A 105,776-nucleotide genomic window follows, 5' to 3' on the forward strand; every position below is an offset into this window, starting at 1 on the left:
CTCAGAGATTTAAAGTAATGGGAAGAGAAAAGACATTACACTGCTATACCTTTCTGTGACTGGAAGCGTCCAGTAACCAGTCTTGTGTTTATCTCGTCCCTGATCTTGGCCACTGCCCGCCTTCGATTGAGGAGAACCCCAGCAGGGTGTATTTATTTTCAAGATTGGGTTGCAGAGAAAACAAATTTCCTGTGGTAGAGATGAAGATTTGGAAGATCTCCGATCTTGTTCCCAAACCTAGCATTTGGAAAACATCAAGCAGAGACTCATAAGGGATCTCAGGGGAATCCAAGTCCAGGAATTCTCATAAAGAAGGAGGAAAAAATAGCCCTAGGGAGTTAGAGGAAGATAACGAAGTGATATTTGCTGAACACGCATGCTAGGAAGTACCGACATACATATGCTGCTGGGGAAGAGCCTGTGACCTTCCTTGAGTCAGTGAACAAGATGGAGGTGAAAGACCCAGGGTGCTTATGTTCATGTTCCCTCATGGAGGGGGAAAGAGAGCTCCTTCTTGGGGTGGCACAACCTTGGAACCAGCTGTGACGGGTTGGGCCTTCTGTCCAACAGGGCTGCACAGGTCAGTGTGCTCAAGTAAAGGGATTGACTCTAAGACTGCAGCAGTCATGGGGCAGCTTTCAGGAATAAGCTAATCTTTCATCCTTTCCTGAGACCATCTGTCTTTCTCTTTCTGCATTTTCCTCTCTTAATAACAGTTTTTTTAATGCTTACTTGGAGCCTCTGTTTCCTGTAATTTCAGGCTCGCACTTCACCTTGGCATGTTGTAGCCTTCTCATTCCGAACTCTACCTCAGGGCATCTCTTGATGCATACTTCCTCCTTCATGTCCCTCTCCGTCTTCTCTCAGTTTCCTAATTTCACCTCTCCTGGAGGATTGACCCAGAGTCTCTCTCTGTACCTTCTCCAGGCCAGAGTCAGAATTTTCTGTCACTCAGCCAAGCTGTGGGTTGGACTGTCTTGGATCAGTGGCTTTACCTGTGTGGCAGGGGAAACAGGATCAGGTGATAAAAAACCTGGCCACGCCCCAAGGCAGCTGGGCTTAAGCCTGTGCTCTGATGCCACCATGGAGAATGCTTCCTTCCTGAGAATAACAGTGGGCAAAATAAAGCATGTCCTTTGAAAGGCACAGAACCCCTGCAGACGTTTCCCATGTAGGCGATCTAAAGCTGTTGTTCTCTGTGTATGTTTTAGTGGCATAGTGCTTTGGCTTGTTTTGGTTATTTATTTTTTTTTTTGTAATAGTGATAGACTTAAACAGAAACACACTGCCCCATCTATTCCCACATGATGATAGCCATTAATTTTTGAGAAGATAGGTTAGCGGGATGCTGTTCTGAGTGTTGGGGTATTTTTGTTTGGTGCAGTCAAAAGCTCCGTTGAAACAAAAGGTTTTGTGCTCTTAACACAGGTGGTTGCAACAAAGAAAACCCTCATACATGGTTATGAATAACACTTGTGACTGCATTTCGTGAGCTGCAGAGCACTGTGTACACTGCCGTTAACATGTGGAGCTGACAGTGAGTTGGGGGTTCTGCTCAAGTGTGTCCTAGTAGTTGCATCTTAGGCAGGAGAACAGTAATAAAAGTCTCTACAACTTCTTTGTGGCTTGTTTGTAGGCTCGATGGATGCATGGGATAAGGCACATGGTCATCTGAGGCCTGCTTCTGGTAAAACAGTGAACAAAGCAATTTTTAACCTTTGACAGTTCATTCAAGACAGAGATCTTCAAACTGAGGAACATGGGCTGTTTGGAGACACAAAGATTCTCAAGACATATATAAGCAACTTGGAAAATTAATTAAAGGAATCAATTTCCAGGTTCTCTGCTGCCATGTATATTCTTTTACAGAATTGCTCCAACTGAACATGGGTCTTTGGTGAAGGTTCTCACCTCCTCTTTCACAGTTGTCCTTCTCCTACTTTTCAAAAGAAAGGCATTCTCCCCATTCCTGTCCACCCTACCTATTACCACCCTGTTTTGTCCCAGAGTGTGAGAATTGTCTGGGGGGCCAGACAGAGGCGGTGCAAATGCTGGCATCAAGACCAGGAAGTGCTCTAGCTACCAGCTTCACATCCCCTAGCTCAGGGAGTTTTCAACTTTCTGCTTTTATCACAATTGAAGGAAGACTTATCAGCTGTTAGATCGTTCAAAATAATTCTTGATGATAAATGACTATGTTGCTCTTAATGTATGCCTTAATTCATTTGGGCTGCTGTAACAAAATACCTTAGACTAGCTGATTTATGAACAACACAAATGTATCGATCATGGTTCTGGAGGACAGAAAGTACAAGATCAAAGCACCAGCAGATTTGGTGTCTGGTGAGGGTTCACTCTCTGCTTCGTAGATGGTGCCTTTTTGCTGTGTCATCATATGGTAGAAGGAAAGACAAATAAGCTCCCACAGGCCGTTTCTGTAAGGACGCTAAACCTATTCCTGAGGGCTCAATCCTCATGACCTAGTCACCTCCCAGATGCTGTACCTCGCATACCAATACATTGGAGGTTAGGTTTCAACATATGAATTTTGGGGGAACACAAACATTCAGACCACAGTAGTATACGACTCAAGAGAAGTTGGAAAGAATTAAGTAACATTTGTATAACAATTTTTTTCCATTTACAACTTCTTATTTATGTTGAATAAGTTTTATTAGAACCTATAGCTTTGGAAATAAAACTGGAAATAGAACTGTTGCTGAACGTATCTCATTTCAGTAGGAAGGATTATTGATCTTGGGCTAAATAAACGTATTCAGAAATTCATTCACCTACAACTACATTTCCAATAAAATTTTATTTTTAATGTTTAATAATTATTTATCAAGATTTGATTTGATTTGTTTTTTGATGAATTATATACTTCTAATAATTATCATGAAAGCTGATCCAGGAGAAAAAAATTTAAGCCTTAGAGACTTATGATCATAGGAAGTAAAAAATAATTAATTTACATATATGTTTTTGTTTCAGACAAGTATAATGGAATGATCAATATATGATTTTCAAGTACAAAAATATATTGCATTAGGATGTATATGGAAGAATGGAATGAAAATATGAACTCACAAAGAAAAATAAGCAATATAAATTCCTGCTAAAGAGCTTATGTGCATATATTATAAGCTGATTATGGTGAAAATTAGATTGCTGTGGCATTATGATCTATTGAATACATCTAAAATAATGCTGTAGCAGTTTTGTTTTTATACTCTTCACAACTATTTAAAGAAAAGAGGAAATTTTTAGATATTAATGTAAAAATAAAAGAGAGGGGAGGTGCATAGTTTCGAAATTCTTATAAGAGTATAAGAGCAGAGAAGTCTGCAGGCTGCCAAGCTGGAGTGTCACTGGGGAGAAGGAACACATACCAAAACCAACAAACCGTAGTTCTGCCACTCTTTAGCTCTATGACTTTGCACAAATTACTTAAACTGATCCACTTTGATTTCCCTGAGCAATGAAAGTAATACTTTACTTACTAAATCATGGTGAGAATTAAGTGCCTTGATGTGGGCCCACTCTTAGCAGAGGGTCCTATATGTAATGCGTAAGTGTCAGTTTCTCTCCTCTTCCCCCAAGGCCATTGTGATTCCCCTCTCCATCTCTCTCATTCTCCCTTCCTCCACTCCTTCATGTATATTCAAATGTATCCTATCTACATCTCTTGTTAAATATGCTTGATTTATATTCAGAAGGTCCCAAAGTATCTTCTATAAGTCCACTCACCCAACAAATAGATATTGAGCACTTATATTCCAGGTACTATGATGATACTGGGAATATATCCACCATAAAAGAAGATAAAATTCCTTTTGTCACAGAGTTTATATTGTAACCAAGTGTGTGGTCATGAGAATGCACTGGCTGCTCTCAGGATTGCAGTGTCCTTCACTATCTTCGGCTAATGGGAGACCAGTTGGGTTTCTGCAGATTGGTCCAGCCATCCACCTGTCTGTCCATCCATCCATCCATTCATCCATCCAATTAAAATGCATTGAGAAACTCCCAGATGTTAGGACCATAACCAAGCATTCTCCATCTGGAAAGTGACCACAGCAACATTCTATTTGAATAAAATCCTCCTCTGTGCAACCTTTATTACAATATGTGTGGTGATCAATTTTATCATGTATCTATTTTGGGATTAAAATGCAAGTATCTCTGATTTTCTTTCATTTTTGACTGTGTTTCCTATTTGTTTACAATATCAAATACAATTTGAATGTTTCAAGCCAATTTGTGTTTTCCTTCCAAAGCAATAATTTGTTTTATTGAGACTTGCTTCGAGAATGTAACTAAAAAATATATAAAATTAAGGATTTAGGGATAGGAATAAAGATCTGGATATTCAAAGTGATTCTGTTTCTGCTTGATTTTGACACTGTGTCATGGAATGTTGTTCTACCACTTAACTTGGAAAACTAGTCTCCCATAAATATAGCATTGAATTAATTTACCCAGATTTAATCCAGAAACATAAAAATAGTGTATAGTATCCAACACTCATGGTTTCCTTGTCTCTAGGGGGACAGATCTTTAAAAGAAGCCAGAGTTTTTTAAATGATTCATTTCAATTCTTTGAGCCAAAGATATCTTTGATCATGGTAAAGAGTTCTTTGTGTCAGGTTTAAAAATATTTTTTTCTTTTTTTATTAAGATAAAATTCACATAAAATTCATGATTTTTGCTCTTTTAAAGTTTACATTTCAGTGGCTTTTAGTATGTTTATAATGTTGTGCAACCATAACCACTATCTAATTCTAGAACATTTCCGTCATCCCCAAAAGAAACTCCCAATTCTTTCCTCTCTCAATCCCTGACATCTATATTCTGTCTCTATGAATTTGCCTACTCTGGACATTTCATATACATTGGAATCATAAAACAGATGGCTGTTTTCACTTGGCATCATGTTTTCAAGATTTATCCATGTTATAGCAATATGAGCACTTTGTTCCTTTTTACGGCTGAATAATATTCCATTGTATGGATATACAACATTGTGCTTATCTATTATGGACATTTGGGTTGTTTCCACTTTTTGGCTATTATGAGTAATGCTTCCATGAATATTCAAGTATAAATTTATGTGTGAACATGTGTTTTCAGTACTTTTGGGCACATACCTAGGAGTGGAATTGTTGGATCATACACTAACTCTATGTTCACTTTTTGAGGAACTGCCAAAATATTTCCATAGCAGTGGTACCATTTTACATAAAAATATTTTTATATGTATCTGCTGTATGTGTGAAAAATGTGTATTTTATACTAAAAGTTTCCTTTCTTAGATTCATATAGTAAAGAATAAAAGCACTTGAGGGAGGGATTTAACATGGATGTTCAAGGGAAAAAAGTAACTAATTAAATAGAAGAAAATTTCACTTAGTAAAATGAAGCAATTATTTTATACAAGTTATATATATTATAGCTTATATGTATATAAAATCTTTTCATTTCTCAAAAATATATTCATGATATATAAAGGATGGAGGATTTTTTATTTCTAAGGATAAAAATTGATATGTATTCAGTTTAACCATCACTAAAGAAAGATGATGTCCAAAAACCATTGAAGTTCTCCTTTAGAAAATATTTCCATTACTATGAATAATGAAAGTAATGATTTCAACATTATAATGCATATTGTGTTTTAAGAGATATATTTATGTGTGACATGAACAGACTTTGACCCAGGACACAGAACCTCACTTGTCAACAAGAATCTTCTGGAAGAGAAAAGAAGACTGGCAGAATTTTTTTTTAAGTTCCAAGACTTGCCTGTGAAGTCATCTGTGCACATGGTATTGATGAGGTGCTCTTTCATATGGACCCAGCCCTTGGCCACAGATCTCTGGTGAGTATCCTCAGCGTGATCACCTGCTTTTATTTGATAATTGTCTCCTCCATGTTGGTTCTATAGGTATAAATTATCTGAATGTTTCATATGTCAAAAGGCAATCATTCCAGAAAGTATGCCTGCCATTTTGTGATCCATTTGTGTTGTTAAACACCAGCCCTCACTACTCTCCCTGAAATGCACCCACATAATCACCAAATGGGAAACTGCACAACTAAAGGCCCCAGATTCTTTTTCTCTTGCTCACTCAGTTTGAATAGCAAAAGCCTTATGTGGCCAGAGCTTCAGGGTCCCTATAACTAGTAGAATTAGGACAAGGCACTTCATGAGTGCAGGTTAACAGCCCCCGAAGATGTCCGTGTCTTAATCTCTGGAGCCTGTGAATATATTTTGTTACATGGCAAGGGGGAATTAAAGTTACAAATGGAATTGGGATTACTAGTCAGTGGACCTTGGATGACCCTGGATTATCTGCGGGTGCCCAGTATAATCACAAGTGTCCTTAGAGGTGAAAGAGGGAGGCAAGAGATCAGAGTCAGAGGAGATGTAGAGGCCAGAGGGATGCAGCAAGAGAGATGCACCTGGCCATTGCTGGCTTTGAGGCTGGCAGGGGTCCAGGAGCCAAGGCATGTGGGCAGGCTCTAGAGTCTGGAGAAGACAAGGGATCAGGTTCTCCCCGGGACCTCCAGAAGGAACACAGCCCTGCTAACACCTTGATGCTCACTGGCGAGACCCATGTCAGACTTCTGACCTCTGGAACTGTACAGTCATAAATATGTGTTGTTATTTAATCCACCAAGTTTGTGGTAATGTATTCCAGCAGCAATAGGAAACCAATATGAGATTGCCAAATGAGACTAAAAAAGATGTTGGGAGTTAAGACAGGGAAATGTTAAATATTGAAAAATATGAAAAGTTTTGAAGATGATGAAGGTGTCTTTATGGGCAGTGAAGGAAGAGAGGGTGGTAGGAAGGAGAGAGTTTGTCTCAGAAATACAATCCAGGCTTACTTATTTAGAGTGGACATAAAGGAAACTGCAAAAGAATCTTAATTGCAGATGATTTTTTAGAGGAAAAAAAGGGAATGATCTTACTTTTTAATATCTACAGCAGGAAGACTAACCTAGTGCAGGGTGGAGAGATGGTGACAGGGATTCAGACCCGACTTGAGCTGGTCCCCTTGGGGCCACTCTGCCTGCACCCTTTGGAGCGTGTTATCCAACATTCTGAGTCACTTTGCTCTTCTGCAAAAGGTGGAAAAAACGTGCTGTGCCCCCAGTTTTAATGAGGTTCTATATATGGAGGCCACCGCTGCTATAAGATGCAACATATCCTATTTACAAATGTCCAAAGTGTTGAGAACCCATTTAACAAGCAGTAGTTGTAAATACAAGTTCAACTTGATTTAAAACAGTTTATTCCCAGTGTTTAACACCTCCTTCATATTTTTCTCATAATTTACCTAGTTACTACACTGAAATGCCAGTGTACTGGCTGGTCCTGGGATTATGAAAATGGCTGGGAGAAGGGACTTCAGTGTGGGAGCCAGTAGCATGGGCTAGACTCACCCCCCATTCCCTCGTTCCTAGTCAGGAATGAGGTACGGAGCTCTGTAAATTTCTATAGTGTTTATCAGCCTCTCAGCACAAGAGGAAGGACTGGAGGGTGGAGAATAAAGGCTTGGTTAGGATGTGAGGTTTCAAAGAGGAAAAGGCTCTATGCATAACAAGGGACAAGGACAGCAGAGAAATCACAGCCCAGGACTGAGCCCCAGTTCTCCTGCAGTCCTTGGGGATGATGTAACCTGAAGCTCCAACCATAACGAGATGATGAATTTGGGCGAGCTTTGACAAATATGAACCCTAGAAAACGTGAGCAAATGTTTAGTGGTCTTTTTTTGATGGCATCTCTCCTCTGTTAATATATATTTGTAATAATGAAGTTACTGCAGTCAGATTTCTGCCTCACTTATAAGGCCCTGGACTACCTGACTTTAACTATTCCATGTTATTTCCCTTCCCCTCCAAGCTATCCTTCTAGTCCAGTTAGGTTTCCTTCCATCCTCCCTGCTTCTAGTTGGTTCCACTGAAAGGCATCTGGGATGCACTGGGCTCAGCAGTGTCCCTGAGCAAAGCTATCTCCTTCCCTGTCCCCTTTAGTTTTCATTCCAAGATTGATCTCCCTTCACTTGTACATCCATCCACGTCTCCCCTTCAAAGTGTCTCCATGGTTTCTAGCACAGTGAGGACCACACTAAAGGGGTTCAGTACCTATTTCTTGGCTAATTAAAAAGAGGAAAGATAATGATGAAGAGAGAGGAAAACATTTATCTTGTCACCGATGACAAATAGCCTGATAACAGCAGCCTGTTAGAAATAGAAGCTTTCTGCTCTTTTTCTTTTTAATTGGTTTCACATGAAAAGGAACAGTTCCAATTAATCCGCATTTTTGTTTTCCTGTAGGTCACTTATACTTATTCTTTTTTCTGTACAACATGTTTATGGGGTAAGTACATTGATTAGCTCTGATTACATGTTGAAAATTTGCTTTATTGAATGCATGGTTATAATTTCAAACAAGTCCCTCTCTGGGACTCAGTTCTCTCATCTATAGAATGGAGGGTTGGACTAAAGAAACTCTGAGGTTTCTTTTATATTTTATAGTCAAGACTGCTTACTGAATTGCCTAGGTATTGGAGATTTCCTTATTTTATGACTAACATAACCCCTTCTTAAAGATGTTTTTGGAGACAGGCAGGAGACAGCTGGGTTATTTCAAGATGAAATCAAGGGGTGTAAGATTAAATGTGAACATTCTAGTGCTGAAGAAAGATGAGCCTAGAACATTCTGTAATAAGCTGTCTTCCTTCTGCTTCCTTGAAAGAATCGAAGTTATTAAATCCAACCTCAGGTTCTGGGAAATCCCATTATGGGCTGCCTGCAACTCAGATTACTCTTGAGACAATTGAACTAGTTTAAATCATTCTAGTGAACACATCTCTATCTGTCAGAACCCTCCAGCTTGGATTCCCCCAATCCAATTTCAGTAATTCAAGTTATCACAGGGCTTTTCTAAGCAAATCAAAATAGGAAGTTACCTTCTTTTTTTTTTTTAACCAGTTGGGAGCAGAAATACCTAAATCAAGGAATGAGGAGCCCTTGGTTCTTGGTTCTGCTGATGATTCAGCCCTTAACCTATCCAAGATTCAGTTATCTCCTCTGTTAAGTGGGGGTAAGACTTGCCCAACTTAGTTCACATGCATTTGAGACCCTCACCTAAAATAATGAGTGGAAACACACTGTGATGTATACATGTGTGTATTTTTTCTACTTCTCCTACCTGATTTTTCTAAGTTTATTTTTGCATCATTCTTTTTTTCTATTATAAAAGTCTGCAGAGTCTTAAATTTTACTTCTTTTGTTTCTTATGTTCCATATGAGTAAATGTCATTTCTGAACCAAAGGTTGTTCTATCCTGGACCCTCCTACCAGATTGTGCAGTGATTCTAGAGATTTCACAGAGAGTGGCTATAGTTGGGTTTTAAAGGTAGCAGTACAAATTGGTGTAATATATACTTATTGACACAGGAATGTATCTTTTTGAAATTTATCTTACATATTTATTTTGACTTATGCACAAAGATAAATATGCACAAGAATACTAGTTGCAGGGTAGCATTCAGTAGCAAAAGAAGGGAGCCACCTACATCACTTTCAGTAGGGACTGGCTAAACAGATTATGGTTCTTGGTGTGAGGAGTTGCCACCTGCATGACTTCAGAAGGATTTTGAAGACTTAAAAGTATGTGAAACAGCTAAGTACAGAGCAATAAGCCATTTGGGTAAAACCAAAACAAGTTCAAAATCACCAAAATTGTGTGTGTGTGATCATTGTGTGAATTACGCTTATTAATAACCAAATACAAAGTTGAAAAAAAGGCCCTATATGGGAGGGAACTTGGGGCCAGGATTGGCAGAGAAAATTTCTTCTATTATACTCTTTTGCACTATTTGAAATTTTAAAAAATCATGTGTCTATATTATTTGTTTTTCAAAAAAGAAAATAGAGGCACAAATGTAGGACAGATTGTTGATCTTCTCGAAATTAAGGACCTCTTCTCTTGAACTTTCTATGTGACAAATAGTGGTTTAAAAATATTTGAGGTAAGCAGGTAGTGACTTTTCCTTTCTTCTCTTTGAAGAAGAGTAACATGAGTTTTTGAGAGTGTAAGTGCATGCCAGTGAATGTGGTTCATACTTTGAGTGTGTAGTCATCTGAGATATCGTCTTTATCTTTTTTTATACGATCTATCTTTGAGGTGCAGACTCTTCCTCTATAAATTCACCTTCCCCTTTTAAATGTTTATTGGGGAATGCTAATGTGGAAGAACTTTTTAGAGGCTAAAATCACCTCTTGCTTTTTTCTTTTACTAGCCTAACTCAAAGCTTTATATGTGACTATTCCTGTTTCTTTACTAGAATCTGCTAATCTGTTTTAAACGGATTCTTCCCTGAAATGTAATTTTGCTACAAACATCTCAGTGATGCTTGGCAAAAATAAGTATACACACACACAAACCCCAAACAAACAAAGAAGAAAACTCAACTTGCCCTTGTTATCAAGCCATCTAATCAGCTGACCTGCTTTTTTTCTCTGGTTGCTTTGATATTTCAGTGAACACATAGTAATGAAGCCCAACCCTAAATGAACCCAAGTATTCAGGTTAGTTACTTCAAGTGCTTTCATGCTGTCCTGACCTGGCCCCATGTATTTAATTTTTTTAACCTTATCAGGGTTTTGAACTTAATATTTCTGCATTTGTAGATAACAATGTTACTCAAAACTCAAGAGGAATATATTTCTGAAACTCCAAATACATTTTTTTATCTTAAATTATCTAATTGCTTGGCTCTTGTCAAGCTTCAAATTCTTATATACTTTCAATGACTCATGAGAATTTTGTTTATAAAGATGTCTTTTTTAAATTAATGCTTAAAGACAGTTTCTTTTGGATTGTGTCTGAGCATATTTTTCTTCAAAAAAGAAGTATAAATTGTGTGATTCAAAAGAAAAAATATATGCTGGATAGACTCCTTACCATATTTATGTATACCTATCTGTATATTCATATATTCACATTCATTCACATGTACCTATGCCCATAGGTACATATGTATATATGTATGTGTATGTATGTCTTGTATATATGAGAACTATAAAGTTCTATAAACTATAAAGTTTCAGTTGTTTTATGTTTTTCCATTATACATTGGACTAAAGGCTTAAGTTTACAGACTTAAGTTGGAAAATGTCTATTACTTATAAAAATGTGTGATTAATATATAAATGGTGCAGTGAGGGCTGGACTAGGCAAGACCATGAACCAGGCAAGGTTTATTTCTGATGCCTTCTTGATCTTCCTACCCATGTTCTCAGGGCGTAGCACCAAGATCTGCTTTTACCACCACGTGGTGGCCTCAACTACCCCTCCTTCCCAGCCCGCAGCCCCACCTGTGAATGAACGCTCAGTGCTGACCACATTGCACGGATGCAGGTGCCTCATGGGCTCTGTGTGTCGTTGAGGGATCCACTTACGGACATACTGACTCTGGGACTGTACTTTTACGTTGAAGTGGCTGATGACTCTGGCTATAGATGATACGGATTCATGAGGACCAAGTGCCGATTATTGCCTAAGGGCACTTGTGTGTGTGTGTGTGTGTGTGTGTGTGTGTGTGTGTCGGGGTGGCGGTGACTCTTCAAAGAGAGTGTTGAAGAAAAGTTAGCTAAAAGTGTGGAAAGGGCCCAAATGATGCAAGTTCAGGAGCTTTCTGGTTGAGAAACACATTAGAGAAACCATCTTGGAATCTCAGCAAGTCGTAGAAAGACCAATTTACATCTGAGGTCCAAGGGTGTAAGTGGAGAATTTTCCTAGGAAGAACAATTTGATGAGGGAGACAAGCCCTTGCTGATCTTGGAGGGAAAGCAAAGGGGTCCTGAAAAAAAAGCCAAGCTTTCCATTGAAAGTAGACTCCACTGTGTACTCACGGCTTGCCTAACTACTGTGAGATTGTTCACAGCTTAGTAAATTAAGTCTTACCAGGAGAGAGAAATTGCAGAAGATTCTTAAAGCAGAATGACTTTAGAAGGAGGCTTTTTTTCCCCTCCAGTGTGCTCAGTTTTGGAAGCTTCTTGCTCATATAATCAACTCTCCTTTTTATTAAGACACAGTGTCAATTTCTCACCTTTTTACATATTAATATTAGTCTGTTCTTCTCATGGATTCAAAGGTAAACGTATACTGGGAATTCTCATCAGTTAGATAGACCAAGAGTGCTTGTCATAATGTATGTATTATGTACCCAAATGAGCAATGTGACTGATGTACTAAATAAGATGTTTCACCTTCCAGAGTGGAAAGAAATACATTGGTCCTTGTGGAGGAAGAGAGTGCTCTGTCTGCCAGTGCTTTCCTCCAAAGGGGTCTCGGGTAAGTGATGTAAACACCAATGTGGGCAGCACACCTCAATTTTGAGCCATTGTGAATATTTGGCATTAAGCAGTCCCAGACCTTTAGCATGTTTTGGCCATCGGTAATGTTTATATTTATTTACAATCAAAGTTTTACATTCTTGTAAGCATTCACAATTATAGTTGACAGTGTGTTAGGCTTAGAAGACAGTCTAGGAAGCAGTGATTCACCCAATGTTTTATACATGACACTAGTCTTATAAATTGCCCTGTGAAGAAAGGGTCCTGGTGTCAAATGGTGCATACTGGGTCACCATCTTGACATATCGGCATCTTAACAGCTCTGAGAAGTACTGCAGTAAGTGGAGGAAAAAAAAAAGCTATTTAACTTTGTTTAGTCTTTCCAGACATTTGACCACAGGACTTTTTTTTTGGATGGTACCTATTGAAACATGTGGAATAATGTTATAATTGAAGAAATAGCTACATTTATTGCATGCTTATTATGTGCCAGGCACTGTTCTATGCACTCCAAATGCTTTAGCTCATTGACTTCTCACAACAATCATCTTATCATACCACCCTTTTTTTTTTTTTTTTACCGCAGGAGACCAAAGCAGAGAGCAGGTCAGTGTCTTGCTCAAGTCCGCCCAGAACAGAGCTCTTGAGAACTATGCTAGATTCTCTGTTCTGCAAAGCACAAGAACTCTCTTGGTTACTGTCTGTCAGGTCTCTTGAACATTTATTAACATCTCCCTTATGTTCTGACAGCAGCAGTTGACAGTCTGTTAATTCATTTGTGATGAAGTATTAGATCAAACAACTCTTTAATTAAAATGACTCCCACAATTTCATAAAAAAAGAGTGTGCTTTAGAAGGTTTGGCCAATTTTTGAGTCAGATCAATGATTCTTTTGAAATGTCTCTTAATGCATTCAGGCTGCTATAACACAATACCATAGACTGAGTGGCTTAAACAACAGAAATTTATTTCTCACACACTTCTGGAGGCTGGGAAGTCCATGTTCAAGGTGCCAGCAGATTTAGTGTCTGATGAAGACCCTTTTCCTGGCTGGCAGGTGGCTGTATCCTCATTATATTCTCGCATGGTAGAGAGAAAGAGCTCTCTGGGGTCCCATTTTTAGGGGCACTGACCTCATTCCTGAGAGCTCCACTCTGATGACATAATTACCTACCAAAGACTCCAGTTCCTAATACTATTACACTGGAGGTTAGGATTTTAACATATCAGTTTTGGGAGGAACACAAATGTTCAATCCATAACAGTGTCCAAATCAATCCTACAGGGTTGTGCATGACATTCAAAAAGCACAATATACTAAAGAGCAGTCTAGGAGGATGCAAAACATTACCTTCCTGAAAGAAGGGACCATGTATTTTCCCCACTGCATTGATTTATTCGCACACAGTGGGTGTGCGATATGTGTGGGGTTCCTTTGTTGAGCTGTTTTACTGTAAGAAGGTACCTTATTGAGTGTAGGTTATGGCAAATCCCTTGGTGCTTAAACTGCTTTGTTTCTTCTTCAGTACGTCAAAAATTTTGGTCATCGGAATTTATCTTGATCTTTTTGCATCCACTTTCACAGTATAATTTAAAAAGTGAAGCTGCAAGGAAACAAAGTTAGGACAGTAAAACCTAGCAATCTAAGAAGTGCTTTAGTATTTCCATGTAAACGTACAAATTATTTAGAAAAAAATCCTGGCCTTTTTGTGAGGTTATTAATATAAACATAACAGGACTGTACAAATGCAAAAAGAAAAAAAAAAAAAGAAAACCTCAGTGTATCTAAACTTTAAGACCTTTGAGCTTGAGGCCCAAGAGAAACAGATTTGATCAGCTCTGTGGCAGGAAGAGAATGGGGAGACCACAAAACTAAGAGGACCAGTTGCTTTGATAAGGCCAGCTTGGTTGGTCTTCCAATTTGAATGAGGCTGAGAGTTGTTTAACAGCAGGGCCTTTACAAACCTCAGTCCCTCTAAGTCAGTGGTTTTCAGTTGGGGGTAATTTTGCCTCTTCCCTGGGGAACACTTGGCAATGTGTTCAGAGATATTCTTGGTTTTCAAAACTGGGTTCAGAGGGTGCTACTGGTTTCTAGTGGGTAGAGGCTAAGGGTGCTGTTTACATCTTACAATGCACAGGACAGCCTGCACACCAAAGAATTATCCATCCCCAAATGCCAACTGTGCCAAGGCCAAGAAACCCTGTTCTAATCCCACAACAGCTCTGCCAGGCAGGTATTATTATTATTTCCATTCGCCAGTACAGCAACCCTGAATTCCCAAGAGTTCTAAACATCTTGCTAGGATGTAGAAGAGCCAGGAACCACACCCCAATGTCTGGCTTCAGTAGCCTCATTTGCTCCACGATCATGGAAAGAAGATTACACTAAGGTTCCAACAGCTGGGTTTTAGCATCACTTTGGGAACTCAGGTGGGCACTTCAATGTGACCAAGTCTCAGTTTCCTCATATTTACCCCATTGGCCCTTCTCTTCTATTTCTTTGGGCTGTTAAACAGGCACAGGCCATTGCATGTTAAAGCAGTCTCTGCACGATGAAGGCTCCGGGACTGAGCTGTACTCTGCTACGTGTGTGTCCCTGTTTCTGGGTGGTCAGGGAGAGCTGTGTGTGCCACACCCGGGAACCTCTGCCCTCCCCGAGATGGATGGCTTCCCCATGGGGAGGCTGCGAGACCGAACACATTTTCCAGCTGAGAATTTGGGAGCATGGCCCGTGCATAGTTGCGAGGTGGTTTGAGAGGACGGCACTCTCAAGCCCTCAGCAGCCAGCCAACCTTCTACGTTGCAGTGGCAGCTCCAAGTGGACTACAAACATAAGAACATCAAATTCCAGAGGCTTGAGGAAGCTCCCTGAGGCTGTGCAGCCCATTCATGGCATAGCTAGGCATTCCTAAGAAGGAAATTATTTCTTTCTTGTGGGTTAATCCCCAAGTGGGTGGTTTGATCAAGCCCCACACCAAAACTGCTGTGTCTAAAGCAATTGTGGACAGGCAAGGCTGGCCCTGTGCCATGGAGAATAAAGTCCAGCCTCATCAATGTACCGTTTGGAGGCCCACAGGTCTAGTCTCTACTTGTGTTTTCATCTGTTATCCTGTTGCTGTCCCCTTGACCTCTCCTGCTATGGCAGGTGGGCTGCTTCCTCCCTCCGGAAGACAGTCTGAGTATCCCACTCCTCCACCCTGCTCTGAATGCCGTCCCACTTCCCCTCCGCCTGTCTCTCCTGCCCTTCCCAAAGGAGCTCAGCAGAGACACACCCGCAGGCCTTCCTGCTCTCCCAGCCCGTGCCAGGTTTCCCTCGTGGGACCCCTTGCAGGCTGTCACCTGGCTGTCTTCCTTTGCACTCTCCTGCCCTGTCCTGTAGCTCTGGTCGGGCATGAGTGTGGATGCACCCGACCCTCTGGATTAGATTGCAAGCGCACGCTCCTCAAAGGGTGTCTGAGAACACGAGTAAGAAGTTAATCCTAACACCTGACCCACAGTGGACACTCTAGAAATGTAATTTGCCTACCTTTGTTTCTCCCCTCTGGGAACTAGGGCATCATTTTTTTTTTTTTTTTTTTTACTTCTTTGAGATTATCACAGTAAATAGCACATAATAGGCAGTTAGTACATATAAATCAATAAATTAAAATTCAAGCTCCAGCCTGGACAGAATTTGGGAGCCTGAGCTGGTGGCCAGGCCAGCATGCAGGGGACCCGTGGGGTGCCTGCCGTACCCAAAAGAAGGTCTTTCTCCCCCCACACTAGCATTTAAGCCTGTTATGAAATGAGTAATCTCACATAGTTTAAATTCCCTTGTGAATTTCAGGTAGGGTCAGAAACAAGCACTTTGAGCAGCAGCAACAAATAAGACTGTTGCTACGCTCAGATGTCTTAAAGGCACAATGGCGACCTGGAAAGAGCTCTGGTGAGGGTAGGAGACAGGAACTTACCCCTTTGACCTTTTCTGGGTTCAGGGCCCTCACCTGGGAAATAAGGGTTTGTGCTAGGGGGCTGGTCTGTCCCTCTCAGCTCTAGTATCCTGTGGTTCTCTGAAACGGGATGTTCACATATGACAGCTATTCAATTGGTTTCCAAAATGACTTGTGGATAGGCCCTAACATTTCCCTGAACCTCTTAGTCCCTCTGTAGGGGTGCAAATGAGGCAGCATTGGGCAGGATTCTATATTATTCTTTGTCAGTTTCAGGGGAGGAAGCTCTTATATATTTAATGGTTGTCTCCTTGAAGGGAAAATGACATGTCCTTATAAACTAGGATGAGGGCCTTTTATAAGTTTTACTTTAGTAACTAGGATAATAAAAAAGACACCTTCTATAGTTTTTTCCCCAGAATAAAATAGATCCATATTGTTTTTCATTCAAGGGAGTTCGGCAATGGTGAAATCAACAAAACCTTGTGATGTGGTGATTTTACAAACAAGGAGGTCAAATGGCTTACAATTCAAGAACTGTCTTACAGTTTTTGGTTTGAAAACCAAAGTCAAACATTAGGGGGTCACTCTTCCTTTTGGGAATTTCAAATCACTAAAAAAATGTGAAGTATTTTTCCTGCAATCTCCTTCATTCGTCCCTGCATTCAATGATAAAAATGGAATTTACTTAGGAAATTTTAATTATTGTTAATGTTTTTCATTTCATTAAATTATTTACACTCAGAGTTCTAGAACTCAACCTCTTTATCACTCACACAGCTGTGTTTTAGGATACTTTCTAACTGTAGCTGGATAATGGTTCAGAGCAATAATTTGTATGTCCCAAAGTTCACGTAAGTTAATTATGTTCTATTTTGATGTAAACAAGGTCCAGTGACAACTGACAGTTGGTAAAGTTGGTCTGTCCCTAACCCCTGAGCTTTTGGTTTCAGCCTTTTTGTTTTTCTTGCCACATCTTTCTTCTCCAAGAGCTCTCTGGCTGCTTGTGTGGCTGGTGGAGAATTCCCTGATGAATGAAGTCCCTGTCTGAGGGGCAGATCAGAGGGCTTTAGGAGACAGCAGGGTAACCTGAATTTGGGGGCTCAGGGATAGGCCATCACACTGGGGGCTGTGGGGAGCTGGACAAGGTATTTGTCCTGTAAAGGCATCGGAATTCATACTTTTCGTAAAATGTAAATCCAAAAATTCTTAGTGCCTAACAGTTAAACCAATTTCCTTGTGGAATTCAGCCACCAGCTTCCAGTTTACAACTCTGGCTCAGCTTGTTAAAGTGTCCCCCCTCGTCAAGAATAGTAACCTTGACTTTTGAAGAATGGAAAACTTCCAAAAGTTAAAGGATGAATCTTCAGCTGCAGGATATCCTACGTAAGTGCTTGAGGAAGTATTTCCAAAAAGGGTTCAGAAGGCCTGGGCAGGTAGAGGAGGGATCCCTGCCTATCATTTTATATTATTTAGCCTATTAGTAATCATAATGGGAGAAGCAGCAGCAGTAGCTGATACCTACATAGGAGAGTAACTCCAACTAACCTTGCTTTCAGTATGCTGACAAACCTCTCTCTTTAAATCCAGCATTTATGTGTGAGAAAGGAGACAGAGCAAGCTTATATTTGCCTACTACACCGTATTATTTATTTTCCAAACAGGCCAAGTGTAGATATAGAGCTAATACAACAGAACTTTCTCTTGGAATCCTAGTTGCTGTTTCGGCCTGAAGGCAGGTTTTAGAGTATCTGCCCTGGTCAGTCACCTCATTGAATTGTCAGTGATTTGCAGCAGAGTCTTTGGTCTCCTCCGTGGAGTTCAGTTCCATAGCAACAACTGCCGAGCTCTGCGACCCAGCGTGAACCCGGGCCAGACCGGCCCGGTGCAGAGCTCAGCAAATGTGGGGCCACGCTGAACTCGAGAGGAGCGGGGTCACTGCCGATGCCGAGGCAGCCTTGTTATTGGCAAGAAATAAGGGCTAGCAATGCAGGTGCACCCAAGGGCAGGGCACATTTTTTTCTGGAAATATTTCTATAAAGCAACATGGAGAGCAGCGAATATAAGAATACCTCTCTAGCACAAGGGTAACCTCTGACTGAGTTAGCTAAGGTGTGGAATTATAAAGGTTTTAGGAAAGAAAGCAAATTTCTCCTTTCAAACATCATTTTAAATAATTTGCCAAGAAATCCACATGGAAACAACCATGTCTCCAAGATGCTTGTTTTTTCACTTCTCTGTCGTACAATCTTAACTGAGATGAATAATGATACCTTTCTATTCGTACAGCAAATAACCACTGAGTACTTGCCACGTGCTGGGGCATGAGGCCTCAGTGGTAAAGAATAAAGTCCCCCAAAGCCTGGAGCTCAGGGCCCAGCAAGACAGACAAACAAGAGCCCCTCCAGCTATTACTTCTCACTGCCCAGTGAGGGCCAGGCTCTCTCGTAGGTGCTTGGTACACATCAGAGCAAAGACAAGACAAGACAAGACCCTTGCACCCTCCCTGTGTGGATAATTTGGTGCCCTAACTTGGTTTTGCAGGAGCATATAATTTCATATGGGGGCTGCAGGGGGTCAGGGAGCTGTGGGTTCTCACTTGAGCTTGGACTCAGTGGAAGCAGAGGTCACCAGCCTACAGCCTGTAGGAAGAGCATTGTATTAGTTCCTGTGGCTGCCGGCACAAATTTTATATACTTGGTGGCTTAATGCAATAGAAATTTATTCTCTTACAAGTTCTAGAAGCCTGAAGTCCAAAAAGCGAGGCGTTGGCACTGCAAGGCTCCCTCCGTGGGCTCTGGGGAGACTCTGTCCCCTCCTCTAGCCTCTGGTGGCTCTCGGCGCTGTGTGGCTTCCTTGGCTCCTGGCTGCTGACTCCAGTCTTTGCCCCATTCACGTCGCCATCCTCTCCTGTGTCTGTGACAGATCTCCCTCTGCGTGCTCCTTATAGGCACACGTGTAATGGTGTTTAGGGGCCACCTGGGTACCCCAGGATAAACGCCTCCACTCAAGGTCCCGAACTTTATCACATCTTTTGCCATCTAAGGTAATAGCCACAGATTCCAAGGAGTTTGCCCAAGAGAAAGTGAGAAGAGGCCCAGAGAGCTCTGAGAGGGTCCAGGGGGGTCTCCAACCAGGAGGAAGAGGAGGCCAGGGAAGGCCGAGGGGCAGGGAGGCCAAGAGAACACAGCAGGAAGAAGGATGGAGAGTCAGCTGCTTTGGAGCTCACCAGGGAGCTCAGCTGGAGCCCTCAGCACTGCCTTACTCGGTTCTCACAGCAGCCCCTGTTTTAAAGTAGGAAAACCTTTCTTCAATGACCTGGTCCAAGGGTGACCTTGTTCACCCGCAAAGCCATGTGTTCTGGTTCTCAGTGCAGCTTCTTTCCCCTGCACGGTGCGGCCCCCAACACAGCTAAAATACTCCCTGCTAAATTGATCAGTTCATCCCTATCTCATCATTAACAGGGATAAGAAAATACTCTTTCACTGGACTCTGCAGTCCAGTCTCCTTGGACTGTCTACTATTTGAGTAACACCTTTTCATTATGTATTTTTAAAATTCTTCCTGGTACTCAGCAGACCTTTTCCTGTGATGGGAGAAGCCTGGAGGGATTGTCAAAAGAACTAGTGCTGCATGTGAAGCCCTGTTTTGGGGTTTAAGTGATGTTGTACTGACACCTGGTGTCTTTCTGGTTGAATTACAATTGAGCATTAAAAAGGAGGGAAGAATTAAAAAATAATAAGAGATGATAATAACAATGGAATAAGAATACCCAGGGAAACAGATAAAGGATGGATGCATTTAAAAATGCTCCTTTGTTAACTACAGAAGTTTTAATCTATTAAGCAATCCGTGGGTATATGTTTAGAATTTATATGTGTAAGACAGTGGCCGAGGTGCTGGGGCAGAAATAAAAGTGTGCATGGATCCCTGGCCTCAGCAGCTTACCCAAAGACATCACCCCAAGCAGATATTAATTAAAGAAGCATGTACATGACAATAAGAAGAAATAGGCGGCGAGACTCTTCAGGTGTTAATTATATTAGGGTACACATGAGAGGCTGGAGGAGCGTAAGATTGGGGTAAAAAGGGGAAGCAGCAATTTGAAGTCAGAGCCACACTCTGAGCCTCAGCTTCCTCTTTCAGGGATGAGTAAGTAGATTCAGGGATGACTTTCTGCTTTACAGGGTAGTCGGCATTGCGTAAGAAGAATGTACAGAAATGTCATGTCGTGCCTAGAACAGAGTAAGTGCCTAGGGCCTGGTAGCAGTTATTGTTACTGTAATTATTATCCTATTTTGAAGGGAGGACAGTAGCATTTGAGCTACAGGTGAAGAAAGGCTATTCTCACCTCAGGGAAATGTGTGATTGGAGCAGAGGTTGTGGGTGTGGAAACTGCAGGGGTAAGGTTGGCTGGGGCCGTGGAAGGCAGATTGTACCCACTGGAGGTTTTAATGAACGCAAGGATGCAAGGACAGGGAGACTGAAGACAATTAGTAGACAGTGGTGTGGGGGAGGGAGAAGATCGGGGTTAGGGAAGCAAGGGAGGCTGGTGCTTGGATAACCCACGCAAGAGATGGCGAGACCAGGACCCAGGCGTCCGGCAGAGGGATGACAGTAAGACAGGCACGTGAGCTTTGGTTCATGGCAAGATGTGACAGACTTGGTCATGGGAAGGGCTTGGAAAATGAGGGAAAGTCGGTGAGCGGAAGCCGACAGCTGGGTGGTGAGCCTCATTAATGGAAAGAACAGAGTCACCATCCGCAGAGATAGGAAAGGAGGAGGTGGGAGGGATGAGCTCAGCTTTGACTGATGCGTGTGAATGAACAGGGGAAGAAGATCCAAGAAAGTTTCTAGAAAACAGCTGGAGATATAGGATGGGACTAGAAAATTAGACTTGAGAACCACAAAAATAGAGGTCTTTGATTAATTTAACAATTGTATTTTCTAAAGAAACTTCATAAAAGAATATAGCGTACATGCAGATACATTTTTTTAAAGCATAAAAATAAGATGAAGCTTGAAGAAATTGAGATGTCACTGCAGAAGCAGCATGACTGTGGTTTAGTGCAAGGACTCTCCATCGTGCCAGGCTGGGGTGGGAAGAGGAGAGGTTTTGGAGAGAGACTGACTGGTCTGGGTATGAATTCCAGCTTACTAGGTGTGTGAGATTGAATAAGTTATACCTCCTGAGTAAACTTTCTCTGTCTATATGGGGATAGTGGTCCACATTTCCCAGTGCTTCTGTTTGCATTAAGTGCAAGGTCTGGAGCATGGCAGGAACCTCCCCAAGCTTAACACATTAAATTCTTTCCCCTTCCTGGGACAATTTTGATGGCTAGTGTCATGGTCTTAGAGTGCAAGGGTGATTTGGAAAATGCTTTATCATTAGTGTAACAAAAGCATCTTTCTTGTTCATTTAGTCATTATTTATTCATTTGTTTACACATCTTTTACACTGATTCAGCTTCTAGCTGGGAAAGAGAATGAAGTAGTTGCATAAAAAGTGTGGTTGTACATGTATTTGTAGTTGTCTGTAGTTATTTCTCCCAATCTTCATACTGCTAAAATGATGAAGGATTTCTTAGATTTTTGTCATTCCCCACAGGGTTTGGTCTCCAGGTGCAAGCAGACCAGTCGTAGCCAAAAAGGCTGATTTGAATATTTTGGTTTTAAAATCTTCCATACATATCTTCTTATGTTCTGGTCCCTTCTACTAAGTTGTTGTGAAATAAAAGTAATTTGGTCTTAGCCCTGCTCAAGAGATGCTCCTGACTTAGACAATCAACAAGGGATAAAATCCTAAAGGAATGCCCTGGCCTCAGAGGGTAGGGAGGCGTGCAATTCTGTGTCCACTCTGATCTCCTTCATCCTTTATTTGTACAGCTGGCCTGGGAGCCCGCTGCTGCATTACGGAGGCACAAATAACAGGTCTGATGACACGTGTCAATTTGGCCTTTGAGTAGAAAGAAAGAGATGATCTAGTGGCTTCACATGGCGTGCCAGAGTGTCCTCAGCTGTCAAGCTGATTGTCATTTCTGGATTCAGTGGATCTGTTTTTTGACTTCACTGTCTCAAACTGAAAGTCATAAGCCACAGAGGCAATCCTGTGCACACAGTAGCCAAAAAAAAAAAAAAAAAAAAAAGAACCTCAGGGATACTGCATCTGAAAATGAGTCATTTCATTGAGCAGTTTTTCTTTGTGCTAAACTGAATCTGCCATATTTTATACTATGTTATTGTTCATGGGTAGAAAGCACAGGCTTAGGAGTAGATGAACTATTTCTTTAAAGATTTTTTTAAATGATGTAAAATTCCCGTGATTAATAATTATCTAGTTATAAAAATGTCTTTTATGGGGCTGCTGTTTATGTCTGTTCATCCCAAAGTTAATTCTATTGTAGCCCTATAAAAAAGTAAGCCTAAATATTTACTTGTAAGCTCTATTCTTGTGATACCTCACTTTGAAGGATGGGCTCAAGCTCTATCCAGGATAATATAAGAGCTGCTAGTTCACCGTTGTTTTTTGTAGTTGAGTAGTATTCCATGATATACATATACCACATTTTATTAATCTGCTCATGTATTAATGGCCACTTGGCTTGTTTCCACATCTTTGCAATTGTGAATTGTGCTATTGTAAACATTCAAGTGCAGATATCTTTATTATAGAATGTCTTTTTTTCCTTTGAGTAGATGCCTAGTAGTGGGATTGCTTGATCAAATGGTATTTATATTTTTAGCTCTTTGGGATATCTCCAAATTACGTTCTACAGGGGTTGTACTAATTTGCAGTCCCACCAGCAGTGTAAGAGTGTTCCAATCTCTCCACATCCATGCCAGCATTTGTTGTTTGGGGACTTTTTGCTAAAAGCCATTCTCACTTGAGTTAGGTGATATCTCATTGTGGTTTTGATTTGCATTTCCCTAATGATTAGAAATGTTGAGCACTTTTTTATATGTTTGCTGGCCATTATTCTGTCTTCTTTTGAAAAGTTTCTGTTCAAGTCCTTTGCCCATTTAATGATGGGGTTGTTTGATTTTTTCTTGTTAATTTTCTTAAGTTCTAGATAGATTCTTATTATCAGCCCTTTAACGGATGTGAAGAATGCAAATATTTTCTCCCATTCTGTAGGTTGTCTATTTGCTCTAATGATAGTTTCCTTGGCTGTGCACAAGTTTTTTAATTTGATCAGGTCCCATTTATGTATTTTTGTTGCTGCTGTGATTGTTTTGGGGGTCTTCGTCATAAATTCTTTGACTAGGCCAATGTCTGTAAGAGTTTTCCCAATATTTTCTTCCAGAATTCTTAAGGTTTCACACCTTAGGTTTAAGTCTGTTATCCATCATGAGTTGATTTTTGTGAGAGGTGAGAGGTGGGGATCCAGTTTCAATCTTCTGCATGTGGTTATCCAGTTTCCTCAGCACTATTTATTGAATAGAGATTCTTTTCCCCAATGTATATTTTTGTCTGCTTTGTCAAAGATTAGATGACAATATGAGGATGGTTTTATATCTGGGTTCTCAGTCCTGTGCAAAAGGTCTATATCTCTGTTCTTGTGCCAGTACCATGCTGTTTTTGTTACTATAGCCTTGTAGTAAAGCTTGAAGTCTGGTAGACTGATGTCTCCCAATTTGTTCTTTTTGCTTAAGATTACTTTGACTATATGAAGTCTTTTCTGGCGCCATACAAAGCATACAATTATTTTTTCTAGATCTGTAAAGAATGATGATGGTATTTTGATAGGGATTGCATTAATTCTGTAGATCACTTTAGGTAGTATGGACATTTTAGCAATATTGACTCTGCCAATCCATGAGCATGGTAGGGTTTTCCATCTGTTTACATTTTCTACGATTTATTTTCTCAGTGTTTCATAGTTCTCCCTATATATGTCTCTCACCTCCTTCATTAAATGTATTCCTAAATATTTAATTTTCTTTGATGCTTATTGTGAAAGGTGTTGCGTCTTTGACTTGATTTTGGCTTGACTGTTATTGGCATATATGAATGCCACTGATCTGTGTGCATTAATTTTGTATACTGAGACTTACTCAATTCATTTATCAATTTCAGGCGTCTCTTGGTTGGATTTTCTAGATATAATATCATATCGTCAGCAAAAAGTGAGAGTTTGACCTCTTCTGCTCTCATTCAGACACCTCTCTTGTCTGATTGCTTTGGTAAGGACTTCCAGCACTATGTTGAATAGAAGTGGAGATAGTAGGCAACCTTGTCTGATTCCAGTTCTAAGCAGGAATATTTTCAATTTTTCCCCATTCAGTATGATATTGGCTATGGGTTTATCGTATATGGCTTTAATAATTTTAAGTTATGTCCCATCTATGCCTATTTTGTTAAGAGTTTTTATTATAGAAGTGTGCTGGATTCTGTCAAATGCTTTTTCTGTGTCTATTGAGAGAATCAGATAGTCTTTGTTCTTGGTTTTATTTATGTGGTGAATTGCATGTATATATTTGCATATGTTGAACCAAACTTGAATCTCTGGGATAAAGCTCACCTGCTCATGATGAATTATTTTTTGATGTGCTGTTTGATTCAGTTTACTAAGATTTTGTTGAGGATTTTTGCATCTATATTTATGAGGGATACTGGTCTGTAGTTTTCTTTTTTGTTGTGTCCTTTCCTGGCTTTGATATCAAGGTGATATTGGTTTCATTGAATGAGTTGGGGAGGATACCATCCTTCTCAATGTTGTGGAATAATTTCTGCAGTATGAGTATGAGTTCTTCTTTGTAAGTTTGGTAAAATTCAGGTGTGAACCCATCTGTCCAGGACCTTTTAGATTTTTAATTGCTGCTTCAATTTCTGTGCTTGATATTGGTCTGTTCAGGAATTCTATTTCTTCCTGATTGAGCCTAGGAAGATTGTGTGGTTCTAAGTATTTGTTTATTTCTTCCATGTTTTGTAGTTTTGTGACATATAGATTTTTATAGTATTCAAAGATAATGTTTTATATTTCTGTGATCTCTGTAGTGACCTCTCCTTTTTCCTTTCTAATTGAGTTTATTAGAGTCCTTTCCTTTCTAGTTCTTGTCAATCTAGCAAGAGGGATGTCAATTTGGTTTATCTTTTCAAAAAACCAACTTTTGGTTTTATTAATCTTCTGTATAGTTCTTTTTTTTCTCAATTTCATTTAGCTTTGCTCTGATCTTAGTTATTTCTTTTCTTTTCTTTTCTTTTTTTTTTTTTTTTTTTTGAGACAGAGTCTCACTCTGTTGCCCAGACTAGAGTGAGTGCCGTGGCGTCAGCCTAGCTCACAGCAACCTCAAACTCCTTGGGCTTAAGCAATCCTACTGCCTCAGCCTCCCGAGTAGCTGGGACTACAGGCATGTGCCACCATGCCCGGCTAATTTTTTCTATATATATTTTTAGCTGTCTATATAATTTCTTTCTATTTTTAGTAGAGATGGGGTCTCGCTCTTGCTCAGGCTGGTCTCGAACTCCTGAGCTCAAACGATCCGCCCACCTCGGCCTCCCAGAGTGCTAGGATTACAGGCGTGAGCCACCACGCCCGGCCAGTTATTTCTTTTCTTCTGCTAGGTTTAGAATTAATTTGCTCTTCCTTTTCTAGTTCATTGAGATGGTTTACTAGTTTGTTGATTTGTTAGCTTTCTGTCTTTTGGATGTGAGCATTTAATGCTATTAGTTTTCCTCTCAGGAATGCTTTTCTTGTCCCCGTTATCATTTAGTTCAAAGAATTTTTTGATTTCTGTCTGTATCTACTCCTTGATCCAATAGTTACTCAGCAATCAATTGTTTAATTTCCATGACTTTGTGAAGTGGTGAGTGTTTCTGTTGGAATTGATCTCCGATTTACACTGTGGTCTGAGAAGAGACATGGTATAATTTCTACTTTTTTAACTTTGTTGAGATCTGATTTGTGGCCTAGGATGGGATCAATTTTAGAGGAAGTTCCATGAGCTGATGAGAAGAATGTATATTTGTCTTTCTTTGGGTGGAATGTTCTGTAGATGTCTGTTAGACCCATTTGTTCTAGAGCTCTGTTTAAGTCCATTTTTTCTTTGCTTATTTTCTGCTTGGAGGATCTGTCCAGCTCAGTCAGTGGGGTGTTGATACACACATCACACTTGTGTGTATGACTCCACTGCCCTTTAGTAGCTTGCAATGGAGGGCATTGTGTGAAGCTATCGGGTTACCCTCTCTGTCATTGATTGTAGTTTGTGTGGAGGAGCCAGTTATCAAGGTAATCTGATGTCTCTGTTTTATGCTCTGGTCCCCTGGATGGCATATACAAATGCCCTGATTTTGGGGAAGGGTCTTGCTGCTACCGAGGTTTACTTGTACCCTGTTCCCCTTTAAGGTGGGGGTAAGGGTAAGATAGATTGCAGCTGGTTGGTGCCTGCAAGCCTGGGAGTGTGGGCTTCTATGGTTTCTTGATCTGCCACTAGGGGGAGCTCCTAATATGTTATTCAGGGCTCTTTCACCACACTTGGAAGGCTGCTCCTGATGGGAGGGGGTCAATTGGTGCAATTGCTGAGGTCTGTGGCCAGGTTTTTCCTTCCCTGTCCACAAACCCCCATGCTGGCAGCTACCTGGATGTGGAGAGCAAGCCCTAGAATTATGATCTTATTAGATGACCTAAGCTGGTCCAGCAGGCTGAATCAACAGGCCATCAACTATTGTTAAGCACTGAAGCCCTGCAGATTCACGCCAGTCACACAGAGAAAGCGGATTTTCTTGCTTCTCCCCATCTCCAAGGGCAGAGCCTGCTGCGTCCAGCATGAGAGTCCCCGGGGCTGGGGGAGGGGTGCTGCCCGAAACCACAGTGCACTGCAGCATCTCTGGGCTGTGGACCCCCAAAATGGCAGCTGCCCACCCCTGGAGAGCTAATGATGGGGTGACCATTCAGGAGTTGACAAATGCCGGTTTTAAGGGCTGAATCAGCAGGCTGCCAGATGTCCCCTCTGCATCACAGTCCTGCAATCTCACCTCTGCCTAGCAGAGGGTCCTGCTCTTTCTGTCCCACCCTGAGCCAGCTGAATCATCAGTGGTTTCCAGGGGCAGAGCCCCCTTTTCAGCGTTCACCTCCTTTGTTCTGGGCCTGCTGACCACCAGAGGCGAGGTGCCTGTCTCCAAACTCCCTCACACGGTTGCGGGAAGTAACCATTCAGCCCAGTCCCTCCCCTGCCCAGTGCGGTTCCAGTGCAGAGCACCGGAGAGTTCAAAATGTTTCCTGCTATTGTCTCCTCTCCACAGAGTCCCGTGCCATGACTTTGCACCCACTTCAGGAGAGTCCCTGCCTGAGTGGGTGGGGAGGTCAGTGGAGGAGCTGGGCATCCTCCTGTGGGTCAGGTCACACCACGCTGGCTGGGCGGGGGGTGCAGCTGTCCCACCTTCTATTCCCTATTACATATCTCACATTCTGCAGTCTTTGCAATCATATCTCCCGTTTGTTTCCCTTGCGTTCCATGTCCCACACTGTTTCGCTGCAGATTCACAACCCTGTCCTTGGGGGATAGTGATCCACTCGTGTGTAGCTGTCCGAGTTCCTCACCTTCTTCTCTGGGAGCAGAGAGCCAGGAGGTCACTGCGAATCTGCCATTTCCCCCCCAATCTGACCCTTTCTTTTACATGAAACAATTTAATGAAAATAGAAATATTCTCTACATTGCTGTGGATAAATTATTTACTCAAATTGGGTAAATTAACAAATGACTATTTCAAAAATCAGTGTTTGGGAAATTCTCAGCTTTTTGACAGGTTTTGTAGTGTTATCCAAGGTTTAATGTATTTCCGTTAAAAATTTATCATATAACAAAATACCCATTAATATAAAAAACAGCATTAAATATAAAATCACAAAGCCTTTATGGCTATGAAAAAGGAGACATTTAGTGTTTTATGTTAGCTTTTCCACTTGCTGTTTAAAATGGTTAAAATAAAGGCATAATGACACCTATGTTATATCTCAACAGCAAAAAGACACCACCATCGCTGCATTCAGGGTCGTTGTTCACAGTGTGGAGTTGTGCTCTGCAGGCTTTAGTGTGGAATCATTGCCGTTCTGCATAACTACTGTAAACCGGTGTTCTGGGGATGGCTGTTCAGAGACGTAAGAAAGCATTTGTACTAGTCCCTCGGTATCCATGGGGGATTGGTTCCAGGACACCCGCGAATATGAAAATCTGTGGATATAAGATAGGGTAGTAGTTGCATATAACCTATGCACATCCTCCTGAATACTTTAAATCATCTCTAGGGTATTTACGATACACAATGCAATGTAAATGCTATGTACATAGTTGTTATACTGTATTTTTATTGGTATTTTTTTTCATTGTTGTTTTTATTCTTTATTCATTTTTTAATGTTTTCAATCTGGGTTGGTTGAATCCTCAGGGACATGAAGGGCCATCTGTCTCCCCTTGGGGCAGGGGCAGGGCTGACGTTATTATTTTATTAAGCATTTGTTGTTCTCTGCCTTTCTCTACCATCACGACCTTGGGCAGCTGGACTGTGCTCTCCAGGAGCTCATGGTCTGGTGGGTATGGGGTTGGGGGGCACACACAGATAAAGAAAGGATCCTGGTAACAGGTAAGAGGTGTGATTCTAGAGCCATCCTGTAGAGGCATCTCATTCTCCAGGGCTGGGGCAGGGGACCAGGGGGTCTCTCCATAGGAGCACTGAGAGAGGAGTCAGCCACGGGCAGAGAGGGGTGCACTTCTGGGACAGGACAGCATGTGAAAAAGCTGGGAAAGAACAGAGCTTGTTCAGAAATCTGTGCAAGGAAGTCGGTGTGGCTGGCGGGGTGGCGCAGGGGTGGGGTGGGGGAGGGAGGAGGGGGACAAAGCAGAGGGATCAGCATTCTTCAATAATGCACATAACCATTCTCTGCTTTACTTTTTGGGGGAAGTGTTTTATATGGCACTTTCTCAAATCAGGACACATTTCTATACTAAATGGAATTTTATTATTCTTACCATTGTGTTAAACATTTCCACTCCCTTTTTTCCTCCGCAAACTTCCATTAGCTCACTGGCTTCGGTATTGCATGTCTAAGATGAAATACATTGAAGAGATTTATAGCCAATTAATTGGTTGTGTCTTTCTCAGTTACCCTTTTATAGTCAAGTGTACATTTTGTTATGTATCTAAATAATACGTTGTTATAAAGTACTGGATTCACAAAAGATAATTTGAGGAGTTTGTGTATAAATTACATGCAAAATGAAAAGATAATTTCTAAACTTAATGAAGAAGAACTTATTTCCTGAACCTTGTATTTAGAAAAAAAATGGGAGCTATTAAACTTATGTTAATTAATCTTACTTAGAAATATGATTAATTAACATTGTTTTTTGTTAAAGGTTATCTGAAGTCATTATTTAGTTTTACTTTTAGGTTGTAGTTTAGAATTCATGCAATATATATCGTTAAGTTTTATGCCCTCGCAATGCCCCCAAATGGTTTGTGCATATAATTATACTTTATATTTTATTGTTGTCTTTTCTGTATTTGTTTCTTTTAAAAATCTAAGCTTTTAGTATTTTTATGGATACTCAATAAATAGTCACTATTTGGTGATGATGATAAAACACAAAGAAAGTGGAAAATGTATGTAAATTACAGTTTCGATTTGTGAAATTTAGGCAGATATTAAAGGCTGTCGGTGATGTTTGTGGAGTCAATGACCTAATGGTGAAAAAGAAATGGTAATTAATCTTTATTATAAAGGTCACATCTGTTGATGGTAAGACATACACAAAATAGAACGTGAACTGCACTGGCTTGCATTTTTACTTCTGAGACATGCCGTTTCCTGTATATTCTTCTAGAAATGTTTGTTTATAAACATATATTTAGGGAAAATGCCTTTTTGTTTCCCTACAGGTGGGATCATATGACATACTATTCTGTGGCTTATTTTTCTCATTCAACAATTATCCATTTATGATAGTAACACATAATAGCAATAGTTAGCATTTATTGTACCAGGCACTGTGATAACCCCCTTTACATACATTACTCTTGTTATGCCTATAAGCCATTGAAAGATGAAGATGCTGAGTAACAGAGAGGTTAAGAAACATGCCCAAGGTCACACAGCTAGTCAGTACGGGGTTGACTGTAGAGCCTGCGCACTCAGTCACTCCGTTTCTTCCTCACAAGCATCACGGGGGTGTTCCATCAGCCCAGGCAGATGCACTTTGCTGTCTCCAGTGGCTGCTTGCAGGTGCTGTTAGTGCCCTACACGATCCCCTCAGACCTGTAGCTTCAGTGCTTATACTCTGGGGACCTCGGCTGCCAGTATCTGCATCTCTTTGTCTGAGGCCTTTTCTCAAAGCCCAGAAGCACACCTGGCAGCAGGCAGGCCCTGCCCAGCACGCGTCCGCAGCCCAGGAGGGGGCTGAGATGGGTGTTCCCCACCGCTTCTCAGGTCCCCCCAGGTGAAGCTCCAGCTGCCTGTGGGGGTAACTGACTCTCCGTGTCACATGGAGAGTGTGTCATACTCTCCGTCCCTTACCTGTTCCTCCTTCGCTTCTCAAATGAGCTCTTTGCATTGACCCTTGTCTGATGTGTTGCTTCTGGGGCACCCAGACCCAGGCGGGCGGTGTGGTGTTTCACTGGATGGAGGAGCCATAATTCACTCACTCAGTCTCAGGTCGGTGGATTTTCACAGGATTTCCAGTTTTTCCTGCTATTACAAATAATACTGTGGTGAACATTCTTGCGTTATTGTTATGGGGCTCCTGTCCCAGCCATCATGGCTCAGGGCCGCCCCTTGTCTCCCCTCTTGGTGTCTGGGCCTGGCCAAGGCCAGTGGCACCCCGGGTGTGGACCAGGACCAGGTGAGTCTCAGGTACTGCTTCTTCCCATCAGGGAGCTCTCTGCCCCTCCACCCTGTGTGGGCTTGGCCACGTGAGGAGCTCTGGCTTTGTACTTATGGGCTGGTCTGGGCCCCCAGGGCTGTGCCCTGGGTTCAGGAGGGTGGCTGCTTGGGAGAACACTCCCGCCTGCCAGCACAGTAATTCCTTCATGGGATTGCACAGGATTGGGTCTCCAGAATGGAGCTGGTGTGCTAATTTCAGGTAACTCAAATTTTTATATAGACAAGACTGCATAAGAAATATTTTGCCCAGGGCCCTGCACTCTTGAGGAGTAGCCCTATATTTGTCCTGGAGGTTTAAGACATCTGATCTGAGCAAATATCTCCTGAAATTCATCAAGCTTTTCTGTCCACATGTCAACACTTACTTGCTCATCCAATACAGTCATCCATGTTGTTTTGTGGGGTAAGAAGACATAAAATAATTTTTCTTAAATCTTTGGAAAATCTTTAAGAGGCACAAAAAATTGCTGGTGAACATCCTGGCTTCAAATGAATACCAAAAGTGTTTTCAAGCTCTATGAAATAGAACATGCCCTCTGAAGTGTGTTGGACACAACTAGTCTCATTAGAGACCAGAGTGCATGGTGTTGTGCAGCCAAATCACCTTGCATTGGTGCAAGTCTTGTTATAAACTTCTCATTATAAAGTTTCCCTTTATCTAATGTAAGGGTATTATTTTAAGATTGCAAAGCAAGCCATTTTAAAAAATTGTATGAATCAAAGGTACTCTCTACCCACATCAAATTATAGACATATATTAAATGTTGGGGCTAGCAGTATAACTTAGAAACCCAGATTCTAGATTTTTTAGTTCATTCAAATAGGCTCATTGTTCCTATACGTTGATTATTTTATGATAAGTAAATTTGAATGTATAAAATAAATCTAGATAAATCATGACGATTACATTGGATAGAATTACTTTTTTCCAAGTTCAAAAATCACTTTCCTGACCCTGCAGGGCCCAGGTAGAAGGTGTCCAAGGTGAGTGGAAGGTCAGGCAGGACGGCCAGGCCTGTGGGCAGAGCCATTGCCAGTGCATCTATGCCTTATGCCTTCAAAACAATTTCCTCCACCAAAGGCTATGGAAGTTGATAGAATTAACTGGTGAGCAAATATCCCCGCCCTCGTGGTGCTTATGTCTAACTGGAGAGGCAGACAATACCCTGATGAACAAAGACATAATTTAAAGACATGACGTGCTAAGATGCTAAGAAGGAAACAGACAGGATGCCATGATGGAGACTACGGGTGGATCAGAGAGCCTATTTCACTGGGGGCAGGCTGTCAAGGACGGCCTCTGGGGAGGGGGCACCTGAGCTGAGATCCAAGTCGCCTGCGGTTGAGGGGGAGCGCAGCCCGGAGGGAAAGTGCTGGCTACAGTCTGAGATGGGAGAAGCCACGTGGCTGGCGAGTGGTGACCGTGAGCAGGTGGCTGCAAGGGGATCTGGGGCCTGGAAAGGAGTGTCATGTGGTTTACTGTGAACTCAGTAGGAAGACAAGGAAGGGTTTCAGAAAGCAGGACAATGCTCTGATCTAATTTGTTTTAATGTCACTCTGGTTGTTCTGTGGAGAGAGCTGGGACGGTAACAGGAAGCTGGGAGGCCCTTTAGGAAGCTGGGCCTATAGTCCCATCATGCTCGCCTGAGCCAGGATGGTGACAGGGAGACAGGGAGGTGGGCGAGTGTTAGATCGACTTCAGAAGCAGAAATAATAAGAGTTGATCATGGATTAAATTTAAATATGACAGAAAGAAGAATATCTAGGATGATTCCCGGGATTCATGCTTGATGAACTGGGTGGGTGGGGAAGGTCAGTGGAGCATCAGATTTGGGGGGAAAATCAAGTTCATTTTGGATTTGTCTTCTTCTTCTCTTTCTTTTCTTCTTCTTTCTTATTCTTCAAGCTGGAAGTACCGTTGAATCCAAGATGTCCAGGAGGCAGCTGGATGTGATCTGGAAGTTAGAGAAGTCTGAGCTGAGACAGATATGTGGAGGTGTTAGAAGCCACGGCATTTGAAATGCCAGTCCTGGAGGGAATCGTGCATGTAGGGGATATGAGGGGAGGAGGGAGAGAGACAGAGAGAGAGAGAGAGGAGGGAGCCTGGGACAGAGAAGAGAGCACTGGTGGGGGAGCCCAGGTGGGGCAGCTCCCTCACTTCAGAACAGAAGGAGCTGTGAGATTCGCAGCTGCTGGTACCAGGAAACAGCTGAACGTTAATTCAGTAGTTCAGTTCGTCCAGATGCGATGGAGAGACGGCAAGACGGGGAGCAGAGAGCTCCCCCCAAAATGTTCCACTTTGGGTTCGGGGGGAGAATTGAGCTCAGGAAGCTTCTTCACCAAAGCAAGAGGTGGCTTTTTCATTCGTGGGAAGTTGGACTCCATAAATAGGTGACATGGGGAGCCTGATGCCAAATCATGACCAAGGAATTTGATAAAAGCAGCCCAAAAGGAAATGCTTCCCCCTAACAGATCATTAGCTGTTTGAAGTAAATAAAAGATCTGGCAGTTTCCCTCACTCTTAACTTGTGTCACTAACATAATGGTAATAAAACTTTGATTTTTTTAGTTCCCTGCTTCACTAAACAGCCCAAGATCTACAAATGTTACTGACAGAATGCAAAATAGTAAGATAACTATAATGTAATCAGTTTACATATGTGTTTGTGTGTACATACACACATTACATGCATACTACATATTTATATGCACATGCAGTAATTAAAATTTATCACATGGCTTGAATTCAGATTGAAAAGGGCAGTGTCACTGTTTCTTATTTTTGTATTAAATCATCATTTGTGTTTCTATTATTAGAGTTTGCTCAAATCCAATTTTCCAGTCTTCTGGAGGCCCAAGTGACTATATATTTGTGTTAAAGATACTGGTTAAGAATTACTCTGCTTCTTTTTAATGTTCCTTCTCAGGGTCAGCCCGGACTCCCAGGGCCACAGGGTCCAATTGGGCCCCTGGGACCCCCAGGACACATTGGGATTCCAGGAGAGAAGGGAATCAGAGGGGACAGTGGCCCTCCTGGAGCAGCAGGGGACAAAGGAGATAAAGTAAGTGGGGATTCACATTAACCACTCACCAGCACTGTTGTGCTGGGGTTTTATAATCGCAAGAAGGACATACTTGTACCTTATAATAAATTAAGTCTGAACTCCTCTGCGATAATCCATGCTCATTCCCAGCCCCTTTCCAGAGAAGCAAGACCTTTCAGACCTTTCCTGTGCACTGAAGTATTAATACATGTGTGTATCCAGTGAGGAATCATATTGTTATGTGGCTTTTAAAAAAAACCTATATGATATATTATATGTATCATGATGAATCTATTTTTCACTCAACATTATGTCTTAGAATCCATTCCTTATCAGTTTATATAGATTGAACTTATTCCTTTTAAAATATTATATATCCATACTATGCCATAGTATGGATAAAAGTATAGTTTATTCCCTGTTGATAAAAATTTGAGATTCTACCCCAACTTTATGTAGTGCAGGTGTGCAAAAAAAATACTATAAATTGCCTGTGTTCACATTTAAGAGTTTGTTACTCTAGGGTAGATTCTGAAAAGTTGAATTTCTGGCTTACAGCATGTTGTATATTTTATTTAAATCAGTACTGCCAAATGACCTTCCTAAATACAAAAAAAAGGTACAAAAAGTTGATTGTTCACTGTTGACTTTTAAACTCATCAATGTAAAAAATAGGTGACAATGACTGCTAAGAGTGTTTAAATATGAGTCATTAATTACTAATGCTTTCAAGTAAATCAGCTTGTTGAGCAAATAATTTAGAAATTTGTATGTGTTTGTTTTATTTTCTGGGATTTTAGGGTCCAACTGGTGTTCCTGGATTTCCAGGTTTGGATGGAATACCTGTAAGTATCCCTAAATTTTCTCCATTTTTTTAAAGAAGGGAGAAGGGCTCATCAAAACCCTTAAAACCACATGCTTTATATATATAGTATGTATGTCTATTATATATAGGTTTATATATAGTATATATAGTGACCACAGTGCTACATATATATTTATGGTAAACTCTTTTTTTGTTTTCTCATTTTAGTGAACAGAAGGGTGCTTATATTTCAATTTTGTACAATAACTCTTAGACGAAAACACTTTACTTGAAGGGCAAGGTTTTCAAACAGGTTTGAGAAAAAATTCCAAAATATGAGCTAAATATACTGGTTATATGAAGTATAATATTCTGGAAATACATGATTACTCATAGGAAAGTTTTTATTTGCCAGTGAGTCCTAACATGGGAAGTGAGCTTAATATTCTCATTTCTAATACGAAAATTGAATGGAAGAAGGAAGAGGTAATTTGGGGACTTTACAATACATTAGAGTCTTTCTAAGGATTTCAAGAAAGGTTTCCTCCCAAATCTCCCAGAATATTACAAACTAAATTAATTTAAATTTGGATATATTAAAAAAAATTTTATTTTTACTATAGTATATAGCACTTTTGGGTGGAGAAGAGAGTTTCACAAAATTAAACAATTTAGTTTGTGAGTTATAATTGCCATAATTTGAGTTGAGTATTCGTATTACATAATCTTCATGTTATGATATTTTTGCAAAAATGCTTCACTTACAATTTTGTTTTCTGCAGGGGCACCCAGGGCCTCCTGGACCCAGAGGCAAGCCTGGCGTGGATGGCTACAATGGCTCAAGAGGTGACCCAGGGTTTCCGGGAGGAAGAGGAGCTCCAGGCCCAGGAGGCCTGCCAGTAAGACACCCACAGCTCACCCTAACAGGAATCTTAAGAGAAAAGGCCCTACGGTGGGAACAGGCTGGGTGTGTTCAAGAAACAGATTTAGTACAAGTGTACCTGGAGCATTGTGAACAAATAGGGGTAACTGGGGGGTGAGAACAGAGAGGTGGGCAGGACCTAGAACACGTGGGACCTTGTAGACTATGGAAAGAGACTAGATATTCTCTTCCATGTTATGTGAAGACACTGGATGGTTTTAAGGAAAGAGGCAATATGATCTATTGATGTTTCATTAAGGTGTCTCTGGCTGCTGTGCAGAGAATGGATACTAGGGAAAAGGGACTAGAAAGACCAGTTAGCAGAACTTATGTTGTTTATCATTCAAGGTTCACTACAGAAACATAAACCCTTCTAGGTATTTCAAACAGCAAGGAATTTGATATAGGGAGTTTGGCACTTATCATAACGGTTGGAGGAGTGGAACTTAGGGACCACCACGGGACTACTGATTTCAAGGGCTCACTCTTAGTTGAGCTGCAGAGTCAGGAAGCTGTTCTTGCACTGTAACCACTGCCTCTCACCCCTATGGCTAGACAATAGCAAACAAACACTGAAGTTTCTTCTTTCCTGCTTGGCAGCAACAGACCAGGAAGAGAATCTCTTCCTCACTTCTTCCTTCCACATTGTAGGCAGAACCTAATTCAAACCCAGCTACAAAGGAGGCTGGGTAATGTAGTTTTTATTTTTCTAGCCCCTGTAATGCAAGAAGATAAATTAGAAAAGATTTGGAATTGATGTCCAGAAACAGGTGAAAATATCCAGCACTTGAGGAAAACATTATTGCTCTTGACTTTTTTTTTTCCTTCAGAACTTTGGACTTTTATTTAAACACAACTTAAGCAAGAGCTACCCACCTTCTATTCCTTTCCTCTTTTTTTCTTTTTTCTTTTCTCACTTAAATAAAGATCAGAGATAATTTGGCTTTTCAAAATTGTTTTTCTGTGACTGTTCTCCAGTCTTTCCCCTTCCCTATTGACTATCACTTCTCAAGTTTCCTTCTAAAAGCCTTTCTTAGCATCACGACCATAGTCACCCCACTGTCTCTTATGAGTCTTCCTTTTGCTCCAGGTCCTAAAGGAACTGATCTGAATACAGAACTCAAAAAGAATTTCCATACTCACATCTTTCTTGTGTACCAAGTAAGAACAACCACCATCTTTCATTGTTAAGTTTCTCAACCACCATTTGCTCTTCAACTCAGCCATTTGAAGACTCAAGTGCAGCCTGGTGAATGTACATTTTCTAAGCTCTTCAAATTGGATCAAATCTCATTCTGCTGATTCATGGACATTCAAGAGAGCAAGCGTTCTTAATTTTAGTTTTAACACAGCATGTCATACTGACAGACCACAATCCTGAAGCTTGTCATAACAGTCTTTTTGCAAAGCAACTTACTTCCCCTTGACTCATTTGATACATAGGCAGTCCTCATTTTGTGCAGTAATGTAAGGATGTAAGAATGACCACATAAGCTAAAACCACACAAAGCAAACTTATTAACCGATGAGAAAAATTACTATTGTTTTGTGACCTTTAAAATGTTTTGTTCAAACATTAAACACTTCCTTACTATCAGTTATAAACATATAGGGTAATGAAAATAAACTATTTATTTAGTACACTGAAATTTGACATATTGAGAACTCAAGTGTATTTCTTTGTAAAAACTTATCAAGAGTAGTTTCAATAGTGTTTCCCTTCTCATTGTATAACTTATGATACTAAGTGAACATGTTTTCTATGCCTTGGTGAAGTGTCATGCTCCTTTCTAAGCTTGGATCCATTTCTAGTGTTCTGAAATATCTCTAAGGGTTCCTTTAATGTGAAGTTTTGTTCCTGTGTCACTTCCTCCAGGACATGGTCATCCTTTTCATCACAGCTGCTTTCCTGTTTTATGTTGCTGTGTTCATCTTTACTAATTTCCTCTGGCTGCATATTTAGAGTCTTTCAAATGCCAGCAGTGTCAATATTCCCATGGTCAGCTGTTTCTTCTGTAACTCCATTTACGTTCTATTTGAATTTCACTTCCAGTGTTACCATTTTTTTCATTTCTTTGCTTCATTTTTGTTTTTGTTGGCCAATTTCCTCTTTCAATATTTCATTTTTGTAAGATGGCATTTGGGTTTATCACTGAGAAATAAGGAAATAACACGACCACAAGCTTTGCTGTGCGTGTGTGCAAGTGTGCGTGTGCTCTGAATAATAAATGTGCAGGGACCAATGACAGACTGGCTTTTACAGAAGAGATGTGATCAGTCAGTGATCACGATTCACATCTGTTATTTATGTAGTGATTTGTGGACTGAAGAGCTAGCAGTGGACCTTGTACATTATGCAGTTACGCAGTTAATATACAATGGTAACTGAAATTTGAGCCCTGCTGTTGGAGGACTGGTGTTATTTAACTCAACTGTGGAACTGACATTCATGCATATTGAATCTGTACAAAGCCAGGACTGCCTGCATAGGCAAATCTGACTTCTCAAGTAAATTGTTGATGTAACTTACCATAAAATCATTAAGCATGTTCCATTGGAAGCAAAGTCAGGCACTCCGCTAAGAGGGATTAACTTTGAAATTTGCATATTTGATATATGAAGATGGTAGAATTTTTTATGTGGTGACCAAGTTAAGATACATTAAGATATTAAGTAGGATATTAAGATGTTAAGTAGGAAAACAGGGGCAGGGGAGAATATATTGAAGTATTTCATTCACTTTTTAAAAATACCCTAAGCCAACTAGCAGCTATATACAATAACTTTCCAAAAGGAAGATGTTATATCTTTTAAAAGTTAGTCTTGTTACAAAGGATACATAGGCTCTATTTTGAATACAAGTATTGAAATGGACAAAAGTTATTTTTTTTTACTATTTCTAGGGCATAAATTAATAATTAAAAAATTGATTATTTGTAAGAACAATGCATGTGCTTTATATGATGGGGGAAAATGCAAGTTTGCTGCTGAATAATCAGTAAATAACTATATATTAGTAGATACTCTGTCTAGGAGATTCCTTACCAGACTGAATATTGAGTAAATATATATAAGAACCTTAGGAGGATAATAATAATGGAGAAGATAAAGAAACCTCTGCTAGTTAGACATGACTATAATGGTAATTTTACTGGTGAGTAATATTGCACATAGAACAGTACTTACTGAAATGGTTATATGTTATTTTCCTCTGAAGTACATATTTTATTTTCAGGGCCTTCCTGGGGAAAAAGGAGAAAAAGGAAATTCCGTGTTCATTTTAGGTGCCATTAAAGGTATTCAGGTAAGCAGTACGATCATGGTAGGTTTAAAAAATTCTTTTTTTTTTCAAATAGGTAAACCCATACAGGAAACACACAGAGGCAGGTGTGAGAGAATTCCCACCTGAAGTCCCTTTTTGTCCACTCTAAGGTTGTCAAAAGAGGCTAAGTGTTTGCAAAGCAAGGCAAGGTGTGGCAGCTAGACCAGAGATAGGTAAACTGAGGAATTGGGACCACTGGATTGAGAATTTCGAGCAATTTAAACTGAAAGATAAAATCTCACCTTGATTCTGTGTTGTCATGACCCCAGCAATCTTTCTATGTTGAGTGAAAGGAGATTTCAGAGCATGAGAATGGAGAAAGAAAATCACCTCCATACACCCCTTCTTCAAGTGTCTTCTCGACCCCCCAAATGGAACAAACTGCATAGTTAGACAAGTCCAAATAATTTCTGTGTGTATTTTTATTTTTACATGATCTGTGTTTTAGGAACATTGTTCTTACAGAGCAACACATCTTGTTTATTGCAGGGAGACAGAGGGGACCCAGGACCGCCTGGCTTACCAGTAAGTCTCCTGAGCAGGTTGTGAGCTTCTGTTTCCTCCTCAAATAGGCTACTGGCCACAGCAGATTTTAGTCCCAGCAAGACCAGCTACATAATTTGTGGGGCTCACCCAGTGCAAATGACTGCATGCTTCTCATTCAAAAATTATTAAGAATTTCAAGATGATTTCCGCTTGTGCCCAGGAAGCTGTCCCTGAAGCTCAGCATGCTTCCTCTGACCTTCCTCTTAAATCTTCTAATGATCTTTCGGCATTGCTCAGGTGTATGCAGCCACTTAATATTTAGGAAAGTAAGTTTGCTTAGCAGCTGCATACGTAGTATATGCCAAGTGGAATGATTTTGCATTGCTCTCTGCCTGCCGAATCAGTACTTGTGTGTTATAGTTATGTTTTGCTTCTTTTCATCTTTATTTCCCTAAAATTTGTAAATCAATGATTATATTAGTATTTCCTATTTATCAATGTTTACAAGATTAAAACTGAAAGCAATTTTGCCTCCTAATGGCTAACCTATAATTTTGCTTTGTCACTTTTGGCTAGCGACAGAATTATTTTCCTGGGTTGGTTTCCTTACTATTACTGAAGCTCAGTTCCGTGTAAAAAACCGTGATACCTCGATGTCGCTGTTAAAATAAATATCAGTTCATCCTCCTAAAGAGAGCGATTTCATTACGCATTCGCATATCATTTGACGTGGGCAGAGTCAGGGGGAGCTCAGAGGCCTCTCTGCACTTCCAGGATTGCCTGGCTGCAAGCTTTTCTCGCCGATTTGTGTGAGTTTGCCACAACTAACGTGTTGCAGAAAATTTTTGTGGCTGACTCATCTTGATCCCCAAGTGAGGACAACATTTCTATTCACATTGATATTGTAGACCACCTTTCAAAAACATATTAAAAAGCATAAATACATGAATAATTTAATGTTAATTAATATTAATATTTTTAAAGCATCCTAATGTATATCAAAATTATAACATACATGAAATTTAGGAGTAGCTAGGAATGAATTTTCTTTATTCTTTACTTTTGCTGTCATAAGATTTATTTGTAAACAGGCAGATTGATTTCTGGGAGTTTGTCTCACCTCCCAGAGTGCTGCTGCCTCTAGCTCTGTGTCATTTTAAGGGCTGCATCAGAGCTGCTGTCAAAGATGCTCCAACAGGGCAGATGTGTCCGGGACTATGATGTCTTTTATCCATCTGGGATCACATGCAACTGTTCCTGTAAAAGATGATTATGATTTTGGGTAATAAATGCACTGATTTTTTTTTTCATGTTTAGGGACCTTGGGGTACAAGAGGACCAGCGGGCCCCATGGGATGTCCTGGAGAGCCAGGGATAGCAGTAAGTACAGCACTGTTGATGTAGTTCCTTTAAAAACCCAGAGTTGATGTGAAAATAAAGTAAAAAAGCGAAGTAGCCACCTTGAGTCAGACACAGGTGGGCTCTTTGAGAGATTGTAATCTGATAAACCAGCAACCCCTGCCCCTCACCATTATCGGGGGGACTCCATGAAGCACAGGTCCCTGGAGATAAGCCATTGGCACCATATTCATGCATGACAACATCTGTGATAGAAAGTCCATCATGCACATTTTAAAATTAAGGGTTTCCTAAATAGGATTTTGGGGCTAGCAAAGAAGGAACATTCTGATTTCTGAGACCGATGATTGATTTGTATTTTTTCTTGGCATTGATTTAGGGACCTCCGGGCCATCCTGGGAGTCCAGGTTTGAAGGTAGGTAGCTACGAGTAAGATACATAAATAGTGCCCTGCACAGTGACGTCACTGACCACTGACATTTGTTGGTATTATGTGTTTCTTCTTCTCAGACTTCCCAAAGTATTAGGTAAACTTCGATCAATTTCATAGTCAGAAGTCTTATTGCTTTTATTTATTTATTTTTTTTAAATTCAAAAGCAATTAGATTCCTTTTCTTTTCTTTCTCAGGGTAATCCTGGTGTGGGAGTAAAAGGGCAAATGGGCGACCCGGTAAGAATCCCCTCTTGCGTGGAGAAGCCGTTGGTAAAGTGTGTGCCGCCCGGTGGTGGAGGCTGTTCTGCTGGCTATTGAACTTGGGTTCATTACCTATTAATAGTCACTGTCCGATTTTATGGCTAGAACTTTTCTTTGCTGAATTATTATGGCACCATTACCCTTGACTATAAAGTGACAGTTCTGACAAAATTCAAGACTAAACCCAAGTTAATTGTTGTAACATATTTCATTCCAGCAGATAGAGATTGAACATTTTTGACAATATATTACATTCAGAGTAACAGTTTTGTTAAATTACTGATTTGTTTGGCTTCATTTCACAAATTTCACCAGAATCCTAAACTCCACCCATAAATATGAATACAAATGCAAATACAGATAAGAGGAACCAATAGCATTTAGCAACACACGATCTCCCATCCCCCACAAACACCCATGAGTCGTCTCTGCTAAAGCATTACACTTAGGGAGGATAAGCTTTAGAAAAGTGATTTAAGGTAGCAGCTCACATGGAAACAATCTGAACGTCCAACAGTAGGCGAGTGGCTCTTTCAAAAACTGTGAACAAACAGATATTGAACGTCTATCTACTCAGTAACTTGGAAGTATCTGGCTATGAGGTAGCCATTCAAATGATCTGAAATGTGTTTATATTAATTCTTTTAGATTGTCTGGTGACTTAAAACATAGTTTTGAAATTTTGATGCAGAACTGTTAAATGTTCCAGAATTGGCTGCCTACCCCATTTAAGAAACATTGTCCCAAATGGTTATAACTAATCATTCCTAAGTGATATGATTATATGATTATATGATATATGATTATATGATATATGATTATATGATATGACCTTTTACATTTAATTCTTCACAGTTTTCCTTCTTTGGACTTTTGACTATACTGAATATCTTTTATAATATTTAAAAATAGTAATATGACCAATATTTTGAAGAAGGTTCCTGCTTGTCATCCTTTATGGGTTTTGTTCAGGTTTATCTCAACTGCAAGAATAAGGGTGGTTATCTTTAACAATACATGTTATGCATTTACTCATGTGTTGTTTATGGGCTTGTTCAATAGTTTATTCATGCAACAGATATCTTTAGAACAGCTGCTACACCAACACTGTGTTAAGTACTGGGATACATCAAGAAAAAAAACCATACAATGTTCCTAACCTGCTGGCTCTTCTGCAGTTTCCCAGGTCTAGGTAGAAATTGAATTCTTGATTTTATTTTTTCATTTAAACTTGAAATAGCATTATTTTTCCAAAAATCCCACCGACTGAAAACATTAGTGGTTTTAATACTTACATATTTGAGAATTTACTTTGTTCTGCTCAATGTAGGAAGCATTTTATGTGCATCATCTATTCAATAAAATTAATACTTTGAGCTGGGCAATATTATCCCCTTTTCACAAAGAAGAAAAGTGAAGTTTAGAAGAGTTAAAGAAACTAAGACTGAGAGAAATTTTAAGGAACTTGCCCAAAGTGACAGAGCCAATGAGGGCCTGGTTTGCAAATACAAGCGGCCTGCCCTGCAGCCTGTTCTTAACTATGACAAAGAGGAAAGATCATTTTAAGTGTAGATTAATAGTAATATTCAGAAAAGTATAAAAGATTATCTTCTAATTAAGGGTGAGAATTTATGGTTAGATTGTGGCAAAATTCATTCAAGGAACATTCTTTTCTCCAGGAGAATAACATCTATAATGACATAAATAAAAACTTTTGGGTAATTATTTTATACAGGGAGTTTTAAAATACTTTAAAAAATAAATTAGAAATAACACAAATCTTTTTTGACAGTAAATAGAAATAATCCAAATCTAACCAGAGTGGAATAAATCATAGCACATTCTTATGATAGATTATTATACCAGCATTAAAAATCAACATTTTAAAGCATTTTTATTAATAGTATAATAGGAAGATATAAAATATTGTTAAAAATATAAAGTTATTTTGAAATTTAAAATTTTAATAAAATGTGCTATGTATTTTAAATTATGTTTATACATTTATTATGTAGTATTATCATTATAGTATATTTTCAAATACATTTAACAAATATTCACATATATGCACACATACATACATGTACACATATGCACACACATACCACAAAGAACTATACCAAAGTTTTAATACAGATTATCTCTGGATGGTAGGATTCAGGATCATTTTTATTCTTTAAATTTATTTTCAACTCTAAGTATCTGGGAGGCCGAGGTGGGCGGATCGTTTGAGCTCAGGAGTTCGAGACCAGCCTGAGCAAGAGCGAGACCCCATCTCTACTAAAAATAGAAAGAAATTATATGGACAGCTAAAAATATATATAGAAAAAATTAGCCGGGCATGGTGGCACATGCCTGTAGTCCCAGCTACTCGGGAGGCTGAGACAGGAGGATCGCTTGAGCTCAGGAGTTTGAGGTTGCTGTGAGCTAGGCTAACGCCACGGCACTCACTCTAGCCTGGGCAACAGAGTGAGACTCTGTCTCAAAAAAAAAAAAAAAACTCTAAGTATGTATTACATTTTAATAAGAAAAACAATAAATATCATTTTAAATTACATGATGTACTTGCTGTGACTTGTATTTTAAATCTATGATACACAGGACTGGAAGCATTATACCACAATATGTGGGTAAAAATCTTCCAAACATAAATCAATATGAAATTCCTTTTACCTTGCTTTTTTTAAAAGGGTGAAACTGGCCAGCAAGGTTCTCCTGGACCCACTCTGTTGATACAGCCACCTGATTTTTCTCTCTATAAAGGAGAAAAGGTAATTCCCAAATCCATATGTTATCTTGGTAAGTTAGCAAGAGAAAACATTTTCTGAACACCTATGGCAGCAAAGTGCTGAGGCCTTTATATGCATCTCTGCACTAGTCTGAAAGCTACTTTAACAGGTTGGTGCTGTGATTAGCCCCATTGTACAGAGTTGAAAATGAGGCTTGGAAAGCTGCCAGTGTTCTCAAGTTTACCCAGCTGCTGAGAGGCAGGCCGAGCTTGGGCTACTAAATTGTGACATGTCCTCCTTAATATAGTGCCCTGTTAAGGTTTTGCTATGTGGACTGAAAAGTCCACTGGAAGCTTGGTTGTTCTTTAGATGTTATAGATGAGTTTGATGTTTTGATCACTGAAAAGCTAACAAATGCATTGAGCTGGGCACTTAATAGACTCTTGGCAAATATTAATTCCTCTGTCAGCCTCCAGTGCTATTACTGATGTCACATGAAGACTCTGCTGTCACTTTTTAATTACCAGGTTAAATTTCTCTACCTTGCTCAAAAATGAGCCACTTGTTTCGATGGCTGCATTCCCAATGTGCACCTGCTGCCCTGGTTCCGTGGTGGGGCACGCCTGTGCCCATGCACCTCTCGCGCAGAGAACTGGCCAGAATAGTGTCAGGTTTATATGTGTGCTTAGCCCTTAGTTGCTAATTAGGACAGTCAAAGAGTAATCCTTCATTTAAAAATGAGTAAACAGGTTATCAAAATAGATGATTTTTGAAAGAGACAGAATCCAATATGTTAAATAATAAGAATAAACCAGATTATATTCATTGTGATTTTTAGGGTACAAAAGGAAGTCCTGGACTGATTGGACTGCCAGGACCACCAGGATCCAAGGTAGTTTATTTAATTACCTCTTTTTTCTTGATTTGTGTGATGTGCTACCTGATTTTAAAATGTTATTTGACACGACCTTTATCATTGCTTTAAATTCTGCTATATATTACCATAATTTTTCACTATTTTGTCATAATCCGATGGGGCCGCTATTCTAAAGTAGTTGCTTTCTTTAAGCTGCTGGCAAAATTCTTTCTTTCTCATTTTGCTTTTGCTTTACCTATTGCTGAAATATTGTTGCTTGAACACCTGTAAATGTTGTCATCTCTCAAAGGGAGAACCTGGTATTGGAGCAAAAGGAGAGAAAGGTGTTCCTGGATTCCCAGGGCCTCAGGTAAGGATCCTTTGTCATTAAATTCCCTGAATTTGGAGGCATTTCTCTTTCACATTTTTATAAGACTAGATCAGTATTCTTGTGAGCTCAGAAGTGGAGAATATCTTACTTTTAAGATTAATATATTTTGGACAAGAACCGTGTAATGGCTGGATGTCCCAGAGCATCCCTTCTGTTGACATCGTTTAGATAAAACAGGCAAGCGGAAGATAGAAGAATTGGGAAGAAGAAACAGGACTGTGGCATCTCCTTGTCTGGCTCAATGTCAGTATGACAGTGGCTTGGAATAGTTAATTTAAGCCTATTTGATAAAATAATATGCTGATCTAGGGACAGTAACTAGGAAAAAAGCACAATGTTAAGTGCAAACATCACCACACAGGTCACTAATGGGCTGCCCATTTATAGAGTCACCATGGAGGCCAGACCCCAGCTGGCATAAGCATTGAGCTTATTTGGCTCTAGATTTAGTTCATTGGAGCAATGTTGGCTTCCATGGTCATTTTCATTGCCGTTGATGCACAGAACAGCTATTAATTTCCAGAAAAATTATATTGTCTTGATTTCAAAGATATTTGGCCCAGTAAAAGCATTAAGTTAAGTAAATTAAAATTGGAAGAGCAATGACAACAAAAATACGTTCTTAATTAAAACACTGGCAATGACATGAATTTTTTGAATAAGACTAAAGATCACTTCAAGTAGCAAATGTTGTAAAGAAATGGAATCTATTTTATATTTATTTCCACTTATTCAGCCACCTTTGCAAACAAAACTAAATATCCATGGAACAATCTGATAAGGTGAAAAATGATATGTTGAGCTGGTTTATGCATTTTGATTTAATTCTGCTTGTGCTGATTTTTGTGAATTTATTAGGGTGACCCCGGTTCCTATGGATCTCCAGGTTTTCCAGGATTAAAGGTAAATGTACACCATTGTAGAGATAATAAATACATTTTCACTCGTAAAAGCAATATTTGTATCATTCAGAAGTACTATTGCGTGCAGACACAATAATTGGAAAGGCAGACACATCCATTTTGTGGATTGCAGGGTTTAGTAGCGATTGCAAAACTTGAAGCACAAAACTGTCTGATGCAACCCAACAACACTGTTAGGACTTTGCACAGAGTCTCAGTGAACATGTGTTGTTCAAACTAGATGAGAATGAGGTAATTTGTCACCCAATCACATTTTTTTTTTTTAAAGGCATGTTTGTGCTTGTTTGTAGGGAGAACCAGGACTGGTTGGGGATCCTGGGCCATTTGGATTTCTCGGGTCAAAGGTAAGAATAATGAACCTATTTGAGTATATCCTAATAAAGTTTTATATACCTGAAGTTATTTAATTTACTTTTTAAAGTATTTCAAACAGTCATTGAAGAAGTAATTTTTCAAAAGAGACAGAGTCAACTTTGTATACAGTCATCCCTCAGTGTCCACAGATTGGTTTCAGAACCCCCAGCGTACTGAAATCTGCAGATGCTCACGTCTCTTACATAAAACGAAGTAGTTTTTGCATATAAGCTACATACATCCTACTTTACACTTTAAATCAGCTCTATGTACTTATAAGATCTAATACAATGTAAAATGCTATGTAAATAGTTGTCACACTGTATCATTTTTAAATTTGTATTATTTTTATTGTTGTATTGTTATTTTTTATTTTTTAAAAATATTTTATATCTGCAGTTTGTTGAATCCACAGATGTGGAACCCTCGGAGGGCTGACTGTATATTATTTTAATGCATGTTGTGATTATTATGCATGATTATATTATCATCTCAGTATCCTATTAAGCATGATTATGTTTTACATTTGAGAAACAATACTTTTGAAGGTGAATAATAATAATGAAAGTTTCAAAAATTCCCTGGGCTCACATAGTATTGAGAACAGAGGGGGTCTTGAAGAGCTGTCTACTTTCAACACCACTGCATGTTTTTTCTTTCCTTTATAACCTCTGTAACCTCACACCTGGCACTTGCTCAGGACAAGCCATGGTAGCATTAAGGGGACACAACTAAAGGGGACAAATATTGCTGCTAAAATAAAATGTAAATTCAGACCTTGCTAGGTGAACAAGCTCTTTGTCGTAGAGTGCCAAGTTAGACATTAGTGCTTGTAGTATATCTAAGAAACTTGATGACTTCAGAGATATCTAACTTACGCACATTGGATAATTTTGTTGGAGTTGGCTGTTCCCTTCTGCTACTTGTGGGTGGGAGAGTGGATGCATCTTCATTCCGCCTAGAATTCCATGAACCATTCTTGTCTGCAGTCGGCCTATAATCTTGCTTCTTATATAAATGTGAACATGGTCCTTCTAATACTTGTTTAATGTCAGAAAACATGGATAAAATATTAATATTTCTTCAAAAAGTGAATGTGAATGCTGATTTCAGGGAGACCCTGGAGACCGCGGGCGCCCAGGACTACCCGGAGTTTTGGTAACTCCTCCTCTTCCACGCAGAGGTTTGTGTTCCCTTCCGTTCCTCCATAAATTATGTGGAAATGGGATTTGAGTGGCCCAGACAGAAGAGTGTGGCTCGCACACCAGGCAGGCTAAATTCACGAACTTTAGTGTGAGTGTACAATTAGGCACATGCAGGTGGAGACGTGCATCTTAGTTCGTCACTATCAACACACCAAATTTTCTTTCAGTGCGTCAACTGTATGCTGGGCTTTTTCTGTCCGTTTCCAGAAAGTAGTTTTTTTTAATTGTTGTAAAATATATAAAACTACTTGACTAACACCTACCAAGATGCTGCCACCAAGAAAAGAGTGGCCTGAGTCAATGACAAAGAGCTCCACTCAAAGTTCACGTGTCTGCAGAGGAGAGGCAGCCAAAGAGGTTCAAATCTAAGAAACTCCATTTTAGAGAGAAACCGCCAAAGAGTCTCCTGATTGTACTTTACCAAGCCTCACAAAAAGTAATTGTGTCTGAATTTAAAAAGTGTGTATACATTTGTTTATTCACGTGTGTCATTATCTTTGGCAGGCCCCCCAGGGGACCCAGGGTTCCCTGGCCCCTATGGAGAAACGGGGGCTGTTGGACCACCTGGCCCCCCGGGTCCCTCGGGCAGACCAGGGGAAGCCTGTGCAGGTAGGGATGCGACAGCTTTTACGTGCTGGATTTCCTACATCCTCATCCAGCGATTCTCAACTGTAGCTGATACCGAAATCACCTTAGGAGTGTTTTAAAAAAATACTCATGCCTGTGCTCACCCCAGACCAAGAATGCTGGACTCTCTGGCCGATGGGCCCAGGCATCTGCTGTTGTAAAAGTGCTCATGTATTTCTTTTTTTCTTTTCCTTCTTTTCTTCCTTCCCCTCCCCTCCCCTCCCCTCCTTTCCCCTCCTCTCCCCTTCCCTTTCCTAACTACAACATGGTACTGTATTTCTAATGTATAGCCAGGGTTACGAACCACTGAACTCAAACCAATCGATCGCTTATTTGGAAGGTATGCAGGTTTCTCAGCTGCACCTCAGACATAATCAATATTGCAGGGCTGTTGTTAGGAATATGTATGTATAACAGGCCTCCTACGAAATTATTACATGCAGATAAGACTTGGAAACTGCCGCTGGGATTCGAGTGTTTCCCCATGTTTTTCCACCCTCCCGGAGGGCTCTTCCTGTTGATAATCTACTTGTAAAATTTATTTCATCTCCCTCATCCTCTCATCATTAGGCTTGAACTTAAATCTCCTACATGAAGTGTGGAAATAAAAATTACGATTTAAAAAAATAAAACTTTGATACAGCCTTACTTACAAAAAAAAAAAAAAATTCCTCCCCTCCCCACAAAATAAAAACAAAAACAGGAAAACTATAGGTCATAGTGAGAGTTGATAAAAAGACTGGGGGAAAGAGTCCTCTTGGCATAAGGACTTTGCATTCCTTCAAGTGCTGTGCTGGGTAATATTCCTAGTGAGATTAGGAATCTTAGGAAATTTAGAGGATATTTGCCATTGGTGAACCCAGGAGAACTGATTAAAACTGTGAGGAGAAATGTCTTGAATAAATGGAATTTTATCCAGCCTGTGTCTCTTGTCATAGTTATTGAGAAGGAGTGAGAAGTTTCCTGAGATATTCAACCGTTACCTACAAAATTCTTGTGTAATCTTCCGAGAATCTAGTTTCCACTTTAGAATCTGATGACCACAAAGGTGGTAAAGCTTTGTCTAATTAATTTAATCTTGAGATAGTATAACCTTGGCTTAACTGATCGAGTATTATTTAAATCATATGGAGTATTCTGTTGGTCAGAAAGCACTGGATTCTGGTCTTCGATGTTTCCCTTTGGGTTTATTTATGATAAAAGAGTATCTCCAGCGGATTAAAATCAAAACTGAGTGAAAGTAAGTAACAAGTTTCTCTAATAGATTCAAACCCAGGAAGCCTCTTAGTTCCACAAGCTTTCTTTTTTTTTACTTTTTTAGTTCCACAAGCTTTTTTTTTTTTTTTTTTTTCATCTTATTATGGGGGATACAGAATTTCAGGTTACATACGTTGCCCATGTACCGCCCGTCCCCCCAAGTCAAAGCTCCAGGCGTGTCCATTCCCCAGACAGTGCGCATTGCACTCATCATGTAGGTAAAAGTGAATTAACCCAATGGCTTTTAAATCTTGACAATGACCTATAGTGAGAAAGGCATTTTATTTTGTATTACATTTATATTATATCATACAAACATATATATGCATCCACGTATATAGATGACTGAGATACAAATTCCACAAAATAATACTTTTTTGGTACATGATGCACTTATTTTCTATTCCATTCATTTCTTTTGGAATTAAAAAAATGTAAATGCTGGCCACAACTTACTCTCTTGATTTCCTGCTGTACTACTGGGTGGTCAGTGCTGCAATGTGTCATCCATCGTAGCGCATTCTCCTTGTTGGAAGATGCTGAAACATTCTCCCCGGCAGTGGGATAAGGCAGCACGCGAGTCCAGCCAACGACAGATTGTAGAAAATCCAAGTCAGGTCTTAGGAGTGGCATGAAGACAAGATGACAGCCAAATCCACGGGCACACATTTTCATTTTGTTCTAAGTATACTAGTGTATATCATCCTTATTCTACATATTTTATTTGGTAATTATCTATACTGTTTACCATGGAATAAGCAGGGTTTCATAGTCAGACTCAAGGTAATTGAATCTTACCTTGTCACTTAGTGGAGGCCACATAGTATAGTGTAGGATAGTGAAATACTTAGGAGTTTACACTATGAACCAGAAACATTCCAGTTTCCACTGCTTGCAAGCTGTGTGATTTTGGGCATTTATTAAACCTCTCTGTGCCTCATTTTTCTCATTGATAAAATGAAGTCTTGTTAGGGTTGAAAAAAGTTGTATGTGTACAGTCCTTAGACTATAGCCTGCATATAATAAAAGCTCAATATGTTAGCTATTATCATTTTTATTACCGGTATTTGGCCTAAACGTTCTGTGCCTTATCTATAAGGTATAAACTTTGCAGGGTTGAGGAGTAAAGATAATGTTTGTAAATATATGTGAAGCCCCAGCACATGTGGACACAATAATGACAGCCATTAATTTAATGAGGATGATACATTACTGATTACTAATAGGCTCTCAGTTATCTCTTGCCAACAAATTTCCTAAAACCTAGTGGTTTGAAACAACAGCAATCAGTATGCTGCCCCTCAGTTTTTCTGCAGTTCGAGAGTTCAGGAGGGGCTAGGCTGAGCAGCTGTGGTGCAGGGATTTTATGAGAGTTGTGGTCACACAGGGGCTGGAACTGGAAGAGGAGGCGTGGCTGGGCATCTCCAAGAGTTATCGTACAGTCTGAGAGCCTCCCTGCGAGGACTCTGTGCTTAATTCAGGCTTCCCTACAGCACGGTGGCTTCAGAGTCGTGAGATTGCTCATATGGTAGGTGAGGACTCCAGTCTCAAGTGTCTCATTTCTAACGGCCACATTCAAAGGGAGGGAACAGATCACTTCCTGATAGGGAAATGTCAAGGTTCTAGCAGAGCGTTAGCTACCGTGGCAGCCATCTTTGAAAAAATACAATCTTCCACAGAGAGGGTCTGGACCCAGGCACGCTTAGGAGAAGCAGCTTTGAGAAGTGGTCACTCTCATAGGAGGGCTTCCAGCTGTCTTCAAGCCAAAGACACCAGCAAGGGAAGTAGGATGTCAGGGGAAGCAGGATTTACCAGCTGTTGCAAAATGTTACTCATTTTGACCTCACCTGAACACACTGAATATCTGAGCATTCATTGAGCATGTGCTGTTGCTGGTTATTACACTAAGCTCCTTACTTGGATTATTTTCTCTAATTCTCATAGTAGGCCTCTGAGGCATATGCAGAGAATTCAGTAAGTTAAATAACCTACTTAAGGTCCCCTGGCTATGGAGGGAGAGGCCGGTTTCAAATCTGGCACCTACCTCTATCCTTTCCCGCTAACCTGGGTTGCTACGAAATCATCTTATGTACTGTATAGATGACTTATATGAGTCTGTATTTTTATCCATTAAATGTGCTAATATGTTTATTCAGTTTATTTTTTACCAAGTTATCAAAGTGAAGGTGGAAAGATTAAAAAAATAATAATTTTAATTAAATGAAAACAAATTTCTTTCCCAATAACCCTAAAGAATGGGGAAAAGGTAAGAAAACCTGATTCCCCAAACCTGTTTGTTTCCACGTGTGTGCTGGTTGCAAAAGAGGTGAGGTATTTTAATGGCTGGAATATTTGGTTATTTTTGAGCTACAGTTTTTCTTTTAATGCAGTTTATTCAGATTATTATAATATAACTTCTACTTTCTAGCTAGTAATATGCTCTGTGGAAAAGAAAGCCTTTCATACTTCTTCTGAGCACTATCATCTAGAGCAGAGTTTTTTTAAAAGGTAATTTTATTAAGGTATCATTGACATATTAAAATTGCATATTTTTAGGGCATATAATTTGATGTCCTGATATAAGTTACATTGTGAAATGATCACCATACTCCAGCTAATTAACATATCTATCATCTACATTATTATTTGCATGTGTATGTAGATGTGTGGTAAGAAGGTTTAATTTTAGATCTATCCTCTTGACAAGTTTCAAATATACAATACAGTACTGTTAACTATCGTCCTTATGCTGTACATCAGATCTCTGGAACCTGTTCATCTTGCATAACTGAGACTTTGTACCCTTTGACCAACATCATCCCATTGCCTCGTCCTCCAGCCCCGACAACCACAATTCTACCCTCTGCTTCTATGAGTTTGACTGTTTTGGATTCCACATATAAGTGAGATCATGCAGTATTTCTCTTTCTGTGTCTGGCTTATTTCACTTAGCATAACATACTCCAGCGCCATCCATTTTTCCTTTAAAAAAATTCCATGACCCGAAGGAAGAATGTACTGATTTTGACTTTTTCTATAGAAACGTTTATTTTCACAGTACATATGGTTTTTATTCCTGATTTCTCTTGCAGGCATGATAGGACCCCCTGGGCCACAAGGGATTCCTGGTCATCCAGGGTTTCCAGGGGCAGCCGGGATTCCAGGGAGACCTGATTCTGCTCCAGGAAAACCGGGGGAGCCAGGACCACCCGGCCCCCCAGGGGCACCAGGGCTACAGGGACTCCCAGGATCAGATGGTAAAGAGCTGCTCATTTGCATTCGCAAGCATGCATGCTGCGTTTGATATTTGTAGTGTCGTTCAGAAGCATAACTTCCTAAATATTTAAAAAGTTGTGTAGTATTTCATGAGCTGAGTCAATCATATTAAAACTCTTACAAATAAATAAATAGAGGTTGGACTATCACATTAATGAAAGTATGTGCGATTATTTGGTTGGGAGTTTAAGTGTAAATGACAGAATTTTGTAAATTACTGTAATTTTTAATTTTTTAAATGTGGGTTTAATTTTTATCAGAGTTATATATGGACCCAGTTTACAAGTCAAACTGTTATGAAGAACTGAAATCCCAGGCAAACCCTTCTCCTAATCTTCCTTTCCAGGGGCAACTATTTTGACTCGTTTTGTTGGCTCTTTTGTTGTTTGCCTCCATACTGCCATTCGATGTACTTGCATTGTTGTTTCTTATCTTTCAGTTTGAGCACTGTCTTCTCACTTCCCATCACAGAAGATGAGTTGAGCTCACCACCACCCTACCACACACGTGCATATTTTCCACTCCCACAACCTACAACACAATTATTGCCATAATGTTGTTTACATAAACTATTCAGTGTTTACACTGAACTTACATAACCAGCAGTTATGTGAGTGCAAGAAATGCCCATTCTATAGAAGACAGTCACAAAAATGACGTGATTCTGTCCTCTCTGCCTGTCCCCACTGTACAGTGATATACTGTAGCGCTGGGCAACCTGGACCACAGGGAATGAAAGGCAAGATGGGTCCTCCAGGAAGAAGAGGCTCCAAAGGAGAAAAAGGCAAGTACGCGTCCAAGATGGAATTTCCAGAAGTAAACGGCATCGGGAGGGTTGGGGGGCATTTCTGAGATGTACAATGTGGCATTTCATTCAGATTTCTTACTCACCTTAGTCACCCCCCTATCAGTATTCCATTTCATTATGTGTTACGATGTGATTAAAGTCACCGAAAAGTCAAATCCTTGTGTCTTAGACTATAAGGAGACACTTAGCTGCCATGAAATTTGCCTCAAAGTGGTGACTTTGCTCACAAGGGCCTCTTGATTCCATGAGCATGTCAGAGCTAGGACAGGATTGATATTTTATTTCAGTTTCTCTCGGTGGGGCCCATATTTCCCAGACTTATCAAATGCCCATCCCTCTGCTTCTCCCCTCTACATTGTTTGAAGCTTTTCTGCACAACTGAGTCGGGGTGGGTATGAGAGTGTCCACGAAGATGAGGAGTCTGACTCCTTTTTACAACTACAAGCCCTGACGATTAGAAAATGTGTTCTGGTGAATTATCAGCTGTAATATGCAATGCGATCAACAGTCCTTCTTCACGTATTATGTTGTTTCCTTAACTGTTCCAGGTGTATGCTCCAACCAATTAGTTTTTTTAGTTTCCATAGTAAGAACCAAACAAGAGACATTTAAACTTTTCTTATTTGTAAAGTTCCTTCAGTAGGACTGGATATCAGCTTTCCCCCTAGAATTTGTCAGGATGAGTTCATTAGGGAACAAAACCGTCCATGTGTTTAGAAATGACACACCCTCCCCATGTGGCCCCTGCCTGCGGTGTCCCGGGCAGCATTCCGGGCCCCACATCACATGTCAGCCTTCGTCTGCTCAAGGATTGTCCGCATCAGACTCCTTTTGCTCTTTATTTGTGCTATTGGTTTTGTATAATAAAGACCTTATTGGGAATTTTATCTGGCGAATATGACAAATCTGCCTTTTATCCTCTGTCTAGGAAATGAAGGACCCTGTGCCTGCGAGCCTGGTCCCATGGGCCACCCTGGCCCTCCAGGACTTCCCGGGAGGCCAGGGAGTAAAGGGGACTTGGGGCTCCCTGGCAGGCTTGGAGAAAAAGGTGACCCAGGCCCTCCTGGTGCTGAAGGCTCTCCAGGGCTATCAGTGAGTAACTCTTAAGAGTCATAGTTTTCCGAGTTAAAAGACACACATTCAGTAAAAATCAATGTGTTTCTAATTTATAGTGTGCTCAGTGGTTTATGTTTTGAGCCCATAAACATATTAATGGCTAAAAACTGTCTATATTTATTCTCTACTATTTATTTATAAAGGTCACAAACTGTCATCGGCTATATCTGACCCGCTGGAGTATTTGTCGTGTCCTCATGGTGTTCTTGTATTATTAAGATGAACTCTATGGCTTCCTTTGAGAAACTGGAAGTTCACGAACACAAGGTTGTTGTATTCCCACTGCTGCCATGGCTGTGCCTGTCAGGGGAGGCCGGGGGGTCCAGCCCCCACCGTGCCCACCCACCGGCTTCCCTTGGTCAGGACAGGCACGGCTCCTGTGGGCATCTGTGGTTGAAGACCCTGTGCTAGACCATGTAAAAGACAACTGGGATATTCCTGGAAGAGAGGAATTGCTGCTGGGCTTTTGTGGTTATATCAACACAAGTGTTTGTTGATCTCAGGTTTTAGGATTGTGAAAAGTAGCTCTCAATCCCAAAGCTGCTGAGATCTTCTGCCCCAGGAATCTCTTAGGTTACACATTTATTTCACCAGAGCCTAAGTGCCGCGAAGGCAAGACAGTCTTGTGAACCGCTGTGTCCTTGGTACTTAGAGTCATGCCAAGTATGGTGCAGTTTCCAAAAACAGTTCAGTAATATTTTCAGTAAATGCTTCTCTAATGAAACCCAATAATAGCACTGGTAATTTTTTTTTCATACCAGGCTCAAATAAGCCTGTGATCTTATTCTAGCACTTTAAATTCCACATCTACAGAGCACTGGAGCAATTCATAGTACATTCCAAGTCTGCAGTGTGCTGCGTAAGAGACTGCTCCGATTCCCAGGGTGGGTTCATTCTTCCAGGGTACCAAGGTCTGGTTTATTAAGCACACGACTTCATTCTCCTTCTGGAGAGAAATTGGTTCAAATGCTGTGTAGGCAGTTTCTGTCCTGATAGTTAACCCATCAAAAGGACATTTTCTTCATCCATCTCTTAGACGGGACACTGTGTGCCATGCTCTTTGGCCGGGTCCCATTGTCACTTATGACTTAGCATATACAGCAAAGATGAGAGTTAAAACAGCACTCAACCTGTATAAGCACTTTATAATCTCCAAAGTTCTTCTGTCTAATTTATTGATTTCTACTAAGAAATTTGTTCCACCCACCTTCTTGATGTCTCGCATTGTCACAAACAGTGCTGTGCTAGAGCGATGTGTTCGGGGGTGTTGAACTGCGTGTGGACCCATATTTTATTTACACTAAACGGCTCCCAACCCTTTTGAGCATTTGAGTTTTTATGCCTATTGTGTACATTTTTGGCTTCGCTGTTCCTGCCCGACCCTGCCGTTGAGCTTATCCCTACTGGTCCTCTCCTCCCCTTCAGAGCTCATGGCTTGTCAGTTAGAGACCAGTGACAAGGATAGTTCAGCTTGTTTGGACCCGTTGTTAGGTTGTAGGAAAGTGAGACAAGAAGCAGCATCTGTGTGAGCAAAGCAAATGGCCTGCTCAGTCATTTTTACCTCCTTCCAGTTTCTTGTCCGTGTCTTTGATTATTGATGCCACCAGGTAAGTAACCTCAGAGTGTGCCCGGTGTTTCCGTCATGGTATTTGATGTGATGCTTGGCCACCCTGATGTCCTGACAGATTTTTATATTTTTGACTTTGTTTGATATTCCATAATATGTAACACTTAGAGAGCATGAATCACATAGTCCAGTCTCAGAGGAGGGTTGAGGTCAAAAGATGCTAAGCCTGTTGGCCAAAATTTGTTGTTCACTTGCTATACAAAGGAAATACATTGACGACCGCAAAGGCCCTTATGTCCTGTTCTCTTGCTCATCAACTTTCCTTAACATCACATTATTTCCATGCTTTTCTATTTTATTTTTATTATTGTTATTTTTTTGAGACAGGATTTCACTCTCTCATCCAGGCTGCAGTACAGTGACACCATCACAGCTCACTGCAACCTCAAACTGCAGGGCTCAAGCCATCCTCCTGCCTCAGCTCCCCAAGTAGCTGGGACTACAGATGTGCACCACCCTTCCCAGCTAATTATTATTATTTTTTTGGTAGGGATGAGGTCTTGCTATGTCGCCCAGGTTGGGCGTAAACTCCTGGACTCAAGCGATCCTCCCATCTTGGCCTCCTAAAGTGCTGGGATTACAAACGTGAGCCACTGCACCCAGCCCTCCATGCTGGTTTTTTTTTTTTTTTTTTTTTTTTTTTTATCACAAACAGCCCTAAACCTCTATCTTCAGCTCTAGTAGCTGTTCTTGTGGTTAACCCACCCTCCTCTTTCTTCTCATTTCTACATTACAAAGCCCAAGATAAAAGAAAAAAAAATTTAATTACAAATATTTATTTGAGATAGTCGAAGACTCACAAGAGGTTTCACAATAATTCAGAGCTCCCTTCTACCCACCCAGCTTGCAACAGTGAAAACTTACACGACCGTGGGACATTGTCCAAACCAGGAGACTGACATTGGTACATTTCTACTAACGCAGGCACAGACCTTATTCTGATTTCACCAGCTTTAACATGATTTCGTAAGGTAGGACCACCTTGAAAGGCAGGGAAGGGGAAAGGACCAAGAATGCTAAGCCAGAATCTTTAGTAAGAGATTTAGGAGGAAGAAGAGAGAGATTAGATATGCACAAGTGTGAATAACTTTTGATCCCTCACAATTAATCTAATTTTTTGCTCTTATTTTTCAACAAGGGAAAACCTGGTGCCTCAGGATCACCTGGCAACAAAGGAGCAAAGGGTGACACAGTTGTACCAAGAGTTAAAGGTCAGCGTAACCAGTGCCTTAGCCCCCTGCAGTTTATGAGTGATACATGGACCGTCCTCCTGCACTAATTTCCCCTGTGGCCACAGATCAATTCTTTATAATTTAGGATTGTTCAGATTGCTTAAAAAATACTTTCTGCCCTACATAGAGTCATATGACTGTTGAGGCAAATCCCTTGTTTCTCCCTGGAAATATTCCTTTAGTCACATATTTAAATCTTCATTAAAGTGAACTTGGACTTGAAGCGAGACTCCCTTTGGCTTGCCTGGTGTTTATTCACTGCATTACAGTATCTGGTATTAGTCAAGAATATTTTAGTTGTAAGCCATAAAAACCCAGCTTGAAGTAGGTTTTTTCTAAAAACAAACAAAAAAAAAATAATTTATTGACTTACCTAAAAAAAATGTGAAAGGTTGGAGGTAGGATTTGCGTTGAGACCACAGGTCCAGGCCTCCAGTGGCGCTGGGAGGCTCTTCCTGCATCTTTCATCTTCCACTGCACCACTTGCCTCTTCTCCCGTCAGTCTGGCTTTCTCTGGGCCATGGGGTACCTGTCCCCAGGTGGCTCCAAGTTCTTACAGCCAGAGATGAAGAGAGCTCTATTTTGTCAGCTCTAGTTAGAAAACCAATTTCAGAAAGGATTGATGAGTTTAGGGTATTTCCCAACCACCGACCATTCTGCCATTGACTATGGTCAGGTGTTAGAGGACCGTGTTTGGCATCACACTGGCAAAGGAAGAGTCTGTGATTGGCGCCTCCACACACTACTTCCCTGTTGGAATGGGTGAAGGAGCATTTCCCAAATAAAGAGGCTCAATGGGTTTGGCAATTGTCATTCTCCCCTCTGGCTTTGGCATGATTTGTGTGACTTTGGGCAACTGAGACACTCAGAGGAAACTCTACCAACCCAGAGTCAAGCCCATTGTCTTTGCCTTTTGTCCTCTGTATCCTTCTACTTCACCTGCTGTTGATAATAGCTTGAATATCTTTTGGTCTCTATTCCCAGGGCACAAAGGAGAAAGAGGTCCTGATGGGCCCCCAGGATTTCCAGGGCAGTCGGGACGACATGGTCGGGATGGACATGCTGGAGAAAAGGGGGACCCAGGGCCCCCGGTATGTACAATTCTTCTGCTGCAATAGAATTTCACTTTCTTATATGATCACACAAGCATCTCTTTTTGCCTTCTTCATTTACCAAACGGCAACTCAGTAAATGCCAACATGCTGTAAATTAGAATCACCTTTGGCCCCCTGCCACCAGAAGGTAATTGTTGGAAAAGGTGTGTGGCATAATTAGGTGCTCTAACATTCTCAATGGCAGCTGAGTCACAGCAAGACTTTCTGTCCTCAGCCTTTGCATTACTCTCCGGTGTTTATTTTCTCCTAGGACCCTTGTATCTTACAAAGCTCCCACTGATTTTAGGTCTGTTTGGTTGACTCTGTAGGGTAAGGATGGATAATTAGCTCCTGATTAGGTCCTGATAATTAGTTTCAGTTCTATTTCCTGGTGCACATGAGGGGAAGTAGCAAGAAAGGATGAACTAGTGCAAATCCACCAAATCGGCATATTAGCTGATGGAAAATCCTACCAATAAATGATATTTCTGCATATTTCAAACATGTTTTGGGTGGACACCATAGTGTAGGAAATGAAGGTCATAAGAAAAGAGATGACATGACTCAATGCTTAGGAACTTAAAATATCTTGGGCTTTTGAGGTATTTTTGAATGCTTACAAGGTCACAGAAACTGGGCTAGATGTTTTTTTTTTTTTACTCATAACAGTAGTCATCTTATCTTTCCAATTTTACAGTATGGAAATGAAGGTTTAGGGTATGTTATTCAAGATTACCCGTCTATCAAGAAGGCCAAATGGGAATCTGTCGTATTCCAAAGTGCATGCTGTTTCCACCCCCCTGTGCTGCCTGCCACAAGCAACGGGGAACCATTGAGAGTGTTGTGATAGGAAAGGACTATGTCCTGATTTTATATGAACCCCTTTAGACAGAATACAAGTGAATAAAGAGAGAGGTTTGGATATTGGGTTAGATGGTGTTTACAGCTTTCTGTTATTTCTGCTGGTGTTAAGTATGAGAATGGTCTCTGCTTTAGGCATGGTAATCTTTGCTTAATTATTTCACTATTTAGAAACCAGTGTCACTGAGTGACAATTATCCTAATGTACTCATCTAATTGTGAAAAACCAAAGTGTGCTATAGATCAAATTGGGGAATTTCTACAGCACCCACCGGGGGTCTTCCTAGATTCACTGAAACAGTCCAAATCTGTAAGACTGTCATAGACCACATTTGGGACCAGGCCACTCGGAAGGACAGCAGACGGGACCCTCCACTTGCCAGCAGGGCAGTATCAGATGTTCCTCACATGCACGAGTCCTTGCAGCTGCTCATTCAGTTGGGGTCCAAGAAGATTAGACCCACAGATAGCAGATGGGGGACCAGCCCTGACTTGAAAGCCTCATTCCCCACAGGAACTGTTATCTCCACAGCACAGCCTTTGGGGACCCCCCAAGGGACTTACCAGTTACAGGAGCCACCACTCAGGGGAGCTCCCACGAGGGCTTCCCACAGGTCTCCACAGTCCTTCCGCACCAAATGCAAGTTTTGCAACCAAGGATCAATTTTACCATAAGCAATGTTGCCTAGCAATGTGGTTGATGATCTAATTTTTTTCAGGTTTCCAGAGGAACAGAGCTAGACAGTTAAGGTCAAATTCTCATGCAGGAGGGGAAAGGATTTGTTAGCCCTTTACCCGCAGATGTGGAGGCTGACAGGAGTCTATCCCTGTACCTTCTCATAAGAATGCAGGAAAACAATTCCAAAAACATAAGAACTTACTCAATTTGTAAGCCCACCACCTCCCTAGATTTACTTATTTCTATATTTTATTATATTTGATACTAGAGAGTAGTTCTATGTAAAATTTCTTATTCTGTATTTAAGGCATAACACACACATCACCTTCTGGATTTGAGGCCTAACACATATACCCATATCATATATATGTTTATAAAGATGTAAAATATGTATTTAAAACATTAAGAGACATCCATGTTAATTATTTTAAATTACTTTTGCTAATGAGTAACTGTGTCCTGGAATTATGGACTTTTTGCATATTTCTGTAACCTACAATGACTGTTCTGAATTCGTGGACTTTCAAAGATTGATAATTGACTCATGACATAAACATTCCCAGGGGGATCGTGAAGATGCTGCTCCAGGCAGTAAAGGACCTCCCGGACCACCAGGCCCCCCGGGCAGAGCAGGACGTGTGGGGCCCCCAGGACTGGGATTTCCTGGGCCACCAGGAGAAAGAGGTCAACCAGGAGCTCCAGGCCGCCCAGGTGTGAGGGGCCCTGATGGCTTGAAGGGTCAGAAAGGTAATTTTCAATGTTTTTGTAGCAGAATGTCAAGTGAAATCATGGAAGCTAAAGTGAGTCTCTTCTAGGCAGAGTTGTTAAAGGTATGGTACAGCAGCTAAATAAAATTGCACCTAGGTGCTGTTCAAACCTCCCAGCTTATAAAACAAAAGCATTACAGCACAATCAATATTTTTAAACAATCCTTAAAATGCTAAGATATCTTTGTTGCTTTATTTGTTTGGCATATCAAAATTGCATCTCATTCATTTCTCAGCATGAACTTATACAATCTTACTGTATTAAAATTAAATATCTGTATACATAATATATATGTATTCAAAGCACATGTTGATTTTTTTTTAATCTTTGGAGATAATGAAGTGTATTTTAATTAAAAAAACCCCTGGTATTCCATTTAAAATGTCATTGTCCATAAAAAACCATTTGTAACCATTCTAGGGAGAAAACAAAGAAGGTATTTTAAATATATTTGACAGATATGAATTTCAAACAATAAATGACTTTTAGGATTATAGCTGAAAACTTTTAAGAAGGTGGCAAAAAAGGTTTGAGTTTTTTCTTTTATGATATGATGATATGTACACATACCTTGGGCTACATTATTAATTGTAAAGTTTTAGAATAAAATAATATCTTTGATTCTTGTTTTGACAACACAGAAAAGCAAATACCTTGGTATTTGATAAAGTATAAGTTCATGGTTTAGAACCTAGCAAAATATGATATCAATTTTTATTCATCTGATATGTCTTTGATTTGAGAGCATATAAGGTTATATACATTTGCGATATTATTTCTATTCAGAAAAGAGGAACATTAAATTTTAAAAAAGGATGGGAACTCAGAGGCACAAACTTTGGAGTCTTATTTTCCTCATCTGTTAAAATGGGGGGTGACAATAAATTCATTACTGAGTCATTAGAACAATAAGAGACAGTAGCTTTGAAGCACCTGACCCAGGGCAGGCCCTCAAGAAATGGTAGCTGCTATTAATATCTGGCCCAGTCTCTTTATTTGCACAATTTCCCCATGTCCAAACTACGAGCCAAATCTTCTGAATTCAGCATTGGACACTTGTGGCTATTTTATGATTTATCAAAGCTTCTGATTCTGTTTTGTTGGCTATGCATGTAATAGATCTCTATGGGCCTAGAGATACATTATTTTTTTCTAGGTTATTGAAACGGATAATTTTTGGAATCAATATTTTTCTTCATTATGTTTATGACTCCTCTGACAGTTGAAATTAAGATTTCAGGACAAATCTAGAAATTCAGTGTAAAAGCAGTTTAAATGATCTAATGATACTTGGGAATCTTCTTTTCATTTCAATTCTGTATATACCATATGGAAAAATATCTTGAGCAAGTTGTTATTGAGACTCACATTGCACTGGGCTATCAGTTATGTGAATGCCACTTTTTTCCCCCATTGCAGGTGACATAATTTCCTGTAATGTAACCTATCCCGGAAGGGCAGGCCCACCAGGTTTTGATGGACCTCCAGGTATTATCAATGAAAAGTTACTGTCTTCTCTACCTCCCAGGGTAAAACAACTGGCAGGACAGACAAACCAATAGCAAATCCTCAGAAAACTACTAATAGTTAGGGTATTTTCAAAGTTATTACAAGGTTTTGAGGGACTACGGGATTAGGGGAAAACAGACCTTGTAGCAATTCACACTTGGGCCTCTAGTCTACTGGTTTGAGTACACTCCAGATAGGCTTTTACAATCTTTGTGTAACAAAATTTACCTTGACTTGATCACGTATCAATTAAAGTGTTTGCTCCTAGAAAGTTTTGTTTTGTTTTGTTTGAGACAGAGTCTTGCTCTGTCACCCCGGCTAGAGAGCAGTGGCATTATCCTAGCTCACTACAACCTCATACTCCAGGGCTCGAGCGATCCTCCTTCCTCAGCTGCCGAGTAGCTGGGACTACAGGCGTGTGCCACCTCACCCGACTAATTTTTTTTTTTTAGTTTTGGTAGAGATGGGGATCTTGCTCTTGCTCAGGCTAGTCTTGAACTCCTGATCTCAAGTGATCCTTGCCTCAGCCTCCCATGGTGCTAGGATTACAGGTGTGAGACACCATGCCCAACCGGCTCCTTGAGAGTTTTAAAATTATGTCTTCCTTCTTTTCCTGTGCCCCAAGAGTGAAAAATAATCATTTACTTAATTATCATAAGTTTTATTCTAATCTACCTTGCAAGATAACCAACTTATGACCAGAAACATTCCAAAAAATGCCCGCACTCCCTTGCAACAGCTTCATTTGAATTAATTACTTGTTTTTAGATGAATTAAACTCAAAATTTATATAAAGGATTTTGCCTAATTATTTTTTTACTTCTTCAGAGTTCACTTAAGTTGACTTATTAAGCACAAGGATGGCTACTAAAGGTGACCTTTCTTGTCCCACATAGCTAAAAAAAATATTTAAAGGTTGAATGATGAATGACTCTCCATTACCCTCTCTAACCATTAAATTTCATGGCAAAAATGTTGGATAAACATTCTCAAACTGTCAGCGGGCTACAACAGCAAACATTTATTTTCTCTCAGATGAGTCTGGAGGTTGGTTGGGATTAAGCTGATCTAATATGTTTTCCATTCGTTTGCTTGGTCCCTGGCTCCAGGTTAGGTTTGGGGCTGTAGCATGCGTCTCATTGCAGGGCTCTTCTCATGGGATTGCAGAGATGCAAGAGGGCAGGTTCAGCTCCCAGGCTCCCTTCACATGCTGATTGCATCATGGTCATCGGTATCCCATTGGCCAAGGCAAATCACATGACCAGGTCAAAGGGCGAGGATGGGCACTCCTCACAGTACAAGTCAATGGCAGGAGTGTGGAAGCATAATTCTGTATCAGTGGAGTGAAGAAGTGCTGGTTGACTGATTGAATGTTTGTTTTCACTTTTACTGGGACCTGATCATAGATGGATTAAAAAAAAAGTTTGATTATTTTCAGTAGCCGTAGTCTTGAGAGAAGTGAATCCTCCAACTTTAAGTTGGCAGTTGCATCTTATTCGAAGTCCACGATTTATGCGTTTTAGCTGAGATAACGCCTATTAGGAAATCACAGAAGGTTTAAAATAAAATCTCAATTCCTTTTGCAGGGGCTTTTTCCCAATACTTCATTTAAAGGCAAATGCAGTAAGATGCAGGGAAATAGATTTTGGCCTTTAATCTGTTGCTTTCTCATCAGAGTAGACACTGGCCACCACCCCTGTCCTATAAGGACAGACTATGCTTGCATATTTGTGTTTGAGACCTAGCATGGGAAGATAGCAAAAAAGTCATCTGAATGGTCATGTAAGTTCCAAAGGCTGTCAGGAAGAATCCTTTACAGTATGATTTCTTAACAAAAACACTCTCTGTAAAACTTACTGGGAGCATAGGACCCATAAAATGCTTTTGTAAGCCAGGATAGGCAACATCTTCACTAGTAGAAATATTCTAAAAGGACTTAAATAGATTTTAAAAAAAAAATCTCATTTTGTTATTTGATTTGTGTTTTATTGAGTCTGTGTTTTGTTGTTGCTATCGTTTAGGTCCAAAGGGGTTTCCAGGTCCCCGGGGTGCTCCTGGGCCGAGGGGTACGGATGGGCAAAAAGGGCGGCGTGGCAAACCAGGAACATCAGAGATACTGGGTCCGCCTGGTAAATGAAGTGTTTTTCCTGCTTTGGGAGTGTCTAGCACAAACTTTTGAATACTTCTAAAAACGATGACTTTAGTAAGGAAATGGCCCAGGGATCTGTACCTAATGGGGAAATGGTTTTTCCTGATGCATTAGACCTTTAGCTGTATTGTGATAACCTTTAGATTATGATAATTTTATGACATGCCAGGGTTCCTTCCAGCTTGAAGCAAGAATTATATGCTATTATTTGTCTATTGTGCTGTTGAAACTGCTCAGTCCAGTCAGAATGTTTGCCAGAGAATGAAAACAATTAGGGGAACATTATTGGCTTATAGGAAACAGAAAGTTACAATTTATCTCTTTACAAAAGGTAGAAAAAACAACATTACCTATTAAACTGCTCTTAATTTTATTAAGTACCCCTGTATTTTTTGGAAATGTGTTTTTATCAAAGTAATAGTCATATCCATTGGTTCTATACTTGTACATATAATGATTTAAAATATTTTTGTGTTGTTAAACAGGCTTTCGTGGTGACATGGGAGATCCAGGTTTTGGAGGTGAAAGGGGGTCCTCCCCTAGTGGGCCCCCAGGCCCTCCTGGATCACCTGGAATGAATGGCCAGAAAGGAATTCCAGGAGACCCTGCATTCGGTCAACCAGGACCCCCTGGAAAGAGGGGTCTTTCAGGAGTGCCAGGGACAAAAGGATCCAAAGGTGATCCAGGATGCCCAGGGGCTGAAGGTATGAAGGCTCTTTTGGTCCATAAAGCCCACTTAGTTTTAGAACAGGTCACTGAGAATGTTTACACTATCTCGCTTTACATGTGTAGAATATAAAAATTTCACCCAACTGTTTTCCCTCAGATAGGGGCACTGGTTACATTTCAAATAATCTGAATCCCCACTGCTGCCTTTGCATTTATTGGTCTGTCTGCTTTTGCGTTAGTGCCACGAAACGCCAAGAGCAGGGACTTTATGACCTGTTCACTGCTGTCGCCAGGTTGAAGATGGAGAGGACAGATTGTGGGAGGGAGAGAAGTGCAGCTCAGAGGCCGGGGCAGTGTGGGCTGGGGTCCGAGAAGGCTCCGTGGGAGAGCCGGGCATGAGCTGAGCCCTGGTGGGCAAGCTGTCTTTGGACAGGTGACAGGGTAGAGGGACCTTCATTCCAGCTGGGGTAGCAGGCAGGGTAGCAACAACTCAAGATGGGAAGATGGCTGGTGACTGACATTGATTCATGCCCTTTTCTGAAATCACTAAGGATTTTTCAGGATCCACAGTGGAGTTTTTCAGATTTTAATATACTTAAAAATAACCCTGGGGGCAGAGGAAGGGTATCATTAAAATGATAGTCTTTAGGACCCTAGTCTCAGGATTCTTTACATCTGCGGTGGGGCCAGCATTATGAATGTCAATGAGCCCCTGGGTGACAGTGATCAAGATGTGACCACAGACCAGATGTTTGCAAACACTGTCCTGGCTCTTTGCTAACTGTGGATGAGCCAGTATTTATTAGGTATCGGCTGGGGTACCTTAGTACAGGGGACATGGAGGGGAGGAGGGGAATTAGCCACTATCTTTGCTCTCAAAGAGCTTGCATGGTGGTTTGTAGGTCAAAATATTCATGTACAAAGAAATAATTAGTTGGAAAGCAAAAAGATAATACATTATGTGAGTCAGTAAAAATACTTTTGACCTAGTAAACCCAGTATCTCCCTTGTGAAAGATGTATCTAAGGGAAGTGTTCAACTGAAGGTTACAGATATAAAAATACTCTTGTAGTAATATCCACAGCAGAGGTAATAATTGGGAATAGCAAAGACAGTTAAGTAACACACACACACACACACACACACACACGCACACACACGCACACACATGCATCACTCAAAAGAATACTATTCAACTATTAGCAATTAACATCATATTTGTAAAGACTACAACCAAATGGAAAACATTTGCAGATTAATTTGCCATCTGAAGTAACCCAACATCTGAATGTGCACTGTGATTACTATTTTTTAAATGTAAACATATGGACCAAAATACAAAGAAAACATAGGAAAATAAAATAGACTTTTGGGTTAGGGTGTGAAATTATGGCTGATTTATTTTTCTTCCTGAAGATTATGACACTGTCTCTCCAATAAATAGAAATTTGAGAGTGCAAGTGATAAAATCTCTTATAAAATGCAAATTCATACAGTGTGAACTAGCTTGTAAGTATTGTAGAAATTTGGCATAAAGCCTGCTGCAAAGCTAGAGGTTAATTAAAATCAGGAAGAGCCAAGTGGTTTCTTATTTGCATAGGCAACTTCTTTGTAGTCCACATAACCTTATCCAGTAACTCACTTAGCAATGTGTGTTTTTTCCACTCATTTGGTGCTCACTACATCTATGATAAGAAAATCCATTCAGAGACTTAACCCATTTGAGCACTATTCAGGATCAAAATGTTAACTTCCAGTATTGAGATGCATGAACAATTTGTTGTAGGCCATCTGTATAGTTTTGTGCCATGAATGTCATGGATACATTGTATCATTTCAGGGGCAGCTGGTGTTCCTGGATTCCCAGGCCTCAAAGGTCTCAAAGGCAGAGAGGGGAGTCCTGGGTTTCCAGGTATCCCAGGTCCACCTGGCCATTCCTGTGAAAGAGGCGCTCCAGGGATACCAGGGCAACCAGGACGCCCCGGGGCTCGAGGTAGTCCAGGTAAGCGTCAGCAGCTGTCAAACCATGAAAGCTCTGGGGTTTGCCCTCCTTACAAATCACTATGCTCTCCTCTTGCTTTTTTATGGATATTGGCAGAAGTAAGAGTCCTGGGTCAGAGACAGAGGACTTTATTACTCATGAGTTTCATGCTGGTTTGCATCATTTCCTCATGTCACCCAAGTCCCGTGGGGCCATGTAAGTGGAGCTAGCTGGACATCACACACACAGTGGGTTGCATCATCCGAGAGGAGCCCTGAGCCTGGGAGCTACCACTTTACAGTAGCCTGCAAGAAAGCCTGCTTTTTGTGTTGGGGGAAGTTCTATATCATCTGTCAAGGTTGCTTGCTACAAACACAACCTTGAAAAATTGCCCAGATAAAGAGCATCAGGACCTTGCATTCTTGCCATACCCAGCGAGACACATAGGAGCATAAGAGGCCCGTGAAGGCGTGTCTCCCCACACAAGCTGCCAAGGGGCTGTCTTAGTCCATTCAGGCTGCTATAACAAGATACCTTAGACTGGGTAATTCATATGCAGCAGAAATTTATTTTTCACAATTAGGAGGCTGGAAAGTCCAAGATCAAGGCGGCAGCAGATTTGGTGTCTGCTGAGGACTTGTTCCTCATAAATGTCACCTTCTGTCCTTACATGGCAGAAGGGGGAAACAGCTCTTTCATCCTTTTTTTATAAGGTCATTAATCTTATTCATAATCTCACTTATAAAGGTTCCACCTCTTAATACTACCACGTTGGCGATTAAGTTTCAGTATATGAATTCTGAGGGGACGCTTCAGACCATAGAGTCTATTTCCAATATGATCTTCATTCCACTATTCAGATAGTCAACTCTGTTGTTGAAATTTTATTGCTTTTATCCAAATGTAGAAATACGTCCACCTGAAAACTTAGAACAAGTTTGGGGCAAAACTTGCCCCTACAGCCGTATTCCCAGTGCCAATGACACCAGATGATGTTGCTCTGGTTTCTACAATTCTCCCATCACACGTGATGGCCTGACTGAAGTTCACTGGGCCGGAGCTTCAGGAAGCACCTGGAAAGTTTTTTTCTATTAGTCTCCCCACCCCTCCCCACACATGACTAAATACAAATAAAATTTTTGTTATTCATCCCTATTTTCCATTTAAAAATTCTTCATAATCCTTGAAAACCAACTCAAGAACATAGAAAAAATATTCTTCATAATCTTTATTCATCCCTACTGGAAAATATTTACTCAACTGATCTGCCCTTCTTTTTATAGCATCCAGAAAAATGTATTCTTAGACTGACGGAAAGCTGCTACTGTTATTCTAGCTGATAAATACCGTTTTCCTTTTGTTTAACACATCCCTGAAGCTACCGTGAGTGCTCTTTTCCTGCCTGTGTGAAGCCGGTGTAGAGCCTCCACGCACTCCTGTCACTGTGGTTTGTCTCAGGTGCCCCGGGTTGGAAAGGACAGCCAGGAGACATGGGGCCCCCTGGACCCGCTGGAATGAAGGGTCTCCCCGGACTCCCGGGACTGACAGGGGCAGGTGGACTCACGGGACCCCCAGGAATCCCAGGCCCCGTTGGGGATGACGGACTCCCTGGTCTTCCGGGCCCGAAGGGTAGGTAGTGCTTCTCTGTTATTTCCTCCCATTTTATCAACTTGGAATCCACTGCCAAGTGAAGCCTGTTGCCATGACCTACTAATGGAGATTACTGTTGTCTGACTTTGTCCTTCCCTTCACGACATCTCCCTTCTTGTCCTCTGTGTTGCTGTTTCCAGTGGCAGAATGTTTTGGTGTAGATTAGTAGGAAAAGGAGGTTGAGGGTGTTAGGTCCACAGAACCCATAAACACTTCAGCTCAAAGGACCAGTCAGCACCGATAAAGTCCTCGGGTCTGGGGTAACGCATTTCACTTTGGGTGCCCCCCCTCCTCAGCCCCACTCCTGTCCTCTTAGAGCATTTTGGGATCAGGACCCAGACACATCAGCACCTCACTTCGGGCCTATAGGGTAGAAAACTGAGGACTGGGCAGCAGAGCACAGCTACTAAATGCGGTGAGGTTGACAGCTGTTGTTTACTTTCAAAGCAGACTCAGAGTTAGATGGGAGTTTGCCTCTCTGAGTGAACTACAAGGAACATCGAAGATACAGAAATCACACTAGCCCTTAAAATGTTTTCCTACAAATTCATGTTCTCATTTCACCAGGACCCCGGGGGCTGCCTGGTTTCCAGGGTTTTCCAGGAGAGAGAGGAAAGCCTGGTGAGGACGGACAAGCTGGCAGAAAGGGAGAACTCGGAGAGGAGGGCTATCCTGGCCTCCTGGGAGACCAGGGAGTGAGAGGTGCCAAAGGTAAGTAACTGCACAGCAATGCAACACGCCTCTATTTTCAGTGTTTGATCAGAACCTATACATATCTCTAAAAAATAAAATGGGACTATTCTGCAGCTTGGATTCCTTTTCCTTTTAGTTATATGATGTTTGTTTTAGAATTTTAAACAAAGTTAATTTTCCTTACCTCTCAATCTTATTATATATAACTATAGTAAATGAAGTGTTTTATTAATAGAAAAAATTTAACAAGCAGTACTTACTTAATGCATTGACTCATAGCTTATGGGTTTCAGAGAACTTTCTCTCCTGTTAGGAAGTGGGTACAAGCAGGGCTTCTGTCCCCCAAACTCTGTTTCGATTAGAACAGGGCCTGGTAAACTTTTTCTGTTAAAAGCCTGATAATAACTGTTTCGGGCTCGGCAGGCCATCTGGTCTCTGTCACAACCAGTCAACTTGGCTTTTGTAGCATGAAAGCAGCCATAGACAACTCATAAATAAACATAAAATTAAAAATTTCAACAAAATTTTATTTATGAATACTAAAATTTGAATTCCATATAATTTTCATGTCACCAAATATTATCTGGTTTTGAGTTTCCCTCCAGCCATTTAAAAGTGTAAAAACCACGCGTATCTCATGGGCTGTACAAAAACTGGCGGCAGGAGGGATCTGGCCTGTGGGCTGTAGTTTGCAACCTCTGAACTACAGGGAATCGATTTCCATCTGGGCCATGAATTGCGTTTCCCCTAAGCTTCATTTAAAGGAAGAGTTTTCATTACTATAAAAAATAGAAGTTTCAAGACCACTACTTTAGACGTTCCGTGGCCATCGCTGCTAAATGCTTACTTTCAGCCCTCAGCCCTGAGGCTGCCGTAGGTGAAGGTACCATTTCATTTCCAGCGTTGAGAAGAAATGCTTGACAACTTCTGGAAACAAGGATTTTGTCTGTAAAGCCTTTTGGGCAAATAGCCTCATATTTAGTTCAAATTACCTTTTCTTCTTAGTCAATTGATTCTATTATTTTTTGTTTTATTAGGTTGTAAATTATTTGTGTAAAATAAAAGAATAAAAGAGTCACTCTTTGATAATTGATGCTTGCTGTGTTATCATGCTACTAGACAATTACCCCACTAAAAATTAAAAATTGGATTAATGCCAGTGATGCGCTAGTAACCCAGTTCTTTGAAATTAAAAAAAAAAAGAAAAAAAGCCGTGTTTGTAATGTTTGCTGATTGCTGTGAAGTAAACACTCCTACCATGGCATAAATACCCCCACCATGGCTGATTTAAAGTTACCAAGGTTAGTGACTGGCTCATAAAATTCTAGAATTGTTAATAATCGGCTCTGGCCAAGCTGGCAAGAGCCCACTGCAACAAACACACTGCTACAGCTGGTCAGTGTTTATGAAATCAGGCAGAGAGGTCGCCCTTCCTACCTTTTGGAAGTCTCTGTGTGGGGAACCATGTTGAGATAAGTGTAAGGAAGGGAAGGAGAGGGTGGTAAGGAGGGGAAGGTAGGGAACTAGAAATGTGAGATGGGCCAGTGAAGTTTTACAGAATACGGAGACATTTTTGTAGACTGGAACGTTTCAAACCTGTCTTAACTCACTGAAGGCTCTGCCCAGTTTGGCTGAATGTAGCAAACATTCACCAAGCACTCACAGAACACCAGGTTTTGTGGCTGGACAAGAGGGGACAGGAATGTAAAAGTCCTGGTCCTTCCTTTAGGAAATCAGTCGATGATCTTGACGTTGTGCAATCTATAAACATGAATACAGCTTAGGAGATCAAATGGGGATCTGTAAACTGGAAGTGAAGTGTGAGAACAGACGAATTCTGGGCGTGGCGCTGCTGTTTGTTTTGTTCTCACATAATTAATATCCACAGGAGCGAGAGGACCTCCCGGAGATGAAGGGGAGATGGCTATCATTTCCAAAAAGGGGAAACCGGGCGAAACTGGACCTCCTGGAGATGATGGGACCCCGGGAGAAAGAGGTAAACATTTATGATGTTTACGTCTATCAAGTTATGTTGACATCTTTTCAGATCATTCCAGCAAGTGTATGTGTTAGGCAACTTTCCCAGCAACACTGAGATTAGGAAAGGTCATTTTTAGATGTAAATGAACCATTAATAAACCCTGTGGTACTTTTTTTTTTTTTTTTGCTTTTCTATGCTAAAACTTAGCTGAAATTTACGTGTGTTTATAGATTTGGATATTCCAAACTAGGATCAACCTGAGCTGTGCATAAAATACTGGCTCCAGATTTAAAGTATCTGTTTTTGGTAGTTGGTTTAACAGTGAATAGCACAGTGAGTGTCCAAGTCATTTTGACCAGTGTCACTCCAGCTGCAATGCGCGTGTGAATCCCCTCAGGGTCTTGTGAAGCAGCAGGTCTGGGCAGCCACAGGTGTCCCTGTGTCGTGCCGCTGGTCCACGGCAACATGGCATAGCGAGGATTTTGACAACCACACTTGTGGGTTCTCCCCCAAGTTCAGACTTGATCTGCAGGCGGCCTGGGTTCTTATCTTAGCTCTCCCCTAAGTTAGTTGTTAGGGGACAAATGTTTTGACTTCTCTGGGCAAGTTTTTCCTCATTTGTAAGATGAATGTGTTGAAGCAAGTGCTCCCATATGCTTCCTCCGACCACTGATGGTTCTGAATATATTCACGGGCAGCTTCCTTCACAGCGAGGTCGCTAAAGCCAGAGACCGTAGTGAAGCAGCTGAGAGCAGGAATCGGGATTCCCAATACCTTTGGTTTCATCTCCTAAAAGTAGGACCAAGTTCCTCGGCCTGCCTATTGCCTAGCTGGACATTTCAGCAAAGTGGTTAGTAACACTCCCAACCTCATCAGGTGATAAAGGAAGTCCCGGTATGCAAGGACGAAGAGGAGAGCCGGGAAGGTCTGGACCACCTGGATTCCACAGGGGGGAACCTGGTAGACACGGGCAGCCAGGGCCTCCCGGCCCCCCAGGCCCCCCAGGCTTACCTGGGATAAGAGGGATCATTGGTTTTCCGGGATTTCCAGGTGACCAGGTAAGGGGCTACTGCTTTGTGAGGGAAGAAATAACAAAACCTTTCTGCTCTTAGGATGTCCATGAGGTGTCATAATTTGTGTGTATAGCATCGCCCTTTCACTGACTGTTAAAATGCAAGGGGTAGCACAAGGGAAGAAAGGAGTCTTCTAGAAGGTCATGATGTTCCTGACTAGTGCTCATGCCCAGTTCCCCTAACATAGATGACCTAACATAGATGACTGCATCATAATCCACATACCCCAGCCTGGCTTAAACAACTTGGTACAGACTTGCCTCATGTCTGCTGGTTTACTGGAATGAAAAGTAATCCTGAAAAAATCACTCAAATTCTGTTTTCTAAGCCTTCCTATCCAATTTCAGATATCACAGATTTTTAAAAAAATCATTATGGGTACATAACAGTTGTATATCTTTACAAGGTAAATGTGCTGTTTTGATACAGGCATACAATGCAATTTAATCAAATCAGGGTAATTGGTTATCCTTCACCTCAGGCATTTATCATTTCTTTGTGTTAGGAATATTCCAGTTCCATTCTTTTAGTTATTTTAAAGTATACCCTAACTTATTGTTCATTACAGTCACTTTGTTGTGCTATCAAATTTGTTCATTCTATCTAACTATCTAATTATATTTTTATTCCCATTAACCATCTCTATTTTATCTGCCCCTCCCCACTACCTTTCCCAGCCTCTGGTGACCATCATTCTATTCTCTGTCTCCATGAGATCAATTGTTTTTAATATTTAGCTCCCACGTATGAGTGAGAACATGTGAGATTTGTCTTTCTGTGCTTGGCTTATTTCACTTAACATAATGTTCTCCAGTTCCATCCACAAATATCACAGATTTTGCTTTAAATGTATTTGGTCTTCACAATCATGAGTAAAATACCCCTTGAGAAGCCAGGAGGTATTAATACAATTAATGTAGTAGCCTACATTATACTTCTAGAAAATGTATAATGTAATGCACTATCCATCTTTTGGAATAAAATGGATTTCTAAAGACTTCACTATGATATGACTTCTAATAATATTTAGTATCAACTTGTTCATTCAAAATTTTAAATTCAAGTAATGTAATACAATTACTATTTTGAAAGCAAGTATGGAGAATGGGGTGCTGCCTGTTCCTACTGATAGCTCTAATGCTGGAGTTTTATCAGCTTTTAAAAACTAGACATGTATAGCAGGATGCTTGCAATGTATTTGAATTTTCATTACCACTGCAAATTCTAAAAACCAAATTGGTTACAGAAAGTTATAACTGGATCATGTCATACATATACCATTTGTATCTGAAATCTGATTAAAGTCTTCTGTTCCATTAAATTGTCAGGGTGAGCCAGGTTCTCCAGGCCCCCCTGGGTTTTCAGGAATTGATGGAGCAAGAGGACCTAAAGGTACGGTTTGGAAATACAGCAGCCATCTGTCAAATGTATAGTCCTGGGTGTTTGTAACATTGTGAGCACACATCTTTTGCATGACAAGCAAAGTGCGTCAAAGAAAGTGGACATCCAAGGGGCTCTTCTTAGACTCTGCTAGACAGAGAAACACTCAAGACACATTTGGTCCACATTTGTCACTAAGATCCAGGGGTTCCGGATAGAAAACAGCATGCCTGCAGGTACATTGGGGTCTTTGTCCTCAGTGAGAGTCCTAGCAGCCATCCATGGAGTGATCACAGCCCCTCAAGTAACAGGTCTGGTGCAAGGAGACTTGAACTACATTGGTGGGCTTGTGTCCACCTTGGCTTGGAAACTCCATGTCCCACAGGAGCCTGTAGCACTTCTAAGGACTCCATAAGTAGAGCTTTTAGAGTCCTAGTTACAAGAATCACAGGACACAGAGGCCAAAGCCATGACTTCCCACCTGGTGTTAAGAGTTCACTTAAGAATTCCCAAGCCAGATGTCATTTACAATTGCCCTATTTTTACCATAGGCCAGATCATGAACATTTTTAGCTTTGTGGGCTATATGATCTCAGTCACAACTACTCAATTGTGTTGTTGTAGCATGAAAGCAGCCATAGACAATATAACCAAAGTGGTGTGGCTGTGTTCCAATAAAACTTTATTTATCAAATAGGCTGCAGAATGTCTTGTACCAAAACAATGTTGTTGCCTTATAACACAACTGATATTCTACCCTTATCAGATTTTCAGGGAAACAGAAATAGAAAGTTAACCCAAGGTCAAAAATGCCCTCAGAAAAAGAAAAGTTTCATTAACACTTTATCCAGACAGACAAACAAACAAACATCAGAATATATTAAATTGCAATGTTTGCATAAAACTTTCAATATTTTCACTATCTCGATATACCATTGGGTTAATATTTTTCTTTAGATCTACTTTAAAATGATTCACCTTTTTAACCTTAGCCTTAACTACGCTGTCTGTTAATTCATAGGTTTAGTGTACACTTACACTTTATTTTAATATAAATCAAAATAAATAACGTTAAAATATAGAATACTAATCAATGAACCACCTAAAATCCTCTCATTTACCACTTTGAGAGACATTCTATAAATAATATTGTTGTAAGAAACATGAACTGTGCATGCTCATTTATTCAGAAAGAATAATCTCGATTTCTTCTTCAGAAATGGTTGCAAAGAGAGAAGTTTTATATTTGATTTTGATATTTTATAAGCTTCAGGGTTCAGAAATTACTCCTTTTCTGCTTACTGATAAATTTATTATAGTCTCTTTACCTTTCTTTCACAGTACAAACCTACCTCTTCTCATTTCTTTCATACTTGTATTGGGCCATGTTTTCAAGGAGTTGAAATGCACTCAAGGTCCCTGGAGTCAAAGATGTCTCATGAAGCCCACAGATAGGAGACAGTTCTGCCAGACCATAAGGCTACTTGGGACCTGGCCCTTGGCAAGCCATGGTTTCTTGCTTTTTCTCATGGTCTTTTTTTACTTGCCTGTCTACCAACTGGCGTCATCACTCTTTATTCAGTATCTTCTCTGGATATTTCTGGATGTTTGAGTTGTACTCCAACATGTTCTACATCATGGCAACTCATGATAATCCTTTTGATTTCTGCCCCAATAGCCGAGGACCTCAAATTCTCACTTTTTTATTCCAACTTCTCAAGGGAAGACTGGCTGGCCTGGAATGGATCAGATTCCCACCCCTCAATCAATTAGCCATGATTAGGGGCAGGATCAGGTGGGAGAGATGCCTCCACAAGGTGCAGGTGGGACCCCCTTAGAAGCAGGTGTTAGTGGGCAGGTGCTGTAAGACATGTCTAATGCACCTTTCCTGTTCTCTTGTAACCCCATCAGCTGTCTTGTCCTCCCCTCCCACTCCATTTTGAGTCTTTCACTTGAAACTGGCTCCCAACTATACTGTGGGTCCTTGTGTCTCAAGCATTATGCAGCAGTGTCCAATAGCTTTGTGCTACTCTGGGAGTCACTGCCTACAGTGACTTTCAAATGTGCCATTGCTTGTGAAGTGATCAAAGAAGTATGCCTTTGTGATTTTATTTTTGTAAGGACACTGAGTTGAGCTTCCTTATAAGAGAGCTTGAAATGCAACTGCAGCAGCTGTAACAGTGACAATTTCTGCTTTTTCTTTCTAAAACAAACATAAGGATATAGTCACTCAGTGCCAAGTAATTTCTTAAATGGAAACCTAAATTTGAAAATTTTTTAGGGACTTAAAGACTCAAACTTATCAAGATTTATATTTCCTTATGATTGTTACAAACTATAAAATTGTATGTTATGTGTATGCACATTATGTTTAAATCACTTCTTGCATCTATATTTCTATTTGTCTTTGTTTAGGAAAAAGAGAATTAAAAAATACTCTCCTGAAGTGTTTGAAGATAGACTATAAAGACAAATATTATGAAAGTTATTAAGTAACTTGTATGAGACCAAATTAAATTTTCTTACATGCATTTTATCACTTACAGGAAACAAAGGTGACCCTGCCAGTCAATTTGGTCCACCTGGTCCAAAGGGTGAGCCAGGTGGCCCTGGATGTCAAGGTATAGCTGCATCTTTTTCTTATTAAAGCAAAAAAGAATAGTTTAGTTTGAAAAATAGAACAATTATTTTTGCCTTCTAGCTGGCAATGATTTTTTCAGTATTTTCTTCCCTCTTTGCACATTAAGATATATATCAAAGGATTATGTATAAACACTGCCATGGCATCCCTGGCCTAAAAGAACACCAGGATCATACACCAGAGAGTCTCAATTTTTTCCATCATGGTTCATGTAACTGATGATGTTGACACAACAATAAACTCCCTGAGGCATGCCCAGATTTAGACAAAGTCAAAAAGGAATATCGCAAGCAATTAAAAGTTGGACTATTCTGCAATCTCTATAATTTAAAATGATGCATTAGCAATAACCACTCACACTGAATACAGCCACAAGCTGTCATTCCGGCCCTTTCTTTCTACTGAGAAAAGCATATGAGAATGTTAATGAGGCATGCCACTGTTGAGCTATCACTGAATTTACTCTAATTTACTAAAAACCAAATCAAGCAAACGTAATACCTCATCACCAACAAGAAAGCTAAGTTGTTCAAAACAACAATATTTTGTTTATCAAGAGCAGTTAACATAGAATCCTTCAGAATGAATTGTGATGTACCATTGAGTTCTTGCCAACAGCTGAGGCCACGACTAGCTGCATTAGATGACCCCCGGCAGAAGAGAGGCGCTGGTGTTCCGTGCTTCATAGGGAAAGGGAAATCATTTGAGTTTAAGCCAACAGAACAGGACCCTAGAGGGGAAAACAGTCTAAGGACTTTTTGCTGTACTGCTTTGCACTCATATGTGTTTCTCTTTCAAAAAATGTTGGAAGTACAAATTGGTACTCCCTTTCTGGATGCTAGGGAAACATGCATCAATATTTAACACATGCATATCCTTTGACTTAGGAATTCCACTCCTAGAAATTTATCTAGAGCCTATACTCAGACAAGTGTACTAGATGTAGGCACAGGGACATTCATTGCATGGATAGAACAAGTGTCCATGTACAGTTGACTGGTTCAACTAGTTATGCCCAAGAGCATTCAGCTGATAGTGGTCAGGTTAGAAGCCAGGTTTGTATTTAGATGGGTCTCTTGTAAATTAGAATACCTCATACTAGTGATTTTATGCATTACCGTAAAATTCCCTGTGGCAATAGCCACGTTTCATTTCATAAACAGAAAGAATATCTGAGCAGAACTATTATGGAAAATTTTATTTTCTTTGTTTTTATACCATAAGATTGCCAAAATGGAAGTGTAACAGAACAACAAGCTAGTACAGTGGCAAAAACTTCCTTTCCCGCCACTTTCCTGTGGGTCTTTAACCTCTGACATGGACAAATATATTTAGATAGAATAATATTTTGACTGAACATATAACTGAAGAGTACATTTGATGGGAAAAATAGTTTTGAGGTCAGCCTTATGGAAGTTCATAGCAAATACCAAAGTGAGGAGTCTCAGAAAGGCAAACACAGTGGCTCAAAGTCAACCGCCATTGTCACTATGCTTGTGATCTTGGGCAAGTTGAGTATCTTCTCTGACCTCAGATTCCTCACCCGTAAACTGGCCCTATGCATATTATGTGGTTATTCTGAGGATCAGATGAGATACCTTGAAAGGAATTTGTAAACTGAAAATTACGGTACAAATGTAAAGTACAATAAGCAGCAGCAGCAGAACATTAAGACATTTTTCCACACTCACTGGTATTTTTATGTGAACCCTGAAGATACTAAAATGTTATAAGCTCAAAGTAATCCAAAGTGAGGGCCTTTGATATCACCTAGTATTTTAAGTTAGAAATCATAAACCTGAATTATTTACACTCAGGCTGACTTTTTCAGAAATTTTGCCTAATTTGTCTGGTCTCCTGTGGTTTTCACCATTGAAATTGTTCCCTTTCCCATATGCCATGGTTTCAGAGTAGAAATTTTTAAATTATGTTATATGTTACTCACCAGCATAGAGTTTACTTAAATGTGTATTTTCATTGACTGGGAAAAGCAGCATGGAATCTGAATGAGCCTCACAGGAAGGCACAGGTCTGCAGCTTGTTTGGGGATTATATACAGTTGTGCTGGGTGCAGTCCCGCCCACTCTGCCGTCAATGCAGAGGGAAAATACAGCACAGATTGACTCAGAAGTCCTGTTCTTAACACAACCCCACATTTGGGAGACAGGGTTTTTTTTTAATGCTTCTGTGTTTCCATTTGGAGATGAGAATAATGCTGTCTTACCTTTACTGTGGGAAGGTTTTCAGTATAAATAAATAAAATAACACATAGTGAGGCTGATAGATGTTAAATTCCATTGGGGAAGAGATATGGTGGAGATAGGCTGGTTTCATGTGTATGGTGGTAACTAATGATTATAAGTCCCTACCATGGCTTTGCACATACCAGAGCCATGTCTTTTATTTGCATTCAACCAGTGATTTTCAGCATAGACCATTGGTTTTTCCTATAACATAAGTAATTCATGTAAATAAATTGTAAATAAATAAATTATAAATAAATACATGGGGAAATAGTCTTCTCTAGTAATAAAAGAAATGTAGTTTAAAGGGTTTGAAATATCATTTATCTTTACTAAATTAGCAAGAAAACAAGCCAACAAACTAAAAGTCCTCAGTAAGAACATGGTCTGCTCTTGCAGTGGTGATCACTGACTGAGCCATGGGTGGCTCACGTATGGTGCTGTGAGTCGGAGCCACACTCACTGCAAACCATTTTGCAACCTGTATCAAGGACCAAATGTTGAATGGTCTGTTCTAGAAGATCAGAGAAGAACTGAACTTTTCTCTTCAGCAAGTCATTGTTATGAGAAAGGGACTGTTTTAGATTTTTAAAAATCTAAGAAACATATCCATTAGATTGCAGTGGATGATTCTGGAATGGAAACTAATGTGGACAAACCAACTGCAAAGGACATTAAGGGGACATTTGGGGAAATTCAAGTATGGAATGAGCATTGGATGATGTTAAGGATGGCTATTAATTTTCTTGGCTGTGATAATGTTATTTCAGCAACACAGAAAAATGTTCTTATTTTTCAGACTTACCTCCTGAAGTATTTAGGAATGGAATTCCATGATGACTATGATTTACTTTAAATACTTCACATTTAAAAATGCATTAAAAATCAAAGTATACTATTTACCTAGAAATTCTACTCCTAGGAATTTTCCCTAATGGAATAATTTAACAGGAGAAAAAAATTGATTAAAGATGTATAAAGATCATGATGCATAACAACAGAAAGTTAGAAATAACTTGAATGGCCAGTAGTAGAAGAAAGTTAGATTAATTAATTTAAGATTGATTCAGTAAATTATCAGCCAGTCACTTAAAAATGATAAGAAAACTACGATAAACTTGGAAAATTACTTATGACACAATACTAATTTTAAAAATCAGAATATACAGTTGTGGTTGTTACTTGTATGTGTGCACATAGGGAAGATTGTGTTAAGGTGGTGGGATTATGGGCATTTTATTTTTGATTGTTCCTTAATGCTCTCTTCCTTTTCAATGGAAACTATTTGAATATAAGAAAGTAAACATAGAGAAGAATAGTGAGGGATGAATTTGGTAATTTTGTAGATTCACCGTCTCAAAGTGTAATATGCAACTACTCAAATGTTTGACCTTCCTTCTTTAGGACAATTTGGAGCCCCTGGAGAGCAGGGCCTGCCTGGTGTTCAAGGGCCCAGAGGACCACCCGGAAGGCCAGGACTGCCCGGCTCCTCTGGACCACCAGGGTGTCCAGGTACCTTGAAAGGAAGTCTGGAAACTTCCTGAGCACTCCTCTCTCTCTTGGAGGATCAGAAAGAGCCAGTCTTTACTTAGATCTAGGTTCACATATGCCTCTGCCATTTCCCAGACCATGGCTTTGGACAGGTCGCTTAAACTTACCTGCCCCTCACCTGTAAAGCTAGTCCTGTCTCTCTGGGTGTCACGAGTGACTGGGAATAAACTAAGACAGCACCTGTAAAGTGCCTCCCATGGGTAGCCCTTTCTGTTTCACCCGCCATTCAGGACGCCGGCATTTTTGTTCTCCTTTACATGTAAAACAGATGCAACACTTACAGCGCAGGATTTGAATGGATCCTTTTCCTGCTGATTCAGAAAAAAAGAGAAAGTTTTAAATTATGATGGGTAACTTCATTCATTCAAAAGTGTATTTTCTCCTCCTGAAGTTAAGTGTATTTTTCTCCCTCCAGCTAAGAGGTGTGGAAAGGAAAAGTAATAAAGCAATGTTCCCAGTTACTCAGATGTTGAGAACATAGGTGTCTTTCCCAGGGAATGTAACTCATTTATCATCTGGGTATCTTCAAAACCTTCCTGTCATCCTCAGGTGATCAGGGGATGCCTGGGCTGAATGGACGTCCAGGAGAAATGGGGGACCCTGGGCCAAGGGGTCTCCAGGGGGACTCAGGGATACCAGGTCCTCCAGGAATACAAGGTAAGTCAAAAGGAAGCTCGTCCCATCCGCAGATCCAGCCCAACAAGGGCAAAGTCATGGTGCCTTTCCTGCACCTGCGAGTGACACTGCCCTTGGCTATGCCACGATGGGTGTCCCAGGGGTGCCATTGGCCTCTTCCTACCCTTTCTTACCCAGGGCTCAGGCGGTGCCCTTCTAGCCTCCTGACCGGCCTTCCACTGGGGACTATCCAGAATGGTGGCGTTACCATCTCATTTCTGAGGGCATTTATCCTGCGCTTTTTGTAATGTTCAGGCCTATTCACTTATTCCCTTTACAGATGGTTAAGGTTCGTTTATGTCCTAGATTCTGTGGTAGGAGCAGGGTGCACAGGTTTGAAGAAACTAGACATGATTCTTGCCCTCGTGGAGCTCACAATCTAAAAGGAGAGACAGACATGAAAAATATATATGGAAATAAATATATATTTACAATGGGATAAGTGGAAGAAAGATAAAGGAATAAGATGCTACAGATAAGAGTAATTAGTATTTGTTATCTTTGCTAAATAAAGAATAATGTTTTTCTGGTTGACTTGCTTGGCCTTTAAAGGTAATATTAGATTGTTTGTAAGTCTGGTTATTATATAATATAATATAATACTTGTTATTAACACATCCTCATGCCCTCCTATTCATTTATGGTATTTATCCCTCTTCAGTCCATTTCTTCCATTTTAGAAAAAGTACTTTTTCCATGGGTACTCTGTGTATACCTCTAGCATAGCACTTATATTATATCATATTTGTTTGTTTAGAGGTCTTTCTCACCAAATAGAATATGATTTTTTAAAAAGCAAGGACCTTTTAAATATTCTTGGCACCCAGCAGATACCTAAGAAGTGTATTGGTTGGTGGTATGAATAAATTAATAAATGAATGAATAGACAAATAGAAGCATGAACAACTGAGCTAGTAACCAGGAGGTTGAGGTCTTCACTTCAACCACAGTTGATGGTTCAAGCCTTACTTGGTAGAGTCCTGTAACCAGGTTCTCTCTGTCTCTTCTTTTATCCATTCTCCTTCTGCCTGCCTTTTCTCATTGACTCATACATATACTACATTTTGGTTAAATGAAAAGTACGTTATCTCAGAAGAGTTGGAAACCCCTTCTTCAGGGATTAATCATTTTATTGTTTTGAAAATCCAAACGCTGTTTTCCCACACTTTCTCCTCTTCACTCATCAAATAGCTTTGAAATAATTCCAGTTTTTCAGCAAGTTGTAGCATGGTGTGTATCACTTGGTGACGTTCTGCAGCAAGAAGCCATTTATTTTGAAGAGGTGGTACACTCACGTATTTCCAACACAACACCAGATAGCTTTGTACTAATCTCCATTTTCATTGACCCTTTTAGTAATGTGAAGTCCAGTGATTCATGATAAATTTAGAGTTTCAAGCAAAATGATCAAAAGTGCCTCTGGTGATTGTGGCCATTTCCTGTCTCTGACAATCTCTGTAGCCCTCATGGGGGATTCTTTGATACTTTTTTGTTTCTGGGAGGCAAAGTTGGTAAAGAACCAAAGAAAACCTCTGCCATTATTAACTACTCCTACTGCATTTCCACTTCTTCCTAAACTCCTTGTTTAGTAAAACAGCAAGAATTTTCAAGTGTGTCGGTGCTATAACAGTATACAAAATGACAAGGCTTATGCTACTATTGCTGGTTCTTCTTTCCCTTGAAATAGTTTGCATTTATCACATAATATCGGTATGACATGCTATTAAAAAGCTAATAGCTAATGAATTTGATCCCTAACAAAACCACTCAAAAATTAATCTCCAATTGCATCATAATTCTGTGCTATGAAGTAGTGAGTGTGTTAAAAAGAGAAGGTGAAGAAATAAATGTATCAATCCACATTTTCATACCACTTACAGACAGATGTTGCAGTTGTGCTTCCTCGCCACAGAGTGACACTGTTTCACTGCACACAGCCCAGTGAACAACCAGTCTTTAAAAAAACAAAACAACTAAATATATTCCTAAAAATCAAAATGTCTGCAGTATAAATCCATTGTTGCAGTTTATCATGCTGATATAGAAATGAACCACACTCCAGCAGAAACACTTTGAACTGAGAAACTAAATATTTGAAGTATGTTCTAAATAAGTCAAGGGGACTGATTATCTTGTTTGAACAAACCAGCTGCTGAACTCAAAGTTGTTTGCTCTGCTAGAACAAGCCATATGGATCTTGAGTCCTGCCTTGTGTTCAATTAAATTTCAACTTTAACTTAAACATATGCTAAAAATGGCTTGATTCCTAGATTTAAATTTTTAAGTACATATGTCCTCTTAAAGGAAAACACCCAAGTTGTAGTTGGGCATTAATATACGATTGGAATAATGGAAACCTAATGAAAATTATCTGCAGCATGACAATAACTGTTAAGAATGTGGATTGAATATTTTGGCTGGTGGCAACTGAGACATTTCATAAGAAAAAAGGACGTTGAGATGACTTACGGGGAAAGAAATGCCATGCACCTTACTGCTATGAAAATCATAGATGTGTTCTTTCCCCTTTTTACAACTAAATTGTCCCCGTGCTGCCCTGCCCCCACAGCACTTACCACACCGTGTAATTGCCTGTCTGTTCTGCCAAGTCAGGATTCCCCATTGTCTTGTCAGCACCTGTCACGAGGTACATTTAGGGGACTGATGCCCTGTGCATTAGGAAACCGTATCTTACACTCTTAGTAGGCACTCATGTATTGGCTGAATTTTTTAAAAAATTTAAATCTTATTTCAGAATCTTTTTTGATAAGCACTTTCAAAGTTTTTCAACCACTGCATATAGTCACAAAGTTCTCTCTTCTCCACCAGCTTTAAAGTGAGGGTGACCAACTGTCCTGTTTCACCCGGGCCTGAGCACGTATCTCAGGATGCGGAACTTTCAGTGGTAAACCAGAAAAGTCCCAGGCAAACAGGGATGTGTTGGTCACCCTGTTAAAAGTATAAACCTGTATAAAGGCTCCTGGATGTAGATTAGTGTTTTCAGGCTTTAGAACAAAATACAGCCTGAGAGTGGGGATCCAGTCTCAAGGAGTCCATGGCTAATGGAGAAGGAGGCCACAGTTCTGGCTGGGGTGGAGATTAGATTCGCTGATGGAGGGAGAGCACCCGGCTCGAGAGTGCGGCACGACGCAGCCTTAAATGATGGTTGTTAAGCAGTAGGACGACCAGAGAGGTGAATAAAAATTCCTCATTACCCAGAAATGTGCTTTGTTAGCCTAATTGCCTCTCATCTGCACTGTATATATTTTATGCATGAGCAACTTTCTGATTTAGAGATGGGACTGATAAAAAGCTTTCAGTAAAAAGGAAAAATTACCCTTAAAACCCTACTCAGATGTAGCTGCATTCAATTTAGAAAGATAACATTGGGTCAGATAAGGGTCGGCCAGTTCAACAATCGGGAGAGGCTGGGACCGTGACAACCCAGGATCTGGATGTGTTGATGTGACAATGGAGAGTTGGCAGAAGCTGGGACATTCCACCCCAGCCAGGTCCCCCAAGTCATCAATCTTGGTGACTAAAGCTGGAGGTCAAAACACATGGAAGTAGCAAGTGGTCCCTCAAAAAATTTATTATCATTTCACATAGATTGCAATAAATATCCAGATTTGGCAGATGAAGAAGGTCTGTGTGTTGTTTTGGTGCAAACTTAAAACGTTGGCTCATAAAGTAGGAAAGAGGATTGGAAAGTAAACTAAGCCAGAACTGTTAAAAGTGGTTAGGAAATAAAAGATTTAGGGAAAATAAAGATGCATTCCCATTTTTTTTTTGGTGCAAGAGAATACAGCTCATTTGAACCAATCTAAAGTTTAGATCTAAAAAAGAGCATAACAACCGTGTGTTGCAAGTGCTGTTGATAAACAGGATGGAATCAACTCACGGTAACATCTTCTAATAAGAAGTCCACAGAGGACTTGCTTTAATGAATAGGCAATAATTAGCACTTGAATTATTTATATGTAAATGGATACCTCGAACTCCTCTAAATCATATTTGTTCCATAAATCTACCAAAGAAAGATGTGGCATACAAGTAGAAATTGTAGTCTACTCCTTTTCATAGCTTTCTCCCTCACCGGCCTTGCTTCACCTTTTCTCATTTACTCATTCAACAAACATTTATCGAACACCTGCTATGCTAAGTGTGGGGATATAAAGACTAATAGGACCTCGTCTTGAATTCCAATTTACTCTTGCATGGAGGAGACAGTTACCCAAAGACATGGTTGTTGTACAGCGTGGGACAGACATAAATGATCAGGAGAGCCCTATGCAGGTGTCACAGGAGTAGGTGAGAGGCACTTTCTGTGTGTTTAGTCATATTCTTATCCCAAATTTGAGAGATAACTCAGTTTGGATGAGAAAGAACAGCTACTGGTGGAAGACCCACCGGTGAGACAGGAAGGTTTACCAGGCTGGGCCGGGCTAAGGAGCAGCTTCATCCCCACATCAGTCACTGGGCAAGACCTGTGGGCAGGCACGTAGCTGAGTGACAGAGACCAGATTTTCAGTGATCGTCATGAAATAATAAACTTAGTTTCTGTAAAAAGGCATCGGAATGGTTCTGAAGAAAGTTGTAAAGAAAGAGCTGCAGCCACAGTTGCCCTGCAGGCTCGTTGCTCCCCGAGCAGCAGGGCTGGGCTTGCAGTCAGATTAGGTAGCGCAGGTGTTCAGCTCACCTTGGGCACCAGGGGGCCTTTTGTCTCACTGCATTTCTATGAGTAGATCCTGAAGAAATTAGAGCCTGCAGACCTTGGGCTGCAAAGACCCCGAGCCTGGGAGGTCGGAGGCTTGGATTCGCTCCCATTTGATCTCTTTCCTCATCTAGGATGATTTTATTGCCATAAAATCAAAGGTCACTGTGCCACGATTCAGTAATTCTAGACCAAATCTGGTCACGATAGTGTCATAAACCAACAGCAGTACTTTAAAAGCAAAGAAACATATGTGTTAAGCTGTCTTGGAAGAAAACCTCCATCAGATGAAAGTGTTAAATAATCGGGGGCCTGGATTCCGCCCCCCTCCAAATGCCATCCAGATTGCGGGGTCTGCCCGCCTTCCCCATCAGCGCACCCTCTGCCCGTAGTGCCTGCGGTTGCTGCCGGAGTGAGTACCAGCGGCTGGGCTTCCCTTTGGGTCACAGGCCTGTGGTGTATTTCAGGTCCCTCTGGGTTGCCCGGCCTGAGCGGCTTGCACGGTTTGAAGGGTCAGAAAGGATCCAAAGGTGCTTCAGGTAAGATAAAACCATTCACGAGAGATTGAGCTTCAATCAGTGGACCATGACATAAAGTAGTACCCACCCACCCCGGTGTTTGCTCACTTCATGAGATTTAGGGGTGAAACTAAAAATTTGGCTTAGGTTAGAGACATAGAGTTGGAAGTATTTTTAGTGCTGACAATGACATACAAAAAGGACATTTGAGAAAACCCTATTTAAGAAGGAATAGTTGGTTCAAAGTGCCTTTTGTTGGCATTACTTGGGACTCTCTGCTAAAAATACTCTGAATAATTGCATTAATGGAGTTAGATTTCAAAATGTTATAATAACAAATAAATGGTTGGGATTTTAAAATTTTTGTATTGTTTTCAGCATAGTAACGTCATGTACAACGACATGAATCTAGTTGGTACTTTTAGCATCCTTTTACAGCCACTGCTAAAACAAATTACCTGAAGAATTTGCTGTTATTTTTGACATTGCTAATAGGTTAATCTTCAATAACTGCATTTTAGCTCCTTTCATTAATATAATGCATACTTGTTGTGTTACTTTCTCAGAAAAATTGCTTATAATCAAAGTAGCTGAAACGCAACATGCAGATTTGAGTGACCACAGGGAACAGCTTAATTGTGCTACTAGTTTTGAATCTATTGTGGGAGAGAGGCAATATCTTTATAGTTTGGAAAAATTTCTTCGTAGTAATTTCAGTCACTTAGGATTCATTCAGTGGCTCTTCCAAATAGTCCAATTAAATGTTTTCCCCTTCCAAGAAATCATTGATGTTCTCCCTTTTCAGTGTGAAATTCCACAATAGTTCTAATTATGCCAGTTTCCACCTCAAATTTCAAAGAAGTTTATTTGTAATTATTTATTGTTGTATGTCATTTGATTTTGCTCTATCCATTGTAGAACGTGGAGGGTTGGGATTGTCTCCAAGCTGTTGTGTTTTTTTTTTTAATCTGGGAAATAATCATAAAAGAAATCAAACCTGTGGTTAACCAGTGTGGGAGCTGTAAGAGAGAAGCGGCGACCCAGGAATAGCACGCAGCCGTTTGGATCACCGTTGCAGCCAGTGGTCGGTCTCTGCAGAACTAGCCACTTCTCTGCCACTGTTGGGAAGCGGTTCCTTTCCAGACAGCATAACAGGGACAAGCAAGGATGAGATACAGGATTAATGCTCTTTTCCCTATTAAGGTTTGCATGATATGGGCCCACCCGGTCCAGTGGGAATACCTGGGCTAAAAGGAGAGACAGGAGACCCTGGGAGCCCGGGTATCTCTCCTCCAGGCCCCTTTGGAGAAAAAGGTCTCCCAGGGCCCCCAGGTAAGAAGCAGCACACTTTGTCCTTCTTTCAATAACTAAATCAAAACCTTTCAAAGGTAATGAGGCTGGCATCTGAATGTGTTTATTTGCAGGGAGACCAGGACCACCTGGCCCTGCAGGTGCCACAGGAAGAGCTCCTAAGGGTGTTGTTCCTGAGTCAGGTCCACCTGGAGATCGGGGACCTCCTGGCCCTGATGGCCCAAGAGGTATGAGAAAATCACGGCCAGTGATAGCCATGCTCCTTTTGCTAGATGCTGCCAGCCCTGCGGGGATGTGGGATCAGAGAGTGGCAGAGTAGAAGCACCTAAGCAGCCCCGTCAATTTGGCAGATGGATAAGTGAGGAGGACCCAAGTTCTGGTCCTGATATGGTCCTGAGAGCCCCCCACCCCCTGCACCCCAGCCTCAACTGGGCCTCACATTCATCTTACAAAGCAGTGAGGAGGGAATGCAAACAAAAACCATGAAATGATATTTTCAAAAGGAATGGCTCCGAAGGGAGAGAAGGTTTTGCGTAGGTTCAGTTTGTCTAACAGTTACTAACTTACTATTATCTACGCTATTTCTCAACGTGGGCTTCATGTGACCCCACTCTGGTTTCCTTCTGATACTATTGACTTTCTTATTCTAACTCCTCCCATCCCTTGCTTGCGAATCATTAAATTGCTTTTCTTCAGAAGCTCTCAAGGAGACAGTATACACATTTGTCTTTGACTAAAAGAATATTTTTGCCTCATCTTTGTGGTCAGGAGCACCTGGGCCCCCAGGCCCCCCTGGGAGCGTTGACGTTCTGAAAGGGGAGCCAGGTGACTACGGTCTGCCGGGGCTGCCAGGTCCCCCGGGCCCGCCAGGCCCTCCGGGGCGCAAAGGCTCTCCAGGATGTGATGGAAAGGACGGCCAGAAAGGTATGAATGCAAGCTGTTCCTTCAGTAGCATGTAAAGACTTTCGTTACCTTACCCCTGAGGAGCCAGGGTGCTGCACCACCATGTTGGAACTTCTATTTTCTATGCAAACAGTGACTAGATTTCCAAAACGTCCTGACTTTCCCAAAGAGTCCTGAAGTTTGGGTAAAAGTTGGACAAGTAAAAGGAAGAAACACAAGTTCATCTTTCGTTATGAGTAATACTCTTGATAATCTTCCAGACCAGAACTGAACAATGGAAACATCATGCAACCTGCATGTGCAATTGAAAAATGTAGTCACATTTGAAAACATCAAAAGAAACAAGTGAAGTTCACTGACATACTTTATTCCATGTAACATAATATATTCAAATAGTATTGTTTTAACATATACTCAATATAAAGTTATCAATGAGATAATTGAGCTGATTATGCAAACCTGGTTCCCCTCCCAAATAAGCCACTCCTCCTCTGGCCTTGGAAATCCAGCATGTGTTCTACACTTGCAGCATGATTCAGTTTGAACTGGCCACATTTCAAGTGCTAAATAGCCACGCGGTTAGGAGTTTCTATAATGGACAGCTCGGTTTTAGACTGCTGACTTTGCTTTTTGATATTCATGCAAGGGTCCCCCACTATTTAAGGCTAAAATACTCACTTAAATTAATTTTTACCCAACTGCTAATATTTGGGCATGTCAGTTTTTGGTCACCAGAATTTTAGAGAATTATTATTAATAGATTCAAAAAACTTTTTTGTTGAACAGAGACCAATAATGATTGTCCATTTGAACTCCCTTATTTCGTAAATAAGGAAGTTGAGTATCAGCGAAACAACTTTTGACATTTGCACACGGAGCCAAATAACTAGCACCCTGCCTGGCTTCTGAACCAAATGTGAAATAAGGCCAAAGAGTAAGGCACAGGGGAGATCAAAATCACTCTGAGGCTGCCATGACTACAGTGCAAATGGCATCTCTGGAATTGGGCAGTATGCAACCTGTACAACAGTATGAAGCAACCCTCTTCACCTTTATTAGCAATAAAATCAATTTTAGAGAATATATCTTATATCTGCAGGTATGTGGTCTTCCAATTATAGAACCTCAAAATTGAACAGACATGGTAGCACTCTAGCATTCTAGTCACCAAGAGGAAGGAGGAAGGGTCTGGCTAATAGTCTTCCTCCCTAGTTGTTACTCTAGAGAATAAATCTGCACCTGGACATAAGCGTCAGGACTGGAGAAATAGCATGCCATGTAAATAACAGCGACCTACCCATGGATTCACAGGGAGTTAGAAATATTGGTTGAACCACCAATCATGCTTCTTAACTCCCATTCCAGAGAATATAAGGGCCAAATAATTCTTTACTGGAAAGAGGGCAAGGGAGTTTCTTTGGTTTACCTTTTATAACTTACTTATTTAAGTAAAGGAAATATTTTATCGATTTCACAAACGTTTACCAGGCACCTACAGGAATGTAGTGGTGAACAAATTTAAAGGGTCCTCACTCTTACTAAGCCTAGCATTTCACACAGGAGGACAGACATTCACACTCAGGAGACATCAGTATAAACCAAGCTAAGTGCTCGGAATGAAGAGCTTATCAAAAAGCAACCGCACTTTGGGTGGGATTCCAGGGAGGGCTTCCCTGCAGAGGTGAGACTTGGTCTGAATGCTAAAGAATGAGGAGGACTTAATGGATGGAAAGAAGAGAAGGAACAATTTGTCCAAGGAACTGAATCGTTGGTGTGCCTGAAACTTGGCGAGTGAGGAAGAGCATGGTATGAATTCAGGCGGAGAGGCACGTTGTTCCCAGATATTAGAGATTATTTCCTTGTTTTCTCTTTGTTTCCAGTCTGTTGACTATCGCAGAGACAGTTCAGGATTACAGGGCTTTTCATTCTAATTTAGTTTTGCTTTGATCATGGAACCATTTTCCTTAGTCCTTTGGACTGTGCCATTGTGTTTTCTTCAGGCAGATGCAGCCCTTCTCAGCCTTACGGAACAAAGGGAGGCTACTCTTGACTCTAAGGCCAGCTTTGTCCTGCATTTTGCTGGAGTGAATCTCTGAATTCAGTGCATCAAACTATCATTGTCTCTATAGTGCTTCATTCCAATGGCCTCACTTTATGTTTCTTTCAGGACCCATGGGATTCCCGGGGCCGCAGGGGCCACATGGACTTCCTGGGCCACCAGGAGAGAAGGGTCTACCTGGACTTCCAGGCAGGAAAGGCCCCACTGGTCCTCCAGGTAAGCTGCTAATGCATTTTCATCTCTGCTAAGCAAGCTACACACAGAATTTTGTTTAAACATTTACTATGATGGTCATCTTTCAGAAAGTAGTTAATATTCTGAAATTACTAGCACATTCTTATACTTAAGCCCTTTTTGATATAAAGAGTATATTTCTTTCAGGCTGCACTACAAAGTCTTATGTTTGGTAAACTCATATTTAGCATCAGAATGAGTTGGTTTGAAAATTAGCAGTGGATTCTACATTCCTATGTCTGAATTTCCATTGGTTTTCCTAGATGTTCTATTTAACTTTTTCCGTAAAGTACATTAATTCCTGTGAAGGGGAAAGACCATACAATTTAACTCTATAGAGAACACTTTTTAATCATAGGGTCAAAATAAACCAAGGAAGTGTTGGGGAGAGAAAGGGCAAACAGACATGTGCGTTTGAGACTGGCAGAAGCAATATCTTTCAATATCCTGAATCAATATTATGGTAATGTGGTGTCAGTTCAGAATATTTTGCAATTTTGTGAACTAGCACTCTAGTCCAAAGAATAAATAAGTAGCACTGTTTTATTATGTATCACAGAACAACAGGAAAAAGGGCTTATATTTTGATTCTCTTTATATTTCCTTTTTGTGCATAGCCTATAAAACTTGACAAGTTAGTATGGAATTTCCAGAAGCCTTTAACTTGATAGAATTCCTATATACATTAAATTAGGGCATATTGGCCATAAGAAATCGACTAGAATGTCATATTGCTCAAAAGAGTCTCATTCCAAGTCTTTCTAGAGATGAAAACTCCATGACTAAATCAGAGCTGTTCCTGTCAGTCACAGAGTTGTGGATTTTTCATGTAAATAAGATGCTATCATTCTGCTTGTCATTGATGCTGTCCCAAATTATTATTTATGTTCTCAAACAATCTATTTCATTTTTGTCCTACTTCGCGAACTGAAAATCTCTTTCCACCCTGTGAAAATCATTGTGTGGCCTCGTGTTTTTGGCTTTGGATCGTCCCAGGTTCCAGAGGTAAGCATGGCTGTAAAATTGATCATTTCCCCTAAATCTGTCTCCAGTCATTTCTGTACTGGTCTTTTCTGCTATCTATATGTGTGAGTTAAACTTTGTTACATTTTTATACACAGAGTTCTGTAATTATATTAGGTTTTAATGCCTTTGTTTCCTTGTTACGGATATAGTAACCTCATATTACCATGTCCTGATGCCCAGGGTCTTATTATAGGTTGTCAAGGCAGTTTAGATACTCAGCTTATATAATTTCAATCTGGGCATGAAGTGTGAGAGCTTTCTCTGTCCAACGCTGTAGTACATACCAATGTAAGTTCCTTTTATAAATTCTACAGTGTAAATTAGAACATCCGTAAAATAAGTAGTATCAACAACATTAAAAGATGGGCCCTCCACACTCAGTAAGGGGCTGTGACAAGCCTTTCCTATCACTCCCTTAAGTCCATTTGCAAGGAGCACATTTCTTTGTGTGTTAAAAAGAAAATGTTCATTTCATGCTCTGAAATGCAAAAGCAACATATTATTTTGTGCCTGGCATTTTCGAAGAAAATAAGAAACATTTCTCAAGAGAAAAAAAGGAAAATTGTGAATGCTTGTGTTTTTCTTTCCAGGCATCTGTTATTAGCCCTAATGAACATTTCCCTGAATATAGACTCCACATATTTTTAGGGCCCTTAAAACAGAGGCGTGGGCCCCTCTCTTTCAGCTTCTGGTTTATTAGAAAGTAAAGAAAAGCAAAATCAAGATATTTTTAAAATCCTGCTATTTTAAATATTTATATTTAAAAATTGAAGTTGTATATTTAATGTTTTCATTTAAATCCTAGCTCTCTGTGATTGTATGGATAAATGCATTTGAGGATAACATCAAAATTCTAAATATGAAGTACCAGCCAAATGCCCCCATTACCCACCCCCTACCGCCACCACCACTACCACTGGGAAAGGCCCAGATTATTCAGGGAAGAGAAGAAATGTTCCCATGCATTTCGCTCAAGTCACCGTAGGGGAAAAGCCACGTTTTGCATTAAACTGTACCTACTGTAGAAATACATCTGGACCTGTGTCGCTCGTGGTTTTTCATCCCATAGTTTACAAAGGGTTAAATTCCAAACAGCTTATGGAGTTCAAGTCCACTTTGCACAGGCACATTAGCATGATGTAACCTAAAACTTTGTTGTTAGGGCCACATTTTTCTAGGATTTTCTTGCTCCTTTGTCATTGCTGTTCTAAAATTATTTTGCACATTTGTGTATCTTTGAAGAAAATCGTAACTAATCAAATGGTATGTTTTAAAACATGTTTTATTTTGTGGAATTCCTCACCCAGATATTAGGAGTTCTTGAGGCAGTAAAATTTGGTGTTTAAGAGCCTGGGCCTGGAGGCAGAACACCCTGGATTTTAATCTGGACTTTGCCATGTGTTAGTTGTGTCACCACAGATGTGTCACCACAGTTATGCCACTTATTTACGTGAGCCGTAATATTGTCATAACCGTAGCACATACACAGTCTTGTAGGGAGGGCTTAATAGCAAAGCACTTAGTACTGGGCCTGATACGTGATACAGCGTTCGGTAAGTGTGAGCTGTTATCTCTGTTGCTCAGTGTTATTATTTATTGTCCCTTGTGGTATTTGTGTGTGTGTGTGTGACTGAATGAAGCTTTAGAAAAAGTGTCTTAAAAATAGTGAATGTAACCAAAAACAAGAAAATGTCAAAGCTTTAGCACAGTGATTCTCAAAGTGAGATCCCCACATCAACACCATTGGCCTCACCTGGGAACATGCTAGAAATCTACATGTTGGGCCCCACCTCGGTCCTCCTGCCTCAGAAACTCTGGTTTCCTGCAAACTAGCCAGATGATTCCGATGTGCTGAAGTCCGAACTACAGCTTTTGAGCGGTGCTTCTCAGCTCTGGTGGACGCTGGAACCTTCTGGGGAGTTTGAAAGAAATGCTGCTGCCCGAGTCCCATCCCCAGAAATTCCTGTTTAATAAGTCTGGATGGGGTCCCAGCGTTAGTACTTTAAAATGCTCCCCGGCTGGGTTTATTGCGTGGCCAACATTGAGGGCACTGTGCAGGCATATTATCATCAACTAAGCCAGTATTTCTGGAGGTGGGACCCAGCCGTCAGTATGTTTTCACAACTCCCCTGGATAAGTCCAACGTTCATGCCAGGTTGAAAGTCACTGCTTTGGCACTTCTAGGGATCCTGAAATTCTATTTAAGTAATTGACACTAGGGAAACCCACCTGTCTGCAATGTAATGAGGCAGGGACACAGTAAGCTGAGCTTTAGGAACCCACAAGTCCCTCTTGCAATGCCACCTGTGGCTGGCACCACAGGAAAAAATGGCCCAAAGATTGGAAAACCTATGAAGGTCATCAAATTATTACTGCCTCATCCAACCCTCACTATTTTATGCTTCCTCTGCTTGCTCTGATATTCCACCCGCTCATTTGGTCAGTCAGTCATTTGTTTGTTCAACAGATGCTTTCTGGAAGTTTTTCACATCCCCTGCAGTGAGCAAGACGAGTTCTCGCCTTCATGGAGCTTACACTGGATTGTTGAATCTCTTGTTAACATTTCAGTGTAGTGGCAGAAGTCCATCTTTAGCCAGACAACGCAGAAGGAGCTTGTTCATAAGCATGTGAATCTATCACACAAATGGTGATTCCAATTTCAGGTGAACCTGGGCCACCTGCAGATGTGGACGCCTGCCCCCGAATCCCAGGGCTTCCTGGGGTGCCAGGCCCAAGAGGACCAGAAGGAGGCATGGGGCTCCCCGGAATGAGAGGCCCCCCGGGATCAGGTATGAGCCTTACTCTGTTCATTTTTGCACCATATATTACTGAAATGAAATTCTAGATTCTTTATGATGGTGCTTCTTTAGGGAGCCTAAACAACTAGTGAGGAAGAAGCAATGAAAATGTCCTTCCCCTTAATACATCATTTTTACCTTGATCCAAAGTACATTAATCATGTACTAACTGGACCCACAGATCTCTTCCATGTGTATACTGAACTCCTACTTCAATCGTTTATACTTGGCCGACTTTTGGACATGAGGTTTTGAAACCTCTTAGCACAACATAGTATATGCACCATTAACAGTCATTAATAGCTGTTGACTTGATTTTTAATTAAAAACGAATGAACTGGGGCTTGGCGGAGCAAAAACAGAGCTTATGAGAAGAGAGAAGGAGGTGCATCACTTAGAGGAGGGCTAGGGCAGAGGAGGAGGGCTGCTCTAAATTTTGGCAGTGACTACATTGTTCACTTAATCATGAGTGTTGTTCAGTCCTTGTCAGGTTGGCAGGATCCTTATTTAATATTGAAGCCACACTCTTCTTTTAAAAAGCGTTTTCCAAATGGTTTGTTTTCTTGCCACATGTCCCCACTGCATTGGCTAATTTGCAAGGACATTAGGGAGTCCAGGGCTGGGCATCTAGAAGTCACTGGTTTCTTCAGACCAGTTGGTAGTGGCTGTGAATCTAGAAAACCCGTGTGCAAATTATTGGAAGAGAAAGCATGAGGCTATTCTCTCTCCCATTTCGCCCACTGAGATCTGGGCTCTTTTTGGTTCAGAGCCAAAAGAATTGGAAGCAGAACCGAATTTTGTCCGACTTGTTTTTCTCATGATTTTCCAAAACCAAGAAGCTAAGCACCCCAGAGATGTTCCTCTCAATTGGAGTCCGAGTAGTTCTTGAGTGGTGGCCAAAGCTCTGGAGCCTTCCTGAAATTAATGTGGGTTTTTCTGTTGTTGTTTGTATTTGCTGCACTGCATCTGTGTTTGTGCACAAAGTTAATTGGGTATTGCTTGTAGCAACTTCCTTTAACGGCCCGTGAGCACTGGGAATTGGGTTGGCAGTTATTTAACTTCCCTTTCGTTAGCACTCACTGCACAGATAAATTTCTGTTAGTCTGTGTAACTGGTCTCTCAACCTCATTGGAAAGCCAAGCTGCCTTGCTATATATATATTTGCAATATCAAACGTTAGGTGCCCCCAACTTTTAAAAAAATAACATTCAAGTAGGAGATGTGAGCTATTGTGGGGTTCTGAAAATTCAGTTTAGTAAATACTTCCAGATGCCCTCTGCTCTTTGTAAAGTGTGGTACTAGGTGTTGTGGGTGACCCAAAAATGATAAGATGTGCTTTCCCTCTCCAGGGTCTCTCAATCCCATGGCAGAAATAGCCAGCGGAACATGAGTAACTTAAAATAACGGTAGATTGCAATTCATGTTTTAGAAGAGTTGCAAGTGAAGGGCACGGAGAGAATGGGACAGGGCGAGGTTAACTGTGGCGTGGAGGACTTTGGGACCGCTAAGTCCCCAGCGAGCCTTGGTGTTGGAGCAGAGCCTTCCATGCATGGTCTTTTGCAAACTGCCCTTCTCCACACACTGTCACTTCTGCGCCATTACACATGTCCTGCAATGTCATCTGTAGTAGCTGTGGAATATTGCAATATATGATTGTGCCACAATTTATTTAACCACCACATTTACAAATTATTGATTGGTTTGGAGCCAGCTGCTGTGCTAGAAATAAATTAATCCAACAAGGTCCTGCCCGTTGGAGCAACATGCTAGCAGAAAATGAAGGCTTTGAACAAATTGGTGCAGATATGTTGAGTGTTAATGAAGTGTGATGTGGGAATTTGTGATAGGGGAATTAGCCCGTATGTAGGGGAGGAGAGTCACAAGGAACTTAAGCTTCATGGAGCACCAAATCCCCTGGAGAGCTTGTTAAGACTCAGCCTGCTGGCCCGACCCTCAGACTTTCTGATTTGTTAGGGATGGAGAGGGGGCCAAGAGTCTTCATTTCTAACAGGTTCCCAGGTGCAGCTGCTGCTGGTCCAGGGATTGCACCTGGAGGAACCACGCTGATGTGAGGTGTGTCCACCTCCCCACTCTGATACGCAACTGGTAATGAATACCTTTCTAGGTAAAGAATACCTTATAAGCATCCCTGATCATCGTGAAGAAATAATGTAATGGTTGAGAACAGAAGTTCTGGAACTAGACTCCACGAGTCTAACTCTGGCTCTACCGCACAACCTCTCTGTGACTCAGTTTCCTCATCTGTAAAAAAGGCCAATTGTGAGAATAACGTGAACTAACATAGAAAGCACTTAGAACACTGCCCAACACAGAATATTCAATTCACGTGTTTGCTATGATTATTCTTGTTGTTTCCTGAAATTCCCTGAGTAGAATTCTAATGTCAAGAATAGGCAGAAATGGGCCGGGCGCGGTGGCTCACGCCTGTAATCCTAGCACTCTGGGAGGCTGAGTCGGGCGGATTGTTTGAGCTCAGAAGTTTGAGACCAGCCTGAGCACGAGCGAGACCCCGTCTCTACTAAAAATAGAAAGAAATTATATGGACATCTAAAAATATATATAGAAAAATTAGCCAGGCATGGTGGCACATGCTTGTAGTCCTAGCTACTCGGGAGGCTGAGGCAGGAGGATCGCTTGAGCCCAGGAGTTTGAGGTTGCTGTGAGCTAGGCTGACGCCATGGCACTCTAGCCTGGGCAACAAAGGGAGACTCTGTCTCAAAAAAAAAAAAAAGAATAGGCAGAAATGTAGGATTTTTGAAATAGACCACCAGGCTCATCATCAGGTTTAAAATTTAATAATCTAGAAGAACAGTGATTCCCACAGTGTGGTTCCTGGGGCCAGCAGCAGCAGTGGTAGCACTTGGGATTTGCTGGAAGTGCAGATTCTCAGGCCCCTCCTGCTCCAGCCCTACTGAGGCAGCCTTTTCATGGCTTCTGTTCTCAGACGCAGCAGTTGCTATGTCCTTGTGACATGTGGGCATGTGTTTCCTGATGTCGTTCAGGCGGGTCAGAGGGGGAAGATTTGAGTCCAGGAGCACCGCGGGCGAGTTAGCTGCTGTGCTAAGTGTGAGCACAGTCCGGGCCTGGCCTGGGGCAACAGAGTTGCAGGGGGGAGCCCCCTAGAAATAGTGAAGACAAGGAAACTGTGTGGGAAATCTTTGATTGCTGCTAGCTTGCCAAAAGCAAATCAAACCTCCTTAAACCTCCATGCATCCTTTTCTTGCAGGGTTGGTGCATTAAGGGGACAGGGTTTGGTCAGTGTCTTTTGTTAACACATTCATTGGATGGCTGGAACCTGTGTCATCAGGCAAGACTGATCCCTTAAATGGGGTGGGGGAGGGTGTCTCCATGAATTCCCTCGGTCAACTGGCCGCCTCCGTCATCCAGGCACAGTCATGGCAGGGGAAGGCAAGAGGCAGGAGCAAGAGACACTAACAAGCCCCTTTACTTAACGGCTGATGTCAGGCTGTGTCCGTTTGCACTGGCTGCCATAACAAAGTGCCACAGACTGGCTAGTCTAAAGGACGGAAATTTGTTTTTTCACAGTCTGGATGTAGAAGCCCAAGATCGAGGCCCCTCTCCTTGGCTTGCAGATGGCCACCCTCTTCCTGTGTCCTTGCACGTCTCCCTCCGTGCCATGTCAGGGACATGCACCCCTGGTGTGCCTTTGTGTGTCCAGATTTCCTCTTTTTATAAGGACACACCACTCAGATTGGATTAGGGCCCAACCAAATGGCCTCTTTTTAGCTTAATCACCTTGTTAGGGCTCTATCTCCAAATACAGTCACATTCTGAGCTGCTGGAATTAGGAGTTCAACATGTGAGTTTTGGGGGCACACAAGTCAGCCCATAATAGGTTGGTTTGTGGCAGAGAGAGAGAGAGAGAGAGAGAGAATAGCAAGCAGACTGGAAACCTGGAGAGGGCTAGGAATTCAGGTAATTTGGGCTGATGGCAAAAACCTCCCCCAAAGACAATGACCATGTCTGCTACCCTGACTGAAGGGAGATTGTGGCTAATGAGCTGATGTCTTGACCAAAAAGTAACCAAGCACTTAAAGAACCCCTCAAGGCTTAGTGTGACTGCGGCCACATCCCCAGCCAATGTCCTCCAAGGAGCACACAGAGCTCTGTAGCTTGTCAAGGGCAGGGGCTGGTGGGTGACGGCACAGCCGCTGCACTCAGGCCCCCCCGGCCCGAGTCTCCTCTCCCGAGTCACCTGATCAGCTCCATGATTTTTCTGAGCCTCAGCCTTGGCACTGGCAGAACTGGCGTGTAAGAGCACCGAGGCCTACACTGCTGGCAAGACTGAACTGGATAATCCAGGTAGCAGGATTAGTGTGGTACCTAGCACATTGTAAACGCTCAATACAAAGCTATTTTTAAAAACTGCTGTTCTTGCTCCAGATTAAACCCGACCCCCAGCTGAAACAAGTTCATTCACTTGTGCATCTAGGCTTTAAAAAAATCACTATTAAGGATATTTAATTATAAAAGCTATACATGTTCAATATTTTAAAAAAATGTCCAGTGTACAAGAATATGACGAAAATGTGAAAACCGCTATTTCAACATCTCCCTATTTGGCTTCAAATCCCAGCCCAGCCCTTTACTGGCTTGTTGACTTTAGTTAAGCAAATTATTTGACCTCGCAGAGCCTCAATTGCCCCACCTGCAAAGTGGAGATGGCAAATCCCAATTTCCCGTGGCCGGGAAGACTACAGGAACCGACGCCATGTAGTGAGAGTGGGCAGGAAGCCGGGGGCTGCACACGGAGTACGACACAGGCGGCATGTGTGGCAGGTGCCATGTTGTTTTCATCAACACCATCGTGAACTTTTGCGCAGGGTGCAAAGGACAGCCCGGGCTGGATGGCAGGAGGGGCGAGGATGGAGTCCCCGGGTGTCCTGGGCCTCCCGGACACAGAGGTGACACAGGAGAAGCTGGCTGCCCGGGACCACCAGGTAGAGTTTTGGTTTCTTCTCTTTTCTCTGACACTGTAGATCCGAAAACTGTACACAAAATCTCCGACCTCTCAAGAAGCTTCCAAACTGGGTTATGTTAAAAGAATTTGCCTTAGATACCAACTTGCCAGGTATCAGAGAGACAGAAGCAACGAGAACAGAGCGGGATGCGTCTCCCGCGCTCCAACTGATGCTTAACCATCATAAAACCTAGTCAAGGCCCCGTGTCTTATTCAGTATTTTCCCAAACTGCTAGACATCATCACACAAGGCTCGGCCATCTCAGCTGTTCCCTTTTCGAGGTCACAACAGGTCTGTCAGCCTGGCTTGCTGCGTGGTCACCCTTGAGAGGCTGTGCCGAAGACCATGAGGACGGTGGGTGTGTCCTCAAGCTCTCCCGCCAGCCGACTTGCGTGGCCTCTGGTTCTCTGAGTTCACCTCATCGCATCCAGTCGGCAGCACATCATATAGAATATGGGGCACTTTCTTAAGAAACAAATTGGGGTGCAGGCATTGAGCAAGGGGAGGTATGGCTCTTCAGAATAGAAACTTGAAATGGAAAGCGCCAGGTAGCATGGTAGGCACCAGGACTCAAGGACTCCAGGACACAGTCCCATCTCCGAGAGTGCCTGGCAAGGGGCGTAAACTCCAGACCAGGTTAGTGGAGAGAAAGGAGAGAGAAGGCCTGGCAGGGCGGGGCAGGGGGTGGGGTGGGGGGTGGGGTCTCTCTCAAAATGAAGCTTTGTCTAAAAGCCGCAGCTCAGCTCCAGGCAACTGTTGCTTGTAGGTTTGTGGGCCCAATATTCCCTGCACTCTGCTTTGTTCAAGTTCAGAACTTCAACTTGTAAAATCTTTACAGGTCAAACAAAACACATGAGCAGGCCTGACTCCGTCCACGAGCTACCACTCTGTAATCTCTGGTTAACAGTGTAGGTTGGGAGAGCCTGTTAGGCCTGCAGAGACAAGTTGAAAAAAACAAAAACAAACACTTTTTGGTTTTAACACATTAACTGCCGTGTGAACTATATTTAATAAATGAAAAATAACAAATTTTTCATTAAATGAGAAAGAATTATTTTGTTTTCAAAGTTTTTATTCTATTTTTGTAATAAAACACCTTGGCCCCAAAGAAACAAAATTTTTTTCTAGTGTGGCAGTCAATGTGTTAAAGCCATACTTCAGGCCAGGGGAGGTGGCTTATACCTATAATCCTAGCACCCTCGGAGGCCAAGGCAGGAAGATCACTTGAGGTCAGGAGTTTGAGACCAGCCTGAGCAAGAGCAAGACCCTGTCTCTACCAAAAAATAGAAAAATTAGCTGGGTGTGGTGGTGTGCACCTGTAGTCCCAGCCACTCGGGAGGCTGGGGCAGGAGGATCGCTTGAGCCCAGGAGTTTGAGGTTACAGTGAGCTATGATGATGCCACTGCACTCTAGCTGGGGAGACAGAGGAGACTCTGTCTGATAAATAAATAAATAAAATCTAACTTCACCTTTTGCTCTTGGCAATTAGAAATTGCCACTGGCCTTCTTCAGTAGGTCAGCCCCGTACAGGTGCCAAAGGAGGCTGACCCTGGTATGTAAGACTGTTCATTTTCCACCTGCCAGTAAGAGTCTTAGAACGAGGCCTTCCTTCCACCTCCCTTCCTTATAAAAGAAGAGATCCAAAGTCATACATGTGGAATTCAAGAGAGGCTGACAACATGCCGGAACCAGGAGAGGGGTCTGGGAGGCGTAAGGAAGACGTACGTGCAGGGAGGCAGGCCACACTCGGGGTGCGCCCTCACACTGTTGTAGTTCTGTTCTTCCTGATGTATCTCATAACTTACCTTTTTATTATGCCTATTGTCATTCCTCTTCCTCAGGCAGAACTCGGGCTCTAGGTGAGCAGGGATTTTCCTCCGTCCTTATGCTAATGTAGCCCAAGCACCTAGAAGTTACTAGGAACAAATACTTGCTGAATGAGCTGTGTTTGCGTGTACTGCAGTTGTGGGGGGCACGTTCCTGGGGAGGGGGCTGTGCCATGCTCCCCTCTGTTCCCTCAGTGGTTAACACAGCTCCGGAAGAGGTGCTTGGAAATGTTAGTTAAGCTGAGCCCCTAAACTGCCTTCATTTGTTTCCTTTATTCCTCCAGGCCCTCCTGGTCCCATCGGGGACCCTGGGCCCAAAGGGTCTGGCCCTGGATACGTCAGTGGCTTCCTCCTGGTTCTCCACAGTCAGACGGACCGAGAGCCCGCCTGCCCCCCGGGCATGCCCCGGCTCTGGACCGGGTATAGTCTGTTGTACCTGGAAGGACAAGAGAAAGCTCACAATCAAGACCTTGGTAAGGACAGACCGCATGGTCACCCGTGTCACCGCTGGAAAAGTAAAACTTTGGCATTAATTTTACTGATTCATTAACATCTTAAATGATCACTAACCTTTTATGGGATTATTTTTACTTTTGAAAAAACTACCATGCTAATTTTCAACTAGTTCTATTAAACCCATGATCCCATGAGGTCCCAGAGAAGCTCATGCTGGCTACAGTGATCATCATCTGGCTGCTCAGTAGTAGTTTTTGAAAAATGATTCTTCCTCAGTGAGTTAAATGAAACTGTTAATAATATGCCCTTCTTACTTCCAAATGTCAATGATCTGATCAGGGTGTGGTCGGGTCCTTGTTTACATGGAACGGTGCATCCACAGTGCCCTGACGGTCGTACGTCGCGGCGCTTGCTGGCATCAACTCCCCACCCTCCTCCAATTTGTTTTTAAATTACAGAGCTTTATCTCGAGGGTTATCCCTTGGTGCTCCTTGTCAGTTTTCAATAGTGGATTTGAAAGCTGCAGGGGCCGATTTTAAATCAAGGGCTCAAGTGCCTGGGAGCTGGCGAACACCGGCTTTCCGAGACAATGGTGGTTAGGGCAGTGGCTGCAGGGGTGATGTGCCAGGTGAGTCTTGTCACTGCTGGGCCGTGACCCCAGCTGTTAATGAGGCTGGTCAGAGGGTGCAGGCCTGGGAGTGGCAGCTGCTACACATCTGTATGTCCCCCTTGGCTTCAGCCATGGCCTTTCCCACCACAGGGTCCCAGTCTTTGAGCCCAGGAGAAAGGAAGAAGTAATTCTCTGTATCTTATATCTGTTTCTTCTCTCCTCCTCCTCTTTCTCTCAGTCTCTTTCCTGCCTGGTCTCTGACCACCAGTCTTGCTTCTCCTGCCCTAGTCTAGCCAGAGCACACATCTTAAAGCTCTGCAGAACTCTTGGGATAAAGTCCAAACTCCTTCACAAGATTGACAAAGCCCACATCCTCTGGCCTGATGTATCTTTGGACACCCCTGAGACAGACAGACACACAGACACCCTCCCCCCCGTGGCCCCTCCTGAACGTGTCTGAGTTCTTTGCGCTCCATGCCCCCTTATCTCCAGCCTCTCTCCTGCTGTATCTTCTCCTTTGAATGGTCACCACTGCCATCTCCAAACCTGGCTAAATCCTCTTCATATTTCAAGTCCTGACTTATCACTTACTCCACTTATCCTTCCCGGAGGTCCCTGTACCCCGCACCTCTTGTTCAGGGCTTGTCATGTATTTCCATCGCTTGCTCTCTCATCCGTCTCCCCCTTGGGGCCATGAGAGATGTGTTCGCTGCTCACCTCCAGCACCCGGCCCATTGCCTGGCTCATGCGTGAGGGATGAGTGGATGAAAGATGAGGGCTGGCCTGCGGGACCAGGAGGTGGCAGAAATGGCTTCACCGTCACAGAAGCTGGCTTTGGCAAGGGCCTCCAGACCGGGAACATGGGTCTGCGAGGGCCAGGTGCAGGAAGGTCACTGGGTACCTGCACAGGCTGCTTGGACACCAGTTGTCTCTTCTTCCTTCCCAAGGCCTGGCAGGGTCTTGCCTTCCCGTGTTCAGCACACTGCCCTTCGCCTACTGCAACATCCACCAAGTGTGCCACTACGCCCGGAGAAACGACAGGTCCTACTGGCTGGCCAGCGCTGCGCCGCTCCCCGCGAGGCCGCTCTCGGAGGACGAGATCCGGCCGTACGTCAGCCGCTGTGCCGTGTGCGAGGCCCCGGCGCAGGCGGTGGCAGTGCACAGCCAGGACCAGTCCATTCCCCCGTGTCCGCACACCTGGAGGAGCCTCTGGATCGGGTACTCGTTCCTGATGGTGAGGCCCCTGCCCTCGAACCCTGGTGCACCTGCCATTTCCTAACACCTTCTCTGGACCTTTCTGTCTGGGCTGGACAGCAATTGGGCACGCTCTGCAAACAGCCGTAGGACGTTAGGTCATGACGGCTGCCCGCAACCCATAGCCTGTTGGGATGCAGGGCCGTTATCTTTTCTTTATCACTTTGGTGATAAAGAAATCACTTTAGATTTGCTTCAGCTGTCAGAGAAATTGGCTCCATTTTGTGTGCACATCCAACCTGCCTACTACTACTCCTTCCCAGTAGATTGTATTTTGTTTTTTATGGAATGATTTAAAAAAAAAAAATGTTAAAATCAGTCCCAAACCTGGGCAGGCCTCAGATTGGGTCTGGGTGGTCTGCCGTGTGTCTGAGCCCTAATTCTGTCTTGTCTGGGCAGCACACAGGAGCTGGGGACCAAGGAGGAGGGCAGGCCCTCATGTCACCTGGCAGCTGCCTGGAAGATTTCCGAGCAGCACCATTCCTCGAATGCCAAGGCCGGCAGGGAACTTGCCACTTTTTTGCAAACGAGTATAGCTTCTGGCTGACAACGGTGAGAGCAGACCTGCAGTTTTCTTCTGCCCCGTCACCAGACACCTTGAAAGAAAGCCAGGCCCAGCGCCAGAAAACCAGCAGGTGCCAAGTTTGCATGAAGTATACCTAGAGAATTTGAAATTCGCCAGCCTGTGGCCAAGAGAAACTCCCTAGGGGACTCAGCCTTACTAGGCTGTGCTGAGAGATGTAATGGTGCTCACTTTGGATTCCCTTGCAGCTGTTCCTTCGGTTCACCGTCGGTATTCCCACAGTCCTCTGTTCCTTACAGATTAAGCAAACGCAACACATATGGATTTATTTGGACCTACCAATCCAGATGAAACCCAGACATGCTTATTTTATTGAGGAGGATGGAAGAGCTGGCCTTATTTACAAATATGCTAATTCACAGGAAGACAAGTAGAAGATAAAGGCCAGATTACAAATTATATTACTGAAAACTTCACTCGTTGGTTCACAGAACCCCAAACAATTGAAGTTAATTACTCCATAATACAGTGGGTTTCTGGATGGATTTTACAGGAAAAAAGAAATAGGCCAACAAGTGAAACTAGAAAGTAGAGATTTTCAACATTTCAACATGATTTCGTCTGTAGTCTGTTTTTCCATGCACTTTAAATAATTGCAAAACCATGACCCAAAGAGATTTAAAAAAAGAAAAGAAAAAAGAAATCCCCACTGCTAGTGTTAACGGTTCGTT

At 41.3% G+C, this 105,776-nt stretch overlaps 1 protein-coding gene across 1 annotated transcript; it reads left to right on the plus strand.

Annotated features, from left to right (window-relative positions):
- Positions 1 to 2,288: 2,288 nt before the first annotated feature.
- Positions 2,289 to 105,354, plus strand: COL4A4 (collagen type IV alpha 4 chain). Its single transcript, XM_069474089.1, has 48 exons — positions 2,289 to 2,343; positions 5,710 to 5,881; positions 8,347 to 8,389; positions 12,296 to 12,373; positions 34,108 to 34,242; positions 35,025 to 35,069; positions 35,812 to 35,928; positions 39,187 to 39,255; positions 39,763 to 39,798; positions 41,077 to 41,139; positions 41,498 to 41,533; positions 41,747 to 41,788; positions 44,503 to 44,583; positions 45,380 to 45,433; positions 45,708 to 45,767; positions 46,647 to 46,691; positions 47,002 to 47,055; positions 48,179 to 48,248; positions 48,775 to 48,879; positions 53,247 to 53,411; positions 54,125 to 54,214; positions 55,167 to 55,330; positions 58,120 to 58,192; positions 59,198 to 59,304; positions 61,411 to 61,594; positions 63,035 to 63,103; positions 65,146 to 65,253; positions 65,759 to 65,977; positions 67,783 to 67,944; positions 69,382 to 69,552; positions 70,141 to 70,284; positions 72,155 to 72,262; positions 73,124 to 73,305; positions 74,649 to 74,712; positions 77,247 to 77,321; positions 80,989 to 81,096; positions 81,685 to 81,792; positions 86,992 to 87,063; positions 88,246 to 88,374; positions 88,467 to 88,580; positions 89,122 to 89,277; positions 91,424 to 91,531; positions 92,546 to 92,554; positions 95,239 to 95,364; positions 100,239 to 100,355; positions 102,487 to 102,675; positions 104,216 to 104,502; positions 104,922 to 105,354. The coding sequence occupies exons 1-48, from the start codon at positions 2,289 to 2,291 to the stop codon at positions 105,183 to 105,185; spliced, it is 5,232 nt and encodes a 1,743-aa protein (XP_069330190.1). The 3' UTR covers positions 105,186 to 105,354.
- The last annotated feature ends 422 nt before the right edge of the window (positions 105,355 to 105,776 follow it).

Source organism: Eulemur rufifrons, chromosome 1 (genome assembly GCF_041146395.1).
Source record: "Eulemur rufifrons isolate Redbay chromosome 1, OSU_ERuf_1, whole genome shotgun sequence".
NCBI classification, from domain to species: Eukaryota; Metazoa; Chordata; class Mammalia; order Primates; family Lemuridae; genus Eulemur; species Eulemur rufifrons.

Bases quoted from the DNA above. Each gene is read 5' to 3' on its own strand.
- COL4A4 (XM_069474089.1), top strand. From the start codon at position 2,289: ATGGTTCTGGAGGACAGAAAGTACAAGATCAAAGCACCAGCAGATTTG. The intron at 45,768-46,646 runs GTAAGGATCCTT...TGAATTTATTAG, and splicing joins CTGGATTCCCAGGGCCTCAG to GGTGACCCCGGTTCCTATGG. The intron at 95,365-100,238 runs GTATGAGCCTTA...ACTTTTGCGCAG, and splicing joins GAGAGGCCCCCCGGGATCAG to GGTGCAAAGGACAGCCCGGG.